At 39.8% G+C, this 144,179-nt stretch overlaps 3 protein-coding genes across 10 annotated transcripts; 1 reads left to right on the top strand and 2 right to left on the bottom strand.

The window, feature by feature from the left end:
- Positions 1–5,825: 5,825 nt before the first annotated feature.
- MSANTD4 (Myb/SANT DNA binding domain containing 4 with coiled-coils) lies at positions 5,826–16,831 on the bottom strand. 6 transcript variants are annotated; one of them, XM_081155744.1, is made up of 6 exons: positions 16,705–16,794; positions 15,667–15,751; positions 14,207–14,258; positions 9,579–9,671; positions 8,427–9,038; positions 5,826–8,065 (listed from the first exon to the last, which is right to left on the bottom strand). In XM_081155744.1, exons 5-6 carry the CDS (start codon positions 8,883–8,885, stop codon positions 7,490–7,492), a joined length of 1,035 nt encoding a protein of 344 aa, XP_081011870.1. In that variant the 5' UTR covers positions 8,886–9,038; positions 9,579–9,671; positions 14,207–14,258; positions 15,667–15,751; positions 16,705–16,794; the 3' UTR covers positions 5,826–7,489. The 6 variants fall into 6 exon arrangements, with proteins under 6 accessions (XP_081011870.1, XP_081011871.1, XP_081011868.1 ...); XM_081155745.1 differs by lacking the exons at positions 9,579–9,671; positions 14,207–14,258 and having other exon boundaries at positions 16,409–16,794; XM_081155742.1 differs by lacking the exons at positions 9,579–9,671; positions 14,207–14,258.
- Positions 16,832–30,821: 13,990 nt separating this feature from the next.
- Positions 30,822–64,727, bottom strand: KBTBD3 (kelch repeat and BTB domain containing 3). Of its 3 annotated transcripts, none has more exons than XM_081154194.1 (4): positions 64,639–64,727; positions 50,123–50,369; positions 46,788–48,339; positions 30,822–30,900 (listed from the first exon to the last, which is right to left on the bottom strand). In XM_081154194.1, the coding sequence occupies exons 2-4, from the start codon at positions 50,341–50,343 to the stop codon at positions 30,868–30,870; spliced, it is 1,806 nt and encodes a 601-aa protein (XP_081010320.1). In that variant the 5' UTR covers positions 50,344–50,369; positions 64,639–64,727; the 3' UTR covers positions 30,822–30,867. The 3 variants fall into 3 exon arrangements, with proteins under 3 accessions (XP_081010320.1, XP_081010321.1, XP_081010319.1); XM_081154195.1 differs by lacking the exon at positions 30,822–30,900 and adding an exon at positions 45,033–45,801; XM_081154193.1 differs by lacking the exon at positions 30,822–30,900 and having other exon boundaries at positions 45,033–48,339.
- A 240-nt stretch (positions 64,728–64,967) lies between these two features.
- On the top strand, positions 64,968–88,575 carry AASDHPPT (aminoadipate-semialdehyde dehydrogenase-phosphopantetheinyl transferase). The gene is made up of 6 exons (XM_081153343.1): positions 64,968–65,234; positions 67,056–67,281; positions 78,782–78,903; positions 79,530–79,691; positions 84,587–84,658; positions 86,443–88,575. Exons 1-6 carry the CDS (start codon positions 65,052–65,054, stop codon positions 86,605–86,607), a joined length of 930 nt encoding a protein of 309 aa, XP_081009469.1. The 5' UTR covers positions 64,968–65,051; the 3' UTR covers positions 86,608–88,575.
- The last annotated feature ends 55,604 nt before the right edge of the window (positions 88,576–144,179 follow it).

Here is a 144,179-nt window from a genome sequence, read left to right as displayed (position 1 = left end):
ATCTGAAGAAGATGGTAGGTTAAATGGACACCCAGAATACATAACTGCTTTTAGCCACCTGTGCTGGCTGCAAAGTGTTACAAACAAAATAAACATAAAACCTAGGTCGTTTTTGAATGATATATAAGATCATCAAATACATATTCTGTTAAATTATAATGCCTAATTCATGGCTTGAGTGTAGGGGCTATTTAAGAGTTTTGTAATCCTGCAGTCACAAACACAGAGTCTGCTTAAGTAGCATATTATTATGATTTCCTTCTCAGATTTCCTACATTTGACCAACACTTCTAAAATTCCTAAATATTTAGTAATAGCTAAAAACTGTGTCAGTAGAAAGTTATTTCTGAAGTTGACTAGATCTGTAGTCATTGGCAATCAATGATTCAATGTATGATTGAACTGATTGACTACATAAAGGAATGAACGAATGAAAACCCTTCAAAGAAGTCAGTGATCCTGACTGGTTGATAGGAAGTCCTCAATAAATATTTGTGGAATTAATTTTAAAAATTAAATAAAAAATAAAGAAGTTAGTGATCCTTGCCTATATAGAAACTTCTGCTGGCTCCTTGAGTTAATTTCCTCCATAAATGTGTATGCTTTCAACATTTTTTATTTCCTCACCAGAGGATCTTTTTCCCATTGCTTTTCAGAGACAGTGGAAGGGAGGGAGGGAGGAAGGGAGGGAGAGAGAGAAAGAGAGAGAGAGAGACATCGATTGGTAGCCTTCCACACACACCCCAAGCGGAGCAGGGGGATCAAGCCTACAACCGAGGTATGTGCCCTAGGCCGGAATTGAACCTGGGATCCTTCAGTCTGAGGGCTGATGCTCTAACCACTGAGGATACCAGTGGTTTTTTTTTTTTTTTTAAAGAAGGTATTTGGAACAATTTTGGCCATATCTGCCTTCATTTAGAGATTTGCCTAATCTCCTTCAGTCACCTAAAACGGCTGCCGTTTCAAACTTCTGAGATGTGGGAACTGATTAATTCCAGCTGCCTGAGACTTTCTCAGAGCCACACCACCCAACAATATTCTGTGTTTAACTCGAAGCACAATCAAAGACTGCCCTCATCATTAATCTAAGACCACCACAGAACAGGTCAGATCTTCTGACTCTTTGGGCCTCAGACCTGCACAAGATCTTTTTGACACTTTGACTTGTCACTTGAAACTTTCAACCCATTGGGCCTCTATCCATGTCATCATTGGTCACAGCCTCACATTGAAATCATCCCAATAATCTCTCCCTCATCCCACATTCTCTTCCGATATCCTTCTCACTCCCGTTTACCTCCCCACTGCTTCCCCCGCTCCCTGACCCTGCCACTATTCTCCTTATTCCCCTCAATATAAAGAAAATTTCCAACATCCTCAGACTCCCCAGAGCATTGTCCATTCTCCTGATACTATCACTCTCTCCTCATTATATCACTTCATAATCTTCAAATTTAGAAAGAAAAGGACTGGCAATCCTTACAATTACACTTTTGTCCCATGAATTAAAAAACTCTCCTGTTTGTAACCATGCTGTCAAAATTGACTGCCTACGTGTCCATTTGGTCTTGTGACTTTTGTCTCATGGCCTCACATTCGTCAAGGACTGTGGTATTAGGCTTATTTTTTCTTTATATCTTAAATTTCAGTATCATCTTGAGTGACTTCAAGGTCAACACAGATGCTGTATTAAAGCGCTAGTCCTGCAGTTCCTTGATCCCCATTGGTCTTAGTCTCTATCTTAAGTCACCCATATCAGTAGACATGTGACTACTTACCTTCTCATCCAACTCCAGATGATGACTAAGTTCTCTCCTTCCTTTCTTACCCTAGTCACTGAAAAGAGTGGCATTTAGCCTGGCCGGGCGTAGCTCAGCAGTTGAGCATCGACCTAGGATCCAGACGATTGGGGTTCGATTCCCGGTCAGGGCACATGCCCGGGTTGTGGGCTCGATCAATGACTCTCATCATTGATGTTTCTATCTCTCTCTCTCTCTCTCCTTTCCTCTCTCTGAAATCAATAAAGATATATTAAAAAAAAAAAAAGTGGCATTTAATCCCTTATTTAACCCCTCTATTTAGTTCCATCACTTCACCAAAATGTCCTTCCCAAAGTCACAATAAACATCTTGTAGTCATATTAACTAAACATTCTCAATATGGAACTAAACCAATTGATCTTTTCATTTTTTTAGTTTTTCCACTAATTCTCTGTTTCTTCCTTCTCAGTCTACTTTATGTTCTTCCTTTCCTCTAACCAAAACTTACATGTTGATATTACTCAGGATTGTAACTTGTGTTCCTTTCTCTTCTCATAGGATGTATTTCACCTGGTTGATCTCACCATTATCAAGAAGTCTCCAATCACCTATACATTATTAACTCAGAAATCTCTGGAGAACTTCTAATCTAGTCCTATGTATTCAATTTCCTACTGGTTATCTCTTTTTGACTTCTCAATTGCCACATGTCAAACTCATTTTTCACTCTACATCCCTACCTCTTCTTGTATTTCATGTCTCAGTGAGTGGCACAACCATTTATCTAATCTCCCAAATTAGAAACATGAAAATCATACTACAACCTCTTTTCTTCACTGTTCTCACATTCAGTTAATCTACATCTTAAATTTCTTGTCTCAAATATTTCCTTACTGTCCCATACTCTTCATCCATGACTGACTTAATTCAATGGCTCATAATTTCTCACTGTTGTCACAATTGTCTCCTACTAAGCCTCCTTGCTCCTTGCCTCACATATCCCCTTTTAGTCCATTTTCTACATGACTGCCAGAGTGATTATCCTAAAATACAAATAACTTGTCAGTATATAAATACTAATTGAAGCCATTGGAATGGCTGAGCATCTAGGTAAAAAGTATGGAGCTGTAGTTTACAACCCTTAGTGTGTATGTGAATCATCTGAAGAACCTATCTAACACAGATTGCTGGACCCCATCCCAGTTTCTGATTCAACAGGTGTGATTGTTAGTTTTGTGTCAACTTGGTTAGGAGTTTAGGAACCTCACAGTTCAGAAATCCAGAAGTCTGACATCAAGGTGTCAGCAGGGTTAGTTCCTTCTGGAAGCTAAAGGAGAATCTGTTCCATGCCTCTCTCCTACCTCCTGGTAGTTACCAGCAAGGGCATTCCTTGCCTTATAGTTGCATCACTCCAATCTCTGCATCTATCTTCACGTGTCCTACCATGTATATTCCCGTGTCAAAATCTCTCCCTCTCATAAAGATACCAGTCATTGGATTTAGGGTCCACCTTGATCCCGTATGACCTTATCTTGTTTACATCCATAAATACTATTTCCAAATAACATTACATTCTCAAGTACCTGACATTAGAACTTCAACATATCTTTTTGGGAGACACAGTTCAACCCATAGCACATGGTTTTGGAGAGTCGAGGAAGGTAGACTAAGCAAAGATTGGAAGACAGTGTTGCGAGTCCTGAAAGGGCTGTGAATTCAGAGTAGCACCAATCTGCATAGGTATTTGAGTGAACTGGGGGTCAAGGAATTTGAGCTGGGAAAGAAGTTAGGAGAGGAGAAATTGGAAGAGGAGTTGGACTTCAAGATCTGAGGATGATAAGCACTTGCAGCAAGCTGGGAGGATTGGGGATTGTAGTCACTGAGTTGGTGTTTGAATTTGTTATGGAGAAGAGGCTCTACCCACAATACTGAGACAGAACAAGGGTTTGAGATGAAGTGGAAACGAGTGGTGAGGACACAACTCAGTGGCCAGAGCTTTCAGGGAGTCTTCACCCGGACACCAAAACTCCCTACGAACTTCCTAGGACGACCAATGGTAGAGATGAGTCAATGAATGTGACCGAGACCAGTAATGAAAACAAGACAGTGATTTGGGGTGCCTGCCCAAAGGTGCAGGGTTTTGTTTTTGCTTTTTCATAAAGGAATGAAGGAGTAATGATCTGGAAATAGCATAGGAAGCAAAGAGAACTTAAAGCCAACAACTGATCCTGAATCTCAGAGGGCACCAGAGTAAGCATGTAGCGGAAACATACGAATTAAAATCCTTGTTACTCCTTTTATTTGTAGAATCAAGAGAAACATTGGATCTGGGTCAGGATGCAGATCATCTTTAATTGGAACGAGAATCCTCCAAATGGTAGTTAGCTCAGGGAATGCAAGGCCATGGCAAGTCTACTTCCGGTGCAACGTGCAAACGGTACAGCCAAAGGATCAGTCACAAGATACACACACAGCTGCCAGGGCCCGTGCCTAAGGTCTAGGAGCAATAGTCAGACTAGTGGGGAGTGAGTCATAAGCTGAGCAGACTGATGTCGACTTTCACATTTTATTCAAAAGTTCCCCAGGGAGACTTTGAGAGACGTAATACCAAGTTTATATGATAAAATATTCTAATTTTATTCAGCAAAATTCACTTCAATATTTTTAAGTTATGGTAGAGAATGGTAGAAATGATCAAGTTCCTAGATCTGAAAAAGCTTTGCCTGCTGTCGCACTTAGGATAGAAAATTGAAAGGTCACGGATGAAAGCAACATGGTCAAAGACAAAGGGAAGAAAAATTTGTGGAATATTTGGAGAGCAGCTTGACAAACATTTAATCATGTTTGTAAGAGAAAATCTTAAAGTAGGCAAAGAATATTTGAGGACTCTGTACATGATACAGAAGGAAATGGGAGACTCATCTCTCTTTTTTTTTTTTTAATATATCTTTTATTGATTTCAGAGAGGAAGGGAGAGGGAGAGAGAGAGAGATAGAAACATCAATGATGAGAGAGTCATTGATCGGCTCCCTCCTGCACGCCCCCTGCTGGGGATCGAGCCGGAAAGCCGGGAATGTGCCCTGACGGGGAATCGAAACCCCACCCCCCCAATGCCTGGATCCTGGGCCGACACTCAACCACTGAGCCACGCCCGGCAGGGCAAGAAGACTCATTTCAGGTAGAACACATTTGTAATATCATTAAGCTGCTTTGTAGTTTTAAACTGCATTTTCATATAGTTATTATTCCATACATGGTGAGAGTCAAGCAGGGCACATATATTTGATGTAATGGAGATAAGAACAATGAGGCTCAGAGACACCTACTGTCCTAGGTCACCCAGCAGGTAAAGTGGAGCTGGGACTGGACCTATGATCTTTCATGTCGTTTATTCTCAGGAGATAACAAAAGCAGTATTTTGAGAAAATCTGTTCTGGAAGTGTCATACAGGGAGGATTAGCTGTATTGGGAAGGAAGGAGCTGAGACAGGAGGCTGCTGGAATACAGGTTGCAAATGCCACATGCTAAGGACTACATGTGAGGTTGGAGGAGGCTGATTTGAAGCATCGGAAGAAGACAGGACTTGATCAACAACTTGGGTAGAATGAAGAAGGCAAAAAAACTCTGGAGCACAGGCAGAGCAGGTACCAGCAAGCCTGTTTTATAGGGGAGGAAATCAAATCACAGGGCAAGTTAAATGCTTTCACAAGTAGTAAGTGGCAAAGCTACAACACATAACTACACCTACAAACTTTCACTACATCTCCTTAGAGCTCTCACACTAAAATCATGGGTTAGGATTGGTATGTCATTCTTCAGGTATTTAGTTAATTAAACTAGCGAGGCACTGTTTCCTTTCTTATAAAAGTAGGCATAAGATGACGTAGCTCAAGGGTTGTTCTGAGGAGCAAATAAAATGATGTATGAAAAGCACACAGCATAATGCAAACACAAATGTTAGGTCCCTTGCCCCCATTCACCATGATATGCTCTCTTCCAGGCTTGATAACTTCAACCCTCATAGCACAAAGCATTACGTGAAATGATCACCTTTCAGAGAGTTAGTATAGGCAAATGTTATTTCTAGGGTAGAAGCATTTATTTGAGTTATAGAAAAATAACACTATGTCAAAGTCAAGGTAACTAAGCAGAAGTATATTTTCCCCTTGTGTATCCATACTCCAATATCACATATGGTTTCAAGGCATTCTTAAATTAACAAGGAACAAACACAGAATCAAGGTAGTATCTGTCAACCAAAGAGATGTATTAAAGCTACAGATCAGCCCTGGAAATCAGAAAATACAAAGTGATCTTGTGCAGTGATGCTCAACTTTGGTGTGCATTAGAATCAGCTGGATTGTGGAAACAGCACCTTCAGGGAACTGAAGGCAAATCACCAGTTTAAGCAAGCCCTTGGTCTCAGAATAAATACCAAAGAGACAGAAAATAAAAACTGCTTCTCAGCAAGGGGCAATGACAAAATACACCATGATATATGAGATCAGCCATTTATTCACTGTTTGAGCCTCAAATTAAGTAATAATATTAGATACTACCCTCAAAAATTGTTCTACAGATTAGGTCAGATAGTGTGTCTACAGATTAGGTCAGATAAGAACTTCCCTAATTCATAACACACAGCTACTATCATTTCATCATCATCATGATTCAGAGGACATCTCCCCCCACCCCCTACTCCCAAAGAGCTGCTATTATTTATTTTAAAAATCAAATAACCACTTATTGAGCTCAAGCTCATGGGCTATTGGTACCATTTTTATACTGGTATCATTTTTACTAGCTTCAACCATTCACTTACATTAAGACTTCAGTACATGGTTGAAATGACAATTTTTATATCCAAATGATGAAAATGGATTCAAAGGAGAAAGGGAACTAAAGCTTTCAAAGTGTGTGTTGCTTCTAGAGCATCAACAGTTAGATGAATGAACTGCTTTTCAAACTGACTCATTTTGGACAGTCTCTGATGTTCCCTATTGTTTTCTGAATCTGGTTATTTATAGGTGGAAACATGGAAATAGAATACCTATAATTTTCATCACTTCCTAAGTTCTATATACTACAGAGTAATGTTTCATAGTTTAAGTTTTTTGGCCATTTAAGTAACTACCCACATAAATATCTGAGGTTTTAATATTGTGAAACTACAAAACTAAGCTCTAGAGGTGCACAGACAGGCTGGGACAAGGTTTCTCACCCTCAGTAACATTGAGATTTGGGACCGGACAGTTCAATGGGGGGGGGGGGGGGCTGTCCTGTCCACTGCCGAAGGTAGGCATCCTTGACCTCTACCCCTACATGCAGCAGCAACCTGCCCCATATCCCAGTTTTGACAACCAAAAATGTCTCCAAACATTGCCCAGTGCCTTCTGGGGGCAAAAATTACTCCCGTTGAGAACCACTGAGCTAGAATTTTACAGACATGATTGTAAACTCTGAGTGCACAGATTAGGCTATGTAATTTTACTAATTTAAGGAGTACAGCACAATAGCTCCTGCTATTCTGTTTATGCTAGGGCACATAATTTTTATATAATATACTACTTAAGCATACAGTTACCCACATACAAACTTTCTTTTTCCTATTGAAAACACTGACATCAAACAGCAGGGAAAACCAGCTAATCCTGCGACCATTTCCATACTACCTGACACAGAGACAAACCTATGGTTAACAAACATTTGCTAACGGAGACCGAGAGAAATCACTGCAAGTGCCCGTCCTTCTGAATCCGGAGTCTCTCTTTCTCTACTTGTAAGCGTTCCTTCTCAATCTGCAGCTTCTCGGATTCAAATTTCAAAAACTGCAGCCTGTCTTTTTCCAGCTGCAAGCGCTCTCTCTCAAGTTTCAACTTCTCCGTTTCTATGTCCTGCGGCTGGAGTACGGACTTCTCTCCTGGACCCAGTTCGTTTTCCAAGGGGGGCTTCTCGGCGCTGACGATGCGCAGCCGCAGCTGCTCCCTCTCCACCTGCAGCCGCTCCTTCTCCAGCTGGAGGCGCTCGTGCTCCAAGTCCAGGTGCCGCAGCCGCTCCTTCTCCACCTGCAGCCGCTCCTTCTCCACCTGCAGCCGCTCGGCCTCGATGTCCAGCCGCCGCTTCTCCAGCTCCAGCTTCTGCTTCTCTATGTTTACAAGCAAGTGGGGCTCGTCGTAGGCGGGCCTCGAAGGCGTTGAGTTCAGGGTAAAAAACTCATCGATGTGGGGGAAATCGGGAAGCTCACTCTCCCTCCGGGAATCTGGGATGACCGACGACAGGATTTCTTCTTCCTCCTCGATCTCAAACTACAAGAGAAAAGCCGTTTTCGTATTATTTCTATTTCATGGTTGTTCATTTGTCTAAATAGTTCTTAAAATGTTGTGCTGTTTGAGGACAAAAAACTTTGAATTTCGAATAATATTTACAATGAATGAGCTGATGTCACTAAACATATAACGGAGAGAAGTACATTTAGGTGAGAAGACAGATTAATGATATAAAGAAAAGAAAGCGGAATGACTTTGTGCTATTTGTAAGTTAACTGGAAAACCGGGAGCGTCTTCCCGGCTGCTGGGCGATGGCTCCCCGCGCGGGGCCTGAGGGCGGGGCGGGCACAGGGGCTCGCGGGCGGGCACAGGGGCTCGCGGGGGGGCAGGGGGCACTCACCTCGGGGCTCCGCGGGTCTCGCTCCTCCTCCTCCACTTTGACCTCGGTCAGGGACCCGCCCGCGTCCCTGAAGTCCGCCACGTTCTGCCAGTCGAAGCCGGCGTCGCCGCGGAAGGCAACCTTGTCCTCCACGTCCTCGGTCAGCGAGTCGTCCAGGTCGGAGGCGGGCAGCGGGAAGCCGGCCACCAGCTTGCCCGCGGCCTTCACGCGCTTGCGCTTCATGAGCGCGCGCCAGTCGAGGTAGCGCCGCTTGACCTCGGCGCCCGTGCGCTGCTCGCCCTCGCCCACGGCGTTGACGCACTGCGCGATCTCCTCCCAGGCCATGCGCTTCATCACGTTGATGGTGGTGTTGAGCTGCTTGGAGAAGATCACCTCCTTCCTCTTCGTGATCTCCTTCAGCAGGGTCTGCGTTTCCTGGACACTGAAATTGCTTTTCCTTTTCCTTTTCAGCTGCTTCATGTTTCGAGCCTAAATGCGGCTTTTAATGTCCGAGGAGATGTGACGAGAATTTGAGGAATGCTACAAAGGGCAAGCAGCAAGGGCGGTCCCTCGTTGGCACTTCGTTTAAATCCGTTTTCTGTCCATTGGTAGCAAAGGCAGGCTGGGTAATTCCTAGAGAGAGAGAAGTCAGTCAACCAACCCGTAACTTCTGCAGTGTACTTCTACCCAGCAAGCTGCACACGTCTATTCTTTAGGGAACACCTCTCAGTGTGGCTCAAAACTGCCCAGTTTGTCTGCCCTGCCAGCACCAGGCCCTCTCCTGGCCGCCGAACTGGCCCCTCCCTGCCACTGCGCGCTCCCGACCCGCTGCCCACTCCCGCTCCCGCGGCCCCTCGCACCCCACGGGCCTGTGGTCACGGCTTCCTGCCGCTCCCCCCTCCCCCTCGCAGGGCACGAGCGCGGCGACGCCGCTCCCCCTGCCGGACACGGACACGGACACGGACACACCCTGCTCCCGTCTGGCCTCCTAGTCCCTCCTCGAGCTTCAGCTCCGACGGGCAGCAGCCGTCCTACAAGTCGCATGGCTCTAACCAAAGCCGGCGACACATCTTCCTCCCGTTCTCGTCCAAAAGCCGCATCTGTGCTAACACACGGCCAAGGCCTCGCGCCCCTTTCCCTGCAAGCTTCAGGATGGGGCCAGGCTCTGCTCACCGCCACCTCCGCAGGGCTCGCAGAGTGTCTGGCACGTGGCGGGCACAGCATAATTTTTTAATGAATGAATGAGCCAGTAGGCCAAAATGACCACTAGTTTGAGATACCAAAAAGAAAAATTCAGACTCTGTAGAATAATTTTAGAGGGACACTAAAAGGCTGGGCAACAAATCAACAAAATTCAGAAACAACTGCAGACAATGTAATTTGATCAGAGAAATGACAACTACTTATATTTTACTATATCTCAAATTAAAACCCATTTTTAGGTTAAGCCTACAAATAAATCCTAAGCTTGGAGTAAAATTTCCTGAAACAATAAAAATATTGTAAGGATACAACAGAATTAAAGGAGGTAGCATAAAAGTGGGAAGGATTATTCCCAGCCACCTCAATTAATCAAAGAAAAAGACCACCAATTAAAATAGAAAAAATTTAGAATTCTTAAACCTTGTGGAGACCAATGCACATTTTCATGGTTCGCCACTGAAATCTGCCCCTCAATGCTCCCCCTCCTTCAATCCAAACCATATAAGCAAAAGCTCCTAACACCAAACAGAAGTTGAATACTATATTTGTTTCTAATTAATGCTTTTAATTATTTGCCTTTCTTTGAAGAACTCAGTACTTTGCAAAGTCCTAGACCACTTTAATAGCAGAGTTGAAGATCATAATATAGGAAAGTAACTGTACTTGGAGCCTCCATAAAATGAACTTTAAAATATTCATGGCAGTTTTCATGTAAATTCTGAATAGGAAAGATCCTCTTGTAAACATTTCTCTTAGACCAGGGGTGGGGAGCCTTTTTTCTGCCAAGGGCCATTTGGACATTTATAACATCATTCAAGGGCCATACAAAACTATCAACTTAAAAATTAGCCTTCTATGTTTGGTAAACATTTAATTGAATTTATTGAATTTTGAGTCCCGCCTGCAGTTGCCTTGGCAGGGCCACACCAAAGGATTTCCTAGGCAGTATATGGCCTGAGGGCCAGATTTTCCCCACCCCTGCTTTAGATAAATTACCCACCATATAACAATGCTGAACAACATAATGGTCAACAAGTTATACAAAATCTGAAAAGAAAAGTTTAAGCAAGTAGGCTATGGCCAATGATGAGCAGGTTATCAGACATATTTTTTAAATGGAATCAGCAGGTTAGATATCCTTAAAAAGAGAATAAAGTTATCTCAAATGCCATATTAAATTAAATATGCATTAACGATGACTTTGTTTCCAAAAGATATAAAATGTCTCAGACTGTTTAAATAATTTCTTGAACCATTTACAAAGCAATCATATTTTTAAGGCAAAAGCATGGTAGAAGTACAAATATCATCAATAGAGGGATGGATGAATAAACTATACTACAGACACATAATAGAATACCTGGATAAATGCCTTACACGAATATGAAGATGGCTTAGAGCAATATTCCTGTGTAAATGATAGAGTTCATGCAAGCCAACAATATCGGAAAGGGAATATGTATGTATGCCTGTGTATACACATTCAAAGCAGCTCAGTTTCCAACTTAGGAACATTTATGAACAGAATGTGCTACACTCTGCATTAGGTCCACTCACCACCTCTAGGGATCATGTGCAATCATTTCTGCCTCAGCCATGTAGCTGTCTGTTAGCCCAGAGCACACTGGTTCTGTTTTACTTTGAGGTGATTAACATTATGTTACAAGTATACTTATGAGGGATTTTTATTACAAAACAATACATTTTTAAAAATTTATTGATTTGAGAGAGAGAGGAAGTGAGAGAGAAAAAATCATTGATTTGTTGTTCCACTTATTTATGCATTCATTGGTTGGTTCTTGTGTATGCTTTGACCAAGGATCAAACCTTTGGTGTATGGGGGTGATGTTCTAACCAACTGAGCTACCCAGCCAGGGCCCCCAAAAATACACTTTTTAAAGTCCCATAAGCGTCCACAAATCTGTTGACTTTTTAAAAAAAGCAAAATACACATATATGGTTATAAAATCTATATAAAGGTACAAAACAAAGTGAAAATCTTTCCACCACCAATGTAATATTAATAATTTCCTGAGATTGAGAAAATCATACATTTATAATAGCATATATATATCTATGAATCTACATTATGTATTACATATTACATGAATACATATTAATTCCATTCACATACATAACTAAAAAGCAATGAAATATAGAGATGTAAATGTATAAAGAAGTGAAAGAATTGAAAACAGAAAAATGAGATGTACATGAATGCATCATAAAGCAAATGAACAGAGGGAATCATGAAGGTAAAAACTTACCAGCCATTATAATAAAAAATAAGCAAGAAATGAAGAAAAATTATGAAATTCTGAAGATATTGCTAGAGCAGTGTCTCTCAGACGCAATGTTTATAAATTACCTGGAACTACACCTTGAGTGACAGGGGTCTAGACTAGTGCAGCACTGTCCAACAGAAAAATGTGATCCACACATATAACTTAAAATGTTTCTGGTAGCCACAGAAAAGCAAAAATGAAACAAATGGTGGAATTAATTTTAACATATTTTATTTAACCCATATAGTCAATATGAATCAATATAAAAATTGATATAAAACCAACATAGCTGGTGTGGCTCAGTGGTTGAGTGTGACCCCATGAACCAAGAGGTTAGATTCCCAGTCAGGGCACATGCCTGGGTTGCAGGCTCGATCCCAGCACAGGAAGCAGCTGATCAATGTTTCTCTCTTATAGATGTTTCTCTTTATATATCCCTCTCCCTTCCTCTCTCTGAAATCAATTAAAGTATAGATATTTTTTAAAAATCAATATAAAAATTATTAATAAGGGAGCTCACATTTTCATTTTTTCCACTAACTATCTGAATCCACTGTGTATTTTACAGTTAGAGCACATCTTATTTTATATTAGCCACATTTTAAGAACTCAACAGCACATAATAGTGCAGGTCTAAAGCACATCAAAATCACCTAGAGAGCTTTTTTAAAAATACCTATGAGCATTTCCCATCTTTGACCAACTGAAACAATCTTTGGAACAGAACCAAGCACTGTGAGTTTGAAAAGCTCTCCAGATCTTAAGCATTCTCATCACACACATACACAGATGTACACACATATACAGTTAAGTATGTGAGGTGATGGATGTGTTAATCATCTTGATCTTGGTAATCATTCCAGAATGTGTTATGTTTATCAAATCATACTGTACACTTTAAATATACAATTACACTTGTCAATTATTCCTCAATAAAGTTAAAAACAACAACAACTCTCCAGATGATTCTCATTCGCAGCCAAGATTGAGAATCACCCTGCGAGAGAATCAGTGTTAAATGTGTACTTCCTCAACTGTGCACAGAGAGGCAAGGTGGAGTGCAAGAGCTATAGCTGCTAAGAAATTTCCCTTCAGAGATCATTAAGGAAAAGCCTCACCTGCCACAAAAGATTAACATCATTGACAAAGCTGGTCTCTTTTTGGAAAAATATGCCCAGTATAATATTATTTACATAAAAGAACATGCCTAATTTTAAGGACTAACACTTCTACTTATTGAAAACATATCAAAGGCATACGAACGAAATCATTTTAGAGTTAAGAAGAAATGGACTGCTCCTTATACACTTACTCATCTTTAGTAGAAAGAATTAAGATAATTAGAAGTATAAATCGGGAACATCCATTATTAGTTTGAGTAATTAAGACACATTGTTTCACTTAATAAATATGTACTGAGCGCTTAAAACCTTCTGAAGGCTCTCCATGTGGAAGGTAAGTTTGCTCTTACTCTCCTTCTCTCCCTACTTACACAGTACCTGAGCTCTACCGATTTATCTTCATATCTACCTCTGTCAGTCTTATCTGTCACCCCCAATACCAACCCCCAATCTACTTTCCCAACCCGCCCTCTCCAACAAACGTGTGTGCACTAGTCATTCTGAAATACCTTTCAATTCTAGATCAGCACTGTCCAATAAAAATGAGTCAAACACATAATTTTAAATCCTCTAGTAGCCACATTAAAAAAGAGGTAAAAATTACTTATGATATACTTCATTTAACCTAATATATAAAAATATCATTTCAATACATAACCAATATAAAAATAACTGAGATATTTTACATTTTTAAATCCCAGTATTTTGCACTCCATTTCACAGTTCGATTTAGACTAGCCACGCACAGACTTATGTGGCTATTGGCTACTGTATTAAACAGCACAGTTCTAGCTTTCATAAACCCTGCCTTAGGACTATCACAGTGCATTCTTTAGCCTATCTTCCTGACTCTCAGGATCTCTGGTCTTTTGTCTGGCCAATGACTACTCATCCTCAGCACTTGGCTTAAATGTCTGTTCCAGGGCACCTTCACTGTTCTCATTCACCTAAGTCTAATGTCTTTCCTACATGCTTCTACTATCAGCTGTATTGTAATCATTTATTTTACATGAGGAGCAATAAGGGATCACATAAGACTAGAGTACTCCCACTATCAATTTACAATCTAGTAAAACCTGTAAAACATATGGACATTAAAAAATTTACATGAAAAATTATAACAGAGACTACAAACTGGAAGTTGTGATGCAAATACAGACTACGAGGCTTGTATGTTAATTCTACCACTTACTAGCTCTGTGATCTTAAGCACATCTCTTAACCTTTTAAACTTATTTCTTCACCTATAATTGGGAAAAATAATAAATTAATACTCATGTTTTGGGGATTCAAAGAGATAATCCAATTAAGAATCTTACAATGCCTAAGATATGGTAAGCCCTCAACAAATATCAGCTATTATCCATGTCCTAGTACAGTATCTGGACACAGTAAGCGAGTATTTCTTTACTGGATGAATAATGTGAATATATGAACAGTGCAACAAGAGAAGTACTAACAAAATACCCTGGATGCTCAGGAAAAGTAGAAAATTTTGGTGGGATTAGGGTATTGTGAGAAGAAATCAGCATTTGATTTGGATCTTATAAAACAGACTAATTAGAGACAGTAATAAAGAGAAACTAGGTTGGGGCCAAATGTCAGCAAATCTTTAATGTTGGCTTAGTAAGACCTTATACTTTGCTAGAAAACTTAAAAGATACAAATGTATCTGTGAAAGTTCACATATTTTTGAAATGCAAGCAGGTTACCTTCTACAGGGAGGCAATGTTACTGTAATAATATATAAACTATAACATACAAAATATAAGTATATAATAATAAACAATGATTACAGTTGTCAAGAGAATCCTAACTTATGCAGATATCCACCATCAGATTTTGCTGCTCTTAGACTATGAGATCAATTTAGTAACTGGATTGCAGTAAACTTGATACCTGGCAGAAATAACAGTCCTCTTAAAACTATGCCTGAGTCAAGATATTTTTACAATTTTGGCAGCAGTCATTTTTACTGCATGTCCTATTTTTTTCCGAGGATTTGTAACTCCATACTCTACCTTACAAAAGTGGTATCCCTTTGTCCCTGACTGTTCTATGCTAAACTGATGAACTATTTCATTGACCAAATGCATTTTAACACATATTTTTAAACTCACTGAAATTGATATTAGGATGTATCTTAGATTCCTAGTCAGTCACGGCTTGTGTAAAATCCTTTGACATCATCTGATTAATATTAGAAAGTACCAAAATTAATGCAAAACTTGAGTTTAAATTTGGTAGCTATGCTTGCAGGGATAGAAACTAACCTTTACTTCCAGGAATGTGGTTTGCTCTCTCCTCTCCTTTACATTTTGGTAGTCATATAACAGAGCTTGGGTTTTCTGTCATCCATTACCCAACTTTTTACTCAAATATTTGTTGAGCTCCAACTATGTGCCAGGTACATATTCCTGGTGCTGGGGATATAATGCCTCATAAAATGTGAAAAGATGTTATTTTAGGTGTCAAATGCTATCCCTTTTATATTGGTGGTGTTCCCAATCTTTACAGAAGGGAATTCAGTAGTTGCAGTCTCTAAAAATTCATAGATCTTCAACGCCCCGTCACAGAGAATAGCTATTTTCCCGAATCCCATCTCACAATCAACCTTTACTGGTTGGAAATAGGTATACTTAATTCACTTACGTAATCCTTTTGAAGATGATGTACCGCCAATGGCATATTATAACTGGCAATTTTTTTCAAGGGCTAACACTTGAGAATGAAGTTCCTAAATATTGCATAAGACGACAGAATTAAAAGATCTGAGGAAAATCGGGCAGTGAATTCTGGGTCCACAAAAAATGTGGGGGTAAGTTCCTTAGGCTACTCAAGAAGAAAAGCATCACAAAAATCTACAAGCTTCCCTGACCGCCCCCCCCCAACACCCATATTCTTAGAGAGCAGCCATTTTCAACCCGTGTGTGCCAGGGTGTGCAGCAGAAATTTTTAAAACATGTGCTATCTGATTATTTAGCCAGGGGGACACTGGCCTCTTTTCCCTTAGATCGTCAAATAAAAAAATGTGGAGAGACAACACAACAGTAGCTCTCCATCGTGAATGAATCAAAATTACACCTATTTTATCCGTCAAATCAGCAAAAAACATATGTTCTGGGGTGCCGCAGAATTTTAGGAATTAATTTGTGTGTGCCGTGAGAGGAAAACGGTTGAAAATCGCTGTTATTCACTTCCCTGCCAAATGAAATGCTCTTCTCTAAAACTTGCGGGAATAACCAAAGTTTACTCAAGGTCACCAATGATCAGACTAATCCAGTACCACTCACTCCCGGCTCCCGCGTCCCTGGCACCGCCCCGCCGCGATCCCGGGGAAGAATCCAGGAAAACGCAATTCCCAGGCGGCCGCCGAGGCGCGGGGGGCGCGCACCTGTCTCGGGCACAGCGCTGCGGCCGCAGCTGGTGGGGGACGGGGCAACCGGGAAAGAGAGCCTCTCTCTGGACGGTAAATGAGAGTCCCGACCAGGTGCCCACAAACTTCTGCAGTCTTCTTTCAGCAGCCCGGGCCCTCCGCACCCTCCCAGGTCAGGCTGCAGCCACGACTGGTACTTCTCCCCGGCGTCGTGATCCCGCGACGCCGCAGAGCCAGGGCCAGAGCGGGGAGCGGGGGACCCAGCCACCTGCCGCCGACCCCATCGGCACCTTCCTCGCTGCGAGGGCACCCACCGTCCGCGGAGCCGCCACCTCCCCTGGGACCGAGCCGCACACCTGCGACCCTGCGGCACCTCCGCCCCGTCGCTTCTAAGAGGTCTAGGAAAAAAGATGCTTCATTGATTCCCCGCCCCCCTACTTCGCCCGCCCCCTCGCCACCACGCATTGGCTGGCGCGGCTGCCGCTCGTTCGGTGCGGCTCGCCCATTGGCCCGGAGGGTACTGCCTTTCTGGCTGACGGCCCGCCCCAGGTCTGGCCTCACAATGGGAGTCGAGTCCCAAACCGGTTCCGGGTTAGTGCCCTGGAGTTCCGCCCCCTTGTGATTCGCGGCCTCCCGCTCGGCGCTCCGTCGTTGGCGCCCAGCTCTGTCCGTCAAGTGTGCTCTAGGAAAGGATTGGCCCTTAGCGATCGGCAGGCTGCTCGGCCCCGCCCGGTTGGGACACCTGCCGCCGCATCTCCAGACTCCACGCTTGTCCTTGACCCTCAACTTTCAACAGGGCGGAGGGGAAGTGGGGTCCTTGCGGAGCCTCCGCCTGTTCCTAGCCCAGCATCACCTTCTGCTCCACCAACTGCCACCAAGGGCGGCCTCCACCATTGCTCTGAGGCTTCCCTTGCCAAGGTCACCTGTGACCCCTTCTGTCTAAACCTAGGCGTCGCTGCTTAGGCCTTACCTTTACTGGAGTCCTCTAACGATACTGGGCTTGTGGACTGTTTCTCCACTGTTTTCCATGACGTGCTTCTCCGGGTTCCCTCCCTCCAGGGCCTCTTTTCCGCTCCCCTTTCGCGGCATCTCCGGTCCTGGCGGCACCGAGGGGCCTGCCTTCCGCGGCCTCCTTCAGCTCCTGAGATCCAGAACCACCTCAGCAGCCCCCTGACTGGCCTCGGCGGCCTCGAGTGCGGCCCGTTCCTCACACTGCAGCCAAGACGCGCTGCTCGGAGTTCTTCTACGGAATCACCCCCATCTTCCCGTAGAGTACCAAGTCCTCGCAGGAGTGCCTTCTGCTTCTCCGTCAGGCTCCATCTGCCCCGGCACCCCCGCAGCCCTCTTCCGTCCCACCCGTTCCTCTGCCCCTCTCAGTTCCCAGACTGGCAGTTCCTCCGGAACTTGGTTTGCACCCCATTGCACTGCTGCCACCTGAGAAGGCTTCTCGTGGCCTCTTCCCTGCCATGCCCAGGATCCTAGAGATCACTTTCTGAAGGAAGTCTTCCCTTTTTTACCCATTCACCCCGCCTCCACTTCCAGGCCCTCTTTAATGCACGTTTACGAAGTAAAAGGATGCTCGGCGAAGTTCCAAGTTCAGACAGCTAATAATTTTTAGTATAAGTCTGCCCCCTGCAATATTTGGCAGCGTGCTTTTTTTCCTCTGTCAAACCTACTCCAGCATGTTCCCATCACTCAGGACCTTCCCCCTGACAGCTTTGTCCCATGTCCCACATGCGTGGGTCTTTCTTGTTCACTGTTGAAATTTTTTTGGCCTAGCACAGCACCTAGAATATGATGGACACGCAAAAGAGATGTGGGAGATAGATAATGGAATAGCCTGGGTGAATGGTGAATCTTTGGTGGACATTCCTGGAGGAACTCTCTTCCATCAGTTAGGAAGTACGTATGAAATATGCTCTGTGAAAGGTAATGATCAGTGTAATCTTTCAGGTGTTTACATAAGACTTTGTGAATGAAGCATGTCTATCTTTTTGCCTAGATAGAACAACAACAACAAAAAACCCTTTTCTTGGAAAAACATGAGCACGTGCATTTTATAGTTTTCGTTTTTGTGTCTTGTGGATGGTTTGGGGGTGAGTATGGCCAGATGGCAAGAGAATGATCTATCCCCGTATGACCAGACACTTTCTGTCCCCTTTCAGAGTCCTTTCACCACCTGAATCTATTTATATGCTTCAGTAACAGGGATATGAGCAGCAGTTCAGAACCTTCTGCTTTCATATTGTGAACTCTTGAAGCTTTGTCCAGTTAACCTCAGTCTCCTTGCTGTTTGCAAGACCTTTTCCAGATAGCCTCACTTTTTTTCCTCGGCTACATCTTGTCTGAGTGGATGTGCACCATCAAGAGAGAGTGAAGGTAATCCAAAATGCCTAATATTAGTACCCCATTACCAACCTGATCATCTGTTTATTGATTTGGTTGGTGTTAATACTAATATCAGGCTAGAGATTTCACCCACACTTATTGTAGAACTAACCTGTCCCACTGCAGTTGCCACTAGATGAGCCCTTGAAATGTTGCTAATAAACCAAATAACTGAATTTTAATTGTATTTAATTTTAATTGAAAAAACTGATATTCAGCCTAGCAGTATTGCTCAGTGGTTGAGCATTGACCCATGAACCAAGAAGTCCCGGGTTCAATTTCCTGTCAGGGTACATGCCTGTGTTTAGGGCTCAATCCCCAGATGAGGGCTTGCAGAAGGCAGCCGATGGATGTTTCTCTCTTTTTCATCAATGTTTCTCTCTCTTCCTCTCCCTTCCTCACTCTCTAAAATCAATAAAAAACATTTTTTTAAAAACAAAGAAACATATTCAATTCAGTGACTAGATAACTTCTAAGTATTTTTGGAAAACTTGAGTTATGTGAATTTACTTTTTCAACTAAATTTTTTGAAATTCAAATATAGATGGAGTATTTCTGATAAATTAGCATCTGAATTGAGATATAAGTGTAAAATATGCACAGGATTTAGAGATTTATTATAAAAGTATAGATAATTTTTATATTATAAATTGAAATTATATTGCATAATTGGGTTAAAGTTATTAAAATTAATTTTACCTGTTTTTTTTTCTTTTTAAAATGAGGCTAACAGGAAATTTAAACTTATACATGTGTATGTTTAAATTACAGTTTATTTAAAATATAATTTGTATTATATTTTAAAACTATACAAAATGTAGGTTGTATTATATTTCTGTTAGACTGTTCTGTTCTAGACTGTGCCTGGCCACAGCTTATTAGAAGTCTTAAAATGAGAATATAATAGTTCACTAAAATATTTCTATATCATTACTTTTTATTTAACCAAAGGGAAAGAAAAAAATTAATTTTCCCATCTTTTCTCCAAACTCAATTTAGTTAAGAGTAAAACAATCCAATGAACACATTATAACATCTTATATAGCAGCAATTACACTTAACTGCATCATGCTGTTTTCAATGCCCATTTTTGCTTTTGCACATGCTTTTTCCCCCTTCCTTTGACATGCCCTGCTTCTCCCTTGTGTTGTCCTTGTGACATACTCTTATCTCCTTCAAAACCTGCTCTTCCCAAGCAACCTTAGAACAGATTTTCCTTTTTTTAATGAATTTTATGCCTACCACATATCCTATTGAGACATCATTCTCTATTGCCAGTACCTTTTACCTTTTTATCTCTAGCACCCAGCACATTACCTGGCACTTAGGGTGGCAAAAATAATCTGATGAGTTGAACTAAACACTGACAAGATAGAACTCACTCTGTTTTGTTCTCTGTGGTATTCCACCAAATTGTTTGCAACTCTCATCATCAGGTCAATTATAATGGTTTGTAAAATGACATTGAAAGCTTTTTACAAGCAAATTTCATGTTTCTAAAGAATTTACATTGAATGAAAAGCCAGTAGGGTTCCTATAGACATTGTTGCAATTATTTTTCTTTAGACTTCATTTTTCTTATAACTAGGGAAAATAGGAAATGTTAGAACATGAGCTATTTAGAAATGGCAATCATTATAGCAAGAAGTAGCATTGGTAGATTTTATTTTTATTTTATTTTATTTTATTTTTTAAACATATGTCTTTATTGATTTCAGAGAGAGGAAAGGAGAGAGAGAGAGAAACGTAAATGATGAAAGTCATTAATGGGTTGCCTCCTGCACACCCCCTACTGGGGATCAAGCCTGCAACCCTGGCATGTGCCCCGACCAGGAATCAAACTGCCATCTCCTGGATCATACGTTGATGCTCAACCACTGAGCCATGCCAGCTCAGCACATTAGTAGATTTTAGTTTCAAAGGTCTGTCTGGTATCAGTCTTGAGAAGTCAAATGGTCCAGGCATTCCAACCAGAATCAGCTGTGGTTAGGCTGCCATTTTTGTTTATGGTGGAAGATTTGGTTTCTTCTGGGATAGCCTATGAAATAGTATGGGCCAGTGGTTATTAGGAGGATCATTAACAATATTTTTTCAAAAAAATGATCCTGTTCTTCATTTCAGTTCCTATAAATGAAGTTGCCCATGGAAGAAATAGATCAATTGTAAATCTATTGAGCTTTGGAGCGGGTGCCCTGGTGACTTCCTATTTGAAGCTCATTTTTAAAATCACTTTTGGTATATATGCATATTTTTGTTTCTCTCTCCTGTTTGTCAGTCAAAGAGGCCTCTTGATAAATAACAATATTTGCAGTTTTGTAGGATGATCACCTGTTTTCTTTGAGTCCCCTGCAGAATGAGTGATACACACACACACACACACACACACACACACACACACACAAAATGGTCATTATTCTAAGTCATCCCATCCTAAATACATCATGCATACTTAATGAAAACTCATCTACCCTTTTTGCATGATGTGTCAGGAAAACATGCATACATTTCATTTTTGTAGTAAAAATTAATCGTACTGTCTTCTCAATTTGAGAAATTACTGTGACTTTTTGTAACCTCTTGGTTGTTTATGTATGTGCATTCTCAAGTTCCTTTTATAAGAATTGTACAGATATTTGGAATTAGGAGCTTTTCATTTAGTGGCCAGATCTCTTTCTTCTACTCATTTTAAAAAATATTGAATATTATCCTGTGTCAAGTATTGAAGGGCTTCATATACATTAATCTATTTAACTATTATAATAACCCTATGTAGGAAGTCACAAATATTCCTCACATTTTTAGATGAAGAAACTGAGGCAAAATGATAAGTTTTTTTCCAAGGTTGCACAGTTAGTAAGTAGCAGAGCTGGAGTTTAAACCCAGATAGCCTGTACACTTAAACCCCACCATGTACTACCACTTAAGATGGACATGATTGCTACCTGCAAGATCACTTTAAAGGTGGCCAAAACATGTGAAGAGGTTTTCCTGGAGTAGGTGAACAACAAAACTTCCTCCACAAAACACTGTCTTTTTCCTAACATTTGCTGGACTGTGTTGTAAGCTCCTCAAAGGCAGGCAGGGATCATGTCACTTGTCTTTCTTTTATCCCCAGCACCTAGCACAAACCTTGCATTTACTCTTGATTCCCAAATAAATTTAGATTTTGGCTTGTGGAATAGGCAATGGTTATGTAATTCCTTTGAACCAGTAGCCTTAGTCACTGAATCTGCCTAGTTAGCAGTTGATGGAAAGCTTTTCTGTACTAGATTGTCCATTGCTTTCACTTCACCTCATCAGTAATCACTAATCTCTATGGAATAACTTTTAAACACCACAGCCTGTTTTGTCCATGGGCAAAGCTCTTGATGTTTTTTCTATTCAGATTTTTTTTTTTTGTGGGGAGTAATAGTGTCTGTGATCAACATACATGAACAGTTACATGAATGTAAATGGGATCCTGAATTAGTCTAGAAAACTTGCCTTTGGTTGCTTAATTCATTTAAATTCTTTAGAGACAGGAGCTGTGATTCCTGGAAAGACTTTTTTGGTTGTTCAGAACCAAAAGTACCAATAGAAGCAAGAGAAAAGGCAAAGGGGTCACAGAAAAAGTGGGGAGAAAAGCATTTCACAAGATCTAGAAACAGATCATACCTCAAGCTTTAACCTACAAATACTGCCTTTCTACCATTTAACACATTACACCATACATATGTATATATGAGTCCAAATAGAAAAATACAGATTGAACAAGGTAGTTAAAAATTACAGATAGTTAACAAGATAATATGGGGGATCATGGTAATTAATCATTTGTCAAAATAATTTCTAACCCTAAGAAGATAAGTCAAAAGACTATTTTATTATTATACTTTGATTTTTAATCTGTATCTTCATTTCTTTCTCAGGATATTGTTTAATCTCCATTTCAAAGAAGACAAAGCAGGTCGAAAGTGGTCTGTCACTTGTCTAGGCACTAATTTGTGGTCAGCCTGAGACCATGACACTAGTCTGTGAGCTTCTGCTCTGAGTTCTCTCTACCAAGTAGCATATTCTTCTACATCACGTCACTTTGTTTCTTGAAAACTTCATGACTTGAGAAACAAAAGATAAAAAACATAAGACAAAATAGACCCACATTGTGTCCTTTCCAAATTCCTCCCATTCCCATAAGTCCTTGCTCAGAAATGTAATAACCACTGCACTGGGTAAATGCTTACTATGTACTAGACACTATTAAGTACTTTGCATATGTTATCTCTTTAAAGGGTTTATAGCTAGGGAAACTGAGGTGTGGAATTGAGGATATGTCATTGTCTGAAAAAGGAAAATGAAGCTCAGAAGAGTTAGGAGGCTCACTCAAGATCACACAGCAAGGAAGCAGCAGAGCTAAAGTATCTCCTGATCCCAGCCCCATGCATCACCCAACCATTATGAAGACTTTCTCTCTGAGCTATCCATACTTTTCCTAAATTACTATAGAGCTGCATAAACTTTTAGAAATCAGTGGTAACTTACATAGCTGTTGATAATTCCAAATAAGTTGATAATATATCAATAACCCGTATAGCATAAGCATATAAAACATTCCTCTCAGAAATGTTGGCTCTATCTCCTTTTAGATCCCTCTGTCTACATTTCCATATTTTTTAATTCTTCTTATACTACCCCTACTTCTATATCATCACTCACTTTCCTTTTTAATATCCCTCCTTCACTGCATTCTCACTACTCTCTTCCGATTCTTCTTCTAAATATCTTCCTATTTTTCTCCATTAACCCAAAAGGTATAGCTGAAGTATGTTTCTACTGTTACATATAATGATTTAATAATAATGTAATAATATTTCTGGTTTCTAATAATAAGTTTAAAAGTAGGAGAATAGATCATAATAATATTTTCTTAAACACAAAAAGCTCCTCAAAATCCCAAGTAATTCCTTTACTAATTTTTGAGGCTCTTAATTGCCATTATTTGACTTTATTTCTCCTGAAAAGAAACAAAAAAGATTCTTCTTTATTCATTAATGTTTGATGCTAATCTCAATATGCCATAAATTAAAACCATTTTTATACACATTTAAAAGGCTGATTGTTAATAACAGAAGAATTGCTTTACTTTGGTTCTACTTTGCGTTTTCTATATTTTTCTAATTTTTAAGCATGTCTTTCAGTTTGATTAAAGTGAAGCAAAGTGTGTCTTATCTATGTCCTAGTTCTAGAAAACATTCTCGGACATCTTGTGTTTTAATAGTACTGGCCCTCCTTTCTCAGGGGATTGAAAGGGGCTTTATTTTAATAGAACTTGGAAATGGTGTCAGAATCCAAGGTTTCATTACTATAGCAACAGAGAATGGAAAGGCTAATGTCAAACACATTCAGTGTTGCCATAGTGACAGCTGCTTTACCAGTTATGTTTACTATTCCATTCTGGTCAGTTTTTAAAATATGCTCGTCTACATGAATGTTCAAAAAGGGGAGGAAACATTCAAAATCATTTAAGAAAGAGAGAAGCCCTTTGAGAGATGAAAGCAATTTGTTTCACTGTCTATTATTTAATAAGAAACTCACAGAGTTCACAAAAAGGCTATAAGGGAAATAGAAATTCTCATTTCTGTTCAAAAGAGTATTCTTCCTATTTGCAGTCAGGGAAATTGAAGCATGAAGTTTAAGGCATGTCTGTATTGTCATTTCATGCTATTTCAAACCATTTTTTCTGAGCTTCTGAAAATAGGGAATTCTGCCACTTGGAAATGGAAAACTTTCTTCTTTTTAAGCAGTAACACTTGAGGGCACATGGCTGCCAGAGAACTGAGCCCTAGATAAAATCATTTATTTCCCTTTCAGCAGCCTCCTCCCCTTGCTGATAAAACATTCTCATTGTAGTAATTCATCAGGGCCCTCCCCTTCCCCAATTTAAGGAGTGCCCTTGATTTGTACCTTTCCCTTCCTCTTCCCTTAATTATTCCCACAAGACAAAAGCTGGGGAGGACAGGGGCCATGCTCACTTTCACACTGCAAATGCAGTTCCTAGCACAGTGCCTGGCTCATAGTAGGACATATAAATATTAATTGAATGAATGAGCTTCCATCAAATGATGTCCTTTGTTTTAGCCTTTCTAAGACTCTACTAGATGGCTCAAAACCAAATTCAAAGTAGCGTGTGAATAGGCAGCCATGGCCTAATGGGTCACTTTTCTCATAGTACAGTCTGCTTTAGAAATGACTGGCATTTATAAGGTCATTTGGAAGGTGGTTGTTGGAAAGTCAAGATGCAATTATTCTACAGAAGCAATGTGTTAAGTGGTAGTTTCTGACCAGCAAAAATGCATGTAATACCAATAGTACCTGAGCTGTAAAAATAATAGTACCGCTTTCATAATTTCTAGTCTCTTTCATAAAATAATTCCAATTATTCAAAATTACCTTCCATTTTATTTTAGGATTTCAGGAGCTTACCTCCATCAGGCAATAATGGTAGTTCTGGCAACAGAAAACATTCTTAGGTACCAATAATGTGCTAGCTAACTATGTTTCCATAGTAGGCAGGATAATGTTTCCTGAAAGATGTCCACATCCTAATTCCCAGAACATATGAATATATTCATGTTATCTTACAAGGTAGAATGGACTTTCCATATGTAATTAAGGATCTTGAGATGGGGAAATTGTTCTGGATTATCATTGTGGGCTCAATTTAATTACAAGGGTGCTTGTAAGTGAAAGAGAGAGGAGGAGAGTGTGAGAAGACTAGACCACCATTGTTGGCTTTGAAGACGGAGTAGGGGAACCATGAACCAAGGAAGCAAGCAGGCTCTAGAAGCTGGAAAGTACAAGGAAGTGAATTTTAACACAGTGACTCCAATTTTGGAATTTTGACCTCAAGAACTATCAGAGAATAAATCTGTATTGTTTTAAGCCACCAATTTTGTATTAATTTGTTACAGCAGCTGTAGGAAACTAATGCAACTTGTACATCTATGTAAAGGAATTGAGCTCTCAAAGAGCAATGGTTCTGATTTTGATTTTGCTGACTTCCATGTAAAACTTTCCCCTCAGCCACTATAGCTATCCTCACTTTCTAGTGAGCAAAAGAACTTAATCTTATCAAAAATGTACAAAGTATGCCCGGCCAGGCGTGGCTCAGCGGTTGAGCGTCAACCTGGGATCCAGGCGATCGAGGTTCAATTCCTGGTCAGGGCACATGCCCCGGTTGCAGGCTCGATCAATGACTCTCTCATCATTGATGTTTCTGTCTCTCCCTCTCCCTCTCCTTTCCTCTCTCTGAAATCAATAAAGATATATTTTTTTTAAATTAAAAAATAAATAAAAATGTACAAAGTAACAATATGAATGAGAAACAGCAATCATTAAAGACAAAAAAAAGCAAAAGTAGAAATTTTATAAGTATATTTAATAAGTTAATAGCAATCAAAAACCACAACAGAGATGACTTAATAATAATTTTCCTACTAGAAAATTTTGTGGATTCCAATGACTGCATACACCTGTACACAAAAAGAAAGTTGGTAGTATTGATAAGCATTATGTGAAATCTCAACTCATGAAGTGCTAGTTTTAGTTTATGAGCATCAAATTTTATTAATCCTTAATAACTTACTAGGTAGATTACTCTGAATTAGCCCTTATGTATATGAAAAAGTTAAGCCTTTGAAATGGACCCCTAGGAGCCAAAAAAACAGCCCTTGGTTTTGAAACACCTCTAGGACAAAGTAGGAGACTAAACTTTGAGAAACAGTGCATAATCATTCTTCCTGCAAGTTTTGTATATTGAATTGGAGAGGAAATGCCTATATTGTGCATGAGATGAACTGTGAAGAGGGGTTGAAGGGAGGTGAAAGGACAGAATTTGAAATTTTGATTCCCAAGAGCTGACCCCATTCATTATGTAGGTCATTATAAATTGATTCTTTTTCTTGGAACTCTTTGTTTTGAACTTTTGTTTTTCATTCATCTATAAATATATCAAAATGTATCTCTAGAAGATATAGAATACAATATTATAACAATTTACATGATGAACAATTGGTACAATCTAATCTAGGTATTAGAGTTACCCTGCCAGATAAAAAGTGTGGTTGGGATGTTGCATTTTTTAAAAGCTCCATGGGAACTGATAATAGATGTTCCAAATATTAAGATGGGAGCCATGGAACCACAGGAGTGAAAAGTTATCTACGGGTGATCTAGTTCAAATATTTGAATGTTTTAATCCAATCTCCCCAGCACCACTGGGAATTTTCTACCTAAATTTCCCTATTTCTACCTAAATTTCCTCATTTCCTTTAATTCTCATAACAGTATTTCAAAGCATCATCACACTTTGGTCCTTTAGAATATTTCTAGTGTTCTCCTTTAAAATGTAATACGCAATAACCTGGATACGAAATGGGATCTCCCCATAGCAGAATAATCGAATCATCATTTTTCATATTCTACTAATGAATTCTAAGATTACATCAATACATTGTTTATCTTTTTTGATTGCCACATTTGTTCATTCAACAAAAATTTATTAAGGTTCTACTATGAGGACAAAACAAACAAAAATCCTTGCTGTCACTGGAGTATATATTTCTTGACCTATATCACTGACATATAAATGTGTGGTCCTACATTTATTTTGAAATCTACTCAGCCAGGTTCTTGTCAGCTTTGTCACTTACCATGTGTAAGGATGCCCATTCTTTCAAAATAAACATCTTTAAATGAAAATATTTTATCCACTTTTTACACTTGTCATTTAACTCAAAATTATTAACTGTCTATTTCCTTTCCTTCCTGAAAACAGTAACATCAAATGAAAGTCTGCAGAACTTCAGTGAGCTATTTTAGAAAACAAACCAACAACAAAACAAAAGACACAACCTCAGCACGTTGAGAACAATGAGAAGAAATGAGGCACAAATACAAGCCCTAAGCATTGCTTCGTGCTTAGTTGCCAAAACAACCACAGCAGCCACTACCGAGGACCATTATTAGGAAGCACGTCACCCAGCCCGGTCTGTGTTGGCCATTTGATTACACTTGTTTCCATTCATGCATGTGGACTTCAGACATTATTTTAAATTATGTCATAAAGAAAGCCAAACATGATTTTTGTTTTCTGCAGAAAACAAAATGGTTTTGCGGCATCACTGACTAAAGTAATAACTGTTATTTCAAGGCACTTTTTAAAAGCGTGAGGCCCTACATTTGCTAAGAAAAAAATGACACCTAAGGTCATTTGATTCAACATAAACTAATCCACAGGGGGTTTCACAGCTAAGCAAGGAAGGGCCGGCCCTGCCCTGTTCAACATTCTAATGTTGTTGTTTTCCCCTCTCCTCAAATCTAATCTTTTGATTTTCTTTCTTCAGTTCTTTTTTTCAACTCTTATATCCCATCTCCTCTGTGTTCTGGTTCTCAACACCTTTTTCCTATAGAAGGGAATGGTTCCCAAATAATCGCCCTGCGCCAAACCACCCTGTTCACTGCCCCCGAGATTCTCATGAGAAGCATGCTTGTTCCTCTGCCTCTCACCGCGCTTCCTACTGTTTTTTTCCATAACAGCATCTCATTTACAACTCCTGAGTCTTTACAAGGTAATTTTCATTTCCTTTTCTTACCACTAACTAAGCTCTTTTCCCCTTCCTGTTCCTTTATCTGGGATTTTATACATGTGGGGATTTAGGCTGTACTACGTTCTAATGAATGCGTGGGTCCCTGTCTCTTCGGCAGGAAGGGGGATTATACTGTCTTGGCAAGCGTTGAAAGTTGGTGAGAGGAGTGGACAACACAGTAGAGTCTGGTTGACAGAAATAAAACAACTCATGAACATTATAGGAGGAGAGGTTTAAGTGAGAAAGGATGAAGGGACAGCAGGCAGAGTTGGAAGTCTGGTGAGCAGTGCGCCGGACCTGGTTAGACAAATGGGTGCAGGCATCACAGCAACACAAGGATTTATAGTAGAGGCTGTGTAAAAACAGGATTGGGGCCGTTTCTCTAACCATAATTAAATCAGCTTGGTTAGGAAAAGCAGTACAAGATACTCTACAAACCGTGGTTGGAAGAAATTGAATGGCATATGTGTTAGCCATTAGTATGCAAGTTTTAAATCATATGCATTTATTAATTCACTTTGGTTGTTCCTATAGAGCCATTTGGTGTGGTGGAGATATCACTGGATATATATTAAAAGAGATTTGAGTTTGTGGAAGATGTATTTTCCAACAATGGCCACAGCGGCATCTCCCATCCCCCGCGATCTTCTGCGATGTGGCCTTGCCCCTTGCCCATTAAGAGAAGGAGCCTATTTCCCCTCCTTCTTGGATCTGGGCAGGTCCTGTGGCTACCCTGACAAAAAACAAATGAAAAAAACAATGACGACAACAAAGCCAGAATCATATTATGCTAGATCCAGACATAGCCCTTAACTGGCTCGGTAGCTTCCATTTCTGCCTTTTGCAAAGCAACCACCACCCTGATGCTAGCAAGCATGTGAGAAGTCCACAGGCTGTGGAGAGGTCCCGGAGGTAAAATGTGACGTGGAGATGGACAGACACCAAGAGGCTCTGACATGGCAGACGTGGGGGAAGAAACAAGCCATCTTGGAAGTTGAATACTTACCCTCTACCCCAGCTGATGCTTTATGGATCAGAAACAACCCCAAAATCCAAACCATTCTGGAATTTCTGATCCACAAAAGTGGGGGAGGGGGAGAGATGGTGGTTCTATACCACTAAATTTTGATGCGTATTGTTACATAGCAATAGATAACCAAAATAGGGTTCTTGTTCCATTTCTGTCATTTAGTAATCCAGTGACAAAAGTTCTTCATTAGCCTCTGTGAGATGCTGACACTCGTCTTTGGCTATTTACCTCATGTACTTGATGTGATGTTCAAAGAAGGTAAACAGGTGAAAGTGGTGTGGAGGCAAGGTATTATTAATGGACCTTGAAAATACCTATGTGTGTATAATACTTATTTCTGTGTCTACATGTTATGTATGTTTTCATTACTTCATGGTTGGTCTTTCCAATTACCAGCATAGATACTTGAGATTAGGGCACTCTATTCCTTTTGCAGCCTTTGTGGTAGCTTTCAATTTATGGGGAATGTCTTTTTATTAAACATAGAAATTACCCTATTATGTTATTTTAATAACAATCTTTCAATTACTAGCATTTTTCCTTGAAAATATATTTTACATTTTAGTCCAATATGATTAGAATGCACCCCTACATTATTTAAGTCATTGAAATGATTTTCCAATCATTTGAATGAATCACAAAGCCTTAAAGGAATTCTATGGCTTATCATTTCATGACTAAGGTAATTTGAAAGAGAAAATAAAAATCAATTGTTCTTCTCTAAATAATAGAAAAGCAAAGGAGAAATCAAGAAAGCAGTAAAATTGTATTGGCTGTTTGTTTTTATTTCCAGAGAGCAAGCATATTTTTAATTTACAGTCAGCTGAGTGGCTCTTAATCTGCAGAGCTGATCGATAATGCAGTTCAATTATTCTCAAACTTTGAGGTATTCTAGTTAATGAAAGAAGGGCTCACTTTTCAATAATAATTCCCATGAATAATAACCTTATAATGTTGAACAAAGGCTACATTTCTTCTAGTAATAAAGTAGAAAAACATTGACCAAATAGTTTCAAAACTGTGCTACTTCCGACTATGGTTTCCTGGAATTATGCGTTCTTTTCAATTTAATAATCTGGTTAATAAAAAACTTCATAGGCAGTGTGGTTTCAAGAAAATAGTTCTAGGTTCCATCCTGAGCTGATCTCCTTACTAGTTACGTGTCTTCAGGCAACGTATATAACCATCTAGACCTCAGTCTATTCATCTCAACTCATAAAATGGAGATTATTATATCTATGCAATTGGGGTGATGATGGTTAAAAAGAAATGCGTGTAAAGCACCTATTATTGTGCTTTACATCTCAGAGCTTTAATGGAGCGTGTTGTTTTGATATCTACCTTGGAGGCAGGAGTGGCCATTTCGCTGCCTGTATCACCATTATCAGCCTTGTCACTTCTACAACCACTGTTACCAGCTGGATTCCCACTCCTTGTTATTGTTCCCGGTGATTCAGAGGCAGAGGCTCCTGAAAGGATAGCCACAGATTTTAACATTATTTATAGTCCCCTTTATCTAGATAAGCTTCCCTTGGGGTTGGTTAGTGGAAACTTGAATCCTGCCCCAATCCATCCCCACACCTGTACACAGAGTGCCAGGAGAGCTCCCAGAGGCGGGGCAGCCAATACTGCTTCCCTCTACCCCGCCCAACAACACACAACACGGTTCTTTGAGACTCTCATCGTTAGTGTCTCTTATTTGACAGTCCCAAGTCTGTAGGTGCATGTGAGCAGGACTCATAGTGACTTACGCCTCACTGTGTTGGACTTTCCAGTAGGTAAAATCTCTCTCCTAAAGCCTTAGGGACATCACAGCTGAAGATTCCCGGTAGCGTGTAGATGATCTTCTATGTGGCAGTTCTTCTTTGGGCACCTGCTAGTCTTTACTATGAAATCACCTACTGTGTCAAGCCAGAGGTCAGATCTTGAGCTCGGTTTGCCTTGAGAGTATCATATGACTGTGAAGCTAGAGTAGGTAGAAGATGTTTTTTCTTTGATTTGTCTTTCTCATATGGTTAAAAAGAAACCAGGACAGAAAAAGAAAGAAAGAAAACAGTGCTCTGAATTTTATTCCACTTAAGACAAAACATTTCAGCAAGTGGGCCACACATACCTGCATCTTTAAAAACTCAAATCAATACTATAATCAAGCAAAAATCCATTAAGCTATGAAATAGCTGAGCTACTGATCTGTTGTCTATAATGAATGCATTTAGTCGTCAAGGGATAAAATGTTCAGAGGAAAGGCTGAGTCCTTGGTTTTAAATATATTTAACCTGGCAAATACCACTGGCACATGCAGCCTCTACTACTAAGAAGACATGTTGGCCAAAAATGCAATTTACTTTACCAAAAGATACCAAACAAAACATTAAACACTGTTTTAGAAAATGCCTAAATATTTACAGAGCGTCCACAGAATGGAGTGTACTAATTAGGTACTTGGGGACCACTGTAATTTTAGTTAGAGCAGTTCTTGCCCTCAGAAAATGTAGAATAAAAGAAGGAAAGAAGCAGGTAAACATTTGCTATTATATATTAATTTATTTAATGTTAAGTAAAAAATTATTTCTTAGATCATTGAGCAAAGCTACTACTTAGAAATTAGGTTACTTTATGCTGTTCTCTTTATTTTTAAAATCTGTATCCTAAGTTAAAAAGCCATAGAATTATATTTGAAAAGAAATAGATAAGTAAATATTTCAAAATTAGAGAAGATTAATAATAAAACCTAATCCTTACATGATGCTATTTTGGGCCTGGCACTGTTCAAAGATTCTTATCTGTTAACACACTGAATTCTCATAATGCTCCTATGAGGAGGACACTTCTATTCCCATTTTTTCAGAAAAGAAACTGAGCCACTAAGATGCTAAGTAGCTTAGTGATAGAGCCCTCTTGCTCCCTACACCAAATTCCTAGTGGAGGGAATTAAGAGTGAAAGAGGACTGGCTTGTCCAAATAAAAATAATTTCACATCGCAAAATTGATTTTTCAATTTCTCAAATAGTCACAAATATAGGACAACTGGAAGTATAATACAAAAAACACTGATTTAAGAAAACTGTGAGTTTTGAAAATAAAACTTTTGCTATAAGCTTTTTCCTGATGAAGTACCTACTTTAAGCTATTATGGATTAATACATTAGCAGGAACTAGTTTATGTAGCAGATTTTTGGGGGTGGGGGACATAGGATATAGAAAAGAAAAATAAGATTTCACTTTGGGTGGTGTGCACACAATGCAATACATAAATAATGTATCACAGAATTGTGCACTTGAAACCTATATAATTGTATTAACCAATGTCATCCCAATAAATTTAATTGAAAAAAAAAAGCAGATGCCCAGCCGGCATGACTCAGTGGTTGAGCCTATTACTCAGGTGATCACAGTTCAATTCCTGGTCGGGGCACATGCCTGGGTTGTGGGCTCGATCCCCAGTGGGGGGCATGCAGGAGGCAGCCGATCAATGACTCACTCTCATCATTGCTGTTTCTATCTCTCTCCCCCCTCTCTCTCTGAAATCAATAAAGATATATTTAAAAAGAAAATAAAGAAAAAAAAAAAGAGAAAAAGCTAGCAGAGAAAAAAGGGTAGTTCAGGTGGGGAGAGATTCAGTCATGCGATAGCTGGTGAAAGAGCATTCTAAGCAAAGAAAGCAGCCAGCGTAAAAGCCCTTAGGAGGAACTACCTGTGCTGAGCGAGTGAAGGGGAGAGATAAGAAAGGAGGTCAGAGAGATAAGAGGAAATGGATCCACTGCATGGGCTTTGGTTTTCTTAGAGGGCTTTGGAGCCATTGGAAGGTTTTGAGCAGAAGACTGAAAAAATCTGATCTATGGATATCTTAATGGTATCGCTCTGGCTGCTGTGTTGAGGACAGACTACAGGTAGTAGTGGAAGCAGAGACTAGTCAAGAGCCTGTTACACTAATCATGTAAGAAATGATGTTAGGACAGTTGGGGCAGATGAATTGGTCATTCTAGTTACTTTCTGAGGGGGAGGCCTACAGGAATTCCTGATAGATCGCATGCAGGGGCGAACAAGAAAAGTTGAAGCTTGCTACACAACCTTTGTCATTAGGACATAGAAGAAGAGAAATGCCATGGAAGCTGCCTGCAAATGGATGGTATTTAAGTCCTTGACTTGGATGAGCTCACCCAGGGAGTTAGTGTAGATGGAGAAGATAGAAGTTGTCTCAAGAGCTGATTCCTGGCGCACTCTAACGTCAGAAACTCAGGAACAACATAGGGACTGAGATGGAGTGAGGCAGAAGGAAAGAGAGAAGAGGGTGTATATAGTTCTAGAAGCCCCTTGAAGAAAGTGTATCAAGAAGGAGGGAAAATATATGATGAATTAGGTAAAAAACTGCTGACAGGTCAGAAAAGAGAAGTTTTAAGAGGCTACTGGTGGTCTTGACAAAAGCAGTTTTGTTGAAATGATTGACAAAAACCTGAGTGAAAAAGATGGTGAGTGAAGAGAGACCAGGCTGAAAAGAGGCCAGACTGTGACATGTGAGTTCCCTAGAGAGAACTCACAGATGAATTTGATATGGTGGTAGATTGTTAAAAATGGCACCCAATGAATCCTCCCTCCCTGTTTCTGCATCCTTTACAATATGTCTTCGCTGTTTGCTATGGAGTCTATTTCCCGCCTCTTGAATCTGTGTTGTTTTGTGAATTGTTTTGACCAACAGAACTTAGAAGTGGTATCTGGGACATCCAAGGCCAGGTCCTGAGGCCCTGTAGCTCTGCTGTCAGAAGCCAGGCACCATGAGAAGCAGCCCAGGTTACCCTGCTGGAGAGGGCCACAGGGAGACAAGAGCCTGAGAGCAGTGCTTCCCAAGAGAAACTTCTGCTATGATGGAAATGCTATACATCACCCAGCATGTCAGCCACCAGCCACCATAACTATTGAGTACTTGAAATGTGACTTGGAAACCAAATTGTTAATTTTTTAAATTTTCAGATAATATAATTTCTATATAAATAGCCACGTGTGGATAGTGCTAACCATATTGGACAGTACAGCCGTAGAGGAAAGAGGCCACATGAAGAGAACTGAGGAGTCCCACTGACGGCCAGCATCATGACACCAGCCGTGTGGGGCCGCCAGCCCTCGGTGAATCTCTCCAGTCGACACCATGTGGTGCAAAGACAAGCTGTCCCTGGTGAGCACTGTGCAAATCCCTGACCTACAGAATCATGAGCAGTAAGATTGTGTTAAGCCATTAAATTTGATGTAGTTTGTTGTGTAGAAATATATAATTAATATTGGCATGGGAGCTACAAGCTCCTGCCATCATATGAGGACCCACCTGGGCTAGCCCTCTGGCCTTTTCTAGGTGACACCTAATGCCAGGTGCCTTTTCATTCAAACTGTGACACTGTTAATCCACAGAAATTTTGACTGCACCTAGGCCCCAGCTTAAGAAAGTAAGGTGCTTCCTTTTACTTCTCTGATGCTGCATTAGAGTTGCAGGATCTAGCAGATAGCGGTTCAGTTCCCGGTCAGGACACATGCCCGGGTTGCGGCCTCGATCCCCAGTCGGGGGCGTGCAGGAGGCAGCCGATCAACGACTCTCATCATTGATGTTTCTCTCTCTCCCTCTCCCTTCCTCTCTCTGAAAAATGGAAGGAAGGAAGGAAGGAAGGAAGGAAGGAAGGAAGGAAGGAGGGAGGGAGGGAGGGAGGGAGGGAGGGAGGGAGGGAGGGAGGGAGGGAGGGAGGGAGGGAGGGAGGGAGGGAGGGAGGGAGGAGAAAGAGAGAGAGAGAGAGAGAGAGAGAGAGAGAGAGAGAGAGAGAGAGAGAGAAAGAGAAAGAAAGAAAAAGAAAGAAAGAAAGAAAGAAAGAAAGAAAGAAAGAAAGAAAGAAAGAAAAGAAAGAAAGAAAGAAAGAAAGAAAGAAAGAAGAAAGAAAGAGAAGGGAGGGAGGGAGGGAGGAGGGAGGGAGGGAGGGAGGGAGGGAGGGAGGAGGAAGGAAGGAAGGAAGGAAGGAAGGAAGGAAGGAAGGAAGGAGGGAAGGAAGGAAGGAAGGGAAAGGTGCTTGAAGTAGAATGTGCGAGAAGAAACCATCTTCATTTATTAAGCGTCAGGATCTTCATGAGCAGGCTTCTCCCTCCTGCGCGGAGAGATTACTATGATACAATGGAAGTTTATAACAAGGAGGTCGGCGCCCAGCCACTGGGATTGTCTCTTCTTTGGACTCAACAGAACCCTCCTGTTCTCCATAAGATACCCTACAGTCATTTTCCCCCTCAAACACACAGATTGTCATAATTCCTGGCCATATGTAAGTATAGCCCACTTAAGGCCAGAGAGGTTGGCTGAGCAGAGCAGGGTTGAGAAATGACAGTTTACAGCAGCTATTGATGTAGCTCCTCATAGAATCACTGGTTTCCACCCCTCAGCCCTCCCCTTCCCACCGTGGCCCTGACTCAGCATCGTATAGATCCCCTCGATAGTCCCGGTCACGTGGAATTTACACTACTTGCCTCTGCTTCCTTTTACTCCCCTGCTGCTGCATTAAGTAGAGCTGCAGGATCCAGGAGGGCTCTTAAATCATTGATGAGAGGGGTCATTATACATAAGTGGAATTTTTCATGACTGACCATCTCCATTTTTATTTCTAAATATAATTAAACTGACATCTGCACATTTTCTTAAGTCTGTTCTCTTTTGGTGAGGATGTATGCTTGGGGAACTGATGAGAAATGGTAACTGCACCCAACTTACCAGGTGAAAAAAATATTAGAGTACTGGTCTGCATGATATCAGAGTTTGCCTACATGGGACATTATATAGAGCTGGACACATATACCAGGGTGAGAGATTATTGAGAAAAAATTTTTTAAGTTTTGTTCAAAGATTTACCCATTTTTCTGTATTGTGGTTTGTGAAATAAAATATTTAATAGATTTGAAGTTCCTTGTAGACTGCTCAGAGCGCTCACCCATTTTATGGCCACTCTAGGGTTCTCCCATCTGGTTATCTGACCCCTCCATTCGTGTGTGCGGATCTGGGCCTTGTTGTCTGCCTGGCATCAGCCACAGGAGGGAGCCACGGTTGAACCTGAGAGCTGTGGGTCAGGGAGCAAAAGGGGATTCTCCTCTGGGCAGGGCAGATGTAGAAGCCATGGAACTTAGCAAGTCTCAAGGCCCTAAGAGAGTGGGAAACAAAAATGGGGCCAAATTGAAAGTGGTAGCAACAGAGATCAGGCAAAATCAAATCTGGAGAGACTCAGAAAAGCAGCCAGGTGCTCTGCGAGTTGAAGAACAGGGAACACATCTGATTTTCTCGCCCTATATCCTCAATTGTAGGATAGCGATGACACAAAGGGGGAGCTCATGAAATGGCTGTTGAATGAATAAATGAGAAACTCATGGTTGAGCCTACAGTGAATGTTAGGGCCACGTCAAAGCTAAACTGTGTATTAGGCAAAATTTTACTTTGCCCCATCAAGACCCTCTGTCAAGGTAAAATGGGGTACTTTTCAGATTTAACATTTTATCTCTATCTGTAGACGGTGAGCCTGCGGTAGGATGTTGGAGAGTTAGGAGAAGATGGCTTCTGATGAAACTGAAGCGGAAAAAAGAGGCGGCGGAGACTGACATTTACTGAACGTTTTCCAGTGCCAAGTACTGTACCAAGCACATCACATACATTATTTAATTTAATGCTCACAATGAGATTTTGTGGGAAGTACGACTAGGATCCCAATAAAGAAACTGGAGCTGAGAATGGCTGAGTAACTTGCACAAGCTTACGTGGCTTTTAAACCACCCTCTACGGAAGAACAAAGATTCCAGGCCAGGCCTGTGGGACTTCACAGCTGGGGTCTCAGCGATTACCCCAGGATGCTTCCTAACTTTAAATTTTAAACTCATTTTAGAGCATACATTCTGGTCAGAGATGAACCGTCTTTTCAGTGCTTGCTAAAAATGAGTTCCCAGGGCCTGACTCTAGAACTAACTAAATCAAAATCTCCAAAAGTAAGGTCCTAGATTTTTTTTTTTTTTAAATCCTCACCTGAGGATATTTTCTTCCATTGCTTTTCAGAGACAATGGGGGGGGGGGGTTGGAGAGAAATGTTGGGGCCAGGGATTGAGCCTGCAACCGAAGTATGTGCCCTTGGTCAGATTTAAACCTGGGACCCTTCAGTCCTGGGAGAGGCCGACACTCTAACCACTGAGCCAAACCAACTAGGGCTAGATTTGGTATTTTTAACAGGTACCACAGATGACTTGTTTCCTGAAGCAAGTTTGGGGGATGCTGCCTGACACCATATGTGGCTGGCAGACATATCATTATAAAAAGTATTTGTTAGAACATCAACATTTTACTTGTCAGTGAAGAAATTTAGATGCTTTAAACTATTAAATTTTCTTTAGAGAAATTCTTAGAAACAATAGTGCATATTAATTTTGGCTTGTAGGAGAAATGTGACTGTATTTAAAGGGAAGAATACTGTAGCAATATTCACTCCTTCGGGAAGAGATAAAAGGTGAACACTATTTGTGGAAGAAACAAAAATTTACTGATTTGCTAAAAGGCAGTTTAAAAAAGAGCTATAAATAGTTTGAATTCCAATTAATGTTTCATAACATAAAAGAGTGGTTAATCTGTAAAAGAAAAACATTAAGGCTAATTGGATTTCTTAAATCTGAAAAGCCTATAGGGAAAGGCTTTCCTTGATTAAAAAATTTTAAACTCATTTTAGAGCATACATTCTGGTCAGGGTTAGGGAAGGGTAATTAACTTCCCATGGAAGATTCACTAATTACCCCTAGAGCAAAATCAGGTTCAACAAGCCTTGAACTTGGAAGAAATGGAAAAATATTTACCAGGTGCAGTGAAATCAAACACTCTAAATGCTGGGAAGACCTGTTGAACATGCCTGCCTAAACTCCACTTTGCGACTGGTCCCACAGATTGAGGCTTTCATGAATAATTAGCTTGCTCTCTTGAGTTTAGTTTCATTAAGCCTATGGAAGTCTTTAAAATTATAAAAATCAGTAAGTGCAAAGAAACTTTATCCTGGAAACATGGATTTTATAAAAGAATATTAAAATAGAATCTATAGTTTTAATTAATTATTGCTCATTAGGTCCATTGATTTAGTGCTGCATTGCTGAAAATTTCAGTGTTTTGTAGTTTCAAAAACCTCAAAACACATTATAAACATGATTTCAAAACTCTATATTCATAGTGAAAAGAGTATTACTTTTTAAGGATTTTTTTCTCTGGAAAATACACATATAAATCAATTAAAATCTGTGTATTGGCTAATTGCTACAAAGAGCTTTTGACAAAACATGTTTTGTAACCTATTTTCAATTCATAAGAGTCTGCAGCACAGTAATAAGTAAATCTTAGAAAGGATGGGATTGGCACAAACCACTGGTTTATATGCTCTTTGCAATTTATTTTCTGTAAGTGTGGAGATTAAATTTTGAAAAGAGGGGCTTTTCCCTTTTTTTCTCTTGTAGTGGGGGAAAGGGGAAAATTCAGGCAGGTTCAGAATTTAGGGAAAGCAGCCGGCTGAGATGATTAACCATCCTGTTTAATGACTCAAGAGGAAAGCTCCACTGAGACCCGGGAGTATGAACGTTCCCTGAGAAAGGAAGGGGATCTCCGATTTGAGCGAAGCATCCCCAACGACCTGGTAACAGGCCAGGTCTTATGTTTTTAGTAAACTTTGTTAAAGGCTTCTGCCTGTGGGGATTAACGGGAAAGGGGTGAGTCAATGTTTGAGGGCAAAGTGCACTGGAGAAGTCTGGAGGCACATGGAGAATTGGAGGTAATAAGAAGCCTGGAGCAGGTAAGTTTGGATCAAGTATTAGCAAGAGAGCATCGGAGACCCTCAGAAATCCAGAGAAGAGCCCAGCCGGGTGTGGCTCAGCGGTTGAGCATTGACTTAGGATCCAGGAGATCGCAGTTTGATTCCCGGTCAGGGCACATGCCCAGGTTGGGGGCTCGATCCCCAGTCGGGGGCGTGCAGGAGGCAGCCGATCAATGACTCTCTCATCATTGATGTTTCAACTCTCTCTCCCCTTCTTCCTTCCTCTCTCTGAAATCAATAAAATAAAATTTAAAAAAAAAAAAAAAAAAAAAAGAAATCCAGAGAAGGAAACTGGCCTTATACAGTCATGTGGGATAAAAACAGCTAGGTTTTCAAGGGGTGGGTTTCTAAAGAGGAACTCTGTTTCCACCAGGGCGGTAGTCTCCAGAGAAGAACTTGGGAGCCAAGGTCATTCAGTAAATCGCAACTCATCACATAGGAAAACCAGGAACATGACAGAAAATGGGCCTGTCCAAGAACTGCAACTGACAGCATCTGATCAATGTAAACATTTAAAGTCTTTTCACAGTGCCGAGTCTCTCAGGCTTCGCCCCCACTCACCAGCTCTACCCCACGAGCAGTTGGGGAGGTGAGGAAGGGGGGAGGCTTGCCCGCCGGCAGCCGCCTGGTGCAGGGCTGGCCAGCACCCTCAGCCAGCTGCTGCTGCCGTCTGCGGCTCACAGGTATCTGGTCTGTCTTTCTGAGCTGTCAGGGCTGGAGGCGTCTCCCTACCTATGCCTCATCTCAAGTCTAGCTGTATTCCATTCTTTCAGACCAGGGTATCCACCTTGAAGTCAATATTACAGGTCCTGTCACCAGAGCTACAGGAGCCCCCCACCTCGACCACTGCAAACTCCGTAATCCTGAGGCTCCTCAGAGCCACGCGGGGCATTTGGGGAAGGGGGTGTCAAGAAAAGAAGAGCCTTAGCATCCACCTTCACTTACCTCTTTTATTTCTAATAACAATAAATACAAACAGGATGCATTCTTTTCTGAGATACATTTTAATAAATAATTATTTTATAGAATTGAAATGTTTTATTACATGTTAATCTGGTTAACATGTACCTGCAAAAATGCTGATTTTATTTCTCACAGCCGATGACAAAAGCCCACATTCCACTGATAGAGAAAGAAAGCACGTAGCTTATATGTGCAACGTGAGTAGCTTTCAGCACTATCCCCAAAAGGGGAAAAGGTCACTAAAACTCGATGCTCTTATAGGAGAAATGTCAACTAATGAAACTTGCAGTCACTGTCTTATCTATCATTGCCTTTGAAAGGAAATGGAGAATTAAATATTATAAATAAAATTCATTGAGAATAATTTCTTAGACTTTAAATGAGAAAGATATCAAATATTAAAAAAAGAATTAACACATACATTAATAACAAGTACAATGTGATAGCATTCTAAAATGTAAAGCAAAATTAGGTGGATACATGACTTTGAATCTATAATTTCACTTCCAACAACCAACTTGGCAAATACTATACAATTACACCATCACCTATACAGGCTCCCCAAAGGTGAGACGTGCCCTACATACTGCACTCTCAAACAAAAAATGCTTCATTGTTAACTTTTCCATATCCTAGCAACAAATGAAGTTGTATAAATGACCTACCCTAATTTCTTAGACTTTAAATGAGAAAGATATCAAATATTAAAAAAAGAATTAACACATACATTAATAACAAGTACAACGTGATAGCATTCTAAAATGTAAAATCCTAATGTAAATCCAAATAATTTCCTTCGTAGATGAAAAAAAGGTTGCAAAATGTACAATTATATCAAATCCATTCAGTAACAATATAACTGTAATATATTTTGCTTCACATACTGGCTCAGCAGAATACCACTTTATTGAATGCCTTATCATATGCAGGCACTGTGCTAATTGCTAGGTCCAGAAACGATGCATATATGTCCCTGTTCCTAAGCACTTCCAATTAAATGAGGAAGACAGGCATGTAAAGAAATATTTACACAACAGTGTGATGCTCAGAGAACTGTACTACTCTCGTGATTCCAGCAACCGTGTTACCCATGGAACCAAATTCATCATTTGATGAGCTAGTTAGAGTTATGGTTGCAAATGTGGTCAAAGTTATTGAAATGAATAAAGCTACCTGACCTATAAAGTTTTTATAATAATGGAATTGTTTTATGGAAATATCGTATTCTGTCCAACTGGTTAACAGCACAGGATGAATCTCCAAACTTGGACTGCTATTACCACAAGGGTGGTCTTTATTGATTTGTGAGTAAATTGTCCTCATTAACTTCCAAGGATGTGACTGCTTTGGTTTCTATTTTATGTACACTTTTTAGGGTCTTTTTAAAAAAGTGTTTTAAAAATTCTGAAAACTATATCCGATGACAAATGATGGAGACATTAAAATTTGGCTTTAAAATTCCTCTCCCAGAAAATATGTTTGTGATTATGTTGGATAGTAGAAGGACAGAGAGAGTAAGGCTCCAGCCGAAACTGGATTTCTAGGAGCTGGAGAGCTGGTTAAGGGAATGAGATGCCTGAATTATCAAAAGGTTCTGCAATGCTGGCCAGGTGCAACCCACCAAAAAGGTGAGAGAGACAGAAGAGGCAATTACATAGAAGCATGTCACCAGGCCTTTGTGGCGGGTTTTAAAGTGCTAAGCATTTAACAAGGGAAACGAGGCTCTGCCCTGAGAGAAGTGGGACACTGGCAGAGACAGAAACCTAGGACCAAGGGCTGGAAATTATTACAAAGAGGCAGAACTGCTTTTAATGTCAGGAAGAACTTGCTAATAGAACTGCTCAAAAATGGAGGTGGGGAGCTCTTTCTCCCTGAAAGCCCTGAATTAGAAATTTAAAAAAAATCATCGTTCAAGGATGTTTTAGAATTTAGAGGTGCTTTCTATACCAGGTTGAAAGCTGTATTAGATGCTCGGGTTATTTTGGTTATTTTAAGTTTCAGCATGATTTATGTAGTGTTATCTTTTGATGTGTGTAATAGTATCATCCTCTGATTATATCCCCTACTTAGATATTAAATTTAAGCATCACAGTGTCATCAATAATTTATTTATAAATACAGATATAAAGACATTCTTTCAAATCACACAATCTTTAACTAGAATCACTACATTTAGCTATATAGCTACATTTGGAGTGAAATGAGAACAACTCAGAAGAAAATTTTAGGTACTGGACTTTCAGTTTCTACTTACTGGATGACAAATGTGTGCCTATGGTAGACAGAAGGAAAAATCCTCATTAGCAGCTCACCATGAATGTAGCACCATTTACAGACTTTTTCCTGAGTAATTTAAAATAAAAAAGAACAAGTTTCCTTCAATAAGAATGCCCCTCCAAATGATGCAGTTTTAAGACTCAAATCCTATTTAAGTAGTAAGTATGCAGACGCATTGAAATCAAGTGACGAAAATGCTGAATGAACTGAAGGAGGAAGCGATGAGTCACATATCACAAAACTATTAAGATAAAAATGAACATGTAAATAGAATGCAGAAATCTTTGGTTGTGCATTCCTGTGTAGGAATTTATTGGATTAATTATCTGCCACATGCCACAGCCTTTGATAATTTGTCTTACTCTAAATATGGCTTTATAAAGTGAAGTAAAGTTGTTTCTTACGTTGAACAGAAATCTGCTTTCCTACAAATTCTAGCCTTTGTTGAGAGGCTGCCCTCTAGAGCTGCCTGTTAGAAGACATTTTTGAGTCTCATAAATTCGATTCTAAAGGGAAGAAAAGATCTTCCAAACACTGGATCCAATTAAACTAAGAACAGTGATCTAAAAGTATCATTATATGGTCAACAATACATCGAATCACTACATCGCATTTATTGCGTCCAAATCTCAAAATGCACACAAATGCTTCCCTCTATACTTGATTCCGGATTACAAATCGTGTAACTTGAGCTCGGCACACTGAACACATATTCAGCCACTCCTCCTGGTATCTGGGAAAAATGGAATTACGTGCCAGGGCCTCCTTCCATTCCCACACCAGAGCTGAATGCTATGGGAACGCAGTTACTTTGGATGACTCAAATACTCGTCCCATGCTCAGTCTCCCGGACAACACATGGACAAGAGGTGCTCCCCTTTTAAATCAAGTTTGAAGACCGCTCAGGGAATGTCCATTCGCTTTGAATTTATTCCATAAAAATGTTAAATGTAATCTTTTTTATATTTAATAATGCCACATGCCTACTTTCTATTTTAGACGATATTACAACACTAGAAATGTTTTGCGTGCATAATCCCAATGTAGTGGAGCGAGACAAATGATAAAGGAGGAGGAATGTGAGACAGCCTTTCCCCTCGAGGTTGAAAGCGACGTGGATAATGGCACAACCACTTTCTTCCACTGCGGCAGTGGCCGAAGGATGGTAATGAGAGGAAATCAGACTTGGGGGGAAAATGCTTCAGGTACAAGCCACTGGTAAAAGAATATTATGCCCTCTTCCCTGACCTGACAGGCAGGAAAACAGCTCCTTCTGGGGGTGCTGAGAACAGACATGAGATCAGTGAACCTGCACGTCAGAGATCCAGAAGGGAGGGCAAGGCCAGAATGGTACACATGGTTCTTGGACAGTGAAGCCATGGGGATTGACAAGATCAGAAAGATGTAACCAGCTGGCCAGTGTGGCTCAGCGGTTGGGCATCGACCGAGGATCCCAGAGATTGGGTTCAATTCCCGGTCAGGGCACATGCCCAGGTTGCGGGCTCCATCCCCAGCAGGAGGCATGCAGGAGGCAGCTGATCAGTGATTCTCTCATCACTGATGTTTCTCTCTCTCCCCCCCTCTCGGAAATCAATAAAAATATATTATGAAAAAAAAAAAGAAAGATTGTAACCAATTCAATCATTGACCATGTGTCTGCGTGGTTGGGTTCTTGAGGATTTTTGAACACACAGAGCCAGAGCAGACAGATCAAATGAAAGTGCTATCTCCTAAGAAGATGCAAAATTAGAGAGATCAAGATCAACGACTCCCAGGGCCCAGCCCAGCGCAGGTGGCTGTGGTGCCAGGGAAAAAGGCCGGTAACTAAAGGAAGCATCTGGGGACTCGTGGCTGGACAGATATAACTGATGAAGAGCACTCGGGTGCAGATGTGCAGGGATGGCAGGAAGAAAAAGTGATTAACAAGTGCCTGCAGCAACTGTAGAAGCTAAGGCAGAAAGCCTTGTTCCTTAGAAAATATACTAGACCAAATGCAGAGGGAGCAACCCAGGCCTTGACTACAGGATGTTTCATTACCAGAAACATTACCATTAATCGATGGGCAAAGAGAAGGATGGTAGAAATCAAGATGATACAATAATAAAACAAGATCAGGAAGGGATCTTGAGTCAGTGATCAAAACATTTTAAATATAATTTTATATATATATATATATATATATATATATATATATATATGCTTAAACAGTTCAGTAAGTCCACATATGCATAGGTCACCCACTGTTATGGTCTTAATTTGTTTTCAAAGCCACACACACACACATGCCAGAGATAGAGACAGAGACAGAGAGAGATAGAGACAGAGACAGATAGATAGATGATGATAGATAGATAGATGATAGATAGATAGATAGATAGATAGATAGATAGATAGATAGATAGATAGATGGATGATAGGTGATGATAGATAGATAGATGATAGATAGATAGATAGATAGATAGATAGATAGATAGATAGATAGATAGATAGATAGATAGATAGATAGATAGATGATAGATAGATAGATAGATAAGAAGAGGAAAGGGCAGGACCAAATAAGGTAGGCAGGGAGGAAGGCCACCAATTCTACAGAATACTTTTTATGCAACTGACTAGAGACATTCCCTGATTTTGAAATTACATGATAATATGGTCTAATATCCTATTTTATTTTGAAAAATATATTTGAAACTTATGACTGCATACATTTACATGGTAAAATAAAAGAACCTTCACTTAGGTATATTTCCACTTTGGAACATACTTCTAAAGAATATGTATGTTTACATCAGATTAACATTTACTACAGAGTGTGGGAAGCTACATTTGATTCCAGAGAAATCTGCTCTGCACATTACCTGAGCTATAAATAGGGGGTCTTAAAAGCTAAAGTGCTTATGTCTTTTAAACTGATTAAAGAAACATATCTTTCTGCAAAGCAGAATCATCCTAGCTTAGAACTAGGATGATTAATTCTTCCCTTGTTTGAGTTAAAGGTGGCTAAACGTCTAAACAGAGGTTGGTTGTGAACACTACTATCAATACCAAAAGCCCAGTCATTTGTTTTAAACTTAGAAAATAATTCACTATGAATAATTTACTAAAGTAGTAAACCAACACGGTGATTTACAGTTGGTACATACCATCACAGGAAACTGATACGGCGCTAATTTAAATGCTGAAATTCCTAATTGCAACACAAATTTGAACATTTAATAGTTCAAGAAATGCAAAAATAATGATCCACTTATCTAGAGCTCAGATTTTCTATATCCTCAATTATGTTGGAACCTGGCAATGATAGAGAAAAAGTATTTTAGTATTTCCATTCAAGAATCCAAGAACTTCAAATGGGTTACATGTTAAGATAAACTCAGGTCAGTGTAACTTAGAACTAATGATTAAATCAAGAATGTTAATTTACTGAGCTTGAACCAGAAAATAAGGGAGATATGATATTGCTAGACATCGAAGCCAACTACCGCTGAGTACTAATAGCAACAGCAATTTTAAAAGCATTTCAGTAACTGCTGGTAGCATTATGAAAGTATCACATGGTACATTATGCTCTTAATGAGGAGCTGAATCATAAAAGTAGTTGAATTATTTAAAAAAGTTAAACCATGTTTAGTGTGCAGTTTAGAAGGCTGGGGAAACACATGGCGTTTTAGAAAAATTTCTGACCAAAATAATGGTGAAAGAAAAACAGTATTTAAGAGAAGCTAACCATGATCAGAAAGGAAAGGAATTCAACAACTCTTATACCTGTAGTAACCAGGTAGGATTCTCACCTTCCTAATTTATAATTTCACTTCATATAATATAGAGTGCACACAATTCATATTTATTTCCTAAAGAGATTTCTCCCATCTACATAGTACAAATCTGTGGACTTTGATTTGCTTTTACTAGTTTATCATGGATAAAGCACTTTAAAAATTAAAACATTAAAGCCTATGAGTTTTATTTACATATGAAAATACTAAGTATTCTGGATTCCCCAAGATTACATTATATTTAGTATTTTTTGGTAAAATGTATTTTGTATCGTAAGTTTATGGAAACTGCTAATTCTTACATAGTGTACATTCATAGTAATTCTCTAACAGAAGGTACATTTTAATTTACTTAAGGTGTAAAGACCTTTTTCACCAACTGTTACTGTTAACAAATTTACCGTAGGTTTCTAGAACCTACATAGTTTTACAACAACTGAGCACACACTGCTTTTAGAAATTAGAAAACCACGGGTCCCTATATTTATTAAACTGAATCACCTGGCAGTAGAATTCGGTTAAGGCTCTTGGCATCGGGGACACTTCCTCCCACTCTGACCTGCTGCTGTGGTAGACCTGCACCTCGTCTGTGATCTCATCGGGTGCATAATCACCACCCAGTATGTAGATTTTATCTTCAATTCCAACCGCACCCGCGTTAAAGCCTGCGCATTCAAAAGACCCCTCGCCCTTCCACACACAAGTATCTGGACAAAAACTGTACACCTTATAGGTAGAAAGGTCACATATATACAGTGTGCAGTTGACCGGCACAGCTTTAATTAGTGTGGCATGAAAAAATTGCCCGAACTCTGCTACTAACTCAGACCACTGATCAGTTTTGGCGTCGTATTTAAAAAAGCAATCAAGGGATGGGTTGAAGGCATCGGTGATCTCCACCTCCGATCCCAGCACGTAAATCACACTTTGGCACGCGCTCGCCTCGGGGTAGTAGATGCCCCTGGGTAACGGGCTGACGGACACCCATTCTTTGGAGAGAGGGTTGTAAGCCTCAACATCTAAGAGACTTTTAATGTCCTGAGACCCCGTGGTCTTTCCACCGATGACAAACAGCCTGTGGAGGGCCATGACGGACGCGTGCATGGTTCTGGGCGTCTTCATGGCCGCGGCGGGGCGGAAGTCGTTGCGCGCGGGGCAGTAGCACCAGGCCTGGTCGGTGGCGTCGTGGTGGGCCCCGGCGATGTGCAGCCGCACGGTTCTGCAGCACGGCCCCCTGCAGCCGCCCGTCAGGAACAGCTTCTCCCCGTAGCTCACCAGGCTCGAGCCCGGCAGGTCCCGCAGGCGCGACTGCGGCAGGACCTTCCACGAGTCGGCTTTGATGTTGTAGCAAAACGTGTGCTGGCGGTCTCCGTTCTCCTCCGTTTTGTGGACGAATATGTATTTTTCGGTGGTGGACGGGCGGGCGTCGGGGAAAAGGCCGCCGGCGCCGCGCACGCGCCCCGCCGCGTCGGCCAGGGCGCCCAGGCAGCCGGCGGCCCGCAGCAGGCCCTCCTCGCGCCGCAGGCAGCCGCGCAGCGCCGCCTCGGGCAGCTGGTGCAGCCGCACCTGGCGCAGCAGGCGCGGCAGGTGCTCCCGCCTCGCCTCCAGGTCGTGCTTCGTCCAGGCCAGGGCGGCCTGCAGCACGGCTTCTTCTTCGGGAACATCCAGTTCGTCCGACCCCAGGCACTTCTGCAGCACGCCCAAGCTCATCTCCAGGAAGTCACTGGACTTCAGCAGCAGGGAGAAGTGGCGCTGTGCGAAGGACAAGGCGTGATCAAACAGACGGGCGGAGCCGTAGCTATCCGAGAGGGACAGTAGCTGCAGACAATTGGCAACATTAATACTCTTTATCAAAAAGTCGCTGCAAGCTTTGGATAGGAAGGAGACCTGAAGGAATGACGACAGCTGGAAGAACATTTCCACGTTGTCGTCTGTTATCTTTGTTTTTCCAGTATAGGCGTAATCGAGAAACGCTTTCACTGCTTTGGAAGACAAATTAGTAATGGTGACACTCCCACCGTCTCTCTCTTTCATGTTTACTTCGAACATGGCCCTGCAAAAATAAGGAACAGAGGAGTAAACAGAAGCATCCCAGTCCGCGATAATTTTCAACACTGCCTTAAAGAGGTTTCCTTTACCCTGAAGTTGATTTAAAACATATTTATAAAATGTATTTCAAGGCATCCTAATAAATTATTTAAATATCTAGAATGGTTATATCCGATACTATTTATCTGTAAAACATATGTATTACAAAACTCCCATGTTGCAAAATATATCTCTTATACCTGGGGTATAGCAACTAATTCAAAGGAGGCTATAAAAAGACTCAAATTTTGTACACTGATTTGATGTTCTTATATATTATTCATAAAATCAGGGTAAAATCTCTCCACTGGCTGAATTTATTTATTTATGGGTTAATCAGTATCAACTCTGCGGGTGATAACTTAAATTGCTTAAGATCTATAAGGCTTCTGCGTTTAGTATTTAAAAGTCTCTTTCAAATGAGTTTTCAGTTTGGCAGCAGTGAGGCCTGTGAAAGGTGTAATGCAGTGAGATATCAGATGTCCCCAATGCATCTGTCTGTGTGAGGACATCCACCAAGTTAGACGAACATACATCTAAAACGAAACATTTCATACAGCACTTCAGGAAAGAGGGAACGTAATTTCATAAAACTAAATAACAGTGTCCCACACCTATGGTCACATATCTAATAAGTGGTGGAGCTGGGATTTAGATTTAGGGCGTGTGTATTAAGAGGCCAAGCCCTTCACCATTACACTACATCGCTTCCTCTGAGAAAGAGGTGACATGAGGAGAAGGGAGCGCAAAGAACCACCTGGAAGGAAACCTGGAAGGAACGTGAAACCTGAGAGTGACAGAGTATAAAAGCAGTTAGGGCTCCAGTGAGGTATGAAGAATAACTGAAGTTACCTGAGAGAAAACATGAAAAAAATAGATGAAAACATCCAGTGGAGTCAGCAAACAGCTAATAAAAGTTTTATTTTTATCTTAAATCTTCCTCTGTTTTTTTAAGTTTGTTTATTAGAGATTTAAACCCTGTTTATTGCAAATAAAAATAGCTTCCAAAATTGAACATAATGCAAAAGATTGCAACGAGGACTTTTTACTGCAGTATGACTAGGAGGGCTGAAGACCAGGATGCCACCGAGAGGCCTCACAGGGCGGGTCGCGAGTCTGACCCTTAACCTTGCAGGATCAAAAACCCAATGTAAACAGTGGGTTCTTACAGTGTCGTGACTAGGACACTTCGTAAGATGATCTACATGGGGAACCCACTTATATTCAGAGGGTTGCCTAGAATGAAAACGAGCTGGGTGCTCTCCAAAAATGCTCTGGAGGTACTTTTCCCTAGTATAGAAACGTCTCTGCCAGAGAGGAGAAATCTTGAAATCCTCTGGGTTCAGGTCCGTCTCCTCTGAATAATCCACTGATACAACAGACGACTGAAATGTGTTTTCCTGTCAGACTTTTCGTTTTCTTTCAACTTTGCTTCCATTTTGGATCAATCTGTCCTTTCTTCTTTTTCTAAGGGATACAGTGCAAGGATCCCCTAAATAAAATGACCCCCGATGAAAACAATTTTTCCCTTGAACACTTTAAGGGACTAATGTTCCAGAAAACTTCACAAAAGACAGTCCTAAATTTTCACACTCAAAAATCATTAGTTAATCTAGGTTCTAATTAGCTCTTTTTAATAATTAAAAATTACTGTTGCATGTTCCTGTGGGTGGAAAATTGAGTAGAGTTTAAAAAAATAACTTAATTATCCATATCATAAAATCTGAGACATAAACAAGGTAAAGTACCTGAAAAAGTCACTGCATGCTGCTAACACACAACGATGACATGGGATCACTTCATCTTTCATGATTATTTTGAAATCATAAAAGACATCTTGTTCTCTAAAATTCTGCAGTACACTTAAGATTTTCTGCCCATGATCTTCTGACACAAGGAAGTTGTTTATCTTCTCCGATGGAATTCCATTACATGCGCTGCGTTCACTGAAATCATATGAGTTATCCATAGCTGATTTCTATCTTGTTCTTAGAACTGAAATGAAAAGAAAATCACTGAAGTCGAGTCCTAATACAATTTTCACATCAAACTTTGCCCTCTTTGTTTATCAATTACAAAAAATGTTCACTGAGAACAATCATAAGATAGTAAACCTTGTTCTAAACATTTGTTTCCCATGACACTTAAAAATAAATTCCTTTTAAATTTTTATAAAGATTGTGCTCACTGGAATACAAAGTATATTATTATGGAATAAAGTTCAAGACTACATAAATGTGTTAAGTAGCACAATTTATAAATTGTGTAAATAGCTTCTATAGGATCTCACTACACTACTAATCTTGTTATACAGAAGAATTATTTATATAGTAGTTATCATTTGGGTATATACCCAATACATCCCTGTTCCTGCCCGTTCATTGTCTTTTGGTAACGAAGCAGATGTTAAAATATTGAATTTGAAGCAGAGCAATATGCCTTTGGGGGGTCATACTTTTAAAAGACAACTGACTGGGGGGGGGGGCGGGAGTGTTAAATTGTATTAACTATTTATGGCCTTTAAAAAGGCAAGCATTGGTCCACTTTGGCCTATTTGAAAGCAGAAAGAAACAGCAAACAACTTTATTTTAAAGGCCTTTTAGTGAGATTAGAAATCCCAGATAGTTGAAGGCCACGTGACTGTGCCTTTCCCAAACTGCAAATTCAGTTCTAAGCATGAAAGTTTACACCACCGAAAGCAAGGAAGTGGGAAACAGGAAGGAAAGGAAGAGAGGAACTAGGAAGAGCCAGAGAAATAGAGAACCTTGATTTCTTAAGATATTTCTGTGTTGGCTATCTGTTGCTTTGTAAATCGCCCCAAAATTTAGTGGCTTAAGATAACGATTTATAATCTCTTATGGTTCTGTGGGATTAGCTGAAGCTTCTTGCTAGGGGGTTTTCATGTGGTTAGCATTAGATGGCACCTCTGGCTGAAGTCATCTGAAGGCCTGACTGGGTCAGAGGTCCAATATGGTTTCTTCATTCACATTTCTGATGCTTCATACGGATTGCTACAACACATGGGACCTCTCTCTCTCCCTCAGGGACTCCATGTGGCTTATATTTCCTCACATGCGGCAATCTCATGGTACGTGGACTTCTTACATGGTGGCTGGTTCGCCCAGAGGGGCTGTTCCAAGCCTAGGTGGAAACCAGACACTGGAGAAGTAGTCTGAATGGTCCTACAGCATCGATCAAAGCTCCATCCTAGGACGGAGACAATTTACTGCTGCGGACAGTAACCATGAACCCTGTATAGCTATTTAAATTTAATTTACCCAAATAAAATTTAAAAATTAGTTTCTTAGTTGCTCTAGACATATTTCAAGTGATCAGTAGCCATATATAGTGTGAGGGTTACTTTTATGTGTCAACTTCACTGCGCCACAGAGGATCTATATGTTATTTGCCTAACTTTTGTAGGAGTGTCCAAGAGGGTATTTCTGGATGAGATTAACATTTTAATCAGTAGACTGAGTAAAGCAGATTGTCTTCCTTAACATGCAGGGGACTCACCCAATCCACTGAAGGCCTAAAGAAAACAAAAGGCTGAATAAGAAAAAGTTCTTTCTCTCTGCCTGTTTTTGAGTTGGGATACCAGGCTTCTCCCACCTTTGAACTAAGACTGAGACCAACTTTACTACCAGCTCTCCCGGGGCTCCAGCTTGCTGACTGCAGACCTTGGGACTTCTCCACAAACATGCAAACTCCTTATAGTAAATCAACCTTTCTTTCTTTCTTATAGTAAATCTTCCTTCCTTCCTTCCTTCCTTCCTTCCTTCCTTCCTTCCTTCCTTCCTTCCTTCCTTCCTTCCTTCCTCCTTCCTTCCTTCCTCTCTTTATTATCTATCATCTATCTATCTATCTATCTATCTATCTATCTATCTATCTATCTATCTATCATCTATCTATCATCATCTATCTATCATCTATCTATCATCTGTCATCTTTCTATCTATCCCTCCCTCCCTCCAATTAGTTTGTTTCTCTGGAGAGCCCCCAACTAACACATGTGTCTAGTGCCTACTGTATTTTATAGCATGAATACAGAAAGCCCCACTGGATAGGTGATGTACTATATTAACAACAGTATACCCATATAGGAGTGTCTGTATGTGATGTGTGTGTGTATGTGTGAGTACGTTTGTGTACATGCATACTAGGATGTAACTGGCAGAATTACCGGAAAAATAAGTTACCTGCAATAATTTTGTAAGCATTATTCTGAGTAGCTGTAAGTAGGGAGACATATTAAATTGTTTGCGGGTAGTTTTTATCGCAGGCTCTACTACCAGTCAACGTAAAAGGTATAAATATGTTTCCCGCATACAATGTGTTAAGAATGAGAGTGGCTGTCATGGAAGGAAAAAGATGAGCGGCTTGGGGGCAGTACTAAACCTGAAGCCGGACACAATGGGTCCAGGCTGCCAGTCACTACTTGAGCCAATTAAGCAGAGACGAGGCTGAATTGTATATGAACATTTATTCTAATAATGCCAGCAATATGGGAGAACAGTATGTTCATCAACATAAAATCTGCTCTACTCCCCCCCCCCCCAAAATAAGCCAGCTGCTTATACTGGGGACAAAGATTACATGGGGAAGTGGGCAAAGGGAATAAGAATGGGTATTACAGGAAATGGGGGCTGGGGGTTGCAAAAGGGAGGGGCACCTGCGGGACCCTTTGTTTCAGCAACAAGGTTGTTAATCTTTCCATGATGACAGGCAGTTAAGAAGAATGGCTCACATTCTGAATGTCCTGGGGCGTACAACTCTCAGCCAGGTCATAATGTGCTTTCTCTAATTCAGAACAGAACAATCACAGTTAACAGAGCATGATTAATATTTCCACCCCTAACAACCAGGGTGTTAGACCTGGTCTGTTTCTCAAGACTAGCAATGGGCTGGAGCATTAATGTGTTACAGCAATGTAGAGTCTTCTCTCCATGGCCTGCCTCAGAGAACCACAGAACTGGTTGGGAGACTCGGTCTCTACGCCCACCCAAGTCAGCAAAAATGGAATGGAGAGCCTAGAATTCTACCTTGCCAAGGTGTAATGAGGTGCCGCAACTCTCTTCCCATCCTCCCACTACAGTAATATCAGAGAAGGTTGAGTAGACAGCCAGGACATTAATATCTACAGAGTGATAACAGTGTCCATCAATCAACTCCCCCTCACCGTAAGTCAAGATCATGTGGCACATGGGGAGCCTGAACTTCTCCTCCCACCTGGCACTAACATGGCATTCCTCCCTTCCTTGCTGGAGTCGAGTCAAAGGCATAGTGTAGAGTCAAGAATTTCACTATCACTCAGCAGCAGCAAGCCACCTTCCCAGAATGTCAGTGGTGACCACATGAGGAGCAGTAGCAAGGTGCCCCTTCTTCTCCCAGCCACAGTGGTATCAGAGGATGCAGAGAGGGGAGCCTGAACTCCCAACTCTACCCAGTAGTAAAAAGAAGCCTCTCCTATCACAGGAGTCAACAAAGGTGAGGCAGATAATCTGAACTTCTACCTCGACCTGGAAGTAATGAGGTGGAGACCTTAAGTGAAGAGAGCAGTCGCAGAAAAACCTGCTAACATGCAAAGTTTAAATAAAGTCTAGAGTCTTAAAACATAATATTCTATATATTCAAGAACCAGAAATATATCAAATTGAATGAGAAAAAATAATCAACAGATACCAACACTGAAATGATACAGATGTTAGAATTATCTGCCAAGAATTTAAATTTTTTTTTTTTAATCCTCACCTGAGGATATTTTTTCCATTGCTTTTTAGAGAGAGTGGAAGGGAGAGAGAGAGAAACATCAATGTGAGAGAGACACACTGACTGGTTGCCTCCCATATGAGCCCTAACAGGGGGCCGGGGATAGAGCCTGCAACCGAGGTACGTGCCCTTGACCGAATTGAACCCATGACCCTCTGGTGTGCAGGCCGATGCTCTAACCACTTGGCCAGGCTGGCCAGGGCTGCCAAGAATTTTAAAATAGTCATCACAGAAATGCTTCAATGAGCAATTATAAACATGAGGCAAATGAAAAAATAGAAAATCTCAGTAAAGAAGAAGAAAATATAAAGAAGCAAATGAAAATTTTAGAGCAAATGCAATAACAAAATATAATAGGGAGGGGAGGAGAATCAATGAGCTCGAAGAGAAAATAATAGAAACCACACAATCTGAACATTGTGTAACACAATGAAAAAAACAGACTGAAAACTGAAAAATCAGATTGAAAAACAAATGAATAACTTGAAGAACCTACGAGACTATAATAAAAAAACACACAACTAACACTCATATCATCAAAGTGCCGTAAGGAAAGGAAAAAGAGATCGGGACTAAAAAACGACTTAAAGAAATAATGACTGAAAATGTCCAAAATTTAGCAAAAGACATAAACCTACAGATTCAGGAACCTGAGTGAAGCCCAAACAACATAAGTCTAAAGAAATCTATGCTATGGAAGATCACAAACTTCTAAAAACTAAAGACAAAAAAAAATCTTGTACATAGTGAGAGAGAAACACTTCATCTATAAGAGAAAATCAATTTGAATGACTGAATTTATCATGAAAAAATATGGAGGACAGAGGAAGTGGAATAATATTTTTCTAGTGCTGAGAGATAAGAATTGTCAATCCAGAATTCTATATCCATCAAAAATATCCTTTGGGAATGTAAGAGAAATCAAGACATTCCGAGATGAGGGGAAAATAAGAGAATTTCTCATGAGCACACCTAATCTAAAAAGGTGGATAAGAAAGTTCTCTAACCAGTAGTTTAACAATAAAAAGAAACTTGTAATAACAAGAAGGAAAGAAAAAAATAGAGTAAGAGCAATAATATGGTTAAATACAACACTTTGTATCTCTTCTTGCTTTTTCTAAATTATGCTTGATGATTGGAGCAAAAATCATAGCACTGCCTAATGTGCATATCAATGTATATAAAGAAATTATTTAAAACAACTATATAATGGGGATATAAGAGAGAGTAAAGGGAAGTAAAAGAGCATAAAGTTTCTACACTATACTCAAACTGGTAAAATGTTTACACTAGTATTGTCATAAAATATGTTATATACACACACACATTATATATTTTATGTGGATGATTTAATACCTAGAACTACTAAAAAGTCTATATAAAATGATACATGCATAGTCACTATAGCTGAATCAAAATGGAGTTCTAGAAATGGTTCATCTAACCCACCGGAAAGCAGAAAAAAATAAAAGAAATTAAAAACAGAGATTAAACAGAAAACAAGAAACCAAAAGGCAGACTTAAGTACTAACATATCAATAATTCTAATACATGTAAATCAGTAAGTGTAAATGCTTTACATACACCAATTAAAAGACAGAGATTTTTTAAAAAGACCCAACTTTATAGTTCCTGCAAGCAACTCACTTCAAATAGAATTATGTAAGTAGGCTGAAAGTAAAAGGCTGGAAAAAGACAGACTATGCAAGCATTAATTAAAAGAAAACAGGTATGTAGCGCGTACTTACATAAACCTAAGATGGTATAGCCTACTACACACCTAGGCTATATGGTATGCTACTGTCATATATGTGGTCCATTGTTGACTGAGACGTCATACTTTGGGGCACGACCATAAAAGCATTTAAAAGCCTAACAACTATTCATGAGAAATACTCTCAGCAAACAAGGAACAGAGAACTTCCTTAACTTGATAAAGGACATTTATAAAAAAGCTATAGTTAACATTATACTAAATGGTAACAGACCAAATGCTTTTGCTCTAAGATGAGGAAAATGGTAAGGATGTCCACTCTTACCACTGCTATTTATTACAGTTTTAGAAGTTTATTCAACACTCCAAGGCAAGAAAATTCTATAAAAAGGTATATACATGAGAAAGGAAGAAACAAAATGTCTCTATTTACTGATGACAATTGTCTACGTAGATAATCCCAGGTACTCTACCAAAAAATTCATAAAACTAACAAGTTAGTTCAGCAATACCTAGGAGAGAAAATTAACATTAAAATTAACCCAAAAAAATGATTTTTCTATAAAATAGCCATGAACATATGGAAACCAAAATTAAAAATGCAATACCACTTAGATAAAAAAGAGACATACTTATGTATAAATCTAACAAAATGTATTCCTCTCTTGTACGTTGAAAACTTGTACAATATGCTGACCAAAAAAATCAAAGAAACCTAAATAAATGGAGCGATAAGCCATGTTCATAAATTAGAAAAATCACCATAGTAAAGATTCCATTTCTCTCCATAGCAGTATACAGGTTTAATATAATTCATATAAAAATCCCAGCAAGATTTTTTTGAGATAGATAAGATTATTTTAAAACTTATATAGAATGGCAAGGAAACTAGAATAGCTAACACAATTTTGAAAAATAATAATAATGTGGGAAGAATTAGTCTACCTGATTTCAAGACTAATATAGCTATAGTAATCAAGACTGTGTGAGATTGGTGGATCACACTGATTAGTGGAACAGAATATATAACTAAGAAGTAGCCCTATTCAAATAAAGCCAACTGATTTTTGACCAAAGCCCAAAAGCAATTCAATGAAATAAAGATACCCATTTAACAAATAATGTTGAAGCAAATGGATGTTCACAGGTTAAAAAAAAAATAATTAACTCAAAAATGAATCATAGATTTAAATGTAAAACTATAATGTTTTAGAAGAAAATATAGGAGAAAAATCTGTAATCAGAGATTAGTCAATGAGTTCTTAGATATGACATTAAAAGCACAATCCATAAAATACAGGGGAAAAGTTGATAAACTACATTTTATCAAAACTTAGAACTCTCCCTCTGTGAAGCACACCGTTAAGAGGATGAAAAGAGAAGCTATGGGCTGGAAGAAACTATCTGTAAACAAAATCTGATAAAGGATTCATACTTAGAATACATAAAAAACTCCCAAAACTCACCAGTAAAACACACACACACGACAATCCACTTTAAAAATAGGCAAAAGGGGTGAAGAAATATTTCATCAGCGAGAATATACAGATGGCAAATATGCACATGAAAAGATGTTCAATATCATTAGTCATTACAGAAATGCAAAATTAAGACCACAACGAAATATCACTACACATCTATTAGAATGGCTAATATAAAAAATAGTGATAACACTAAATGCTTAAGAGGATCTAGAGACACTGGGTCACTCATATATTGCTAGTGGAAATTACTTGACAGTTTCTTAAAAATCTGAACACAAGACAGTGATCGCATCTGGCAAGGAAACTTCATGCAGTTTTGCCTGGTTCAAGACCCCAAACAATGAGCCTTGCTGGCTTCAGAGCCAGTTATGCTGCCCATTCAGTCAGGGAAGCTAATTCTTAGCCCTGTCTACTGCTGAGTGTAGCCCCAAATCCCACCCCACCAAGAAACCTGGCCAGAGCACCTAGAAAACTAGTCCAACAGTACTTAAGCAGAGCAACTGGCTAGTGATACTGCCCATCTGCAAGGCCCAGCTGGTGACCCCATATGGCCAGGGAGCTTGGTGCACAGTTTTGTCTTATTCAAGTTCCCAGCCAGCAAGCCATATCAGCTGTGGAGTCTGTTACACAGACCCATCCAGGTGTGGGAAGCAGATTCGAAGCCCTGCCTGCCCAGGGCTGAATACAGCCTCCAGGCCTACCAAACCAGGAAGCCTAACCAGAATACCCCAGAAGCTGCATAGCTCAACCTACAGCTCCAGTTACAACAGCACTAGAGCAGAGCACAGCCAACATGACACCACCAAGGAAAGTGATAAAGCTCCAGTCACTAACTCTAAAGAAATGGAGATTTATGAACTGTCTGCAAAGAATTCAGAATAATTCTCTTACAGAAATTTACTGAATTTAAGAACTAAAAACCATTAAAAAATACTTTGGGCCCTGGCCAGTGTGGCTCTTCAATGGTTAGAGTGTCAGCCCATGCACCAAAGGGTCATGGGTTTGATTCTGGTCATGAGCACGTACCTCTGTTGCAGGTTCAATCTCAGCCCTGGGAGGCAACAAATCAATGTGTCTCTCTCACATTGATTTCTTTCTCTCTCTCTCTCTCTCTTTCTCTCTCTCCCCTCCCTCTCTTCTCTCTAAAAATCTACTCTTCTTCTACTCTCTCTAAAAATCAATGGAAAAAATATCCTCTGGTGAGGATTAACAAGAACAACACAAAAAAGCACCCATAAATTTTAAAGTTGAAATACACAATGACTGGCCTGAAGAATTCATTGGAGAGCTTAAACATCAAACTCAATCAAGCAGAAGAAAGAATCAGTGTACTAGAAGGAGCAGAAAGAAAAATAAAGAATGAAAAAGAGTAAAGAAAGCCTGTGGGACTCATAGGACACCATGGAAAGAGAATGCCAGAAGGAAGAGAATGAGGAAGGGACAGGAAGTATTTTTAAAGTAATAATGGCTGCAGACTTTCCAAACCTGGGGAGAGAAATGGACATCCAGAGTCATGAGGCCCAAAGGATCCCAAAGAGTTTTAATCCAAAAAGAGCTACACAGAGACATTATAATGACATTGTCAAAAGTCAAAGACAGAATGATATTGAAAGCAGCAGAACAACAACACATCACATACAACAGGACACGACCCCCTCTCCCCCCTATAAGACTATGGGCAGAAACTTTGCAGGCCAGTAGAGACAGGTGATATATTTAAAATATTGAAAGGAAAAAATTATCAGCTAAGAATACTATACCTGGCAAGGCTGTCTTTCAGAAAAAAATGAGAAATAAAGACTTTCCCTAAAAAAACAAAAGCTGAGGAAGTTCATGACACCTATACCTGCCTTACAAAAAATACTAAAGAAAGTTCTTCAAGCAGAAATAGGATACTAAAATCTTGAAAACATCTGAATGTTAAGAGTAACACTAACTGGTAAGTTTAAATACACAGTCAAAGTCAGATTCTCTAATACTGTAATGGTGGTACACAATTCAATGACAACTCTAGTTTAAAACTTAAAAAACAAACATATTAAATATAACCATAAATACAATAAAATGTTACTGGATACACAATATAAAATTTATATAAACTGAAACATCACTAACCTAAAATATAAAGGGGGGAGCAAAAATGTCCAGTTTATATATGTTATCAAAATTATCAGCTTAAAGGGTGTTATAAGATATTTTATGTAAGCCTCTTCATAACTAATACGGAAAGACCTGTAGTAATTACACAAAATATTGTAATATAGGAGTCTAAAAATAGTCATCAAAAAGTCATCAAATCATAAAGACAGACAGATAAAAAAACGGGGAACAAAGGATCTACAAAACTGTCAGAACACAATTAACACCATGGATATAGCAAGACTTTACCTACCATTAATTACTTTAAATGTAAATGGATTAAAATCTCCAATCAAAAGACATAACGGCTGAATGGATAAAAAAAATCCAACAATAAGCTGCCAACACGAGATTCACTTTGGCTGTAAAGACACACAGGTTGAGAGTAAAGTAGGAAAGATATTTTAAGCAAATGGTAACCAAAAGAAAGCATGGGTAGCTGTACTTAAAAACAGATAAAATAGATTTTAAGCTAAAAATGGTCTAAAGAGACAAAGAAGGTCATTATATAATGATAATGGGGTTAATCCATCAAGAAGATATAAAAGTTGTAAATATTTATGCACCCAATATCAGAGAACCAAAACATATAAGGCAAATACTAACAGAACTAACAGGAGGTGTAAACAGCAATACAGTAATAATTGGGGATTTTAATACCCCACTTTCAACAATGGATAGATCATCCAGACAGAAGTAAAAAGGAAACAGAGGGTTTGAACATTATAGGCCAGAGAGAATTAACAGATGTTTACAGAACATTCTGTCCAACAAGAGAAGAATAATGATTCTTCTGAAGCATAAACAGAACATTTCCTAGGACGGAGACATATGTTAGGCCACAAACCAAGTCTCAGCAAATTTAAGATTAAAACCATACCAACTCTGTTTTCCAGACACAATCATATGAAACTAGACACCAATAACAGGAGGAAAACTAGAAAACTGGCAAATATATGGAAATTAAACAACACACTCTTGATCAACTAGTATATCAAAGAAGCAATTAAATAAGAAATAAAAAATATCTTGAGACACATGAAAATGAAATTACAACGTACCAAAACTTATGGAATGAAGCGAAAGCAGTTCTAAGAGGAAAAGTTATAGCAATAAATGCATAAATCAAGAAAAAGACCTCAAATAAACAATTTTACATCTCAAGGAACTAGAAAAAGTAAGGAAATAATAAAGATTAAAGCAGAAATTAATGAAATAGAAAATAGGAAAACAATAAAAAGATTGACAAAACTAAGACATGGTTCTTTGAAAAGATAAAGATGACAAATCTTTACTCAGACTAACCAGAGAGAGAGGGAGGGATGGAAAGATCTCAAATAAATAAAATTATAAATGAAAGAGGAGACATTATAACTGATACTACAGAAATACAAAGGATCATAAGAAACTACTATAAACAATTATACACCATCAAACCAGATTACCTAGATGAACTGGATACATTCCTAGAAACAACCTCCCAACTCTGACTCATGAAGAAATAGAAAAATAGACCAATTACTATGAGATTGAATGAGTAATCAAAAACCTTCCAACAAAGAAAAATCCAGGAGCAGAAGGGTTGATGGGTAAAATTTACCAAACATTTAAAAAAGAACTAAGCCCAATCCTTCTCAAACATATCCAAAAAACTGAAGAGGAAGGAACATCTATAAATCAATTTTACAAGGTCATCATTACCGTGATACCAAAGCTAGATAAGGCCACTACATAAAAATAACACTATACGCCAATGTCCCTAATAAATATAGATGCAAAAGTTACAAGCAAAATATAAGCAAGCCAAATCCAACAGCACATTATAAAAGGATTATATGCCATGATTCATCCCTGGGATGCAAGGATGGTCCAACTTACAAAAAATCAATAAATGTGATTCATCACATTAATTATAAAGATAAAAATCATATGATCACCCAATAGACCCAGTAAAAGCATTTGAAAATTTAGCATCCATTCATAAAAATTCTAAACAAATTGCACATAAAAAGAAAGTATCTCAATAATAATAGAAGCAAACTATGACAAGCCCATAGCTAACACTGTATTCAACTGTGACAAGTTGAAGGCTTTTTCTCTAATATTAGGATCAAGGTAAGGTTGTCCACTCTCACCAATAATCAACGTAGTGCTGGACATTCTAACCAGAGTAATCAGGCAAGAAAAACAAAGAAAAGGCATCAGGATTGGAAAGGAAGAAGTGACATTTTCTTTTTTTGCAGATGACATGATTTTATACATAGAAAAGCCTAAAGACTCCACCAAAAAAGTGTTAGAACTAATAAATGAACTCAGTAAAGTGGCAGGATACAAAATTAACACACGAAAATTAGTAGTACTAACAACAAATTATCTAAAAATAAAATAATGAAGACAATCCCAATTACAATAGCATCAAAATCAATAAAATACATAGGAATAAGTTTAACCAAGTAGGTGAAAGATCTATACACTGAAAACTGTAAGACACTAATTAAAGAATTTAAAGATGACACAAATAAGTGGAAAGATAGCCCATATTCATGGATCAGAAGAATTAATACTGTTAAAATGTCCGTATTACCCAAAGCCATCTGTATATTCAATGCAGAATATAAAGATTTCTAAGGCATGCCCTGGTCAGGTGACTCAGTTGGTTGGAGCATCATCCCTTACACCAAAAAGGGTTGCAAGTTCCATTCCTAGTCAGGGCATATACCTAGATTGTAGGTTCAATCCATGGACAGGGCGCATACAGGAAGCAGCCAATCAATGTTTCTCTCTCACTTCCATGTTTCTCTCTCCCTCCCTCCCAGTCTCTCTCCTCCCGCAACCTTCCTCTAATAAAAAATTTTTAAAAATCCCATACATAGCTATTCACTTGTATAAAGTTGTTAAAAGATAAAGCCTTCCATATATATTCTAAATGACAATTCCAAAAAGCTGACATTTTCATTTCTTAAGTTTAGTTTGAGTAAGGGTCCTAAATGGCTTGTCAGTTACTAGTGGCTCCTACTGAGGCTCTCTGAGGGTTTGGCTTGCAATTTACCAAGTGGACACACCAATTACACTGTACTGCTTAATGCTTAAATGATATCATGAATATTAAATATCCTCAAGTAGTATGCAAATATTAATGGTTAAAATCGTTAATAGCATATTCTTAGCCAGTAACATTACTTTAATTCTTGGTAAAAGACCTGTAAGGCATTTTTCCCCTGCCAAATATTCTGCAAATTCAGTATTATATTTCACTAATTTTAAGATACATTTTTTCACATTTAACATATCTAAAATTGATAGGTATCTTAAAATCACTTTTGATTAGCTAGCAGTCATGACATATTTGTCATTATGTGCACATGCATCAAAGTGTGGAGAATGGGTATCAGCATCCTGAAAGAAAACCCTGGAGATAGATAATAATAGACACTCATTTAAGAAATATGTCGTTGCCAGGTCGGTGTGGCCCAGTGGTTGAGCGTCGACGTAGGATCCAGGTGATCGGGGTTCGATTCCTGGTCAGGGCGCAAGCGCCCAGGTTGCGGGCTCGATCCCCAGTCAGGGGCGTGCAGGAGGCAGCCAATTAATGACTCATCATTGATGTTTCTATTTCTCTCTCTCCCTTTCGTTTCCTCTCTCTGAAATCAATAAAGATATATTTTTTAAAAAGTTTACAGAGTAGCTATTATTGTGGCAAGCACTATTCCAGATACTGGGCATACAGCAAACACAAAACAGACAAGTTCCTGCACTCTGGAATACACTTTAGAGTAGTAAACACACACACACTACTTTCTGCTACATCAACAATTTCTTTCACTCTACTGGACATTTTCCATCAGTGTACAAACTTCTGTATCTCCCATCTTTAAACAAACAAAAATACATCCTTTGACCTATTACTATTCCCCTCCAGCTATCATCCCATTTTCTACTCCCTAATGCACAAAAACTTTAAAGAACAGCCTATAGTAACTTCACGTCCACGTATCTCAATCCAGTATAGGCAAGGTCCTCTCTTTCACCCTACTAAACGGAGTATTAGTACGCAGAATGCCTTATACTTTACATATCTTTACATTTTCTCCTATTGTAGCTTTTTCTGTACATGTTTTATCTGCTTTGCCAGACTGTAAACTCTCTGCAGGTGGTAAGCAAACCCTACATAAAACACTTGATGCAGACTTTTATAGCATTGGCTACACTGATATATCAAGCCAGTAATTCATTTTACAGCCCTTTGCAGATTTGTGCACGTGTGTGTTCAAAATCCCTTTTACCTGCCAAGGACTGAAGGGGGCTAACGGTATCACGGAAACAAGTATAGATACAGGTAACGGAAACGAGTATAGATGAAAACAGAACAGAACCCACGTTAAAGAGTTTGAAGATAATCCCCTGGTAACTGTGTTAATACTACCGCTGGCCTTTAACTGACATTCCTTGGCAGCCAAAGGAAGAAGAGACCCTGGGTCCACAGTGTGTGTAGCATTTAATCAACCACCAAGTTAGGCGTTTACATTCATCCGCAGAGATCAACTTTTCCCTGGACCCAAACCCGGGCGGGGCTTCGATCACTAGGGCTTTCCTATGAAAGTCACCCACAGTCTCCATGCAACACTGTGGAAACAGAGGCACCCATAAAAATAACTAAGCCAACGCACAGAGTAACTGCTGAGGGCTGGGGAGGCTGCTGAACCTGGTTCTGCCGCCTTTAGAGCGAGGAGCTGCCTGCGGCGCCCCAACAGCAGAAGCCTCGGCGCGCTCCCCGGGGCTTGGGTCCAGGCTTGGCCATCGCAAAGCAGCACCTCGGGCGCTCGGGGCTGAGAACAAAGGGCAGCGTCGCGGGCAGCCCCGGCCCCACTGGGCCGCTGGAGGCTGGGAGCGTCCTAGCCGGGCGAAGGGGTTCGACCGAAGGGCCTGCGGGGTGGGGGGAGGAAGGCGGCTGGGGGCCGCCGCCAAGCACAACTGCAGAGGGCACCGCGCAGTCCCTCCCCAGACTCGGAAACCTCTCCGGGTGCCGAACACGAAGGGGCGTCCGAGGCAGCTGCAGCCAAGGGGATCCTCCCTTCTGTGCGTCTACGGGGCCGACCCCTGCCTCCTGGAGCGAGACGCCTTCACCCCACTCCTGCCTCAGACCCCCGACATCACCCACCTGCAGCCGCAGCATCCGAAGTCTCCACCCAGGTGTCGGTGGCTCGGAGGACTGGCTGCGATTGGCTCGCGCCGCTGCCCCGTCAGCTCCCTTCCAAGTGTGAGTGGCGCAACTATCGGGCTCTCGGCCTCGGGCCCTCCTTTAGATCGCCCCCGAAGCACCGCCCCTCGTGACGTCACACGTGCCGCAGCGCGCAGAGGCGGGTCTCGGTCCCGCCCCCAGCGGCTTTCTCCAAAGCGAAGAGGAAGGGGCGGGGCGGGGGGCGGGGAAGTGAGCGGTCCCAAGGGGAACGTGCCAGTGGACGTAGAGCGACGCTCCGCCCCCTCCGCGCAGACGCCGGGAAGAAGGGGGTGGGGCCACGTTAGCGTCCGCGCCATCGGGCCCGGGGTGGCGGCGGGGCTCGTCTTCGGTGCATGGTTCTGCTCGCCAGGCCCTTCTGCTTGGTGCCAGCCATGGAGGGCGTACGCTGGGCCTTTTCCTGCGGCACTTGGCTGCCGAGCCGAGCCGAGTGGCTGCTGGCGGTGCGGTCGATCCAGCCTGAGGAGAAGGAGCGCATTGGCCAGTTCGTCTTCGCCCGGGACGCTAAGGCAGCCATGGTACTACAGGTCTTGGGCATTCTGACCCGAGGAAGCAAATGTTGGGGGAGGTGGGCCGGGGTGTGGGGCCCCCGCCGGTCCTGGCGTCGACGCCCGCGTTTTAGCCCACGCGGGGCGGGTCCGGGGCGAGAGTGGTGGGCGCGGCCGAGTCTCTGAGCCCACGGCCTGGTCTCCACGGCCTTTGTGGTCTCACCCGCGGCCTAGCTCGCGGAGAAAGGAGCCCCTCCCACGTTGTAATTGAACTGGAGGCCCCACGAGACCGTAAAATAGGTGTAGGGGGGACTTACGGGGTAACCGGTGTTTTGTGTTTCCCGTAATGAATGCTTTTATGTTTTTATTTATGTTGTCTTTTCTTTTTTTTTTTTGGCGTGAGCCCATAGCACATGCTTAGTCTGCCTGTTAAATATCCCACCACCCTCCAAAAGTACCCTGTACGTGAGAGGCCCCCCAAAATGTTGACGGTATGACTCCGTTTATCCTTGCACACCACGGAACTGAAGAGGCCTAGGCCAGCCTCCGTTTACCAGTGGAACTGAGGCCCACGGACGGTGCAGCCCCGGGCACACCTTCCCGACTACAATAGCTTGGGAAACAGGATTTTTAAGTAGAATTTTTTATTTTAGTTATGTATTTTTAAGCAACACACGGAAAATTGGATTTCAAACTTACTTCTGTATAGTGCAGTTTGAAACAGCCTGTAATTGCCATCGCTTCAAAAGCAGTCATGCCTTGAAATTGTCCCTATATTGAACCGCCTTTTCATTTGAAATTTGGGATTATTTTTTATACTTTTCTATCAGTTGTAAGAAATTGTGAAATTCAAAGTGTTGGAGTTTCTAAAAATCAGTGTTAGAATTGAAGGAAAAAAACTTGAAAGATATTTTACAGAATAGTATATACTTTGTTTATGTTGTACCCGTGGGTATTTTTGTGTGATTGTAGTAATTTCTTAAGTATTAGGTAGAGGTGGGAGAGAGTGGGTTGGAGTATATATGACGGAAGATAGGCCATGTGTAGCTGATTGTTGAAACTGAGTGATGGGTGTATAGCAGCGATTTTCAACCTTTTTCATTGTGGTACAAAAAATGTATATATTTTTTGCCGATTTGACAAGAAAATTAGGTGTAATTTTGATTCATTTACACTGATGGCTATTGTTGTGTTGGCTGTTGTCATTTTTTTATTTGACATTCTAAGGGAAAAGAGATCAGTGCCCCTGAATAGCCAGGTATTGCATGTTTTAAAACTTCTTGCAGCACACCAGTTGAAAATCGCTGGTATATAGTATCTAGAAATGCTTGCATATATGCACAAAAATGTACATACAACAGGGTTGCTCACGGGGACTTTTTTGTAATTGCAAAACTAGAGTCAGCCTAAAATGTCCAATAATGGAGCAATCAATCTATTTATACTTTCTTTGATGCTATGAAATACTATGCTACAGTTAAAAGTACAAAGACCAGATGGTTATGTACAGATATGAAATAATCCCCAACACAGGTTAAAAAGGTTATACATGGTAGAATACTACATATAATAGGATCGTATATATGTAGATAAACAGCAAAGTCCTATCCACATGAATTTATATTTCGGTACTTAGAGAAAAGACTGGAAGGATGCCTACTTGTTAACATTGGTTATCTTTTGAGGAGAGAATTATTGAGACTAATTTTCTTCTATCTTCTTAAGCATTGCTTAAATATTAATGCAATGTACTTTTTAAAAACTTAAATATTTTAGGAATCACAAAAAATATACTTTGTTTGTTACAAGCATGGTCCCTATACATACCAAATGTTTATGTTTTATTAACAGGCTGGTCGTCTGATGATAAGGAAATTAATTGCAGAGAAATTGAATATCCCCTGGAATAATATTCGTTTGCAAAGAACTGCAAAAGGAAAACCAGTTCTTGCAAAAGACTCATTGAATCCTTACCCCAATTTCAACTTTAACATATCTCATCAAGGGGACTATGCTGTACTTGCTGCTGAACCTGAGCTACAAGTTGGAATTGATATAATGAAAACTAGTTTTCCAGGTAATGTTGCATTTTTGTAGTACAAGAGTTAAGTATTTCTTTGTCTCCATACCTGTTGAGTAATCTCAAGCCAGGAGGTATATTGTAGATACTTAGGTTTAGGAAAAATATGCTTAATACTCAAAGGTAGTATATCTGAGAGAGCATATATCTAAAAAGGGTATATTTCTTTGAATATTAATGAACTTTACATAAAGGATAGATTCTCCATTACTGGGGAGTCATTTAATGCTTTGCCAGAGGCAAAGTGAAATGTAAAGATTTTCTGTTTTGAATTATACCTCAGCTTGTTAAGACTAAATTTAAAACTCTCTTAGAAAACAAATTTGTAAAGAACAGTTTTTCAGTGGCTCTGTTTGTCTTATTTAAATAATAGATGTTCAATTGAACTGGACTCGTTAATTTGGAGTGGCATTCTGTTCAAAAACATAGTAATTGTGTTGTATTTCTCAAAATTCATCAATAAATGGTTTGATTTGTTTAAAAAATAATGTCAATGACAAAGTATATTGTAGTTCTTAGGAAAAGATAACATGTATTTATGCTATACCTACAGTTCTTTTTAGCACATTTATATAAGTAAGAATGAATAGCAAGCAATTATTAAAATATTTAAGTTGCTTATGTTTTGCCTTAGAAGTTTGTAATTGGTGGCTATAGGAACTGCTAACATCTATTGTTGGGTTGAGTATGCCCAGGGTTTTTGCTAGAACTCAGGTTCCCTTACTACATTTTTTTTTTTAATGTCTTTATTGATTTCAGAGAGAGGAAGGGAGAGGGAGAGAGAGAAACATCAATTATTAGTCATTGATCAGCTGCCTCCTGCACGCCCTGGACTGGGGATCAAGCCCGCAAACCTGGCATGTGCCGTGACCGGGAATTGAACCACAATCTCCTGGGTCGTAGGTCAGTGCTCAACCACTGAGCCATGGTGGCTGGACTTAACTACAATTTTTGTCATCACTAACATTTAGTGAGCAATTACTGTGTGCCAAGGCATTTTACTGAGTGCTTTGCGTATATTCTCCGATTTAATTGTCTCAGCCACCCTAAAATGAGTATACTATTATTTTTATCAAAAGATAAGTAACAGGCAAAGAAGAAAGCTGTTAATAAGAAAAACATCATCATCTTCATTTCATAGTGCAACTTATTAATCTGCACACTACCTCAACCTCACGATCTTTGCTTATGATTTCCTGGGTTTGGAAGATTTGTATTAATTTTATCTCCCACCCCAATTATTGCATAGATAACTTAAACCTATTTACTGATTACCTTTCACCTCAGCCTTACTTTAGGGAAACCTTTGTGAACCTTTAAGCAAGGTTCTTTTATTGTAGGCTCTCATAAAATATATATATTTCCTGCATTCTGGTAACATATCTGTTTATAATTCTTTATCAAGATCATTGTCATTCCCCTAGACCCTATAAACCACTTGAGAGCAGGAACTTTGTTAGCTACATCTGAGTTTGGTGACTATCACATCTTTTAAGACCTACCTATGTCATAATGCCCAATCAATATTTGTCAAATGAATGAATAAGTACTCTGTGCTGCTCTAGTAAGGCTTCAGAGTATGATTGTGAATCTCATCTCTCACTTTTGCTGTCAGTGTCTTTACCTTGAATTTCCCACCTGCTACTTTTTTCTGACTTGCTCATAAAACCTTTCTATTACAACTCTATTCTTAACTTTGCTCAGAAGGAGGCTCTGCTAGTGATAACAGGGATTCCTGACTTGAGTCCCTGGATAAGCACCAAGTCGTTTTATTTTAACCTACTAAAATTATTTGCTATATTTTGTGTGCATTTTTCTCAGGAGAGAATCTGGTTTTCAGCAGTGTCTAGAAGGCTTATTCTGAAAGAACCACTGCTATAGAGGATTCAGACTGAGCACTGGAATGAGCCCATAAGCATTCATAATTTTCTACTGTCCTTATATGAACTTTTGCTAAAATCAGAAATTATCAGAGAGGCCATTGTTCCTTAGAATGCAGTCAGCATAATTAGACAGTAAAGGTTAGCTCATCGGATTGATATCTGCCTAGAAATTGTGCCTTACGATAAGACACAGATTGTATTACCGGTTGCCTTGATGTACTTACTAAATGAAACTTAATAAATGATAGGAAGATAATTGAACATTAATTGAAGATTTAATTTCCTGTTTATTAAGACTTTTTTTACCCCCAACTTTTATTATCTTATTTGACTAATCATAGCCTTTTCCTATTCTTTGGCTGATTCATTGCCAAAAAGCTATATATTCAGTAAAACATGGCAAGAGATACTTTCCAGTCATCACTAGTATTGTTACTGCGTCAATCATTTCTGTCCAAGTGTGAATGGACATCATTTCTCTGTGAGGGTGGGAAGTGGACACTGGTTTATTTCACTGGAGATTCATTTCAATTGCTCTGCTTATCAGAATAAGTGAGGAAATTGAGCAGTGGACATCCCCAAAAGTTACTAGATGATGGAGGATAAAACTTAGGACAGCAGCAAGTGTATTGTACTTTCTACTGGACATTGTTATTAGATTGTTAACTCTGAAGATGGCATAAGTCTTTGCAGGGATCATTTGTATATTGAAAGGTTCAGTTTCATTACTCCCATTTTGTAAACATTCTGTAGGAACTTGTGGAGTCTTTCCTTGTCACAGTAGCCATTTCTACTAGGTGCAGATTATTTCCCTTCTTCCCCCAGTTCTTGCTGCTATGGCAGGGCAGGAGAAAATACTTCAGTGGATCTAGGAAGCTTTGAGTTTCTTCCTTCTAGGCCAGATTCCCACAATTAAGGAGACTGTTGCAACCACCATTTTATTCTTTGCTTACTGGAGAAAGGAACCTTATAAAAAAGTAACTGGTGCATAGTTGGTACTCAGTAATACTATTTGTTTAATGAATGTCTAGAGAAGATACCGGGGACCCTGGTATAAATAAACTGGCAGTGCAGTACATTCACATGTTGGGGGAAAGGTGTTTTGTAGCTCATTATAATTTGCTACACTCAATTGGGAGATTGCTTTTTCTTGGTTTTTAATTTTTACCTACCATTATTTATGTAACATAAGTATAAAAAGAAGCGTAGTTTGTGAATTGTTCAGTTTTGTTTGCCTATTTACAAAATAAGGCATAAGGCAAGATAAGATAGATACAATATAAAAATTATGATTTAAATTTGGGAAAAGACCAAGATTTTTTCCCTCCTTCGTTTTTACATTTTCAGCTTTACAATTTTATTAGAAACTTTGCTGGATATTAATTGGCAGCACAAAATGACTCTATTTTGAGATTTAGTACTAACTTAATAGCTTTGAAGTGACTATCGTAGAACCGTTTTTCCAGAACAACCATTATGTAAATTAAGTACAGTAAGTATAAAGTAAGTAGTGGTATTATATAGTAGCTAGGAACAGACCATAGTAGGGCCTTTTTCTTGTCTCCTTCCACTGTAGCATCTTCTGTACTATTTTAATGGCTTCCTAATTGGTTCCACCTTTTTACTTTTGTACTCACCCAGTTAAGACAGAATTGGAGTGGTCTTTAAACAAGCCTGCATCAGTTTTCTTAAAACTCTTAGGTTGGTTCTTAATAAAGTCCAACCCGTTTAACATGACCCTCTTACCTTATTCTCATTTACCCCTCCATTCGCATTTCTAGCTGCTCTCTCTGCTCACTATTTTCTGTCTATATTCTTTTATTACCTTGAGTGTAGCATTCTTTTTCTTGTTCAAGGTTTCAAAAAGAAAAACAACTGGCCCCTCTGCTCTTCTGCCCACACTTTCCTTGAACACCTGAGACCAGAAGGATGAGAGGTAGCCATGCCACTTCAGCAGGGCTTTTCCTGACCATCTGATCTTTTTCTTCATGCCTTATTTGATTGTTATGTTTTCTCTCATAAGATAAGTTCAGGAACCATGCTCGTTTTGTATTTGCGGCAGAATACCTGGTACCTGAAAGTGTCGAGAGCATAGCAGGTCCTCAGTATGTAATGAATGTACAAATGATAGTTTTCAACTTTGCTGAAAATACTGAATTTGTTGAGAAATGAAAAAATTGGGTATACAGCCATAATGAAAATTGGTATTCATATCAGATGCTAGAGTATAAACTTTCTCATGAGTGAGTTATGATTAAAAAGACTTCTTCCTTTGAGCCTTCTCCCTCACTCTTCATTTATCTCACTAGCTTTTCTCACCTCCATTTCCATCCCACTGAAATTCAGTTTTCAGCTTTGTTCCTGCTGCAATCTGTTCCACTATCGTCTCTATCTAGGCTGATCTATTTTCTAGATCTGCATTTTGCAGGATGTGCTTAGTTAAAGCATTTTTTTAAAGCTTGGAAATTTAGAGCCTTTAAGTAGCTTAAATAAGTCACACTTCCCTTTGTACTCTTCTTAGTGAAAAACCAAGTCTTCACTGGCAGGGAGTGTTTCTCCTTCCCAGTTACTGAATGGGTCTTTTCCACTGTACAGAAGATTTGAGTAGGGTCATAACATAGAACTAGTATTTATTGAGTAACTCCTATGTGTGTGACACTATTAAATGCCTTTTATGCATTATCTTGTTTCATCCACCTAAGCCTAGGATATAAGTTCAGTTGACTCTTGAACAACACAGGGCTCAGGAGCACCGACCTCCCATGCAGTTGAAAATCTGTATATAACTTTTGACTCCCCCCAAACTTAACTACAGTCATCCCTTGGTATCTGCAGTTCACTGGTACCAGGATTTCTTTTGGATACCAGAATCTGCAGATGCTCACGTCCCTTATGTAAAATGGCATGGAACATTGCGTACAGTCAGCCCTCTGCATCCGTGGGCTTCCAGCCTTGCATCAGAAATACTGTGCGGCTGGTTGAATCCACAGGTGTGAAACCCTGAGATATGGAAGACTGACTATATTTATTGGAAGAAATCCACATGTAAGTGGACCTTTGCAATTCAAACCCCTGTTGTTCAAGGGCCAGCAATACTATTATTTTATAGAATAGATTAAAACACTTGTTTAAGGCCAGTTAAACAAGAGAAAATTGTGGATTTGAACCCATACTACAAAACCCATATATTTAGGCACTGCACTCTGCAATATATGGCCTCTCAGTACCAGGCTTTTTAAAATTTGCTTTTTAATATATTTTTATTGATTTCAGAGAGAGGAAGGGAGAGGGAGTGATAGAAACATCAATGATGAGAAAGTCATTGATCAGAGCTGTCTCCTGCACGCCCCCTACTGGGGATCGAGCCCACAACCCGGGCATGTACCCTGACCAGGACTCGAACTGTGATCTCCTGGATCATAAGTCGATGCTCAACTGCTGCGCCATGCCAGGCGGGCAATACCAGGCTTTATTGATAATGTTTAAGGATTTACAATTCTGTGGAACTAGGTGAAATTTATTTAAAGTTTTTATGAAGGAACTCATGTCTAAGAAGACTTGCCTTACCATTTTTTAAAACATTAGGCATTGTAAACAAGACTGTGGTGTTAGCAAAAGAATAGACAGGAGAGTTAAGAGTTAGAGCCCAGTATTTATATATTATCTTTTGAATTGGGTTTTATTTTTTGCTGTATGAATTTTACTTGATTAAGTATACTTACCTTTTCCTGATAAATTATGAATTCTGTCTTGTTTGGAAAAAAATAAATTGGTAAAAGATTTACTACCAGTTGTAGGTTACAGTCTCCTAGATTTTAGTCTGAAACTGTATTTTTTTATATTTAAGTGTAATCCTGTAGAACTTGTGTGTATATGGGTATAGATGTTTTACATCCTGATGGCTAAATAATTCTTACCACCATCAGAGTTGGGTAGATAAGAAAAAAACATGTAAAGTGCATGGAATTCTTAAGTACTTGATAAATGTTAGCTCTGAGGTTTTTGTGGTTGTCACTGTTATATATGTAAAATATTGTTTCTAGAATGGTGGTCAGAATATTAAAATCAGCAAGAATGTTTATTAAAAAATTCAGATTTTTTGAAGCCTCCTAGATTTAATGAACTAGAATTTCTGAGATGCAACTAAGGATTCTATATATAAACAATTTCCCAGGTGTTTGTTAGACATATTGATGTTTGGGCAACATTATATTAGATGTAATGTACAGAGCCAACAAAGAAAATGATTGTAATCCATTAACATTTTTTTATGAGTGAAATAATCATAAAGCCATTAGATCCTTGTCTCACACTGTACAACAGTATGGTTAGAGTTAGGTTTTGATAACAATTACTAGAACACAGAATTTTATATTTGGTCAGACTCCTTTAAAAAGGATGCTTTTTAAGTTTAGAAGAGCAAGAAACCACAAAGTCAGCAGATGTGATTGATTTCATATTATATCTTTTCTCTTACAAACCAGAGAATGTATTTGTGGCAAATATGACAGACACAAGTTAACATTTTTAATATATAAAATGCCTGTGAGTATTGATAGGAATATCACTTAAGACTTACTTAATGAATGGACAAAGGACTTAATAAAACAATTCATAAAAGAGGAAATATATATAACAGTAACAACTACCCCAACAACCTTAGAACTAACATTTATTAAGTACTTAATAGTTCTGGGCACTTTACATGTTTATTCCTTAATATACCCAACTCTTTGTCCCTAATTTATAGCTTTAAGAAATAGTCACACAGATGTTAAATAAATAACGGTAAAAAAGTGATGGAACTGGGATTTGACTCCAGGGTATAACACTAAAGTTCTTAAGAATGTTTAACTGTGTCTGTATATTTAAGTTAAATTGTATTCGTGTGTGCTAATTTCCTAGGACTCCTAACTTGGTATGTTAAAACAAATTTATTCTCTGACAGCTCTGAAGGCTGGAAGTCAATGACAGGGCCATGTTCCCTCTGAAGGTTCTGGGGAAGACTCCTTTGCTGCTTCCTAGTTTCCTGGCATTCCTTCGCTTGTACCTGTATCACTTCAGTTTCCACTTTCTTCTTCAAGACACCTTCCCCCCATGGTCTCTCTGTGTGTCTAAATGATTTTCCTTATCAGCACACCAGTCATTGGATAGTAAGGCCCACCCTAATCTAATGTGACTATATTACACCTGCAAAAACTCTTACTTCTGAATAAGATTACATTCTGAGGTTTTGGGCGACTCTATTCAGCCCAGTGCAGTTCATCCTCTGGCCCTGCCAAATTTATATCTATCCCACAACAAAATCACCTCCTCCCAACATCCTTAAGTCTTAAACTATGCCAGTATTAACTTTAAAACCTAAGTTTCATCTAAATATCAACTCAGAAAGTTCCAAATCTCATTATCTGAATCATCTAAGTCAGGTATGGGTATGGGTGAGACTCTGGGTATGATGCATTGTGGGGCAACATTCCTCTCCCATCAGTGAACCTTTAAAACTAGAGAACAAATCATCTGCTTCTAAAATACATTGGTGGGGCAGGCATAGGATAGATATTCCCATTTTTAAAGGGAGATGTTAGAAGAAGAAAAAAGGGGTCATGGGTCCCAACCAAGTTCAAAACCCAGCAGAGCAAATTACATTAGGTGTCAAGGCCTGAGGTTAATCCTTTGTGGCCCCCCTACTCTGTCCTCTGGTGTCGCAGTGTGGCCCCACTCGTACCCTCTACCTGCCTTTCGGAGTCTAGTCCTTTACTTGAAGGATAACACATTTGTAGCCAAGTAGCCCTGACTGCAGGTTGCCTCTATAGATACATGTAGGTGTTGATAAAGCAATTGTAGTTTAGGACTGCCTAAGTGGTAGAGAGTTTCAAGCCTCAGGTCATTATACTTCAATCTGGTGTTTTCCTGTTATAAGCCACCTCTATAGAGGGCTGTAAGAGCTCCTTTGTCAGTCGCATACTATGGGCTTTGTGGTAGTTTGTGAAACCTATATTAGCAACTCAGACATTTTTGTTTTATTCTGGGTTTGTATCTGGATAAATTCCCAGACAAGTGAGCTGGTAAGTCACGCATTATTGTGTGCATATTGACTCAAATTTTGGAAGACACCTCCCATTGAAGCAAGATGAAATGTAATTCAATGAAACTACTAGAATTTCTAATACAATTAATTACCCAAAGCTATATTTCATTACTTTGAACCACACAGATGGCATTGCTCAATTCTAAAATAACTGGCCCATTTAAGAAGAGTGGCAAACTTTAACTGAGATGCTGATACATTGTTGTGGAGAGAGATTGATGTTGGTTGGCCTTGAGGTTCTGGTATAATGGGATTTTTTTTTCCCCCATAGGCTTTCAGTAGCAGCCAAGGACATTTACTATAAATTATCTTGTTGTAGGTTACTACTGCATGTTTAATAAACTTTCCAGTTGCTGTATGACCTTGATTACTTGATTATTTGAACATTTAGTTAATATCTAATGCTTTCCCTAAAGATTAAGCTATCAGATTGGGGGATCTGGTTTTTTAAAATTTGGTTGATGGGTCTATATAAATTTTCAGTCATTTTATCTTTTTTATGTGTATACTTGAGTTTTTACATGTGCAGTAATAGAATGATTAGAGTGAAGATTGTAATAGACATGAATATGTGATGGTATTATTAGGCAGCTTTTCCAACTTACATGTCCAACAGTTGTGCTCTGTTCAGATAGTTTGAAGGAAAAATGTACTATCCTGGTATTTCTCACTGATTTTTTTTTTTAAATCCCAATTTCCTAGATAAATTAAGTCCTTGAGTACTCAACCACTGTGTATTTCCAACATAATGCCACAGGGTGGCACTGTTGTGCTTTGGCTGAATGTTTACAAAATCATCTTTTTCTGTTGCTGTCAAATCTCTTATTTGTGGAATAAATAAGATGCTCTCAGAAGTATATGAAAATGCACTCATATCAGATACTTTTAGCTGAACATAATCAGTTATGTAATTGCTCTTCAGTGATTGTGCTAGATTGCTTTTTGTGTTAATCAGCTTTTTATTGGCATGCATATTTAAATTTTTTTCCTTGATTGCCCCATCATGTGTGTGTGCACACACACACACACACATAGTTAAAAATCAGAGGGCTTCTTTAAGGTTATGAAATTGTAACTTGAAGAAACCAACAAGTAAAATGATTCTATAGATGACAACAAGCATATCTTTTTAAGTTTAGACCTTTTATATAGTATTCTGTTAAACTGTAGTTCCACTCAAATTATATAATGATGTCTTCCAAATCCAAGGTAGCTGTTCTTCCCATTGTTATTATTTACATTATTTGTGCCAGAATCTATCAAGAGGAAACAGTTATGATTTGTATAGCTGTAGTGCTCCCATTATTTAAAATCTTCAGATTTACTTTCATCACTTTTGCAGGCTTGCTTGCTTTACTTTCTTTAGTGTGTAATTTGTCAAGCCAGTATGTACTAGTGATGCTTGCATTTTAACAAGGTAGTTTGTATTAAGGGCCTTAAGGAGTAAGCACCAGACTATCAAAGGGATTCATAGCTCTGGGACTCCTAAGATCACAGTTTAATATTTCAGTGCTGTTACATGAAATGACTTCATAGCTTTCCTGGGTTGCATTTAGGAAATAATAGTTTTAACAATAACAAGTCTTAGACATTAACTGAATTCACAAAATGGATTCTTGAGAGGAGGAGAGGGCTAAGGAATAGAGAAATTAATTAAATGAGCCTAATGAAGTTGAAAGTAAATGAGGATCTTTGTCTTGGACTAAAGGACGACGTGTAACTGTAGGGTTGTTGGAAATATTTCCTGGCTAACCAAGAGGAGACTTTTGACTGTTTTCAAATGGAGAGGGAGGGGAAATCTTCATTTTGGGGAGAACTGGCTCTTAATATTTTCTGCCCTTGAGGTTAATTATGGGAAAGGTACTTCTTTATTGTAGGACAGTGATTTTCAACCAGTGGGCTGCAAGAATTTTTAAATCATGCAATACTGACTAGTTTGTTAGGGGCACTGACTTCTTTTTCCTTAGATTGTCAAATAGGAAAACGGCAACAGCCAACACAGCAGTATCCATCTTGTGTGAATGAATCAAAATTATACCTGTTTTGTGTGTGTCAGATCAGCTAAAATATATTTCTTGGTGTGCCGCAGAATTTTAGTAAATGGTTTATGTGTGCCTTGAGATGAAAACGGTCGAAAATCATTGCTGTTGGAGAAACAATAAACTCCCTATGAAGATAAGGATCATGTCTGTTTTTCTCATCATGATAGTCGCAGCATCTAACACTTGGGCATTATTAAGTAGGGGGATTTCACATCTTTTTCCCAGACATGCTATGTTGGCAGATGTCGCCTTTTAGAGTTGTTGTCAGTCAGGTAAGAACATCAGATTTTGGAGTTGGTTGTTTTAGAAATGGGAGTTGGAGCTAGAGTAGACAAGCTATGTTAACAGAATCTGCAGAGGGACTACCTACAAGAGGTTTTCTGGAAAATAATGGGGCAGTAGAACATTTAGGAAATAACTTACCGAATAATAGTTAACATATGTTTATTCATGTAGTAAAACATTTGTGTTCACCTACCTTGCTCCCGGTTTTCTAATGGGCCAATTAAGCTATAAGTTTGTGAGGGCAAGAACCATGACTGATTTGTTTATAAATGTTAGTTCAAAACATATTTGTGTAATATTTGTACATATTCTGCATACCTGTAGAATAAATGGGTTTTGATAGAAAGTTCCTGCCTAACAATAGTAAAAAGAAAATAATTATTATATTTTGGGAAAATGTAATATGAAAGGCATACTATTTGTGTCCTAGTCCTTAACTCTGGGAATCAGATCCTTTGAGTTCCATCCTTTTTGTCATTTATTTTTAGAATGCTTTGTAAAAATTTGTTGTCTGTGGAACAGTGGAGTTAGGTATCTACTTCAGATTTTTAAAAAGAGAGTCTGTTTCATAGTATTACCAAAAGAATGGAAATTAAAAATCTGTTTTATTTGGAGAAGTCATATTAGAAAACGTTAAAACAATTATTTTTAGGGAAATAAGTATATTTTCCAGTCATGATGATAACTTACAATAAAATAATAATTTTCAGCTTTGTACCCCTTCCCAAGAAATTATAATAAAGAAATTGTTCCCCTTTTTTCTGTTAAATAGCAAAGTAAACTTTTAAATCCCAGGATAGAATTGCTCTATTTTAAGAGTTCTTACGGATTTATGATATTTTGTCATACATAAGAATTTCCTCTTAACTAAAATTTATAAGAGGTTTGGCTGCTAAATTTTATCAATTTTGGGGTGACATCTATTGATATAACCATATGGTTTTTCTCCTTAAATATTTAATAATTCATGGAACTTCACTATTTTTATTAACCTATCTTTTTTTCTGGGCTAACCCCAGCTTGTCATTATGTGTTATTCTTTTAATTCCCAACTTAATTTGATTTGCTGGTATTTTGTTTAGTATTATTGTGTGACTAATCAAAAGTAAGGTCGGTCTGTAGTTTTCTTTTATGTGCTGCCTTTAGCATATTTGGTACTAGAACATCTGTTTTTAATTCTCTGTTTCCTCAATTGACAGGTCGAGGTTCAATTTCAGAATTCTTTCATATTATGAAAAGAAAGTTTACCAACAAAGAATGGGAAACAATCAGAAGCTTTAACGATGAATGGACTCAGCTGGATATGTTTTATAGGAATTGGGTATAATTTCTTACTAATTTTGCGAGTAAAGTCTTGGGATGATTTCATTATCTTTGCAAAAAGTAGGAGCAAAAAAATTTTTGGTTACCTGGTAGTTCATTCACTGAAGTAAATAGGCCATTTCTTGGGAACTTCAGGATTTTTATGCATACATTCTTATAGTATAATGACATTTTGAAAAATTTAACATATATTTAATGCTCAATTAGGAAGTTTACTTTTGAAGCTAAAACAAGGCATTTTATCACTTTTTATAAATGTTTTTTGTCTTAAAGGAACTCATACACATGAGGCTTTATTTAACAAACATAAAATTTAATATATGCCAGAAGACTTACTGTAAGCCTTTTTTATAAGTTAGTTAATTTAATTATTATAAAAGACCTATGAGGAAAGCATTATTATTGTTGCATGTTACACATGAGAAAGGTGTAGGTCCAGGGAGCTTAAGTGATTTGCCTTAAGATTATACAGCTGGTTTGTCTCCAGGCCTACTATAAGAGTGAAAAAAATAGCTTATAGCCACAGTGTAATATAGAGTTAAAGATCCAGATGTTTGGGGCCTGTAGAGTTTATGAAAAATTTTATCTACTAAAACTCTAAGAGAAAATGTTTTTCTGTCTTAGGCACTGAAAGAAAGCTTCATAAAAGCCATAGGTGTTGGACTAGGATTTGAATTGCAACGGCTTGAATTTGATATATCCCCATTAAACCTGGATATAGGCCAGGTTTATAAAGAAACACGATTGTTTTTGGATGGAAAAGAAGAAAAAGAATGGGCATTTGAGGTAAGAAATTTGTCAGACTTGCTGCAACTGTAAGGATTTTCTTATGTTGTGCCTGTGTGTAAGACTAATTTGGGGAAGCTAGTCATTGAAACAAAACACAACTGGAATCCTATCCTGGTGCTCTGAAGGTGAAGTCGAGGATACTATGGGAACCTACAGCATTTAGCTGATACTGGGAAGATTAGTCATAGTGAGTTAAGTAAAATGGGAAGGGAAAGAGGCCCTGGAATAGAAAGAGCTTTGTGTATATAACAGCCAAGGGAAGCTGTAGGGACTGTGCGGTGATGAGGGCTTCCAGGTTAGAGTGGTAACATGATGCAGGGCATTATGGATCAGGATAAAGGTTTTGTTCTCTTTCTGGGTTTGATTTCTGCCACTAGCAGTTCTCAGTTGCTAGTGAGAGAAACCCAACATAAATTCATTTCAGCCAAAAAGATACTCTATAGGCTACTGGAGTGTTTCATGTAACTGGGCCTCAGAATTGACTAGAGTTAGGGACTGGAAAGCTCAGAACTATTTCATATTTTGTTTTTGCCTTTCTATATATACTGGCTTCAGTTTCCTGTTTCTTACTCTACACATCACCTTTCTTAACTTCTCTGGTTTGTGTAGCAGGAATGGCTGCTTACCACTCTTAACATGTATCAGTTTACAGGCTAAAACCCAACAGAGATTGGTGAACTCTCTTTCTGTTCCAAGTCCTAAAAGCCCTGGAGAAGGGACTCCCTGGCCTAACTTGGGTCTGGTGCTTATCTTCTGACTAGTCATTGTAGCCAAGGAAGTGGTCTACTGTGATTGGTCCAGCTCGTGTCAGGTGTCCAGAGACCAGCAATTGGGTGTACATTAACATGGTTTTTCCTGCAATAATCACCTGAATTGTGTTCAGAGAAGGTAGATGTCCAGAAGAAAGAACTGGTGATGAGCAGATAATATGGGAGGTGTTCACTAATTTCTTGAAAGAATTAACAGGTGTTAGTAAAGAGTGATAAGATCGGATTTGAATTTTAAGACTAAGTTCTGTCTGTGTGGAGGTTAAGTAAGTGAGCTGTCAAAGATGTTATGCTCAATTCTGTGACTTACATACGACCCTGTATTGAAAAACTGAGTACTAGAGAACAAGTCAAATACAAGTTTGAGATGCCCAAGAAACCCCCAAGTGAAGGTTTCTGAAGAGAATGAACGGCTAGACTAGAGGGAGGCAATCGTAATGAACATGCGCGTGGTAATAGAAGCCATGGGGTTTAAGTTGTAGCTGTGACGTTGCCTAAATTTGAAGAGAGAAAGGCCCTAGCACAGCATCTTGGGAATACTAATAATTCAAGGTGGAGGGAGGAGACAGAATGACCAAAATAGTTAGAGATAAAATAAGTAAGAGAGTAGTGTTACAGGATCCAGGGGGCAGAAAGTATTTTGAGAATGAGAGCTGTGTCAAAACTGCTAAAACTGGCTTTTGTCAGTTTAAGAATAAATTATATTTAGGATATTTTAAGAGTACAATTTAAAAAATTATAACCAAAATTATGTGAAAATGCTTTAATACTTGAAGGGTTAAACTTCAGTCATTTCACTCATAGGGAGTCCTTTATTCTCAGTGGTGCCCAATGGAGTAGGACTAGTAGGAGGGTGAGGAGGGAAGAGGCAGTGACGGGCCAGCTGTGCTTCACCTTTGTGTGTGGTAAAAATGTCTGAGTTCCTGTGGACCAGACAGGTGCTGTGGAAAATGGTAGCCCCTGGGCTTGACGTGTCTGGAAAGGACCCCACTCAAAAGGAAGAGGGGAGCCTACTATTTTTAATTGCCAAGGGCAGGAATTGCAAAAAGTCTGAATGTACTGCTAGCTGTAGGCAGTGGTATAAGGAGGGCTAAAGAACTGGAAGTGGTTCTTTGAAAATACCACAGGTGCTCACCCTGTGCGATAAGCTAGCATCCGGATGCTTCATGTGACTCAGGGCTCTAAAAACTGCATTAAACGGCCTCAGTCATTACTCTGCCCCTTTCCTCCAGCCCCCTTCCTTTGTGCCACCTACCTTAAGGAAGCCAGAGTGGAAGAGGAAGATTGGAAGAGCAAGGTGAGGCCAAGGGGGAAGACTGTGCATTGTCCAGGAGTGAGATGGGATTTTTTAAGCAGAAAGTGACTGAAGAGCTGTGGGGTTTGCCTCAAGGCTTGGCCAGGAGCTGGGAAGGGAGGTGCACTAGGGCGCATTTGGAGGCAGCCTTGGAAGGATAATGAAGTTCTTTGCCACATGTCCCTGAGTGTTTTGTCAGTTCAGTGTACCAGTTAAAAAGTAAGGGAACCATGTGTGTTAGATGCATATATTTAAGTGTGGACTGTTCATTACACTATAAGCAGGCCCAGGAGTGGGGAGAGAACTAAAGAGAATGAGTCTGGTGGCATGGATGCCAGGACCAGCGGTGAGGAGAGAGGGATGAGTACAGAGCGAGGAAGGCATGCCTGCAGTCAGGGTTCTTTATGAGTGAGAATAAAACTGAATTTGGATCAAACAAGGCAAAGGACTTGGACTGAGAGAAAGTTTGATATGTGAGAGTAACTAAAAATGTCATTTATGAGATCTCCTCAAGATTTCATCCAGGGAAAGAAAAATGACTTGTCAGAAATTGTTTAAAGGGAAAGGTGGCAGGATAAGTTGCCTTCTATTCCTGCTCTATACTGACTACCTCCTTTAGTAAACAGAACAGGGTGTGAAGGGAGGTTCAGCCTTCTCCACTGTTTACATCTGCACAGGACAACTTGGCCGCAGTCTGCTTCCCTCTTTTCCCTGCTGTGTCGATACTACTTCCTGAAACAGCCAGTCATGACCAAACACCATTAGCCCCATGGCTGCGTTTTTTCCCATATGTACTTGGTAACTAAATGTAAGTACACAGGCCATTTGAGAAAGTACTGTGCCTGGGTTGGACACAGGACAAATCCCTAGTAAGCACTACGTGTCGGAGACCATGGTTTTCATTATTGCATGTAGCTAGTGAATAACGGAACTACCATAGACTCATACATTCGCTGCTTTACAGTGTGAGAACTAATATAGCTAAGCTGGGAAAGAGTCCTATTTGTGCAAGCAGCGTTAAAAGAATGCCTGAGGGGTCAGAGATGCACGTATGTAACAACCTTCACTCTGGTGTGCATCTGGAAGGTACTGGCACCCAAGTAATGATGCAAAAGGCTAAGGAAACCGCCCTCATCCGAGCAGAGCTAAAGGACAGTGCCATCGTAGGACGATGGTAAAATTCTACATGCTAGGAGAGAAGGGCATCTATTTCCCTGAACACTGTAAGTGAAAATTACATGAAGAGAAAGATTTTTTAAAATGTCCACTTAGTGTTTTTAATAACATTCAAGAAAAGAGCATATCTAAAATGGAAGCTGGGAGCCTTGAGAGAATAGGCTTGGCATTTTAGTGGACAGACTGAATGAGAAAACTGGTCATTGCCCACAATTACTCTGATGTTCGCCAAAGATACAGACATTGCAGAACTGCTGATCTGAGTGGTTTTCCAAAAGCATTTATAGCCACGACATCTCTGTATGTTATAGTGTTTGTATTATTAATATATTCAGTGTAAATAATGGGAGGAGAACCATGTTCAAAAAGAATAGTTTGTTTATTATAAATACTGTGAGTTTGTTTTTAGCTAAAGGGAAAATAACTTTAACCTGTTACATCTTTTTTGATTTTATTTTTTATTTTTTTCCTCCTTAAATGTATTTTTCTAAATTTATTCTCACTGAATCTTAGTTTTTGTTAATTTGGATATCTTAAGGTATGAAGATAAGAAAAACAGGGTAAAGGATATGAAGTCCCTAAGTGATTCAGTTCCAGATTGTAGTTTGCCTTAGTAAAGCGGCTTTTCAGTGAAAATTTTGTTTAGATTTTTTATAGTAGTTTATACTTTCCTCTGCTCGTGGCTTCAGTGTCTATTACATTTTAAGCCCCCCTCCCCACTTTGTCTTATACATAGGGGAAAATAGTAGAAAGTTGCATATTTTTGGTCTTACCTAAAAAATTGCACCATGATTTATAGTATGTAGTTAACTAAATGTTTATAAACCAGTGTTGCAATCTGATTTTTTAATATTATTTTTTAAAAATATATATGTTTTTATTGATTTTAGAGAGAGGGGAAGGAGAACGGGGGAGAGAGAGAAACATCGATGAGAGAGAATCATCGATTGGCTGCCTCCTGCACACTTCCTACTGGGGATCAAGCCTGAAACCTGGGCATGTGCCCTGACTGGGAATCAAACTAGAGAACTCTTGTTTCATGGGTCAGTGTTCAACCACTGAGCAACCCCAGCTGGACCTTAATGTTAATTTTAATTATATACAAAATTAACATTACCAGTGAGGGCAGATGGCTATCTAGATAGAACAGTTCATCTATGTAGTACTCTGGTTTAAGTGTGTTATATAAATCATTCAGAAACAGCAGACAAAAGCCAAATGAGCAGTTTTCTCTTAGTAATGGGGTAAATGGGGCTTGTATTTTAAAATATTAGTGTCAAAAGAAAGGTTAGCAAGAGATAACAGGATGCAACACTTAACCTAGACTTCTTCCTGTAATAGAGTGGGAAAATGCTCTAAAAGACATTATTGGATTCCTTCACAAATTTGGAATGCAGATGGTAGATTTAAGTACTATTTTCATGTTATATTAACCAAAGTTATTAACTACTATGGTTATTTGAGAGGATATTCCTATTAGGAAATAGATACTGAAATATTTCAGACTGCAGGGTCAAAATGGTTTTGACTTCTCTGTAAATGGTTGGGGGAAGTGAGGTTTAGTGTGTGTGTGGAGAGAGGTTGAGATTTTAAAGATGTAAACAAAAGTATATCTAAGTTTACATATTTAGTAATCTGTACTTTTTATTTTTTAGGAAAGCAAAATAGATGAGCACCATTTTGTAGCAGTAGCTCTTAGGAAGCCCGATGGATCAAGACATCAGGATGTAAGATTTCAAGATTTCTCTGACTTGTATTTGAAAAGCATGAGTCAATATCGAGTTTGTTTTTTATTGGTAGAAATAATCATTTGATTTACATCAGCTTTAGAGGGGTTTTTTTGTTTGTGTGTAGATTGTAGATTTAGAAGTGTTTTTTGTTATCAAATCTTTATCATCTGAGATTTTACAGAAAATTTTAAGAAGCGTGTTGCCTGCTTCACATTCAAATACTTAAATGTTGCAAAGAAAAAACTTTGGTAATATGGTCCAAGTACTCACAGTTTCAGTTGAAATTCAGAAAAATCATACCTTAGTCGTCTTAACAGTGGTTTACTTCCCAGTGAATATCTTGAATATAAGGGTCCCAAGGTAACAGGCTGTGAGTAATGAAATTATCTGGCAGATTGAACCCCTTCTGCCTTTTGTAGTACTATCCTAAATTATTTCCAAAGTTACACTATCAAACCTGTGAGAGCCCTTGTATCATATTGTGGCATAACATAAGTCTCAGCTCTTCCCCTTAGAACCTGTTTTTACCTCTGCTGTTAAGTGGTAATTGGAGAAGTTAAAAAATAAACCTTAAGGTCAAGAACTCTTAGCCTACATATAGTTGTGATTCTGCAGTAGTTATGGACTACTGATATTAGAATAATCAAAATATATGCATGTCATTTTTAAGGAATCCATGTGAGAGAATGTGGTGTGCGCTATACACACATACACATAACATCACTATCTCTAGAAAAGTAGTTCAGTCCACAGACCATGCCTTAGATAGATGAACAGAGGATTAAACTTCCTCATAGATTATCTTCTTTAAAAAGGGATGGCATGTTATAATTGACCCCTATTATCTGAAGATTCTGACCAAGGTTACCTTTCCTTGTCACTTATCCTATTTTACCTCAGCTGTGCCCTTTCTGTGAATACCTTCTATTTCCATAGAGCTTTAAATTTTTTGTAACATTTACACACATGGTACTTCCTTTTTATTTCACTGGAGAAAGCCTGTTTAGGCAGCAGCAGGGAAAGGATGAGAGTACTATTCAGAAGACCTGGGTTCTAGACCCAGGTCGACTGTTTACACCTGTTTCGTGACCTTTTGCAAAGTAGTTGATCAATTTCTCCATCTATAAAATTGAGATACAACCATATCAGCATATCTGTGAGATATAATCACATTAAACATGTACTGATCTTGTGAAAACACTATATAAGATCCAAGTAGTATCTTTATTAGAAAATACAGAATGTTAAAGGAGGTCTACACGGGTTTCATTTGTGAACCAGGGCTCTTATCTCACAGAATAAGATACAGTTTAAGTTTACTGTTGAATGACTCATTTCCTAAGGAAGTTTTGCATCTCTGTGTGATTATAGGAATTTTATCAGAGCCACTCTCTAGAGTGTTTCTCCAAAGCTTGCCTGGTGGCCCCCCTCTATCAGAATAACTCATGTTCTTGTTATATATTTTGGGGTCCCTTTCAACTCATTTCCTGAATTAGGATTTTTGGATATGTGACTCAGTAAGTCTACATTTTAGACAAACACCACAGGTTACTGTCATGTACAAAAAGTGTGAGAATCAGGTTATTTCATACTTTTCTGAATTTGATATATTAGCAACATTAATATAAGGAGTAAAAACAATTGGAAGTCCTACTATGTTGTACTTTAATATTACTGAAATGTAATTTGGTCTTATTTCTTATTTTCCTAATTATAAAATTGATCATAAGATCAACAACAAGCAGTGTAACAGTGAGGTAATCTATTTTTTTCCCTTTTAGGCTTCATCTCAAGATGATTCTAAGCCATCCCAGAGGCAGTTTACTATTCTTACCTATAATGATTTAATATCATCTGCTGTTCCTATGACCCCTGAAGATCCTTCATTTTGGGACTGTTTTTGCTTCACAGAAGAAATTCTGATACGAAATGGTACAAAGTCATGATATGATAAGTAACAAAGGGAAGTGAGAACTGTAATATTCTGTATTCACTAAAAAATAAATGCCTGATACTATCAAATCTTATTTCACAAAACAGTTTGAAAAAGAAAAACAACTTTTCCTATTTTAAAAGCTTATGCCCAGTTCAAAATAGCTTAGTAGAATACATGTTTACCTTTCCTCCCCAGAATCACGTTGAGTTGACAGAAATAGAAAGGGGTAGCAGAATCTTAGGTGATGTATCCCTCGTTTCATGGCACTTTGCTTTATTGGGCTCCACTTTATTGTGCTTCACAGGTGTTGCATTTTTTACAAATGGAAGGCAAGACCCTCCACCAGCAAAAAGGTTATGACTCACTTTATTATGGTAGTGTGGGGCTGAACCCGCAGCACCTGAGGCATGCCTGTACATGCTTATTGTAGAAAAAACAAAACATGCAAGTTTGCAATAAGGGAACATGTAAATTCCTGTCTTTTGGACATAACTGTATCAGAAATAACTATTTCTAAAACATTTTCTTGGCAAATGAATCCATATTAATATACTTGTTTTTAAGTAAAAAATGGGAACATGCTATTTTATAATTTTTTTCTCTTAACTGCACATCTACTGTTCATAAATACTTCCATGACAAAACTTTTACTGGCTCTAAAGTATTCTGTTGGGTGGCTAACATCAGCTAGGATGCCTTGACCAGAGGTAACAGTGTCCAAATATAATTGACTTAAGTAACTAAGGACATTTATTATCTCATGCAACACCCAGTTGAGAGGTGTCATTAGATGTTTTTGCCTCAGTCTCAGTTTGTTTTGCCTTAGACTTGTCTCATGGTCATGAGAGCTGCTGCTATAACTTCCAGCTTCACATCTTCATGAAATTGCAGCTAAAAGTAGGGAAAGGCTGTTCTCCTCGCACATCTCAAGTTTTGTCCGTGAGGAGTACATTTCCCAGATTTCCCCTCAGCTTCCCTGGACTCTGAGAAAGGCAGTCCTTAGACACTGTGGGAAGTAGATTCTCGTTTAGGAAGAAGCTGAGGCACGGTGGGGAGAAGGGCGTCCCAGGGGATCCCACTGCCTGCCGGAGGGAGGTGGGCCACTTTGACTCATTTCTCCTGTTACACGTTTGATTGTCTGCAGACTTGACTGTAAACAGTAGTGCGGTGAATGGCCTTGTAAACACATTTTGAGTTATGTGCTTAATTATGCCCTTGAGAAAGTTTCTGGAAGTGGAGCAATTGGCTCAAAGGGATTATACTTTTTTAGAGCTTTGATAAAAATAGCCAAATTGCTCTCCAAAAAGGCAGTGCAGCCTACACTTGTGGTTAGTTTTATGTGTGTGACACCCTTTCACCCCCCACCTGCACACTCCCTAGTAAAGTCGAGGTACTTTTTTTAAAATTTTAATCTTCGCCAGTAAGTGAAAAGTGGTACCTTATTTCTTAAATTTCTATTTCTTATCATTACAAACAAGGTTGATATGTCAGTGTTGTTAATGGCTGTTTGTATTCCTCCTTTAATGAACTGCCTGTTCATGGTCTTTGCCTGTTTTTATTTTAGTAAATAGGACTTAATTTAAAGTGGGAACATAATATATAAAATGCCAAGACCATCATATTGATGATAGAATCTATTATCTGGTTGTAGTGCATGCCTTGGGGAGTTAGTCTTGTTATTGTTTAATATCAGGAAGTGAACTAATCTTATTTTTTCCATTACTAAAATTGAAAGTTGTGTGTAAATTGTATAAAATTAGATACTTGGCTTAGTAAAAAACATTTGCAATGTTTTATAATTTTTTATTTTATTAAGCATGCCCAAATATCCCAAACATAGTAAATAACGTGTTTTAAACGATCAAGTAGCACTTATAATAGAGGAAGCATTGTTAGCCGTAGCATGAATGTAATGGCGATATGGAAAACTGTCGTCTGTCTTATCATTATAATAATAAAGTGATTAACATTGAATTTTTATGAGCCAGACATTGTGCTAGATTTTGTTTTTGTTTTTCTGTTCTTTCTGAATCAGAGTTTCACAGAGTCAAATAGATCTACAATATTTTCCCTAAATGAAAAACACCACTGCCTTGACCTCTTCCCATTTCCTGTCTCTAGAGCAAGGTCTTTCAGCTCTGTACCTGATTTTTTGTTGTTAGTTATAACCATATCTCCAAATAACATTCATATATTGCTTTTGCATGGTATTTCAATGTTAGGCAGTTTTTTAATTCCTAATGTAAAGCTTTGCTATTCTGTTTCCCAACCATGACATATTTCCTTCCTTGCTGCTTTTTTCCCTGGCATAATCATTATAACTTAGTGTGTACATTATTGACTGTGATTAAGAATGTTTGTTATTAAGATTATGTAATGCTATGCACAGCTGAACGTATTATTCTTACCCCCCTCTGTACTGCATTTTTTTTCCTGTCCCTTTGAAATGTAGGTAAATCTTTTTATTTTTTAATTTTTATTGGGGTGACATTGGTTAATAAAATTATGTAGGTTTCAGGTGTACAATTCTGTTAATACATCATCTGTGTATTATATTGTGTGTCCACCACCCAAAGTCAAGTCTCTTTTGGTCACCATTTATCCCTCCTTTTTTGGTCACCTTTATCCCTCTTTTACTCCCCCACTTTCCCTCTGGTAATCACAGTACTGTTGTCTGTGTCTGGTTGGTCTTTTGTTTTGCTTCGTTTTTTGCTTAATCCCTTCACCTTTTTCACCCAGCCCCCTTATAGTGCATTTTTATTTCTTTGAGGTAATAACTGACTTGTTTGCATAGGTTTCCACTACTTACTGCTAATGCAACCCAAAACCCTGGTAGATGTGTGACTGTTTTCTTCATACGTTCAGACACACCAGTTCATCGCTTTTATCCGTCGTCTTGTTCTGTGTTGTCAGGTCTGCACAGCTGTCCTAGGGTTTCCTTGCGCCGTCATCCTGGGATGGTCCCCCTCCCCTCGTTGGATTCCCTGATTGCTCACTCCCTGTGTCTCATGTCTCAGATTCCCTCCTTCTCTTTGTGTGGATCATGTCCTTGAGTCTTCCTGAGAACAACGGGAACATGGGAAACTAATTCTGAGACTGTCTGAGGAAGGGGCAGTCCTCTTATGCAGAACAGTATAGGAGGAGATCTAGCTGCTGCTTCCACACGACTCCACTCACCTCCGCCACCAAAGCCCAGTATTGGTGCTTCCAGCTGTTGAGTTCTGTGCTGGGCTGGACCATAGTACTGCTTCGTGTTTTGCCAAGTCCAAACCATTCCTTGTGCCACATTACCCAATGTATAACTTTATTGGTGTGTCTTAGTAATTTCCGGCGTGGGAACTCATGAATTGATTTTTAGAATGGGCCCGTGTATGTACATGTGCATGTACACATATGCACATAACCCTTGCGGTGGAAACTCAGGAATCAAATAGATTTGCATAAGTGTTCAGTTACATTTCTCACTATTCTTATTTCTTACTATCTGAAACTCAGAAACTGATTAGATTTGGGTAACACAGTAGCCCCTCACTGGCTGAACTGTTGCCATATACACTTAAAAACTGAGTAGGTTTATAAATACATGTTTATATATGCATCTTTGATAAAATACATACATACCTGAAGACAAATTCCATTTACTAGAAATCAAAGGGAATGTGAAGAGAGCTAATGATTTCATTTTAGGGGGAAAATAAATATGCCATCATAGTGTTGGTGAATTTGGGATTGGCAAAGGTCTTTGGACATATCTCCAATTAACAGCTTTGTCTGCTTTAGGTTGGACATGTATATATTAGAATAGCTAGTTTCCTTTATATGTGCTTCACATGTATCAGGCTATTCAGTCCTCAGAAGCTTATAGAGTAGATTCTATTGTCCCCGGTTTATAGATGGCAAAAAAAAAATCCTGAGATACTAAGCAGCTTGCTATATATTCTACCTCATTGAATAGTGGACTCCATACTCAAGTCAGATATCTTCGGTCCAGGGCTTTCACGCCACTGTACTAAATTTAGTGGTGTGCTGGCAAATGTTTTAACAAGGAGCAATCCTGGGGCCAGATGATGGGGTCTGGGAGCCTTTATTTGTGACTTTTGCTAACTTTATGGACTAATACCACACTTGTAACCACACCTAGGTTTCACATATGGCTGTTTTGCCATATTTGTTTCAGATTTTTATTTTTTTCCACACATGCGCTTAAAGACCTCCCACCCCCCAGTTACCTCCTCCTCTCCAGGAATACCTATCACTTGTTGCTTATCTGTGTAACTACTTGTGTATGCATCCATAGTCATATTTTCCTACTAGGATTGAAACATCAGAATGGGGATCTCTGTCACTTAAAGGTGGCAACTGTGCCAATAACAAGCTCACTTAAGCCCAGGCTTCTCAAAGGAAAATATACATAACCCTTAGGGATAGGCAGTGGTGTGTTAGAAATTATAACTGGATACCTAGAGGCATTTTATTTCTGTGTTTGGAAAGGTTTTTATAATAAAAGCAATACAGATACTGGTAACAGAATATAAACTTGCCATGTTTTAAGACAAAAGGCAGGGGGCTCCAGAGGAATTTTTCCAGCTAGGAATATATAGTAGTCACTTTTTTTAGGGCCATTTTTCAGTGGAAAAATTGACAAGTAACATTTACTGAATACTGAAGCAGACGTAGAACCTAATGCCTGGTTGGCATGACGCACCCCGTCGCAGGCCACCTAGGGAGGAGTGCCGTGTGCTAGGTGGAAGGCCGCCCTTCTACTGGCCTAGACCTTGAGCAGTAGGCAAGTGGAAGCCCCAACTTTGGTGGTCCTGAGAGTACCCTGTTTTTTCTCTTGATACTTAGTGTCCTTTCTGTGCCTTTTCAAGTCTTGCATGAGCAGGGAGCCTGCTAAACCAGATATTCTTGACTCCTCTAAATCGACTCCACCCCCTCACCCTGCTCAATGTCCCAGGAAGTTGGCTTCTAGCACTGTGTTACCCAGAATCCTTGGTTGGGTTTCGCACATGGCAGAGGCCACCAGAAGAAGACTGCGTGGGAAGGGCAAGAGGTCAGGGTGTTTATTCTCTTACCTCTCTCTGCAGTGGTTTGGAAATAGCTGTGCTCCTGCACACCGTGGCCATTGACATAGCCCTCTCCTCCAAACAGAGACCCCCAGGTTCAGGAACCACGTTTCCTTACCTTTGCTTGTTAGGAGTGGAAACATCTTGCTCTTGCTTAGCCCAGGCTGCTTCCCCATCTCACAGGTTTCTTTATCCTTGCCCGCACACTTCGCTTACTCCTTTTGGGCGTGCCATCTCTTCATCTCTTTTCTGCTGCAATCCTGAATAATACAGTAATTTGTGCCATGAGTAGCCCCAGAAACAATCAAAGTGGGGTTCTGGGATTGGAGTGTTCACATATTTGTTGGCTATACAAGTAACTTTCTTGCCAGGGGAGATGGATACTTATAATTGGTGGAAAGAGACACTTTCACATTTACTCCAGTTCCCTCTAACGGTGGGGTGGGGTGATGCAGAACAGCAAGTTGGGGGATCAAGTGGCTGCAGCATTATTTAGCATTTAGTGATGGGGGGGGCCTTGGTTGGGATAACAGTTTTGAGGTGGTGGTTTTAGATTGCCGGGTATATACAAAGGAAACATCAGAAAACTTAAGGCAACTTACTTTAGGGGAGGAATATCTTCTCTTTTGTAGCTGACAAAAGCGACCCCTCCTGTTTGAGGGAAACAGTCTTACCCCACCCCCTACACTCTCAAGAAAAAAAGTGGCATCAATGGCTGCACCTAAGACAGGTCTCATAAGGGAATAGCAGTTCTCAGGATCCATATCCACCATCCATCTTTACTTCCTGGAAAATAATAAATTAGCCCTGGCTGGGTGGCTCAGTTGGTTGGAGCATCGTCTCATACACCAAAAGGTTGCTGGTTTGATTCCTGGCAGGGCACATACCTAGGTTGCGGGTTTCATCCCAGGTTGAGGTGTGTTTGAGAGGCAACAGATCGATGTTTCTCCCTTCCTCTCTCTAAAAATCAATGAAAACATATCCCCAGGTGAGGGTTTTAAAATGACAATGAAATAATAACAACAATAATAATAATAAGTTAGAGTCAGTGCATCCCAAACAAGTATAAGATCAGATCAAAGAGAAGGCACCCATGCAGAAGAGTTGCAGGATGTTACCACTTTGCATTGGTAAAAGTTGGAGAATAAGTGTAGTGATGGATTCTAAGGGTATTAAAAAGGATGATTATGAGATAGGCCAGACATTGATATGGGTATATTCACGCTGGAAATGTGAGTTAATGTGTTGGCTTGAGAGCCTGGGACTGGAGGTAACAATGACGGAATGGCTGCCTACAGTCAGCCAGATGGAAATGTCAGAGCTTCCCTGGCATGCTCTAAAGGGGAAAAGTCCAAAGTCCTAGGGAGACAGGGATGTGGATCTGCTCTGTGCAAAGCTGCTCATTACCACAACCTCTGGTTTACAAGAACAGAAATGTATTCATTCTCTCAGAGTTCCGAAGGCCAGAGGACTGAAATTCATCTCACTGGGCCGAGATTAAGGTGTCAGCACCCTGTACTCCCTCTGGAGGCTCTAGCACTCTGGCTTTCTGTTCCCTGCCTCTTCTGGTGGCTGCAGTCATCCCTGGCTTTTGTTCACATCGCTCCAGTCTTTGTCTTTATGGACACATTGCCTCCCCTTTGGTTTGTGTCCAATCTCCCTGTGCATCTCTTACAAGGATGTTTGTGACTGAATTTAGGGCTCACACAGATAACCCAGGATTCAAGATCTTTACCCAAATCACATCTTTGGTCTCTTTTGACATATAAGGTATCATTCACAGATTCCAGGGATTAGGACTTGATACCTTGGGAAGGGGGGACATTAATCAGGCTACTACAATATGTCCAACAGGTAAATGGTTAAACAGACTGATAGCTCCATACCATGGGGCACTAACTCAGCAACCTGAATCTACAACCTGGATGACTCTCCAGAGAGTTATGCATAGTGAGGAAAGGCCAGTCCCGAAAGGTTACATACTGTATGCTTCTGTTTATGTAACATTCTTTAAATGATAAAATTACAGTGACGGAAAGCAGGTTAGTGATTGCCAGGAGTTCAGGAGGAGATGGGAGCAAAAAGAAGGTGGGTATGGTTGCAGAAGGACAGCGTGAGGGATCCCTGTGTTAATGGTATGTATCTTGATCGAAACAATATCAAATCCTGATTGTGACACTCTTCTACAGTTTTACATGCAAAGGGTAGAATAGCTAGACTATCTCTAGTATTTTACAGCTGTGTGTGAATTTATAATTATGTTAAAATGCTTAATTAGAAACTTACTTTCTTCTTGAAATAAGAGTGGTTTCTGTGTTCCTGACTGAACCCAGACTGACATAACCCCCGTCTCCAACTCCCTCAAATGAATAACCTCCCACCAGTGCTTGCCCTTGTCAGTCATCGCGAGGTCATGATTCTCAGTTCACCCCCGAGGAGGTTGGCCGCTGTCCCCATATGCGATCTCTCACCCCTCAGGAACGCAAGGTCATTAGCTACGTGCTCCATCCTCAACATTTCCTGTGACATTCCCTCCCCTCCCCTGCCCTCCTTGAGGCCTGGCTCCCCTCTGGAGGCACCGTTTCCCCTCCAGACCTCTCAAATGTGGCTGTGTTTACTCCCACCTCCCTGATCCCACTGGGCCTGGAGGTGGTATAGGTGCTCTTGCTCCTTAATGAAACCTTCAGGCTAGTCCCCCCCTTTCTCCTGTTCCTCATGTCATCAGACCATAGCGCCCACCATCTACCTCTTCTTAGCGCAGTTTCCTGCGGACCTGAGGCACTTGCCCCTGTTCTTGGCTCACTCTCCACATTAAACTCTCAGTGACTCTAACGTACATGGGGATGATCAGTTCAGTATCCTAGTGTGTCAGCTCCTCCACCTCTTTTCCAATATGCTTCATCCTAGCGACTTTCTTCCATGAGTATTTTCTGGACCTTAGTATTACCAATAACTCTCCACAATCTCATTTTCACACATCCAGCCACCATTTCCCATATGTTTGGCTTACGTCCTCTGCTAAGTGAACTCCAGCAATCTTAATCTCATTGAGTCTTCAGTGCACTGATCCTGTTAGGGTTTCACTCTCTCTCATCCCCTTCGTGTCCTTACTTTCGTGATCACTTTGAATTCTACGACCAAACATGCCTGGCGTATTCCCTTAATTTCCTTGCCCTTCCTTTGTTAAGAGTTGGGTAAGCCACAACCCTGGTTAAACCCACTCTGTGTTTTGTGCCTGCATTCACATAACTGAACCTGGCTGGAGAAAACTAGGTTCCATGGTCTCAGCTTAAATTCATGGTAATAGGCCTCAAGCAGGCCGTCAATACTACCCAGTGAGTCATCAAACCATAATTCATTCAGTCTTCTGTTCTAAATGTCTGTTTCATATCTCTCCTCTCTCTCCAACCCCTGACACTGCACCAGATTGCTCTCAGCGGATGGCATTACTTATTTCACTGAACAGAAATTGAAGCTATCAGAAGAGAACTTCCATAAGCTCTCAGCAGTATCACATCTGCCCACCCCCTACCGCTGCTCCCACAACTCTGGCTTCTCTCCTGCTACGATGGATGAGTCATGCTCCTAGCGGCGGCACCTGCGGGCCACTTCCCGTCCCCTCTCATTAATCAAAACTGTGGCTCTGGCAGCTCTCCCCCTCTCCTCTGTATCACCATTTGTTTCTTCTCAACTGGATCATTTGCTTCAGCATACCAACTTGCAGTTGTTTCTCCCCTCTGAAAGTTAATTACTCCCCATCTGTGCCACCCTAGTTCCCTTTGTGCATTATGACATTGTGTGTACCCAGTGACTGCAAACTCTTTCATTCTCCCTTAAATCTAGTTCTGAATAGGTTTTCACTCCCACTTGTCCAGAGAAATGGTTCTTATCTAAGTTATGAGTGATAGTCACATTACTAAATGGCACCATTCTATAGACTCAGTTAATTACTCTTCTTCCTTTCTTCCTTTCTTTCTTCCTTCCTTCCTTTCTTTCTTTCTTTCTTTCTTTCTTTCTTTCTTTCTTTCTTTCTTTCTTTCTTTCTTTCTTTCTTTCTTTCTTTCTCTCTCTTCTTTCTCTCTCTCTCTCTTTCTTTCTTTCTTTCTCTCTCTCTCTCTCTTCTTTCTTTCTTTCTTTCTTTCTTTCTTTCTTTCTTTCTTTCTTTCTTTCTTTCTTTCTTTCTTTCTTTCTTTCTTTCTTTCTTTCTTTCTTTCTTTCTCTCTCCCTCCCTCCCTCCCTCCCTCCCTCCCTCCCTCCCTCCCTCCCTCCCTCCCTCCCTCCCTCCCTCCTTCCTTTCTTTCTTTCTTTCTTTCTTTCTTTCTTTCTTTCTTTCTTTCTTTCTTTCTTTCTTTTCTTCTTTTAAAATTGATATGTTTTTAGTGATTTCAGAGAGAGAAAGAGAGAGAAACATCCATCAACTGCCTCCTGCACGCCCCCTACTGGAGATCAAGCCTGAAAATCGGGCACATGCCCTGACTGGGAATCAAACCCATGACCTCTTGGTTCATAGGTTGATGCTCAACCACTGAGCCACCCTGGCCAGGCTAATTACTCTTTCTTTAAATACTTTTTTTTTGTCCCCAGGGTTCAAGGACATGGTATGTGGCTTGTTGCTCTTCCTACCCCTCTTGTCATTGCCTCCCCAGGGCCTATGTGTGTTCCTCCTCAACTTCTTAAACTGTAGAGCAGTCCAAATCTCGGACCTTGGACCACATCTCTTTTCTACCCATATTTACTCCTTTGGTGACCTCTTCCAGCTTCAGGCTTCAAATCTGCTGACATGCCCGTGCCTCACAAATTCTTCTATTCTGCCCGGACCTATCCAGACCTCTTACCTGGCTTCAGACGCGTAGCTCCAACTGACTACTAAACACGCTGGCTTCATATCTACTGGCGTCTGTCACCTCCCTGATCTCATCTCCAAATAATCTCCCCATGTTTACTGCAGACACACGGGCCTCCTTCCGTTTCCTTGAATAAGCCAGGCACACTCCTGTGTGCTAATCTAATACAATCCTAATAGATTAGATTAGGGCCCATCCTAAGACCTCACTTAACCTTAATTACATCTTTAGAGACCCAGTGTCCAAATACAGTCACATGAGGAGTTAGGGACTTCAACATATGAATTTGGGATGCACAACTTATTCCATAACATGTTTCTATCTATATTACCTAATTTATGCATTTTAATGTATTTTTTAAAAAAATTTTATTTTATATTAATTTTTTTATTGTTGACACTGTTACACATGTCCCCCATCCACCCCACTCTGCCCACCTCCACCCGGCCCCCATGCCCCTTCCCTCTGGCCCTCGACACACTGCTCTCTGTGTCCATGGGCCACGCACATGTGTTCTTTACTATTCTCTTCACCTCCTTTCATCCCGTCCGCCCCATATTACCCATGTAATCACTTCCTAAGGGGGGTTATTTCTGTCCCCTCTCCCCCCTCACTATTTACTCACATGGTGCTGATATCTTTCTTTGCTCTTATCCCAATTTGTAGCTATACATCTCTATTTATTTATATAGTGTCTGCGTCTTCCTTCTACCTCTAGACTCTCAGTTCCTGGGCATTGGGTTCAAATTTCAGTTCTATTCTTAACTTGAAATCATAACCTCCCTACAAGGGAAGTATGATTGCTCTCATTTCAAGAGTCTACAAACTGAGGCTCAAAGGAGATTAGGTAATGTTTCTGATGTCACAATACCAATAAACGGTGTCATTCTGATTTTAATTTAATTCACTCAGACACCCCTTTTCTTTCCTCTACCACACTGTCATCAAGATGAACGGTAAGCCCTAGCCGGTTTGGCTCAGTGGTTAGAGCATGGACCCTCGGACTGAAGGGTCTCGGGTTCAATTCCTGGTCAAGTGCAGGAGTCAGCCAATCGATGTGTCTCTCTCACATTGACGTTTCTCTCTGTCTCTCCCACTCCCTTCCTCTCTCTCTAAAAAAATCAATGGAAAAAATATCCTCGGGTGGGGATTAACAACAAAAACAACAACAAAAAAGATGAATGATGAAAGGCCATACTTCTGGGTTATGTGTTGGAAGTGAGACCGCCTTTGAAGCAGGTCTCATGGTTCGGGAAATGGGACTAAGTATAGAATCTGAATAATTACACCACAGGTTGAATTTCAATCTCATATCTATGTGTTTTTTTATTGCTGCAATTTCTGTTGTCCTTGATGATCATCTAATTTATTCTTTCCTTTGAAAGATTTAGCAACCAGGGATATTAAGAGAGTTCGTTTCCTTATTAAAGTGTCAGAATTATACAATGAATGCTTAATGTCAAGGCAATAGCTGTTATTTTATTCTGAAATACAGGGGAAAAGGTCATTGCTTTTGTTATAAGAGCTTTAACATATGTTCTTGAAGACAAGCCAGAGCTCTATTAGCAAAAACTATGGTAGGCTTTGAAACTGTTATCATTTGGAGAATATTATTCTCTCTTTGGGTGTAACTGATTGTTTAAAAAATTTTTTTGATTTTTTTCTCCATAGATTTTATATTTTAGAATGAGCTTTGCTATAAAACATATTTCGTGTTTGCATTGAAAATTTTAATTTTGTTGAATATGAGTTGAGCAATCACTTAATTGACAGGAAAGTAGCTGCCAATACTTTTTCTTTTGATCCGTAGGCAAAAATAATATAGGTCACAGTATGACTACTTATAATTGTTGGACTCTAGTTTTTACTTGGCATTTCCAAACCACTGCTCTGAATTTATTGATTTTGGTCAAGAGGCCCTTTAATGATCATTTTTAAATTGGCATCTGGGGTGCAGAGATGAGCCTTAAGCTGTGTTTGAAGAAGCTGTTTATTAGTTTTCTCTTTCTGTGTATGTGTGGCTCCTAAAAATAAAAGACTAGACCATCTTATTCAAATAAATTTAATTTTGTTCAAAGCAAATGTACATTGTCAATGAGCTAAAGACTTAGATAATTATCAATACACTTGAAATCATATATTAATTTAGGGATTTAAAATAGGTCTCAAATAAGCCTATAGACAATTAAATACTTACTATGAATGGTAATTAAAACAAAGAAATAGCCTGAATCTTCAAGCATAAATTGCTGTTGTTTCCCTAGGAACCCCTCACATATAAATGAATGCAGTTGACTGTTAAGTTGAATGAAAGCATTAATCTTTTAGTAACTTGAAAGAGATAAACATACTATTTATTAGAGTTTGGTTTGTATCATTATTGAAGATCTGTTTTCTTTAGTGATCAAATAATTAACTTGAGGTCTATCTCTTATATTTGGATATTCAGGATTAAGCTAAGTAACCTTGAAACAAATGAATTAAAACCATTTTAGAGCTGAACTAGGCTAAAAAAAGCCAGATTCTGGAGACGTGATAAAGGTAAGTTGAACATTCCTTTTCTTCAGTGAAAAAGAAGTACAGCCCTGGGGGGTATGGCTCAGTTGATTGGAGCATCCTCCAGTACACCGAAAGGTGGTGGGTTCGAGTCCGGGTTGGGGCACATACCCAGGTTGTGGGCTCAGTCCCCAGTAGGGGTGCGTGGGGGAGGCAACTGATGGATGTTTCTCTTTCCCTTCCTCCCTCTAGAATCATTTTTTTAAATAAAAAGAATTACAGTTTTTGGATAATAACCACCAATTAAAAGAGGGTTTCTGAGGTTCCAAAAACATGGTATGTGATTCTGAGTGAAGGACACAACCTTACTGAATCTTCTTTCACAGAAATCACGGTTCAGATATCAAATACATTGTTGGAATTGCCTGTTGCAAAACTGACATCTTTTCAACTTTGGCATGATTAATTTACTAAAAAAAAATGTCGACCTCTCCCTGGAACTTATTCACATTTGTATTGAGAACTGTCATTAAAAATAGTATTTCTCAAAATAGTTGATGGATTATAAATCAAGATAAATTTGCTTGTGAAGTTATCAAATAGAAAAGTGTTCCCAAAGCTGTTATTTCACTGTTTACAGGAAAATGAATCTTTTAGGTCTTTAGTTCATTTATGTTGTATCTCAGTTACTTGTGTTTTATACTATTTTTAGTGTGTATGAAAATGGGCAGTATTTGATGATTTAAAAGCTTAACTAATCTAGAGTCAGTCCGAAACAAAAGTAACACATTGCATCCAAAGTAATCCTGCAGATTTTCCATCATGTGAAACAGTTGATTTATTTCAAACAAATTTCCTCTCCTATTTTCTTTCTTTTTAACAAGCTGAGTCATAGGAGAATATTTCTTTCTGTTAACCTTGAGGTGAGGCAAGAGCAGTTTTATTTCAGAAAACACGGCCCATACACATAGGTACCTAGGAAAATTAAGAAAGTCACTTAGATGAAAAACTAAGTGGGGACTCCTGATGGGCTCAGAGTTTTCAACGACATTCTGTTAGGATATCTTTTATTGACCAGTTTGGTTTTATAGACTGAACTATATTCTCTGGTTATCAGAAGGAGTTTTAAGAACCACAAAGTTCATATATTCACTAATAAACTTTCAGCCCATCATATTCATACCTACCAGAATCGTCTCTCTGGCAAAGCAAATTAAATTATGTCATTGCCTTGCCTGAAAAGCAGGATTAGTCTCTTTATCTTGTAGGTTCAAGTATAAAATCCTTAATATGACACTCCAGTCACAAACCCCTCCAGATCTTCATTTCTCTGCTATATTCCACCATGCTATTCTGCAGCTACACCTGCTCCTCGTTTGTCTGTCTTTCCCAGCTGCCTGATCCGTTTAAATTCATGACCACCATAGCCTGGCCTGCGTGGCTCAGCAGATGCGAATCAACCTGGGATCCAGGAGATCGGGGTTCGATTCCCGGTCAGGGCACGTGCCTGGGTCGCGGGCTCGATCCCTAGTCGGGGGCGTGCAAGAGACAGCTGGTCGATGGCTCTCTCATCATTGACGTTTCTATCTCTCTCTCCCTCTCCCTTCCTCTCTCTGAAATCAATAAAGATATATTTTAAAAAAACAAAAATAAAAAATAAATTCATGTCCACCAGGTGGTAGGGCTGTCCTGCAGTTGTACATTTTTTTGTTCCACTCACCCAGATGACCAGTCCAGGCCTTCCCTGCTCTCCGCCAGCCTCTAACGCCGCATTCTTTCCCATCCTTACTCTCAGCTGGGTACTCTGTTCCCTGTGCCACTAAAAGCAGTTGCTGGGAAGAGACCGTCCCCAATCTGTCCCTATGCACCACGTCCGCCCGCTCGCTGCATGTTTCCTTTCACTCTGCCTCCCTGCCTGCTACTGAAGAGGACTTGTCCATGCTTCTGCCTAAAACCATCCCGCCCATCTGTAAATAAATTCAACTTCGCCCTCACTTAGGATGTTACTTCAGCAATTCTCACTTCTTTGGCATGTCAGTTTCCCCCTCTTGATTACACAATAGCCCCAAACATATAAACATGTTTTTGCTGTTCCCATTTTTAAAAAAAGATCTCTTGATCCCATTGTCACCCTTGGATATTGTCCCATGTTTCTGTTTCTTGCAAAAACTTGAAACACATTCATTATCTACAGTTTCTCTCATTCATTAAATCTAGAACCCACTCAAATCAGGCTTTTCCTCCACTCTAGAATATGAACCATTTCTTATTGGTCTACATATCCTTAAACTTCTGTGCCTGACACAACATAACTTTAAAATTGAATGAATGAGTAAATAAGTACATGAATGGACAAAGAATAATTTCTCTTCCAGGTTATGTTATTGCTACTGGTTATACATTTTCTTTGAATAAAAACTTTATCAAAAAAGGCTTCATATTGAAGGAGGGATTTGTGGCAGATATTTTGGGACAATCATTCTTTAAAAACATTATGTTTAAAAAGAGTTTTCCTTGTACAAAGTAGGCATCAAATACACACGTGTTAAATTAATTGGGTTTAGGGAACAGTAGAAAGCATCATTAGCAGTAAGTGTAAGCTTGGTTATAGCCCCATTTCTGCCACTGACCTTGAACAAGAAGGTTGACTCCTAAAGTTCCTTCTACAGTTTCACAAATTTATAGGTGGAAGTAAACTATACATCTATTCTTCGTTGAAATTAGTGAAAAGGCAAACAAAAACTCAGCCTGTTCAAAGCACAGCCTTTTTCGCTAACAAGAAAAGAATATGAGGAATTCTCTCTGTCAGACTCCACTGGAAATGGATTATTTTGCAATTGCGGCACTAATCTCAGACAAAGCTAGAGCTAAAAATTTGACTCATGGGCGATATAAATAGAAACCCATACACTTTCTATTATTGTTCAGAGGGATCTAATTCTAATACCTTCAGAAAACATCATAGATTGAAGAGTCCCATGGGGCCAACAATGAAATTGTAACATAACCTGTTGTCTGATCTGAAGGGCTGTAGGACTCCATTGCTAAAAGAATAAAATAATATCTTGCTAAATTACACAAATATGAGGACCATTAAATCTTTCTACATTGATAGTAAATTTGCTGAAGATACCATAATAATGTTACTTTAATTGATAGCAAAAATTCTACAATATATTTCCAATAGGTACTCTACATGTTACCATCACAAAATGGTGTATTGATTCACTCTCTGATATTAATTACCCTATAATGATATATATGAATATGTATATATACTGAAACTCTGTTGTTTTAATTGATTAGGTTTAAGCCCACAGACCTGTGCCCTGCAGCACATTGAATGCTGCAAGTGCAGAGTGGAGCACAAGTTTGATGTAATCAAAAGGGCTTAGAGTCCTTATCAGATAAGCCAGTAAATGTCTGGACTATCTGTCACTTTGAAGTGATTTTCAAAGCAAACCTCAAAAAAATGTGCTTTGCAATAATAAGATTTGGGGTTCAGGAAGTCACATATAATTGGGCTGTTAGATTTGCATCAGAGAAGAAAAAGTCTAGTTCTAAGAACAAAGGAAAGAGAGAAAAACAATCCCAGCTCCCAGGAGTACCAAAGACTCCTAGAATAAATCGCTATCTATCCATGTCCACCAGCCAGCTACAGAGAAGTGGTTGTCAAACTTCAGGAAACATCTGTGAAACTTGCAAAAGTTGCAACTGCTCACCCTCAGAGATCCACAGCCAGTCGGGGAGGGGCTGGGTTTTAGGAATCTGCATTTTTTTATTTTTATTTTTTAATATATCTTTATTGATTTCAGAGAGAGGAAGGGAGAGGGAGAGAGAGGTAGAAACATCAATGATGAGGGAGTCATTGATCGGCTGCCTCCTGCACGCCCCCGACTGGGGATCGAGCCCGCAACCCGAACATGTGCCCTGACCGGGAATCGAACCCTGATCGCCTGGATCCTAGGTCAATGCTGAACCGCTGAGCCATGCCCAGCCGGGCAGGAATCTGCATTTTTAAAAATATGTTTTTATTGATTTCAGAGAGAGGAAGGTAGAGGGAGAAAAACATTGATCGTCTGCCTCCTGCACGCCCCCTACTGGGGATGGAGCCTACAACCCGGGCCTGTGCCCTGACTGGGAATTGAACCCTGACCTCCTGGTTCATGGGTGGACTCTCAACCACTGAGCCATGCTGGCCAGGCAGAATCTGCACTTTTTTAACAAGCATCCTACCAAATAGAAAATTCCTTAAAAATAAGGAGCTATTTCCCTTGTAAAACAAGTCAGTTGTTTGTGTAAAAAGTTGGTTTTCCCAAGAGAATAAACAGCCCTTTCTTGTGTTCGACACTCAGACTTTAAAGGCATTACATATGTAAGCACAGTGACCTCGGGTTATGTTTTAGACCTGTTGTTCACAACAGAAAGAATGCTTGGTTTTTTAAAAGTTATGCCTTGTTGTTAGCTCAAATAGAATTTTTAATGGATGCTTGAGAAATTGGAGCTCACTTTTGAAGTTCAACTTTCCTCCAGTTTGAACTTTTTTGGAGAAGCAAAGGTTAATCATTCATGTTTAATCTAATTATGTTAAGCTGTACTTTACTCACCAAGGGTATAAATATGAATAAAATGGCCCCTGTCCTCAAAGAGCTTATAATCGCTCGGTGGGTGATAACATATTAATAAATAAGTGTGATAAAGTGTTATTGGTGTTATTATAAGAACATAAGCCTAGAAGCGTTGGAAACAAAGGGCTGAATCAACTTTCACTGGGTAGAAGAGTCACAGGGAGGTTACATTTGACCTGATTTTCCCCCCCAGCTTTATTGAGATGTAGTTATTAAATAACATCATGTAAATTTAAGGTATACAATGTGATGATTTGGTACACGTATGTACTGTAAAATGATTCCCACAATCAGTTAACACATGCAAGGCCTTACATGTTTATCTTTTTTTGTGGTAAGAAAATTTAAGATTAATCTCTTAGCAACTTTCAAGTATACAACATAGTATTGTTAACTATGGTCACCATGCTGAACAGCACATCCCCAGAACTTCTTCATTTTACAATTGAAAGTTTGTGCCCTTTGACCACCATCACCCTATTTTTCCCATCTCCTAGCCTCTGGCAATCACAAATTTACTCTCTGTTTCTATGAGTGAGTTTGACTTTTTTACATTCAACTTATAGGTGAAATCATAAAATGTTTGTCTTTCTCTGTCAGATTTATTTCACTTAGCATAATGACCTCAAGTTTCATACACATTGTCATAAATGGCAGGATTTCCTCCTTTTTGTGGCTGAATAATATTCCATTGTGTATATAACTTTTTTTTTTTTACTTTGAGGTTATATTTATTAAAGCTGAGGACAGTGAAATAAGGAAGGGCTTAGCATAGAAGAAGCAACAGGAGAGCCTAGGCTGGGCTGCTTTGGTTCTTTAAAAATGTTATAGGAAAGAAATGAGCCAAGGCAGGGCTGCTTTAGCTCACTGGAAGTCAGAGAAAAGGGGGCCTTGGACACAGGTTCAGGGGGTTAGCTTAGCTCAGGATGAGCTGCCACTGCCCGTTGCTCCCTTGGCTGCAAGTCTCTTGGGTACCCTTAGAGTTAAGGAGATGTGTGCCCGTAGGGGGAAGGAAAGGGGGAAGGGAAATGCACGGGAGTGCTCCTGGGAGGAGAGGGACACTCACATCTCTTTAATCCTTTCATTGAACATTTAGGTTGTTTCCATGTCTTGGCTACTGTGAATAATGCAGAAGTGAACTGGGGATGTAGGTAGATATCTCTTTGAGATAATGATTTTGTTTCCTTTGGTTATATACCCAGAGTGGGATTGCTAGATTATGTAAGTGCTCTATTTTTAATATTTTGTGGAACCTTCATATTGTTTTCCATAACAGCTTTAGCAATTCACATTTTTATCAACAGTGCGCAAGGGGTCCCTTTTTTCCACATTCTCACCAACACTTATTTTCTCTTGTCATTTTTTGTAATAGGCATCCTAACAGTGTGAGGCAATATCTCATTGTAATTTTTATTTGCATGTCTTTGATTACTAGTGATATTGAGCACTTTTTCATGTACCTGTAAGCCATTTGTATGCCTTCTTTTGGAAAATGTCTGCTTGGGTTCTTTGCCCACTTTTAAATTGAATAAGCTTTTTAAAAATTTGCTACTGAGTTGTATGAGTTCTTTATATATTTTGGATATTAACCCCTTATCAGATATATGATTTGCAAATATTTTCTCCCATTCTGTAGGTTGCCTTTTCATTTTGTTGATGGTTTCCTTTGCTGTGAAGAAATGTTTTAGTTTAATCAAGTTCTACTTGTTTATTTTTCTTTTTGTTGCTTGAGCTTTTGTTGTCATATCCAAAAAATATTGCTCTTTTCCTACATTTTCTTATAGGAGATGTACAGTTTCATGTCTTACATTTAAGCCTTTAATCTATGTTAACTTTTGTGAGTGGTGTAAGATAAACGTCCAATTGCATTCTTCTGCATATGTTTTCCCAGTACCATTTATTGAAAAGACTGTCCTTTCCCCGTTGAGTATTCTTGGCTCCCTTGTCAAATAGTAGTTGATTGTATAGACCTTGGTTTATTTCTGGGTGCTCTATTCTGTTCCATTCATCCACATATCCATTTGCATGCCAGTACCCTACTGCTTTGATCACTATGGCTTTGTAATATAGTTTGAAATCAGGAAGTGTGGTGCTTTCAGTTTTGTTCTTCTTTCTCAGGTATTGCTTTGGCTATTCGGGGTCTTTTGTGGTTCCAGACAGATTTTAGGACTGTTTTTCCTATTTCTTGAAAATATCATTGAAATCTTGATAAAGACTGCATTGATCTATAGATGGCTTGGGGTAATATTAACATCTTAACAATATTAATTATTCTGATCCATGAACAGAGGATATCTGTCCTCTTGTTTTTGTTTTCTTCAATTTCTTTCATCAGTATTGAAATTTTCAGTGTACAGCCCACTGTCTCTAAATACAGGTGCTACTAGGCCCTATAGAATATGTAGATCCTCCAAATGTTGCATCCCTTTTCTTGCAGCAACCCACACAGCCTATAGAGAGGAAAAGGGGAATTGCCGCTGATGCCTAGGACACAGATGGTCTAGTCTGGACAACCCACCCACAGGAGCTGCAGTCACTATTCAGCCCAACACCAAAATCATCTGGATGGAAACAGCGACAGACTGTAGCAGCCAGTAGGCTGAACTCAGAGAGGTTTGGCTGGTGATCTCTCATGAGCCCTGGCCATTAACCCTTTGCACTGACGGTTGGGCTGTTCTACAGGGATTAACTCTACGGCTGGGACGATGGGAAGCTGAAAGGTGGATGATCATAAATAAGCCCTGATGAGGTCAGGACTGTGGAAAGACATTCAAGTTTGCCTCAAGCCTGAGGTAGTACTCTCTGCTTTCCATGTCCCTGCTCATAAGGCACTGACACCCCAGGGAAATCATAAGGCCAATTCCCTAACCCAGCTATGAGCCATAGCAACTGACCCTTCAGTAGATACAACACATTGGGTCCATTGGAAGAGCTCCTGAGTGGATGGTATATTGCCAAGGATGCCAGATTGCCCTTCAAATGTAGTGATTTGGTAATTGCAGTAATAGCATGTCCTGCGTGTTCTAAACAATGCCCAAGGCAACTACCAAAGGAGCGTGGGACCATCCACTAGAGTTCCCAACCAGAGAGGAATTGGCAAATTGATTATATCAGCTCCCTCCCTCCAAGTGAGGATTCTAAATATGCCTTGGTTTGTGCGGACACTGTGTCTGGCCTAACCAAGCTTTCTTGTTACCACTCAAACCAGGCTGCCACCATTAGGAAATTAGAGAAGCTGAATACCATGTGTGGATACCCTCAACAAATAGACAGTGTTTGGGGGTCACATTTAAAGGTCATCATGTGCAAGACTGCACAAAAGAATATGACATTGAATGGAGGTTCCATCTCCCCTGTAGCCCACAAGCAGCAGGGTTGGTAGAAAGGGAAAAAAAAGTATTAAAGCAGTAGATTAAATTACAAACATCACAGTGGTGGGGTGAACTAGCGTATTGTCACAGGCTTTAATACATTTGAATGATCAACCAATAGGGCCTATTGCCCCGTATGCCAGACTGGGAACCTTTGCTGAGACACCCAGTGTGGTACTGGCGTGGAAGTCACGGACAGTCATTGCCCAACTCCCACTGTAGACCAGTGAGCTATGCTGCTGAGAACACCAAGTCCCATCACACCTGGGGAAGGTATTATCAACTGGAATTTGCAATGGGACATCCTGCTGGATGGATGAATTATTTTGTACCCTTGTGTGACCAGGAACCACTCTATCTCTACTGGGATCCCATTGTCCTGCTGCAGGCTGGACCTGTTAAATGCGCTGTACCTGGAAGGAAGCACAGGCCACTAAAAGAGGGGAGAAAGTAGGACAGGCCTGGCACATCCTGCCCCCAGGCCATCTCCTCATACCTGACAGTGCTGTCTGCCCCAGCACAACCAGGTCGAGTTCTTAAAACTACCAACCTCCCTCTCCTCAGGACCAGGGGGACCCACTCTGTTTTCCACAGGTGCAGTTGCTTGGCTGTTGCCTGTGTCCCCTCCATTGGTCTGGGGGGCACTATGTCACATAGAAGTGTACTAAATTCACCCAGCAAGCTTTAAACGGTAGCCAGCAAATCCTTCCTTTACTGAGCACTGAAATGTCTCTGATGAGAAAAGCCGTCTTTCAGGATGGATGGCCTGGGACTTTATTCCCGCCTCGCAAGGGGGCACCTGTGCCGATATCCGAACAGAATGTTGTATGTTCATACTGATGAGTCTGCTAATGAATAATCTTTATTAACTTACATGGGGCCACAAACGAATGCCCTGAGTGATCTGACCTCCCGCCTAGGGGACTTAGTAACTCAGTGGTTTGGATCATGGGGTCTTGGTGGAAAAGAACCGTCATGCAGTCATTTATTTTGGGAATCATTACCTTACTCTGTGTTTTTTCTTACATGTGCCTATATTGTTATTGTGGTATCTGCCTCCAGTGTAGCCAGACAGCTGCCAAACGAGCCACCTCCAAGCTAATGAGACGCCTCGCTCACCACTGGGGGCACATTGAGGAAGAGGGGGCGAGTAAGATTGCAAGGCCTGGTCACAGGGCGGAGTGTTGAAGGAAGTCCTGGAGAGGGTGTGACTGCGGGTTGACCCTGGGGCTGAAGCCAGCAATCGGAGGACCCTCCCTCCTCCCTGTCCTTGCAATGCACGTTCTGCCCACGGTTCCCCCAGCTAAAGGCATTTTAAGAAGGCAGCCTGGAGAGAGCAGTGTGCTGTTTAGACCAGCTGGACCGAATAGGTGACTGACCCCAGAGAAGGCCTCTACGGAAACTTTTAAGATTCGGGTGGGCACGTGTGGAAGTCTACTTGTCTTGCAGCCTCTGGAGGTAGGCTTTGGAAGTAAGTTCCCTGGCTTATGGAACCTGCCACCTACCAATCTGCAACGATCTGCTTCTCTGGCCTCTCCTTGCCCTCCTTGCGCAGGGGTCAGCTTTCAAAGCAACGAAATCCACTCCGAAGTATTGCATTGTCTTTGATGCTATTGTGATGGGATTAAGTCTTTTCCAGGGAGTTGGTTATTAGTGTGTAGAAACACAGCTTATTTTTGCACGTTAATTTCGTATCCTGAAACTTGACTGAATCCACTAATTAGTTTTAACAGTGTTTCGGGTGAAGTCTCTTGGGTTTTCTGTGTATAAGGTAGGGTCATCCGCTAACAGCTTTACCTCCCCCTTTCTGCTTTGAATGCAGTTATTTCTTTTCTTGCTTGATTGCTCTGGGGGAACTTCCAGGACTGTGTTGAGTAGAAGTGGTGAGAGTGAGCATCCCGTCTTGGTCCCAATCTTATGGCAAAAGCTTTCCATTTTTACCACTGAGTGTGATGATAGCCGTAGGCTTGTCATATACGGCCCCTACTATGTTGTAGTACATTCCTTCTGCACCCGATTTGAAGGGTTTTTATGACGAAAGGATGTTGCATTTTGTTAATTTTTTGCATCTGTTGAGATGGTCCTGTCCTCCTTACCGGCCATTCTGTTACTGTGATGTATCACATTTATCGACCTGTGTATATTGAAACTCTCCTCCACCCCAAGGATAAATCCTCATTCGACCTTGGTTTATGGTCCTTTTAATGTGCTTTTGGATTCAGCCTGTAAGTATCTTATTCAGGATTTTTGCGTCTATGTTCACGGGGATATTGGCCTGTAATTTTTTTTCCTGTAGTTGCCTCATCTGGCCCTGGTGTGAGGGCGATGCTGACCTTGTAAAATGACTTTGAGAGTGTTGTCTCCTCTTCAATATTTTTGGGAGGAGTTTGAGAAGAATTGGTATTAATTCTTCTTTAAGTGTTTGGTAGAATTCATCGGTGAAGCCATTTGGTCCTGGACTTTTCTTTGTGGGTGGGGTTTTTAAAAAAATTTATCTTCATTGTTGAAAGTGTTACAGATGTCCCCTCCCCCCACTAACCCCGTCTACCCCGCCCCCGCCCCCTCCCCAGGCCTTCACTGCACTATTTTCTGTGTCCCCGGGTTATGCATATATGCTTCAATCTCCTTATTTGTTATTGGTCTGTTCAATGTTTTACATCATGACTGGTAAGCTATTCTAGGAATTTATTTGTTTTTTTTCTAGGTTGTCCAACTGGCCTAATTTCTGAAAGTGTTTGTTATTTGTTGGGCTAACAGGAGGGAGAGGCAGTGTGGATGTAGCAGCAGCAAAGGCGCAGAGATAGGAGACAGCTTGGAACAGTGCTCTCTCTGCTGGGTGTGGGTGGGTTAGTTGGAAGAATAATTAGCTTCTAAGATAAGTTGGCTGCTATGAGAGATGTGAGTGGTAAGTAGGACGGTGGTCATCAATAATTTATTAGGCTAAAGGATTTGAATTTTATGCTTTAGATCATTGAAGACCGTTGGAAGGATGTTAAGCAGTCAGTTACTTTGATGGTTACTAAAGATCAGTATTATTACTTTAAAGTCTTCCCTCAAGCTTTGCCTGAATCTCTTATGAATCAAAAAGGGAGATTTAATGGAGATGTTCCATGAGATGCTTCATCCTTTTGATGTACTTGTTTGTCACCCACAGATAAGTAAACTGATAACTAGCTGCGTCCAAAATAGAGGCGCGTCCTCATTGGTAGCTCAGCTCTCTCACTGTCAGGCTACGGGGAAGTGACTAAGTTACGCGCTTATGGGTTTGCCCCCAACAGGGACTGGCTGTTCCATGGGGCACCTCTGTGGTGCAATGAAATCTTTAGAAGTGTTTGCAAAGCTCATACATCTTAATGAAGCCAACTTCAGAGATGAGAAAAATCCGAATAAAATGCATGCAAATAAAAAGCCATCTGCCAGCCCAAAGATTAATTCTAATACAAACAATGCGTCCAGCTCAGCTTTATGCATTCTCTACTCATGGCAGCAATGAACGTAGAAAGATGTTGACTCGATATTACTGTTTACACTTCAGGACCTCTTATTTATTTTTATTTATTTTGAGCATTGAAAACCCAATACAAACTGTTAATACCCCATAAAATTAGATACAGCCAAGTGTATTTTTGTTTCATCTGATTATATTCATTTTGGTGGCTTATTTTTATACAATATTTGTGTAAAGCTAGCTAGCATTTATCATCTTTCTATGCAGAAGCTCTATGCAAAACAATTCGAAGGGCATTTCTCCTGTGCTGGATTCTCTGCATACAATCCAAGCAGAGCTGAAGCTACTTAACAAAATGTATGCTTCAAAAAGAAATTCTGTATATGCAATGCAGAGCCTGAGGATAAAAAGATAAAGATATACCTGAGCAGCCCTGGCCAGTGTGGCTCAGTTGGTTGAGCATCGTGCCTAGCACGGAAAGGTTGCCAGTTCGATCTTCGATCTGGATTCATGCAGGAAGCAGCCTATTGATGTTTCTCTCTCTCCCTCCCTCTCCCTTTCTCTCTCTAAAAATTTAATAAAAACATATTTAAAAAAAAGATACACGTGAGCAGTCTAAACGATGACTCCCAGAACTCCTGTGTGAAGGCAAATGCTGAGTAAGGGGCTGAGCCTTGAGTCCCTTCTGTGGCTGGGGAGGGGAGGACTTGAGAAGTAAAACTAAGATTCTGTTTTTAGGGTGCTAAGAAGAATAACACATAAAGCTCTTGTTGAACAAAGTATTTATTTGATAATCCGAACACACCATGGGCATGATCAGCACCTCTGGCTGGTGAGCGGATGAGCAAGTATAGATTAAATACCTGTAAAGTTTAAGTTTGTTCTCTTAACGATAGTTGACATTTCAGATGACGTGCTAGCAATGTCAGGATGGAGGGGAAGCTCACGATCAAAACGGTACACTGCAGACTGCAACGCTGACTGCTAGAAATGTTATGTTTTTGAGTAAACTTGGGAGTGTGTGTTTAGAGCGCATACTTGAGAAATACGCTTTTGTTAAGCTTTCTGCACCTGATTCCATTAAGCAAAATGTTTTGCACGTATTTGTATTAATAAGTCACAAGTTTTCCATAAAAGGGTTGACTTGCTGGTGCGCAGAGACTCTCCTGTGCCTCCTTGGTACTCATCAAAGGTGAACTCAGCCCGGCCGGACGTCGCTCAGGGGTTGAGCATCGACCTAGGATCCAGGCGATCGGGGTTCGATTCCCGGTCAGAGCACATGCCCGGGTTGCGGGCTCGATCCCCAGTCGGGGGCGTGCAGGAGGCAGCTGATCAATGACTCTCTCATCATTGACGTTTCCATCTCTCTCTCCCTCTCCTTTCCTCTCTCTGAAATCAATAAAGATATATTTAAAAAAAAAAAGGTGAACTCAACCAGTGTGCTGATGTATTAATTAAGGCTCTTTCGGTTGCAAGGGTCAGAAACCTAATTGTATCTAGTTTATGCAGAGGGGAAAATTAGCTCATATATATGTGAGGGTGACAGGAGCTACAATTTTTTGTGTGTCCACCATGGGTCAGGCAAGAGCCTTTACAATGGAATCGGGTGGCCTAGGTGTCGATCACGGCTTTGCTACTTCTTGGCATTATGACAGTGGGCGAGTCACTTTCTCTTTGTGCTTCAGTTTTTTTTTTATTTACAAAAGGGAGATAATAATACTTGCTCCATAATGTCATTGCAAGGATTTGGTAGAGTAATACTCAGTAAGTGCTTGGAACAATGTTATCATTTTCATTAATCCTGACATTATCTTGGGTGAGAAAGGTATCAAATACAAGGAGGGGAATAGTGAGTTCTTTGCCAAGGTTTCACACCGCTAATTAAGATGGGGCTGCCTTTCTACGTCTCTGGGTTGGCTTGTGACCAGTGACAGCTATGCTTTGAGAAGGCTGACCTGGTGGAGGACTGCAGAGTGAGTTAGAAAGGAGAGAGGAAAGCAGCCCATTTAGAGGCACAGCAACGACCCACCAAAGAAATCATGCAGGGCTGAGTTTGAAGAGTGGAAATTGTCATACTTAGGAGAGGATGGATCTGAGAGATATTATAAAGTTGTTAGAACTTAGCAATTAATTGGATAATAAAGAGAAAAGGAATTAAAGGCAACGGTGGCAAGAATGACTATCCAGCAGCTGCCACAGTCTCCAGTGCCTGGAGTACAACAGATGTTCAGTGAGTATTTATTTTTTCCAGTGAATGAATGAATAACGATCGGACCTTGAGTAGGAGTGTCCGGGAGCGCTGTGTTGGAGGAGAGTGTGTAGGTTAGGGAGGGAGACCTCTGAGCTTCCTTTGGGTGCACTCGTTTGGAGAAGCCAGCAATATATCCGGTGATTTCATAACAGAAGTTTGAAAATATAAGGCTGGAGCTTAGGTGAGATTTCAGAACTAGGGGTAGAGACTTCATCTTCCGGGTGAATGTGAATGTTGAAGCCATATCATGAAGAGGGGTAAAGGCGGAGCAAGGTGGCGGGAGGGAGGGTTTGAGGTGGATGTGTGGGCTGCACAGGGGCAGCCAGAGAGAGGGGAGGCAAGCCGGGCACCGTCCCCAGGGAAAGTGGCCGGCGTGCGGGGAGCCCACAGGAACTGAAGACCACGAGGCTGTTTGTCTAGAGCTGTTTCAGTCAAGCCTTGGAAAAGGCAGCTGGATTCCACTAGGTAGAGGCATGAATGCATGAGAGCCCCAGCTGCTGGCCTTGTCTCCTTCCAGCTGTGCCAGATGTTAAGAGTGGCCTAGACTTTGTGAGACTGGTTTTTTTACATTTTACTTAGAGATAAATTTACTTAGAGATAAGACAAAGTGCAGCTCCAGTCAAATGCACACTTTGTTTTTTAGGAGGGTGTGGCTTGAATTCTTGTTTTCTTTCTCTCTGATGAGTTGAGTGGGGCCTGAACTAGCCACACCCGGTCTCCTGGGCCCACCCTGGCTCCTCTCAAGCCCCAGGGGTAAACATTCCTCCCAAGTAATCACTGTTTGCCTCCTCTTACCCCTGAAAAAGGCCCAAGAGAAAGCCCACAGGGCAGGCAGGGAGATGCTTATAATTTCTCACTCTTCTCATCAAAGTTCACTTAGTTATTTTGTCCTTGACCAAAAAAAGAGACCAAATAAACAAAGGGACCCCAAGTTTTACCAGAGTAGTTTATTATATTTATTAATGGTTACTAGGAGGGAGAGGGTTTAATATGGCCATAAACTGTGTGGAAGAACCAAGTAGAAAAGATGTTAAGTTCAGAGTAGACCATGAGGATTTTGAAAGACGCCCGTGTGCCCTGGCCAGTGTGGCTCAGTTGGCTGAGCATCGCCTTGTGCTCAGAGAGGTCACTGATTGATTCCTGGTCAGGGAACAGGCCCAGGTTGTGGGCTTGATCCCCATTAATGGGTGTGTAGGAGGCAGCCCATCCATGCTTCTCTCTCTCCCTCTCCCATCCTCTCTCACTAAAATCAATTAAAAAAATTTTTTTAAAAAGAAAGATGCCCATGTGTGTTGTTAAGTCCATTAGAGTGTTAAAATAAAGGTCTCTGGTTCAAGAGAGAGGTCAGCAATAATACCCACCTGATTGCCGTTCCTCCTTCCATAGTCAATACCTGTTGGCCACATCCCCACCTCGCTTTGCTATTGCCATGACCCCATTCCATACTATTATTACTCTCTCTGAGACCATTACAGGACAGATGCCTCCCTCCCAGAGGCTCCCTTCACACTGCTCTCAGCTCAACTTAGAAACTCAACTACATATCACTCCCTGAATCAGTGGCTCTGGGGCACCATTATAAGTATTAGAAAATCCCATATACCCAATGAAAAAGCATTTTTATAATTTCCTGATCCCCCTCAACCCATGACCTGCTAGACCTTTATGTTATAATAAAGGCCTACTTTCCATCTAAACCCATCCAGTCCTGCAATCTGTAATAGTCAAAGCAGGAGGGGAGGCAGGGAAACATCGCTGTTACCTTTAGTTCAAGTAGAATCTATGGGGTGGGGCAAAAGCAGGTTTGCAGTTGTGAGTATGCAAAACAGAGCCTATTCTTGTATTATTTTTTATTAATTATTGTATTATTTTTCATGCAAACAACTGTAAACCTACTTTTGCCCAACCATGTATTTTTTTTCTTTATACATAAAAAAATCCATTGCTATACATGAGGACATTTTACTCAGTAAAATATTACTGAGGTCGTTACATAATGTATATTCATTTTTGTGGAGATTTGTACATGCATTTCTATGCATCATGGTTCAATGTAACAACACCAGAAAGAAAGAAAAAACAACCCACCACCCTCAATGCTATTTTTAAAAAATGTTTTAAATTATGTTTCTTCTAGTTAATAGTTTAGAAATGAAAATAGGCATAGTGCATGAATTTTACTAGAATGAGCCATCAGAGATCTAAATAAATGGACCAAATGAGTCTGCTTGAATGTTCCCATTTACATAGGATTACACATTCAAATAAAACTGTGTACATTTATTAGAATATGTAATCAAGGAGCTGAACATAAGTGGTACTTATTTTCAAGTGTAGCATCCCTAGTTTACACATGTGGGTACCTTGATGTGTTGTTAAAAAGCAGAACAGTTCTCTCTATAAGTGTTTTATTCAAATGCCGTAGCTATTGCTATTGTTCATCAGCGTCATTGCTTCTCCCGCACAAGGCACCTGCTCACATTAGCAGTAATGTTGCTACTAAAATGAGGACGATTCTCATTTTGCCTGAGCCATTGGGAGAGTTCAAGCTCATTCATTCCTTCATCCCTCATTTCATGCTTGGTTGTCAGTCACAGTGCTGGTGCTGGGTTGCAAGGATATTGGAGTCACCTAGTCATTTAAAAGTGCCTAGCCCTACTGGTCTCAGTCCTGTGTGTCAGGATAAACCTGTCTTGGTCCATGACCCAGATGCTTTTAGGCCACTGACTTTTTAGACCACTGCTAGGTTTTTAAGGAATGAGGCAGGCGATGCTCCAGGGAAATGCTTGTGCCATCACGTGCATGATGTGGCACGAGTAACACATGGGGACCCACATGTGTAAATATTTAAAACATTATCAGCCAAACTAGCAAAGTGTTAAAAAAGCAAGTTCTGTTCTTCTACCCTGTTCCTATCTTCACAGTAGCTGGAAGGCCACATTTGAATTGAGAATGCTTGGGTTCCTTGGAGTTCTATGCTGGGCTGTGGCCGCGTGTGGCATCGAGCCCCTGGAGCCTGGTCAAGGCCTTCAGCCTGCTCCAGTCTTTGCACACCTTTGGTTCTGTCGTGCATGACAAGGGGCACTGCATTCACAGGGGTGGGCACTGTGGATCACATACCCAAGCTCTGTCCATGTTGCAAAGATAGTTGTCCCAGACCAAGTGGGGAGAACTGAGCAGGCCCTGGAAGCAGTTTTTGGCTACCTGAGGAATAAATTTTGGGTTCCCACATACCTGGAAGGTGGTCTAGAACAGGGGACGTGTGAGCTCTGGACTTACTAGTGGGCGAGGGTGAGAGCGCTCTCCTTATACCGCTAAGTGGGTTTGTATACTGAAATGGAGATTTCTGGACAACTCGTGAGCATAATGTATTTCTCTTGCTTCTTAATCATGTAAGAATTCAGGCCTTATTATGGGTACCCCGCTGGTCCTGCTTGGCCCTTTTTGCATAGCCATAACTTTAGATGGAAGCAAGTGAAAAGAGGAAACCGTGTAGATGAAGATGACCCTAGCCTTCCTTCCTCCTTCCACCCAGCTCCACCCCCATGATGGTGACAGAGACCTGGTTTAAGTGAACCGTGTTTGGAGGGAAGGGTTGTGCTGGCCTGAGTGCTCCCGGAGAGTTTGTGATCATGTGCAATCACTGTGCACGGGGACACGCCTCTTTCAGGGACCCAGGGATTTTGATGACTTCTGCCTGATCTGTCTCATTAATCCTGAACCGAGTGTGAGGAAAGGAGGTAAAGGGGAGGGGAGCAGCAGCTGGTGGAAAGAGGCTGCTACAGAGGTACAACTACTGAGAGATTTTGAGGGTTCTGGTAGTTTTATTTGTATATTGTTTGAAAATAATAAGAATCATCAGGAAAGAAAAACAGTGGACTAAGAAGACACTAATATTAAATAACCAAATGAGAGTAAAAAAAGCATATACCAAATGATACAAAGCTATGTCAATAGGTCTACATGACCACAATTTGTGTGAGCAGATGACATGAACTGAGATGATGATGATGGTGGTGGTGATGATCATGAAGAACATTCGCTGGGTGCTTACTTTGCGTCAGGCACTGTTTTAAGGGGTTTACATGTATTACCTAATTTAATCTTTACAAAACCCTCAAAGAAGATACAATTAGTGACTCCATTTTTCAAATGAAGAATAAGTCACAGGTCTGTCCAGTAATCTGCACAAGAAACACAGGTGGGAAATGTTGGAGCCAGGACCTGACTCCAGAGTCCGTACTTCAAACCACTGCACACACACAGACTGAAGTGCCATCGTCACTGAATTAGGCAAGAGTGTCCTCTTTTTGTTTTGTTTTTATCTATTTTTTTTCCTGTTACATAGATTCAAGAATGGTGATGTACTTCCCAAGAAACAGTTTCTTTTTCTAGCATATCTCTAATAGTATTTTTTTTCTCCCTTACCTCTCTGAGCCCATGTGATGCTAGTTTTGTCCCCACCGTGGGTCCCTGAGGCCTCCAATTAGTCCTTGACACGTATCATATCTTGGGTTAGAGTGAGTGCCAGAGCCCTGAGCTCCTCCTGCTGGTCGCAGTGTGTGATCAGACTGATGACTGTGAAGAGCAGTTTGATTAAAGACAATGTCTATTTGAGGGAAGATTAAAATCCAGGGTTGAAATATTGATACAGTGTGAAGAAAAGGGGTTGATTAATTAAAAGCATGATGTTGCTCCCTGGCCAGTGGGCTCAGTTGGTTGGCGCACTGTCCCGTGTACCAAAAAGGTTGTGGGTTCAGTTCTCGGTCGGGGCACTTACCCAGGTCGCCGGTTTCATCCCCGGTCCGGGTTCGTACAGGAGACAACAGATCGATGTCTCTCTCTCTCTTTCAACATAACCTCAGGTGATAAAATAATAAATAAGTAAATAGCATGATAATCGCTTATTGGTACATAGAAAATAACTGCCTGACAACGGGAGCTGTGGTATTTCCTCCTCATTAAGACAGATGACAGTGATTTGGGGTTTGGATCTACTCTTTTCTCTAGTCTAGACTAATCTTCCTGAAATAAACGTCACTCTCTAGCCCAAAGTACTTCGTAGCTTACTATATTTACAGAATTAATTCGAAGAATTTGCAACTCGCAGCCAAATAGTCCTCAAACTCCCTTTGTCATGGAGTTTTACTACCTCACTTTGTTACTTTTTTACTTCAATCAAATGCAACCTGTTTCGCATCATTCACTGTGAGTCCATTATTTCATCACTTTGGAATATCCCTGGTAATCCCACTCCTATCTTTATGCGTCCAAATCTTACTTTCAAGGTCCAGCTCAAGTGCCGATATCTTCATGAAATTGATCTTAATTCCGGAGACCGAAATGACGCCCCTCGCTGCGGGATACCCAGGACTTGTGTTCATTCCTCTTATTACAAATATAATTTTCAGCCTTGCTTGATATTGGGTCATTGTCGTCTCCATTTTGACCTCTTGATATATATATCCTGTATCATGTATATATATATGTGATGTCACACTGAAGTGAATGGATGACTGTGGACAGATGTTCTCAGATCATATTTGAAACAGATTTCTGTCCTTTTGATGTCTCCTTAATACTAAACCCATCACAGTGGAGACTCCAGTGAAACGTAGAAACTCAACTCCTGCAGAACCAGGGCATCCACGCCTCCAGTGGGAGTGTCAGCTCATAGTGAAGACACAGCTGAGCCCCTTCCCAGGAGCTACCTCGCCCAAGGCCGTGGCTCTTATCTGGGAACTGCTGGCATCCGGTGGCTGGCTGACATGGATTTCAAAGCCCCTGCCCCCTTGCCTCAACCTGAGACATCTCTGAAGGGCCATCCCAGCTTTGAAACTCCCCACGGGATTGACTGAGGCCTCTTGCAAATAAATCACAGTTCGACTTCTTCTGTCCTATCCCCATGGATATGGTTCCTGAGCAAATTCCCCAATAAATTTTTTCTATACAAATCTCCACCTTCCAACTCCAGAGTCTGTTTCCTGGAAAAAGAGGTCTGAAACATTCGTTTCCTCACTGGATTGTTTTCTAGAGCTCTTGGGCTTTGGCATCCTATAGATGAATGTGGTTTTGGGTCAGGTTCAAGTTCTGGCTTTATCACCTATTAGATCTGTGAACTTGGAAGGTTAGATATGTTCTTATACCAGTTAGAATCAGATTCAGATACATATAATGAAAACTCCAAATCAGTGCTGGCTAAATGATATTTTAAAAATATTTCTCCCTCACACAGGAGATGATATGAGGTATGGCACTGAATCCTCATGATATGGATACGGACCAGCTCTGACATCCTCTAAGTGTGACCCTTGTCTCCATTATCCCAAATGGCTGCTGAAGTTCCAGCCACCACATTCCTTAACAGAATTGAGGAAGCAAAGAATGGCATGATTCCTACCTTCGAAGACAGCTATTTTCCACCGGTGAGCCACAAGGATTTTTACAACATGCAATACCTGACTATTTAGTCAGGGGACTGACCTCTTTTCCCTTAGATTGCCAAATAAAAAAATGACAACAGCCAACAGAACAATAGCCATCCGATGTAAATGAATCAAAATTATACCTATATTTTTGTCAGATTGGCAAAAAATATAATATATTTTTTGGTGTACTGCAGAATTTTATCAATTAGTTTGTATGCCATGAGATGAAAAAGGTTGATAGTTGTTCTTTTAAGGGGAATTCCCAAGAGTTTTACACAGCACTTTGGTGTATATACCATTGGTTAGAACATAGTCTCATGGCCATACCTAGAACTGAAAATATATAAGAAAATGTAATCTTTTAATCACATGCATGGTAAAATTTCTTTCTCTAGAGAATGCTTTGCTATAAGGGTTAGTAACATATGAATTGTCTAGATAGGTGGTGGTCAATATGTGATCCAAAATTCCTTCTTTTATATCATAGCTATTCTTTTTTGTATACACTTAATGTTTTAAACTGGTAGCATTATAGATAGATCAGGAGTACTAGAAGCTAAATATTAGTGAATACTGTTTGTTAAAACCTAATAAAGTTGTGACTTTGAGATCTTTCAGCCTTCCCTTCCTATATGTCATAGTGAGATTGTGATTATGGTTCATGAAAAGATGCCCATAAATATTGGTAAATAAAACAAGTTCCTTTAATGTAGACTAAGGATATAACTAAGAACATGCAGGTGCTACTTAGAGCAGGAGAGACAGCAGCAACTAGAACCAGAGGAGCAACTGTCACGGTCTTCAGGTCCCCGCCAAAGCATTGCCAATGACACCATCATCTGGGAAAGGAACCTTGTCTGGTCCCTTGTCTGGTCCCTCTGCCATTCTCTCAGCTTTTTATTTTTAGAATCCTGCCTCGTTTGAATAGTCTGTAGATTTCCAGCTCCTTCCCTCTTGCCAACAAGATGCAACAAGTAAGAACCCCAGCATAATCCGAGTGCTGACTCAGAGGGGAAATCTAAGGTCAGTTTCCCAGGACCAGTTTTCCAGGGGTCCCTGTCCCCAGCATTTCCTTTCTCTAGCTCCCTAGACCACCTCTCCCAGTTTTGGCAAGCTGAGCTGGGAAGATTACATATAACAAGGATTCCTGGCACTTTTCTGTAGATTTTTTTACTCTGATGTTTCCACTGTGGCTGCCATCTCCCCGCCATTTAACATCAGTCAGGAAAATCATTTCCCCGACTCTTCTGCTCTAGGCAGAGGTTGAAGTTCATAAATAATTGTTAAGCGGTGACCAACATACGGTTGTTCTGGAAACTGCAGTGACTTGTATGGCTGTTTATGAGCCGTACATTCATCTTCCTCTGCCTCTTTCTGAAATCAGTGTATTACATCTCAGCTTTCTCTTGACCACTCCGGGTTTGTGGGTCTTCCTATCTGCAGAATCCAGATCTACTTTACCACGCTCAGGCCCACTGGGATCAGGCTCTCTGTTGCCTTTTAAATTCTTCTTTGGATGAGATTTGTTTGCATCTTGGGGGCTGTTTATAATTTTTCCAATTCAAAACATAGACACGTAAGCTCTGACCATACTCAGGGCAACATATCAACATAGAGTAGCCACAGGTCTTGATGGAAACCAATACAGTTGGTTCTTGTACAAGAATCAGTGGAGAGTATGAAAACACCATTTGGCTTTGTCATTGGACACAGCCCTGGTTCTGCATCTATCCTTTGCCACCTTTTAGCTTTATAATCTTAGACAAATGAGTTGCTCTTTCTAAGTGTGCTCCTGAGTATCCACAGTATTTCTGAAAGGATTTAATGGGATCATAGAGCCCATTGCATTGTGTCCGATGCAGTAGCCACGCACAAAAGATTCGCTTTTCTAGTAGTGTGATTCATTACTTATAAAAGAAGATTTTTTTTCTATTTATTCCTTGCTCTTTTTAAATGTAAGGTTATAAACACATGTTCAATCTGATTGAGTCATTTTGGGCATCAGTTTCGATGCCCGTGATTTTTCCCTGCTAGACTATTGACATGAGAAATTACTATAATACTTTTGAGGTGAGTCATTCCCCTAGTCCTTGAATAAACCCTCTTCAGCTCAATATCATTATATTTTGAAGGCACTTTTAGGTTTAATTAAGCCAATGTATTATTTAGGAGTCATTTTATCTACATTTATAAATGAAATGGATCTATAATTTTCTGAAAGTATCCTTATCTGACATGGAATTGAGATTACCCTGGCCTAATAAAAAGCTAGGCATCTTTTTCTTTTTTTCTAAAATAATTTATGTAAGAGAGTAAAGAATTATCCCTTGAAAATTTGGTTGAATTTTTCTGTAAAGCCAAGGTAGCCTGGGTTTTGGGAAAGAAAGAGTCTGATAATCATTTAAATTCCTTTAATACCTACTACTCTTATGTTCTCTTTCTGGTACTTTTTTTTTTTTTTTGGTATTTTATGTTTCTAGGAATGTTTCCATTTCATCTATGTTTTCAAATTTATTAATGTATAGTTGCTCATAACAGTTTTTATTATATTTCAATATCTGCTATCACCTTAGTACTTTTCACTTTTTAATATCAACTTTTATTTATATGTATCTTTCTCACTTGTTTCTTATTTAATCTTATTCTGGGTATTTTTGGCTTATTATGTTAATCTTTTCAAAGAACCAGCATTTGGTTTTGCTACTCTTCTGCTCTAATCTTTATTATTTCCTTCTCTGTTTTTTGGGGGGGCGGGGGAGGAGATAGAGATGGGGTGTTATGTTTTGTTGTTCTAAGTGTAAGTTCTTGAGTTGAATTCATAGTCATTAAAAGTTATTATTATGGAAACTTTTATATATATGTTCATATATTATACATACTATATAAACCTATAATATAAAATATTATGTATATTAATATGTATGTAAAGTAGAGAGAATGGAATAATGAAGCTCCACATACCTGCACACAACTTGAGCAGTTACAGTCTGGACAATCTAGTCTCCTCTCTACCCTGCTCACACCACGCCTCCCCTGGATTAATTTGCAGCAAACCCATACACCGTATCATTTAACCTACAAATGCCTACATATTAATCTCCAAATATAGGGATTCTTTTTTGAAATGTAACCACAATGCCATTATCCCATTTAAATGTTAAAACTGTGAGATCTTTTTTCACTTTGTATTTTATTTAATTTCATTTTATTTTATTTTATTTTTTAAATATATCTTTATTGATTTCAGAGAGAGGAAAGGAGAGGGAGAGAGAGAGATAGAAACATCAGTGATGAGAGAGTCATTGATCGACTGCAGCCCGCAACCCGGGCATGTGCCCTGACCGGGAATCGAACCCCGATCGTCTGGATCCTAGGTCAACGCTCAACCACTGAGCCATGCCCTGCCGGGCTTAATTTCATTTTAGAAAGGGCACATAAGGTGAGGTCTACCCTATTAGCAAATTTATAAGTGTACAACACGGCATTGCGAACTACGGGCACAGTGTTGTACAGCAGAGCTCCAGAACCTGTTCATTAAACGTAACTGAAACTTTCGACCTGTTTTACAGTAACTCCAATTTTTCCCTCCCCCCAGCCCCTGGCAACCACCACTGCAACTGCTCTCTGCTTCCATGAGTTGGACTATTTTAGACGCCTCATGTAAGTGGAATCATGCAGTATCAAATGAATTGCTGGGCCCTTTTCATTTCTTCTATGTAAAGATCCTAGCAACCCTCTTCACAAAGTTATTGTGACCACTAGCTCAACCAAGTGACTCGGAAGGCTCCAACAAGTATATGATTCCTCAGAAATTCCTAGAAAAATGTAATACAGGAATCTTCTCTATTCAGATACGTTGATTTTTTTTTACAGCTTTATTAAGGCATAACTGATATAAAAAACAATACATATATATTGTATACAATTTGATGAGTTTGGACATATGCATATACCTATGATACCATCACCACAGTCAAGGTAATAAACATATTTATCACCTCCAGAAGTTTCCTTGTGTCCTTTATATGTGTGTGTATGTGTGTGTTAAGAACACTTTACGTGAGATTTATTCTTTTTAACGAATTTTAAGTGTACAATACCTTCCTGTTAACTACAGGCCTGTGTTGTACAGCAGATCTCTAGAATTTATTCCTCTTGTCTAACCTGTACCTTTACACCCGTTGAACAGCTGCTTGCTTCTCCCTTCCTCTATCCCCTGACAACTACCAATCTATTTTCTACTCCGATAAGTTTGACTATTTTTGATGTCCCGTATGTGTGGAATCATGCCGTATTTGTTCTCCTGTGACTTACTTCACTTAACATAATGATTTCCAGGTCCATCCATGTTGTTGTAATTGGTAAGATTTCCTCCTTTTTAGGCTGAATATTAAGCCACTGCATAGATACCACATTTGCTTTATTCTTTTAGCCATTGATGGCCATGTGGGTTGATTCCATATTTCACACTGTCAATAATTTGGCAATAAACATGGGTGTGCAAATATCTCTTTGAGATGACTTCAAGTCTCCTGGATAAATACTCAGAATTGGAATTGCTGGATAATGTGGTGGTTCTCTTTTTACACACAGCTGCTCTGAAAAGCAGTCCACACTGTCTTTCATAGCAGCTCTGCCATTTTACATTCTTACCCCTAGTGTACAAGGATTCCGGTTTCTCCACAACCTCGCCAACTTTTGTTATCTTTTTTAAAAATAATAACCATCCTATGAAGTAATTTCTCACTGTGGTTTTTATTTGCATTTCCCTGACGATAAGTGATGCTGAGCATCTTATTCTATACCTGTTGATATTGCATAAATTTAATCTTAAGAAATTTGTATGTCTTTATACTGACATTTTTATGTCTTTTTTTGAAAAATGACTTTTCAAAAGTCCTTTGCCTATTTTCTAATTGGGTTATTTAGGGGTTTTTTGCTATTGAGTTGTAGGAATTCCCTATTTATTTTGGAAATTAACCCTTTATCAAATACTTGTATATAGTTTGCAAATATTGTTCTCTATTTTTAGGTTTCTTTTTCCTCTGATGATTTTTGCTTTTTCTAGGTAGAAGCTTTTTAGTTTGATGTGGTCCCACTTGTTTATTTTGCTTTAGGTGCATATGCTTTTGGCCTCATATCCATGAAATCATTGCCAAGACCAATGTCATGAAGTTTTCTTTTAGTAGTTTTACAGAGTCAGATGTTACGCTGAAGTTTTTAACCAGTTTTTAGTTGCTTTAGTGTATAATGTTAGAAAACGGTCTAATTTTATTGTCATTGCATGTGGATACCCACTTTTCCCAGCACCATTTGTTGAAGACACCACCCTTTCCTCATTTTGTATTCTTGGCTCCCCTGTTGAAGAGTAGTTGACCAACACGCATGAGTTTATTTCTGGGGTTTCTATTGTGTTAATTGCTCTATATATCTGTATTTATGACAGTACCACATTGTTTCAATTACTGTTGCTTTGTAATATATTTTGAAATCAGCAAATGTGAAGTCATCAGCTTTGTTCTTTCTCAAAATAGTTTTGATTATTCGGGATCCTTTGTGATTCTGTATGAATTTTAGGATTGCTTTTTCTATTTCTGTAAAAAAAAAAAAATGCCATTAAAATTGTGATAGGTATTGTGTCTAGATTGCTTTGGACAGTATGGGCATGTTAACAATATTATGCATTCCAGTCTAGGAACACTGGGTATCTTTCCACTTATTTGTCTCTTTAATTTGTTTCATCAGTGTTTTGTAATTTTCAAGGTACAAGTTGTTTACCTCGTTTGCTAAGTTAATTCCTAAGTATTTTATTCTTTTTGATGTTGTCATACATGGGGTTGTTTTCTTAATTTCCTTTTGGATAGTTCATTGTTAGTGTACAGAAATGTAACTGAATGTTTTTGTGTGTGTAGATCTTGCATTCTGCAACTTTATTGAATCATTTACTAGTTCTAACAGTTTTTTGGTGGAATCTTTTAGGGTTTTCTCCATATGAGATCATGTCATCTGTAAACAAAGATAGTTTTACTTCTTCCTTTCCTATTTGGATGCTTTTATTTTTTTCTTGTCTAATCGATGTGGTGATATGGCCAAGACTTCCAGTACTATTAGGAATAGGGGTGGTGAGAGTGGGCATCCTTGTCTTGTTCCTGATCTAGGAGGAAAAACTTTCTGTGTTTCAACTTTGAATATGATGTTTGCTGTAGGCTTTTATATATGTGGCTTTTATTATGCTGATATAATTTCCTTTTATTTCTGGTTTGTTGAGTGCTTTTATCATGAAAGGCTGTTGAATTGTGTTGAATGCTTTTTCTGCATCAAAGGGAATGATCATGTGAATTTTAGCTTTCATTCTGTTAATACGGCATATCACATTGATTGAGTTCCATACCCACTGCAGCCCAGGCATAGATCACCACTGGGTCAGGTGTATGATTTTGCTAATGTGCTACTGAATTTAAACCAGTTTGCTACTGTTTTGTTGGGGATTCTTGCATCTACGTATTTATCAAGGATATTCACCTGTAGTTCTCTTGTAGTCTTTTTCTGGCTTTGGTAACAGGGTAATGCTGGCTTCATAAAGTGAGTTTGGAAGTATTCTCTGCTCTTCAATTTTTTGGAAAAAGTTTGAGAAGAATTATTGTTAATTCTTCTTTAAATGTTTGGTAGAATTCATCAGTGTAGCAGCCTGGTCCCAGGCTTTTCTCTGTTGGGAGATATTTGATGACTGATTCAATCTCCTTTCTAATTACAGGTTTGGTTAGATTTTCTATTTCAATATAATTCAGTCTTGGTAGTTTGTGTTTCTAGAAATTTATTCATCTAATCTAGGTTATCTAATTTGTTGATGTATGATTGCTCATAGTAATCTCCATGATCCTTTTTATTTCTGAGGCATTAAAACCGAGAGATGTCTTGCCTGGTCAGGCACGGCTCTGTGGTTGAGCATCGATCTAGGATCCAGAAGATCGAGGTTCAATTCCCAGTTGGGGCACATACCCGGGTTGCGGGCTCGATCCCCTTTCGGGGCGTGCAGAAGGCAGCTGATCAATGACTCTCTCATCATTGATGTTTCTATCTCTCCTTCTCCTTTCCTCTCTCTGAAATCAATAAAGATATATTTTAAAAAACCCAAAAAACAAAAACAAAAAAAAACAAAACAGAGATGTTTTAATATTAAATTTTCCCAGTTGTCTCAAGATTTTTTCCACAGGTTATTTATTTGAATCAGTATTAAAAAATGTTTTCTACTTTGCAATTTCTGAGATGTCTTTTAAGTTACTTTTGATCTATATATTCTCCCCAATTATATTCCTGCCATATATTTGCAGAAAAGATTGAGGAGTTGTTCCTGTAGTTTATTAACTTGGAACTACTTCCAGTAGTTCCTGTGTTAACTTGTTTCGTTTTGATACCATTGTAATAATCTGGTCATTATTTAACAGGAAAGGAGTAAAGGGAAGACGAAATAATATAGGCATGCCATTTATACAGCTTTACTAGAAAGCTGTCATTTAACACTCTCCAAGTCTGTTCCCTGCAGATGACTGGGGGAAGAGACTGGACAACAGACGCATGGCCAGGAAGGTCTGAGTGACGGAGGAAGGTGCCTTGGCCAGAATAGTGTGGCCCCTGCAAGGGCCTGAAACCTGAATATTTAAACTCTTGGTCATAGGAGCTTCTCTGTTGTGTGGGGGGCTCCTGGCTTTCCTGTTGCAGGGGTGCTGTCCCCTGCATTCACCCACATGGCCCAGGGCCATGTGGACTCCACACAATAGCTTGATACTCTGCGGGTCCCAGCTCTACCATGGAAAGGACACTTTGTACACTGTCCCTGCTTCTGGCTTTGCTGCTCCCACAGGTGCCCCTTTTCCAAGGCTGGGTTAAGGGGCATGGGACTTTCCAACCCAAGGAATGTCACTCCATGTACATAGCCTGTTAGCACATCTCATTCCCCCTGGGGGCTTCTGAAAATGCTTATTTCAGTGGTGCCCCAAGAACCCCACTCCCACAGGCGACGGGGAAGTCTGACCCACTAATTTCGCCAGTAACAGTTTTGCATTTTAATTTTGGAGAGTAGAGTTTTTAAATTACATTTTGCTTTTAATTATGAAAATTAATAGTTGTAAAGGCAGTTCTACAAAACAAGATAAAGGTAACTTCAAATTTTATCGCTGTCTTCTGCACCTTATTAATTTTCCCTCCGTGTAGCTGAACATTTTTTACATGTTCTTGTTTATTTGTCCATTAAAAGAAAACGCGCTCTCTGGCTTCTTCTGATTGCATCCCTGTGGCGTTGTTTAATATGTCCCTCTGTGCCCTTCAATTCCTGTAAATTGGGAGACGGATCTAGGGCATGCGTTCTCAACAGGGGTGATATCACCTTCATAAAAGTGAAAATTGGCTCTTTGGGAGTTAAAAAAAGTCTTCTCTTTTCAGCTATACCCTCCTAATTTTAATATATATATTGTTTTCATAATCACTGACATCAAATTAGTGAATTTCCCATGTGATTTCCTTTTTTTAAAAAATATTCTACTCAGTTTTTTCAAATATATAATTTTTTAAGCTCTTTTCTGTTTTTATTTTCTAATTTTATTGCCTTATGGCCAACATATATACTCAATATAATATTAATACTTTGGCTTTTGTTGGTGATTCCTTTTTTCTTAACATATAGCCTGTTTTTGTAAAAGTTCTACAAGTGCTTTACTTGTTGGGTACAGATATTTCTCTGTGTGTGTGTGTGTGTGTGTGAACACTGGTATATTCATAATATCATTTATATTATGATGAACGATATCATAATATCGATGTCTGTTTATTTTTGTCTTTCATCTGTCTATTTCTGAGATGGGTGTGTTAAAATCTCAAATTACCATTATTACTTATGTTTTTCCTTCTGTACTTATGTGAGTTGCTGCTTGAAATATTTTCAAACATTATTCTTAAGTGCAGTAATGTTAATAGGGGTATGTCACCTCATTTTATTCTTTCTTTTTTTAAAATAGGTTTAATCTTTATTGTTGAAAGTATTACAGGTGACCCCTTTTTCCCCCACTGGCCTCCTCCACCCTGCTGGCACACCCTCCCCAGGCCTTCCCCACACTATCATTTGTCCATGTTTCTTTACCAATGTGTAATATTCCTTCATGCCATTTTTTGTCTTCATTATATTTTGTCAGATATTAATATTGCCTTTTTAAATTTTATTTGCCTAATAATTAAAAAAAAAATCTGTTCATATTCAACCTTTAAAGTTTTTCTAAGTTGTTTTGTCTCAAGAGAACTTCTTGTATACAATGTATTATGGACTTTTTTTGGTCAATCTGAGACTTCTGTCTGTTAATTGGTAAATTATTCCCATTTACACTTATTGTTATTACTAATATAGTAGGACTTATTTTTGCCACTTAATTTCATATTTTACATTTGCTATACTTTCTTTCTATTTCTTTTTTCTCCTGTTTTCTACTAAACATAGTTTCTTCTACTGATATAAAAGTTTTATTTCTGCTTTCATGGTTGCGTACAGTCTCATACAATCTATTCTCAATATAGCCACAAAAGGAATTTTTTCAAAATGTAAGTAAAATTATACCAGATCTCCACTCCAGAACCTTCAACGTCTTTACCATTCACTCCGATGAAAACTAGTCATTAATTTGGTTGGCAGCGTCGTACCTGGAGCCCGCAGCGTTAACTACTGTGCAATACTGCCTCTTGCTAGGGATAGATGTTATTTTCCTTTTCTTCTCTCTCCCGCCTCCTACAACCCAGGAAATTCATAAAAGTAGATTAGGACCATGCCTCGTCTCCTTCTATATGGTTGTAGTGTCTGGCACATACCCATAAGCCAAGGAGAAGCAGGTAGAGCGAGGTCAAGTTGAGAACAGAGAGACTCTGGAGAGTGAAGCACGTGGAGCTCCGAGTGGCTGTCTCCAGCGCCACGCCAGTGATTTGACCAAGAGGAGGGTGCACGGCTTGGTTCAGAGAAAGCCCTTCGTCCAACCTTCGCTTTTGCTCCCGAGGGGGGCGGATCGGGGCTCCTGACCTTGGCCGTGCCCGCGGGCTGCCGCATGGTGGCCTGTGGCTGGGCGCTCGTGCTGCTGAGGCTGCAGGCCCCGCGGCATCTCTGCGCTGGGAAGCTGCGGCCCCACCACGAGGCCACCAAGCCGAAGGGGCCGCCCAGGAGGCAGGGGGTGCGACTGGTGTCCCATCTGTTTCAGATCGATCAGGGACCACAGAAAGAAACTCGTGTTTCACCAAAGAAAAATAGTGAAACATCAAAAAAACTTAAATGTTATGGAGAAAAACATTGCAAAATATAAAATAAATTTAAAAAGAAAAGGAAACTTTGAACCTTATGTACCAAGCAAATGTCAGGGCTAGCCAACATAATGCTAGTGTACTAGATTACTTATTGATTTAAAAACAACAACCCCCCCAAAAATAATAAAATATAAAAACAAATTAATGTTTTATAGACCCTGGGAAAAAGAATTTTCAGCAAAGTACAAAAATTTTGAGCATGCCTTTCTTTAATTTTGCAATTCTTTACTGTGGAATGGCTCAGAATGTCACTTCTGTTTTAAATAACGGAATTGATAACTGAGAAAGGAAATGCAATTTAGATTATAAAATTCTTGCTTTAATAAAAATCCCTTCAACAGTGAAAATTAAAAAAGGGTGAGGTCAGGTGAGAGGCAGGATCCACAAGTGTCCTTTGTGTTTTGGTTGTGGACATGGGGTCTAGGATCTAAATTTCTTTTCTGATAGTCCCTGTTCTTAAACATGTATGGCTTGGCTAACAAAACATCTTAGTACGTTTTTAAAGAGTGGAGGAATAGCTAGCTTCTGTTTACTGGTGTGGGTCTGGATGGAGAGAGCTTAACTCTTTGCCCTCCAATAATAACATTTATTCATTTAGCAGAAATAAGGCACAGCTAGGTTTAACTCGCCCCCGTCGTTTGGGGGGCTCTTAAGAAGAGTGGTAAATGCTGCTTATTTTCCCTTGAGCCTTTGGCAGCTTTCCTTTTGGATTCACTCTCAGTCTTGGAAATATTAGATCCAGTGTTTTTCTTTTACCACTTTCATTTACAGGGCACATTTCTAATTCTGTCAGAATGATTGTTTTCATTTTAAAATGTCTCGAGTCAGTTTAATAAGAACCTAAGCTAAATTGCACTTGTATTGTGAGCTGTAGAGTTTTAGCTTGATGGGGGCAATGAGTCAATTTACAATAAAATGTCAGGCTTTTCATAGAGCCTACAACATTTGGTGACCTTGGTCCTCTGGAGAGATTAGATTTCTGCATCGGATACATTTGTGCTTGGCTTTGGGAAGTGAATGCATTTGGAAGTGAATCTTTTCTTATGCTGATTGCCCAGTGATTTCTTTATTGTCTTGCAGGTTCAGATCTGAAGGGCAGACAAACAATGAAAAACTTATTTAGGAAGTTAGGAAGACTTAAATCATAGGGACAGATTCTAAAATATTGATTCTGATAAGTCACTACTATCAGCAACTAAGTGTTCTGGGGTTTCTGGTAGTTTGAGTTTGGAATACTGTAAGCTTTCCAGGTGAAAAGGCAAGAAGAAATGAGGACCCTCAGATCATGCATTCAGTTCATTCAACTAATGTCACTGTGAACAAAACAGGCAAGAGAGAGTGGGGGGAAAACCCAAAGACATTGGCTAGTCTGAGCTAAGAATCGCTACTAAATTCTACAAGAATAAAATGGCATTAATATAGATCATTATTTATATGTCTGTATGTTTTCATTGTGTTTAGACATTCTTTGATCTGCCAAAACCTAGTTGCCCATAGGATGAGCTAATGAACTGGCTTAGTAGTTGACGAAAGAAAAACAAATCCGAGTGCATAGATTTCAGGGGATCACAAGACACTGACTGTTGTTATTAACTGACTCTGGAAAGCCATCTTTCCCCCATTTGTTCAGGCAGTGAGCACAAATCATGGGTACAATGAAGATGAAAGCAGGTGTAACGAGAAGATGGGTAGCTATTTACAAATGTTTTCCATTTATAAATTAGCTGGACATTTGAAATGCATGATATGACATTAAATAAAGACAGTATCTTTCATGGGAAACAGATGAAATAACCTCAAATACATATAAAAATATGAAATGCCTATTAATATAAATTTTTAAAATTAAAATGTATAAATAGAAATAGAAGTTAAAATACTAGTTTTGGGCACTGAATTAATAACAATATGTAGCTACAATGTTATAAAAAAGAGATAATGTGAGACAGTGTTAATCTGGGCCTATAGCCCAAATTCTTTCTGTTGTTATCTCTGTTGTCTTTGGAGGAATTTCAGGACATAGCTGAGTCTATGTGTCCTCATTAAAAATATGGATACACACATTGTAATATAGTGCTATTTAGATATATATTAGATGAGTTAATATAAAAAAAAGCGCTTACATTAACGATCTTTAATAAATATTCCACCTCTTCTTTCTCCTTCCCGCCAGTTAGAATGCATAACATTAGGCAGTGGGTAGATTCATTTTGTAATGAAAATGGTATATTGATAAGGGTAGAAACTCAGTCATGATCTTGCCTATGCTATAATTAGAAATCACATCTGAGAAAAAATCCAATACATTGTGATGAATCATCTTAATGCTATCATTGGTATTAGCACTATTTCTCATTAAGCCTGTAAAATTATTGGACCTTGTTAATTAAAAAGCTTTTCCTGAAGTGCAATTAGGAGGTTTATTCATGTCAAATGACTTACATTGAGATCCTTTCTAATTATAGATGGGGCTTCATTTGAATACTTGGGATAGTTAAGTGCCACGTGCGTGCTGTGCTCGCTGTATCACGAAGTGGCTCCCGCATATCCCTGTAGATTAAAACGTGCCTTTGGAATCAATATTAGGATTGGTAAAATGAACAATCTGGGCTAGTTTTGTAATTAACTCTTGGCCACAAGTAAGATTAGTGTTGGAAGACAAGAACACAGGTATCAAAAACAGGCAATTTGGACTTTGCAGTTGAGGGCATTATGGTCTCTTCTTGCCCATAGAGAAAAGAGGGTAAATAAGAGACCCAATGATTAGTTAAGGCAAATGCTGCGCTAATAGCAATGTTAAATAATTTTCTACTTTTTAGTGTAAAAGCCACAGCAGCTGATCTCTTAGCAATTTATCTGATTCTATTATTCAATGATGCTTTTAGGAGACATTTTATCCTCACTTATAATTTTTAATGAAAACTGCCATGGTAAATGGAGCAGCGCACAGACCTACTATTGAAAGCCTCTTATCTACCAAGGGCTATGAATCGTAGAGTGGGGTGAAAAAATCAAACTTGGGTCAAATAAAAATTGGAAGCCGTATTTCTTGTTTGATGTAGAAAAAATATAAAGGGGGGGAAAAATCACTTTTAATGAAATAAATGTTAAGAAAATGATATTTATCATTCTATGTAAAATGATATTTTCAGGATCATATTCTATATAGAAAGATATAAATATCTATTTCACCTATTCAATACATATTAGTCTAGAGTATTGTATAAATAGAGATAAGCCTATACCAGAAAAAGGCAAAAATTAGAGATTTTATTAGGAAAAAAGGCCTGATCTGAACCTGAGGCCATTAATAGTTTCAAGGTATGAAAGAAATCCAAATATATGTTGCAAAATGGTGATTCAGTTTATCACATGCCTTCTGATATATGTACTGGGAAATCACAGGGTCATTTTGTAGTTTTCTTGAAAGAAGTGCATAATCTGAATCTAGTATTGATGAGATGATTAGACAAACCAAATTGACTAACAATCTGAAAACAACTGGATTGTACTCTTCCAAAAATACAGTGTCATGAAAAGAAAGACTGAAGAATTTTCCCAGATTAAAAAAAGAGGACCTTGGACCTAAACCTCAGATATTACACAAAAATTAAGTTAAAACTGTTAGGAGGTTTACCTATGGCTTGTTTTACTCAATAAGCTTTATCTAACATCTTCCATGCAAGCATGTTTTTCTCCATAGTTTGGGGCCATTGATGCAAGCAAGCCCATCGGCAAGCAAAGATAGGACCCAACCATTCTGCTTGACCAAGGCTGCACCCGCCAAAAATCCTGTTACCCTCCAAGACATCCTGCTACTCTGACAATTCTTTACAGCCGGTGGATGCAACACTGGCCCCGAAGTGTACCCTATCTTAAGTCCCTATAAAAGAAGGCTTAACCCCACTTTTGGGGCTGACACCGTACTGTTGGTCTCAGCCCACAGTGAGAGGATGCTTCAGTAAAATTTTCTAAAACTTCTCTTAGAGCTTCTTGGCCTGGTTGCTCTCAGCATCTAAACATAAAATATAAAACTAGCCCTGGCTGGTGTGGCTCCGTGGTTAGAGTGTGGCCTGTGCACCAAAGGTCCACAAGTTTAATTTCCAGTCAAGGGCATGTATCTGGGTTTTGGGTTTGCTGCTTGCCCAGGTCCAGGTTGGGGCCACAGCTGGATGCAACCAGTTCATCTCTCTCTCTGTCTCTCTGTCTCTCTCTTTGTCTCTCTCTCTCTCCCTCTCTCCCTCTCTGTCCTCCATCCCTCTCTCCCTCTTTTCTACTCTCTCTGAAAAAACAATGAAAAAAATATCCTCAGGTGAGAATTAACAAAAAGGAGACAAACAAAAAGTAGAACTATCGTGGCTTTAGAAACAAATATAGGAGAAAATCACTGTGAGCTGGGATTGGGCAAAGAATTCCTAGACGTGAGACCAAAGCAAGGTCCATAAGAGAAAAAATTGTTAAATTCAATTTCATCAAAATTAAAAACTTGCTCTGGGAAAAACACTGTTCAGAAGATGAAAAAAAACAAAACAAAAAAACACAAGTTAAAAACTGGGAGAAAATATTTGTGAATTACATACCTGACAAAGATTTTCTATCTAGAATATATAAAGAATGTTCAAAACTTAATAAGAAAATAAACACACAGTTAAAGAAAATGGGCAAAAGACTCGAAAAGACACTTCAGCATAGAGGATGTTTGGATGGTAAATACCCAAAGAAAAAGATGCTCAGCTTCATGTCAGGGAAATGCAAATGCCAAATTCGTACCTAGCAGTGGAGTGCAGCTATAACGAATAAAATATGAGAATTGATTTGAGATCAGGCAGTGGAAAGCAGGGAAACCAGCTGGAGGCTCGAAAGATCGTATCCCATGTTCTTCCCTGGAGAACTGCTTAATAAAACTGTTACTTGCGATAACAGAAGCAGATACGGTGCTGATGCACTTGTGGTTCTAGGTGAAGAATGTTAGTTGGGTGACTCGGTTGTCATTAGCTTCATTTGGCCAAGGTTCTACCAGAAAGAAAGGAGCTTAGAAACAAATGAGCAGATTTGCAAGCAGGGATGGAAGGAAACAGAAGGAACCCAGAAATTCTGGGACTTGAATGGTTGAAAAGTGCAACTGCGTTTTATCTCCAATTGGTTAAAAACAAGGAAAAACTGAGAAATGTTTAAGCAGTAAAAGCTGAGTAGGATTCAGCCTTGAGACAAAGACCAAGTCAAGTATGTGCCGTATGATAAAACCTTCATATGGATTAATTGGGGGGGGGAGGGGGGACAGTACATTCTTTACATTTTATAAAATCAGCTCAGAAACAAAGACTAAGGGATTGGTCTCACGGAATCTGAATACGCTAGAAGTACCTATTGTTGCCCGGCCGGGCGGCTCAGCAGTTGAGCATCGGCCTAGGATCCAGGCAGTCGGGGTTCGATTCCCGGTCAGGGCACAGGCCCGGGTTGCGGGCTTGATCCTCAGTCGGGGGCGTGCAGGAGGCAGCCGATCAAAGACCCTCTCATTGTTGATGTTTCTATTTCTCTCTCTCCCTCTCCTTTCCTCTCTCTGAAATCAATAAAGATATATATTTTTTAAAAAGTAGCTATTATCAATGTAGAAAGATGTTTTATCACAAAAATATTGGTTGGTGTCATAACTGGCATATGAAGCTGATTCTATAATCCAGTAAATAACAAGTTTTTTAGAGACTTGCTGTTAAGAATTGCAAGCCTGGATTAAAAGTGATCATGACTCACCCGGCCCGTGTTGGCCCAGTGGTTTAGTGTCAACCCATGAACCAGGCGGTCACGGTTCGATTTCCGGTCAGGGCACATGCCTGGGTTGTGGGCTCGGTCCCTAGTACGGGGCGTGCAAGAAGCAGCTGATCAGTGATGTTTCTCTCTCTCTCTCTCTGTTTCTCTCCCTGAAATCAATAAACTCATATTTTAAAAAAAAAAGGGATCATGACTCCAAAAAGCTTTTGCTGGCTGTACATAGCCTGAGAAATCTGCCCAGCCCCAAAGGACTGCATGTTCTCCATGACCTAGTTTATATAAGACCAAGGAGGGTGTTAGAAAAGGGAGCACCTCCCAGAAGGTGGAACCAAGGGCTACAAGGAACATGAATTGTGGAGCTGATCCCAAATAACGGAACCTGGCCCCAAACAAGGAATATTCCTAACCCCAAGGTAGGGGTTTACTGAAGCATTTGCCTAACATTTAGGCATTACTGTTAACCAACAACTGTGCCTCCCATTATTCTCTTTGTTAAATAGGAATGTTTGTCATCATTGTCCTGTCCCTGTCTCATTGTATGTAGGGAATATAACAATTTTTTTTGCTATTGTTCATAAGTATCTGATTCAGAGGGCTTAAATCGGATGCAGAGACTATAAGAAGATCCTGAATTTCCAGCCTGGTGTTCTGGTTGGATAAGACAGTTAGAGTTTCATTTATTTTACGTGAATAAAAGAGGTAAGCAACTATTTGTGAGCAGAAATGTGAATTGTGTTAGACTGAATTGTTTAGACAAAAAAGATACATTTTGTCTTCTTTTAAGACCTCGAGTTTGACCAAGTGACTTGCTTTGGCCAGTGGCGCATGGGTCACTGTTACTTTACTTAGGCCGATGGCCTTGCTCCCTGCACCTGGCTTCATTTTCTCTGCCCCAAGAGGAGCATGTCGCAGATAGTGTCTCCTCCGTCAGGTCGGGCCCTGGAAGGAGAAGGCTCGTGAAACAGAGCTGCCGCCGGCCTGTAGCCAGTGGCCTGCGAGGCAAGTGAGGAATAAATTGTTCCTATAAGATGCTGAGACTTTGAGGCTGTTTGAAACCTGCTTAATTCACCTGACTCCTTTGTTTTTCCTTATAGTTTCTCACCTATGCTTTTAGTCCTGCTCAATCCAGTCGTGATTTCTTCTAAAATTTAGAGTCTCACTCATTCTCCATTCTCCATAATAGTAATGTTTATCCCGGTTAAAATGTAAAAAGGTGAACTTTTCCCTTAGAATTCCTCTGAAATTGAACATACTCATACTAAAAAATATTTATTATTTTTCTGAAACAGAACATACATTGAAGATTATTTATTATTTACCTGAAATTCCAACTTAAATGAGCTATGCAGGCAACCCCAGACATGGGCTGAAGTGCTCAGTGAACGCTGCACAATGTGCCCGGCCGCTGTGGCTCAGCGTTTGAGCATCAACCTGGAATCCAGGCGATCGGGGTTCGATTCCCAGTCAGGGCACGTGCCCGGGTTGTGGGCTCGATCCCCAGTAGGGGGCGTGCAGGAGGCAGCCGATCAATGACTCTCTCATCATTGATGTTTCTGTCTCTCTGTCTCTCTCCCTTCCTCTCTCTGAAGTCAATAAAGATAATGATGTATATATATATATATATATATATATGTATTTTAAATTACACAATGCTGCTGCTGCTATACCATCTTGCGGCCTGAAGCTCGTTCCCAACACACTGCAAAGCTAAAGCAGTGAGGAATCACGCTTTTTTGCAGACCTTTGGAGGCAACCGCCTGTGGCCTGCCTGGTCTCTGACCTTCGGGCCACTCTCACAGGAGGTTTTCTGTTGCTGCACCTTTTGTGACGCCCGTTGTTCTGATTCTCTCCCGACCTCTACAATCGTAGGCTTCTTCTGTGTCCTGTTTGTTTGTCTTGCTCCTGCCAAACGCTAACTCTAGGCATTGCCTCAGGCTCGTTCTTTGTTCTTTCTTTATTTCTTTCTCTCTGAAGAGCACAGTTTTTCTGTCTCTCCCAGTTTTAGTCATCACTTTTCTGTTACCCCTGTCACCTGCGATCCAGTCCTGGCCACCTACCCCTTCCTTCTACGCTGAGCCTGACTGCCCCTTCTCCACTGAAAATGCCTGTGTGGTCTACACAAGCGACTTAGGCCCAAAGTAAGCGAAACCAAACAGTTTACCATGCCTCCCGACCCCTTCTCCTTCCAATTTCCTGAGATTCGTGATATATTATCTTTGACTTACCTTTCTTCTTTGATATTCTTACGTAATCAGTCACAACTGTATTGCTTCTTTGAGTAGTGGGATGAAAAATATGCTTTAAAGTAAAAAATAACTGTAGCTACTTCTGCCTTTTAGGCTAGTGTGTGAGTTTGGGGAGGAACTATAGGGAGTAGGCGCTGTTTCTTTCAGGGGGAACATAAGCACCTATCCTGTGCCCTTTTATTACAGAGGCTTTGGGGTATGGAGAGAAAGAAACACCTGAAACCTCAGTCTCTGGCAGTTTATCTATGTTACAGAAGGGAAAGACCCAGAATGGATGTGACTATTAAGTTCATATGTGGCCCTGGCTGGTGTGGCTCAGTTGGTTGGAGCGTTGTCCCGTATATAGAAAGGTTGGGGGTTCCATCCCTGGTTGGGGTGCTTACGGGAGGCAAACAATTGATGTTCTCTCTCTCTCTCTCTCTCTCCCCCCTCCTTCCCTCTCTCTCTGTTTCTCCCTTCCCCTCTCTCTAAAATCAGTAAGCATATCCTCTGTGAGGATTTTTTTAAAAACCACACATGTGACCCATGTGATTTTTTTAAAAAGTTTCTTTATCTTTATTGTTGAAAATATTACAGATGTCTCCTTTTTACCCTCATTGATTCCCTCTACTCCACATCGACCCCACCCACAGTCCTTCCTCAGACCAATGTCTGTGTCCATGGGTTATGCTTATAAACATATAAGTTCTTTGATTAATCTCTCCCCGCCCACTCCCCCCTCCCCACCTTCCCTCTGAGATCCCTCAGTCTGTTCCATGCTTCTATGTCTCTGGATCCACTTTGTTCATCAGTTTATTTTGTTTATTACATTCCACATATAAGTGAGATCATGTGGTACTTGTCTTCTCTGACTGGCTTATTTCACTTAGTATAATACTTTCTAGTTCCTCCATGCTGTCCCAAAGGGTGTGAGATCCTTCTTTTTTACATCTGCATAGTACTCCATGGTGTGAATGTCCCACAGCTTTTTATCCACTCATCTACTGATGGACACTTGGGCTGTTTCCAGATCTTAGCTACTGTAAATAACACTGTTATGAACATAGGGCGACATAAGTTCTTTGTGATTGGTGTTTCAGCTTTCTTAGGATATATTCCTAGAAGTAGGGTCACTGGGTCAAATGGCAGGTCAAATTTTTAATTTTGGGGGGAACCTCCATACTGCTTTCCATAGTGGCTGCACCAGTCTGCATTCCCACCAGCAGTGTCCTAGGGTTCCTCTTTCTCCACACCACTTGTTGTTGATTTGTTGATGGAGCCATTCTGACAGGTGTGAAGTGATACCTCATTGTGGGTTTAATTTGCATCTTTCTGATGATTAGCGGACGTTGAACTTTTTTTCATATGTCTCTTGGCCATCTGTATGTCCTCTTTGGAGAAGTGTCTATTTAGGTCCTTTGCCCATTTCTTAATTGGATTGTTTGTCTTCCTTTTGTTAAGTTGTATGAGCCTCTTATATTGGATATTAACCCTTTATCCGATGTGCCATTGGCAAATATGTTCTCCCATACAGTGGGCTCCCTTTTCGTTTTGTTGATGGTTTCTTTTGCTATGCAGAAGCCTTTTATTTTGATGTAGTTCCATTTGTTTATTTTCTCCTTAGTTTCTCTTGCCCTGGAAGATGTATCAGCAAATATATTGCTACGAGAGATGTCTGAGATTTTGCTACCTATGTGATTTTAATGGCACTTATTAATAAATGTTTGGTTATGCAAATACAGATTCAGAGCTGAGGAGCAAAGGGAAATTTGACATTTTTTGTAAAATAAAGTAAGAGAATTGAGCAATAATATAGACTCAAGGGAGATAGAGACCCCCCTTCCCAAATAGTGGAAGTCTCCAGAGAAAGGCTTCTGGTGAAGAACTGCTGGAGAACTTGCCAGAGCATGGATGTCCAATACTTGATTTAAATGGCTTGCTTAGCAGCAATGCTTGCTAAACACAAAAATGTCTACAACTGGTTGATACAAAGCAGATCTAGAAGGAGACATGGGTTGCTAGGCAAGAAAGATTTCATCTGAAACAGAAATGGAGCCAGAAGTGACTATGAGTATGTAAGTGCTGGAGATTTGCAGAAGCTTTGGGAATGGTATTGGGTTACCTTTATAGTGAGGGCTTAAACCAACCTCAGGCAAACCTGAAAGGACAAGGGGACTTCAGTTGACATTTGCGTTAAATTCTTTTAATAGGGTCATAGCATCTGTCTCTTCCCACAGCCACACCCCTTAGCAACTCACACCCAGGTAACAACCATTGACTCTTGATGAGGTCTCTTGGCCTCTGTTACTTCCATCCACACTACCCATTCCTTCTGCACATCTGTCTTGGTTTTATGATTTCAGTGGGCTCCATGACTCTGAGTTGGGTCCCTTGGTTTCTCTCACCATCACACACAGAAATTGATTCAGTCAGTTCCTGGTTTTTAATAGTATTATGAATTTCTGTAAATGATGTGAGGCTACAGAACAGCTACTTATTGAAAGCTCTATAGTAAGTTTAATTATAAACATGACTTTTACTCTTTTCTCCAGCAGATGGGGCCAGGGAAAGGATTTTGTCAGATTCTAAATGCTTTGTAAGGTTTCCTAAAACCAGCTGCTTTATCCCAGGTTCTCACACGATCCTGACAACAGCCCTACTAAGTAGGAATTACAATCCCTGTTTTGCAGATGGGAAAATTAAGGCTTAGAGGGGTGAGTAATCTGGCCAAGGCTGCATGAGCTAGTAAGGAGCAGAACCAAGATTAGATCAGAAGCCTTTCTGTCTCCACCTGCTAATGCTCTTTCTGTACTGTGTTGGTTTTTTCCCCCCCAGGAGAAGAAAAATGCTTATTTCAGCGATGTCCCCTAGACAGAAAAGTACTGACCTTTTGGAGGGATTGCAGGTGAATTGATGATTAAGCAAATTAATCAGGAAAAAATGAAGTGTAAGGATTTTAGCAAAGTTGTGTGAGCAGATCAGTGAAATGCAAAGCAGCAAAAAGCAGGGACTCTGTTCTTGCTTCTCTTAGCTCATGGAATTACTGTGCAAATCAGAGCGAATGGACAGGAAAGCACAGCGAGAAGCATCAAGTCCTCTCCAAGAACAAGGCTTTATGATTTTAGTTATTACTGTTTTTGACATTATTCTTTGGTTTCCCATTTGTGCAGTGATTTATTTCTTTTTATTCTTATTTTTTGCTTAATCCCTTCACTTTTTTCACCCAGCCCCCTGACCCCCTCTGACAGCTGTCAGTCTGTTCTCTGTACCTGTGAGTCTGATTTCTCTTACAATTGATTTTTTAAGTGGCCCATTAGCTTTCCCAGGGGAAGCATTCTTAGCTAACTTCATAAACCCGACGGGGCCAGGCAGGTGCAGCCGGAACCTGGGAGGCGGTTCCACGGAGAGAGGTGCCACGGGAATGTGGGCAGGCAGAGGGGACAGATCCAAGGAGAAGGTGCGTGCAGTTAGGTCTGCAGCTGAGGTGGCCTTCTTGGAGGTAATCACATTTTATGGCAATAAAAAGGGACGCAGTCACCACCAAACTTGATCTTTGTCAAAATCCTGTGGTGTATCAGTAATAGAATAAAGATTGGACAGCTTTGGGAATAACTGAATATTGTGCACCAGGAGCAATTTGAAAGTATTAACTTTATTTCTTTGTAAAAGTAATAGACATTTATTCTTACAAAGCAAGGAAATTCGTACTTATCACGAAAATGTCCCATTTTCCAATTTCCACGTTTCCCCACAACCCCTCTGTTAAATGTTGATAGGTGTTTTTCTAGCATTTTAATCTATTCTCTCTTCATATATATGAACATATTTTAATAGCTTACGATGATTAAAATGAATACATTTAAATGATGAAAATAAAGGTATATTTATTATATATTTAAACAAAAATTGAACTCATACTGTAGCTCTGTTCTGATGTCCGTTCCCCTCACACTATTGTGAACATTTTTCTATGTTAATATGTTCAGCCCTAATGCATGGTAAAAGCAATTTTGAAAAGCGAATTTAGAAATACTGACAGAGAAAATACAAGGTAATACTTTTCAAGGGTTGGGAAAATGAAGAAGGGAAAGAAAATGAGTGAGAGAAATGGAAATTATAAAACAGAATGAGTTGAACAATTGTTTCTCTCTCTCTCTCTCTGCTTCTTATTAGATGCTCAGATAGGTTTTTATTTACAATGTGAAGTGCCTCAAGGGCGAATGTTTGAGTCTAGTAATTTCTTAGATATATTTGTTTGTAACTTTAAAGAAATCTTTATGTAAAAGGTTTAGAGAACAAGACATAGAAAGAACATGTAGGAAACTAAAGCCAGCATTTTTATTTTTTCTATATAAGGCCTCTTGCTAGAGCCAACCAATCTGTACAGATATCATTTCAGAAATGAGGTTTATTCATGTTACTGCTATTGTTTTGTTCACAGTTGAGTGGAAAAGCACGCTGTGAGTTTTGCTGCATAAAAGCAAGCAACACTGTTGGAGAACATTAAGCATATAGTGTTTCTACAGAAGAAAACTTGAAATAATTTTCTTAGAGGGAGGAGTCAAGTTCTCAGAGATGTTCTTTGTGGAGTAGAATTTAGAATTTCTAGAGGTCTACGAACTAAGGTAACGTGAAAATAATTCTTAGAGGAATTTCCTACAATGGCCAACTGAAATTGTAAATTCAAATGCTTTTCCACTTTCTGCTCTTGGAAATAACTCTGGAGATAAGATTAATGAGGTTTTGGAATTAGTAGTGTGATATAAAAAGTGCCATTGGCCCCTCTAAAAATAGCCTCTTTGGTTTGAAGTATAGGGCCAGCTTTTTCCCACTGTCTGCCTTCCAGAGATTTCTTTCCAAGGCACATGCTTAATACTTAACACAGCTCTCAAATGGAGACAGAGATAATGAAGAAATGCACTCAGCTAAGAGTTTTCAGACACTTCACTGAACTAGTAAGGAATAGAATGGGAATGGGGTGGATTACCAACAAAAAACTCAGCCAACCGTCAGGCAATCAAATCATCCATGGTCAGGGTCAAAGTTGCTGTGGAGAGCCGTCCTACATCGGGCAGGAATGGGACAGAGCTGGTTTCCCTGTAATGCTCAGCTTTTGCTGCAGGAAGCCTGGCACCACATGGTTCAGGCTTCTCCGGGAGCAGCTCTGGGCAATCGGTCAACTACACGTCTCTCAACAGGCTCGTTTGAAGATAACCTGACTGTATGTCTCCCTGGCTGACATGCCACCTTACTCCCTCCTGCCAAAGACGCACTCTTAGGAATAGTCTAAGAGTAAAATAGAGAATGAAAGAAAATTCCATCTTTTCCCATTTATTTAACTGAAATGAACTCATTTTCAAAGTGGACAATTAGACTTAAATTCAGAAATGTGGGCAAAATGTAACCATAGAACCAGCTTATAAGGGCTGTCCTATCCTGTTTTATGAGCTGCTGTGCTGCTTTTTAGAGACAACAGGCCAAAACCACAAGGCATGCAGCTGAAGCATGTGCAGAGGAGAGAGTTTGACCTCCAGCTGCACCTGGAACCAAAGTCCCCCCCTCCACACACACGCACACAGAACCAAAGGCCCAGGACATAACGGAACTTGAATGCTGGAACTCTTTCAGAAGCAAGGGTTGATTTTCTAGGGAGATCCAGTGTTGATGCCCCTACTCTAGATGGCCAAGTTCCAAAGTCTTCCAGTTAAAACTTGCCCACCAGTGTTTCCACATGCCTGTTCCCCCTGTACCCGTAAAAACCTGCCCCAAACCCTGGAATGAGCATTAGCTTTCCATTCTCCTGGGCGGCTCCATCCACAGTAAAATAGCCCGTCTTTCTCCACTACAATTCTGGGTGTTCAATGTTTGGCTCTGCTAAGCCGGTAGACGAACTCTCTCTCCTGGTAACAAAGATGGCAGTATTTTTGTGTGCGTTTGCAGGAAACAGAAAGTCAGGCGATTCAGTTCAGTTTTAGGAAAGCATCGGCCCAGTTCTTCAGTCTAGAGAAAGCAGAGGGGACGCTTCCCTCTGCTGTTTGAGAGATGAAGCCTCTTTAACTGGTAGAGAATTTGGCTCTTGCTTCTTTCTCTGCACTCAATTAATTGCCTTGAGAATATGGGGAAGTTGGGACTGTCAACCTAAAATTGTCAGGAGGCAACAATTAAGCAAAAGTATTTATTTGGGATCAAAGAATTGCAATTTGGATTACACAGGCTTGGGTAGTAACTCAAACAGTACCCCGCTAGGGAGCAAAATCAGGGTTTTTAAAAAGAAAAAAAATGGAATGTCGGTATAAGTCCTTTATAAAGAGTTATGATTGGTGTTAGCAGCAGAAAGGTAGTCTTGGTTAAACATGAGTGGTTGCTAAGGCTATTGTTAAGCAAATGTGTCTTACTGTAGCAAGTTGCAGAGTCCTTGGAATATTTGTGGTTTAATCTCAGTACAAAAATTCACGGTTCAGCAGTGAGGGCCTGCATAAGGTCCACCACCTTAATAGCCCTCTGGCTTCATTTAAAAACCCTTGACATAAGTGACTCCATTTTATTTCATCTTTCACAGAAAAAGGGGGCTTGTATATATCAATTTTTCTCATTGTAGGACTCTTAAGATTGGAATCTGTAGTCTGGGAAAGATGAGCTTTTAAAATAGAAAGAATATGTGTGGTTTATAAACACACCCTCTTTTATTGTTTTCGATTTTTAAAGTATAAAATAATAGAAACTA

Source organism: Miniopterus schreibersii (assembly GCF_964146895.1).
Source record: "Miniopterus schreibersii genome assembly, chromosome: 12".
Classification (NCBI taxonomy): domain Eukaryota; kingdom Metazoa; phylum Chordata; class Mammalia; order Chiroptera; family Miniopteridae; genus Miniopterus; species Miniopterus schreibersii.
The sequence above is the reverse complement of the archived record's forward strand: the minus strand, read 5'-3'. Positions and strand labels throughout refer to the sequence as shown.

Excerpts from the sequence above, each read along its gene's own strand:
- AASDHPPT (XM_081153343.1), top strand. The coding sequence starts at position 65,052 with ATGGTTCTGCTCGCCAGGCCCTTCTGCTTGGTGCCAGCCATGGAGGGC. Across the intron at positions 79,692-84,586 it reads AAAAAGAATGGGCATTTGAG|GAAAGCAAAATAGATGAGCA; the intron begins GTAAGAAATTTG and ends TTTATTTTTTAG. Across the intron at positions 84,659-86,442 it reads ATGGATCAAGACATCAGGAT|GCTTCATCTCAAGATGATTC; the intron begins GTAAGATTTCAA and ends TTTCCCTTTTAG.
- KBTBD3 (XM_081154193.1), bottom strand. The coding sequence starts at position 50,343 with ATGGATAACTCATATGATTTCAGTGAACGCAGCGCATGTAATGGAATT. Across the intron at positions 48,340-50,122 it reads GCATGCAGTGACTTTTTCAG|GGCCATGTTCGAAGTAAACA; the intron begins GTACTTTACCTT and ends TTATTTTTGCAG.
- MSANTD4 (XM_081155743.1), bottom strand. The coding sequence starts at position 8,885 with ATGAAGCAGCTGAAAAGGAAAAGGAAAAGCAATTTCAGTGTCCAGGAA. Across the intron at positions 8,066-8,426 it reads GAGACCCGCGGAGCCCCGAG|TTTGAGATCGAGGAGGAAGA; the intron begins GTGAGTGCCCCC and ends TTTCTCTTGTAG.